This window comes from Onychostoma macrolepis, chromosome 06 (assembly GCF_012432095.1).
Source record: "Onychostoma macrolepis isolate SWU-2019 chromosome 06, ASM1243209v1, whole genome shotgun sequence".
NCBI lineage: Eukaryota > Metazoa > Chordata > Actinopteri > Cypriniformes > Cyprinidae > Onychostoma > Onychostoma macrolepis.
The window spans coordinates 7,128,472-7,250,367 of NC_081160.1; the positions used below are offsets into that span (position 1 = coordinate 7,128,472).

General features: G+C 36.2%; 8 protein-coding genes and 2 long non-coding RNA genes across 13 annotated transcripts; 7 read left to right on the forward strand and 3 right to left on the reverse strand.

The window, feature by feature from the left end:
• Positions 1–54,567: 54,567 nt before the first annotated feature.
• LOC131542857 (uncharacterized) lies at positions 54,568–62,949 on the reverse strand. Its single transcript, XR_009271803.1, has 4 exons — positions 62,741–62,949; positions 55,765–55,879; positions 55,515–55,592; positions 54,568–55,405 (listed from the first exon to the last, which is right to left on the reverse strand). It is a non-coding gene; the product is annotated as an uncharacterized LOC131542857 (long non-coding RNA).
• A 179-nt stretch (positions 62,950–63,128) lies between these two features.
• vps16 (VPS16 core subunit of CORVET and HOPS complexes) lies at positions 63,129–75,401 on the forward strand. Its single transcript, XM_058779899.1, has 23 exons — positions 63,129–63,264; positions 63,362–63,926; positions 65,293–65,381; positions 65,486–65,577; positions 66,264–66,392; positions 66,507–66,651; positions 66,785–66,900; positions 67,124–67,246; positions 67,463–67,518; positions 67,599–67,783; positions 68,459–68,535; positions 69,048–69,179; positions 69,290–69,453; positions 69,612–69,720; positions 70,523–70,657; positions 70,750–70,858; positions 71,299–71,396; positions 72,118–72,222; positions 72,484–72,561; positions 72,698–72,867; positions 73,597–73,693; positions 73,775–73,878; positions 74,802–75,401. Exons 2-23 carry the CDS (start codon positions 63,877–63,879, stop codon positions 74,944–74,946), a joined length of 2,508 nt encoding a protein of 835 aa, XP_058635882.1. The 5' UTR covers positions 63,129–63,264; positions 63,362–63,876; the 3' UTR covers positions 74,947–75,401.
• On the reverse strand, positions 73,224–74,791 carry LOC131542858 (uncharacterized). The gene is made up of 2 exons (XR_009271804.1): positions 73,989–74,791; positions 73,224–73,440 (listed from the first exon to the last, which is right to left on the reverse strand). It is a non-coding gene; the product is annotated as an uncharacterized LOC131542858 (long non-coding RNA).
• A 166-nt stretch (positions 75,402–75,567) lies between the features above and the next one.
• On the forward strand, positions 75,568–80,085 carry rgn (regucalcin). 4 transcript variants are annotated; one of them, XM_058779119.1, is made up of 7 exons: positions 75,568–75,683; positions 76,738–76,903; positions 77,058–77,243; positions 77,750–77,956; positions 78,055–78,186; positions 78,926–79,080; positions 79,172–80,085. In XM_058779119.1, exons 2-7 carry the CDS (start codon positions 76,741–76,743, stop codon positions 79,220–79,222), a joined length of 894 nt encoding a protein of 297 aa, XP_058635102.1. In that variant the 5' UTR covers positions 75,568–75,683; positions 76,738–76,740; the 3' UTR covers positions 79,223–80,085. The 4 variants fall into 4 exon arrangements, with proteins under 4 accessions (XP_058635102.1, XP_058635103.1, XP_058635104.1 ...); XM_058779120.1 differs by having other exon boundaries at positions 75,572–75,680; positions 76,736–76,903; XM_058779121.1 differs by lacking the exon at positions 75,568–75,683 and adding an exon at positions 75,823–75,841.
• Positions 80,086–81,781: 1,696 nt separating this feature from the next.
• On the forward strand, positions 81,782–86,236 carry LOC131542881 (PI-PLC X domain-containing protein 1-like). Its single transcript, XM_058779943.1, has 7 exons — positions 81,782–82,870; positions 82,949–83,074; positions 84,750–84,880; positions 84,963–85,085; positions 85,187–85,348; positions 85,492–85,663; positions 85,787–86,236. The coding sequence occupies exons 2-7, from the start codon at positions 82,987–82,989 to the stop codon at positions 86,023–86,025; spliced, it is 915 nt and encodes a 304-aa protein (XP_058635926.1). The 5' UTR covers positions 81,782–82,870; positions 82,949–82,986; the 3' UTR covers positions 86,026–86,236.
• A 79-nt stretch (positions 86,237–86,315) lies between these two features.
• Positions 86,316–90,702, forward strand: zgc:112023 (PI-PLC X domain-containing protein 1). Its single transcript, XM_058779942.1, has 6 exons — positions 86,316–86,706; positions 86,811–86,947; positions 87,553–87,681; positions 87,771–87,926; positions 88,589–88,769; positions 89,922–90,702. Exons 1-6 carry the CDS (start codon positions 86,601–86,603, stop codon positions 90,185–90,187), a joined length of 975 nt encoding a protein of 324 aa, XP_058635925.1. The 5' UTR covers positions 86,316–86,600; the 3' UTR covers positions 90,188–90,702.
• A 154-nt stretch (positions 90,703–90,856) lies between these two features.
• On the forward strand, positions 90,857–95,346 carry si:ch211-207l14.1 (E3 ubiquitin-protein ligase DZIP3). The gene is made up of 4 exons (XM_058779944.1): positions 90,857–91,467; positions 93,155–93,412; positions 94,238–94,336; positions 94,652–95,346. Exons 1-4 carry the CDS (start codon positions 91,276–91,278, stop codon positions 94,757–94,759), a joined length of 657 nt encoding a protein of 218 aa, XP_058635927.1. The 5' UTR covers positions 90,857–91,275; the 3' UTR covers positions 94,760–95,346.
• A 473-nt stretch (positions 95,347–95,819) lies between these two features.
• Positions 95,820–101,312, forward strand: sft2d2b (SFT2 domain containing 2b). Its single transcript, XM_058779049.1, has 8 exons — positions 95,820–96,040; positions 96,289–96,378; positions 96,472–96,557; positions 97,489–97,570; positions 97,693–97,728; positions 97,888–97,946; positions 99,721–99,750; positions 100,138–101,312. The coding sequence occupies exons 1-8, from the start codon at positions 95,978–95,980 to the stop codon at positions 100,175–100,177; spliced, it is 486 nt and encodes a 161-aa protein (XP_058635032.1). The 5' UTR covers positions 95,820–95,977; the 3' UTR covers positions 100,178–101,312.
• Positions 101,313–102,928: 1,616 nt separating this feature from the next.
• On the forward strand, positions 102,929–114,603 carry tbx19 (T-box transcription factor 19). Its single transcript, XM_058777745.1, has 8 exons — positions 102,929–103,633; positions 105,752–106,016; positions 108,517–108,651; positions 108,988–109,049; positions 110,353–110,414; positions 110,532–110,720; positions 112,063–112,198; positions 112,296–114,603. The coding sequence occupies exons 1-8, from the start codon at positions 103,404–103,406 to the stop codon at positions 112,531–112,533; spliced, it is 1,317 nt and encodes a 438-aa protein (XP_058633728.1). The 5' UTR covers positions 102,929–103,403; the 3' UTR covers positions 112,534–114,603.
• Positions 114,604–114,778: 175 nt separating this feature from the next.
• LOC131541804 (IQ calmodulin-binding motif-containing protein 1-like) lies at positions 114,779–121,508 on the reverse strand. The gene is made up of 13 exons (XM_058777744.1): positions 121,235–121,508; positions 120,743–120,908; positions 120,543–120,663; positions 119,976–120,069; positions 119,785–119,884; positions 119,517–119,689; positions 119,323–119,429; positions 118,336–118,457; positions 118,097–118,239; positions 117,514–117,662; positions 116,767–116,898; positions 116,457–116,613; positions 114,779–115,470 (listed from the first exon to the last, which is right to left on the reverse strand). The coding sequence occupies exons 1-13, from the start codon at positions 121,338–121,340 to the stop codon at positions 115,250–115,252; spliced, it is 1,791 nt and encodes a 596-aa protein (XP_058633727.1). The 5' UTR covers positions 121,341–121,508; the 3' UTR covers positions 114,779–115,249.
• Between the last annotated feature and the right edge of the window lie 388 nt (positions 121,509–121,896).

A 121,896-nucleotide genomic window follows, 5' to 3' on the forward strand; every position in this document is an offset into this window, starting at 1 on the left:
GTACTTTAAGATATGAAAAGCACTTTGAGAAGTATATACGGTAATTAGAATATTGATGCATTGCACCGGTAATGCTTTTGATGTTCATTTTTATCCACAGTCTATTTTAAAATCCCACAGCTGCAATCAGAGGGCTGTTAATGCTTGTCAGAATGATGCTGGACTCATATAATGCGTCAGTGCGTTCTGCATTATTGTTGATGGCAATGACTGACTCAATATCCTGAGTTTTAGATTCTGTAGTGTAACAGAAAGGAAATGGAAACTGCACACTGTGATAGAGTTGTGGCTTCAATGCATCTATGATGAGGCATCATTTTTGATAGATTTCAGCTCTTGAAATCATCTTTGTGGCCCTGACAATACAATCTCTTTTTGCTCTTGTTTTGTTTGACTTGAGAAAACATGAATCTCTGTACAACTTCTCCGAAGCAGATATCACATAATAACTAAATCACCTTATATTCCAATGGACATTAGTATGACCATATATTACTGTGATTAGACTAATTAAATTTATGGGGAAACTGTAAGCTTATTTCACATTTTATTCTTATTTTGCTGCATTTGTATTCATTGTGCTAAACCTGTAAGAGAACGGTACTTCAGTGGGTTTTGTAATGCCTTCAGAGCATGTGGCCAATCAGAATATAGACTATACTGTAGATTTAGCACAAGTTAATTTCATTGGACAGCATTTGTTATAATGTCGATTCCGTAATAAATTAATACATAACTTGAGACACTTGTGAAAGATGCCAATCTGTAAATATTAATACTCACTTTTTCAGTAGTATGTAAAAAGATAATAATAAAAGTGTATAATAAATATACACTCCTATTTGTATAGTTACATCTGATTTTACAACTTTGTCGCCATGAAAATACAATTCCATAAAACCTAAAACCACTGTAAAAAAAAAAAAAAAATGTTTAAACGCTTTACAACTCAAATAATACACAACTTTTTAACAGAAGAATTGCTTTTTAAATAAGCTTCACATTTGTACTTTAAATATCTCCCTTTCACTTCCATTGTAAGTGCCTGTAACCTTGATTCTTTTAAAGCACAGCAAGCCAATTATGCTGTTTATTTGTGAGTTTAACTTGTATTTAATCAAGTTTATTCCTTAAAAAAAAAAGTAAACAACAAAGATCCCAATCCTCTCTAGATCAGTATGTGAAATCACAGACATCCTTTTAATAATTTTAACTCAAACATTGTTTGAAAAATGAACCCCATTCAAATAGGGATAATGAAGCCATTTAAATTCTGCAGAAATCTGTGGAGCTTTCTGTCGAATTCTGCAGACTTGTAGCTTATTGGTTTCTCATTTGCTCTGACAACTTTCTGGAGAATAGAAGTGTCAAGTATAATCTATGCCTTTGAGCTGTCATAAACTAACAGTGTTTGGGGATTAAAGATAATACCAACACTCTATCCAAACGGTTTCCCATATAAAACTGACCCATTGAGTGACCCCGTCACTCACAGAGCTGTGTGATGGAGGAACGTGGGAATGCACTGATCACAGGGGTCAAAGATCAAATAAAAAGAAACATTGTGATTCCTATATCTCTATCTTTTTCCACCCCCTCGCTCTTTCCCTACAGATGGAGTCAAACATTCAACATGAACTACTATACTGAGAAAAGACCTAAAATCAAGCAAAGCTGCTCCACTGCCGACCTACCGGCCAATACAGCTAAAACTGAACACAAGTGGAACAAAATGAAGCGACCTTAAAGTTTACCCTTTAAAAAAGACTGGAGACCTTTAATTTGACCTCTGAAGCGGTTCGTTTTGGAGAACAGCAGACAAACCCATTAGCTGTAGATAATAAAGCCAGCTACCAGTCGAAAAGGCACAATTACAGTGGATGTTTTCAGCTGCGAGTTTATATAAGCGGAGGAGCAATCACTGGGCGTCATGTTTCTTAACTCACATAGGTGTAATTCTGAACCCACACACAAGCATCACGCTCAATCTCAGATGTTGAGATCACACTTAAACCACCTTTAATGGAATTTATGAGCATGTTGGCAAAAGTGAAGCAATATGCTGATTTGCTGGATTACACAAAGCTTCCTATAATGCCTTAATCTGTCTCAAAATTTAATAATGTCAACACTGCGCTGTGAATTCGTTCATGATTACGAGCGGCTGGTTGTGCAATTTGAATTTCTATCGAGTGCATCCTCCTTTCACAGCCATTTGCATTTTGATTTCCATGCCAACAGATCAGCCCTCCTGATGAAAGCAAAATAATTCGCCTGGATCCAAAAACACAGAGAGCGAGTCAGAAGAGTCTATTACGAGGAGCTAGAACGAGATGGACTTTGACTTACTTTTAAACAACATGAATTGCAATGTTCCCTTGAGTCCTGTGACACAACATGTCTGATGCAGTTGTTGACAAATAGTGGAAAATGACTGTGAATATGGCTGCAAGGTGCATGTCTGTTTCAGTTTTAGCACACTAAACAAAGAGATGGACAGAAATATCATTACTGATATGTGACCCTGGACTACAAAACCAATCATAAGTAGCACGGGTATATTTGTAGCAATAGCCAAAAATACATTGTATGGGTCAACATTTTTATTTTATGCCAAAAATCATGTTCCATGAAGATATTTTGTAAATTTTCTACCATAAATATGTCAAAAATATGTTTTTTTTAATTATTAGTATGAGTAGTAGTAATATGCATTGCTAAGAACTTCATTTGGACAACTTTAAATGCGATTTTCTCAATATTTTGATTTTTTTGCACCCTCAGATTCCAGATTTTCAAAATAGTTGTCTCTCAGCCAAATATTGTCCTAACAAACCATACATCAATGGAAAGATTATTTATTCATCTTTCAAATGATGTATAAATCAGACTAAATGACTCTTATGACACACTAAACACACTAAACTTATTTCACACTGTGCATAAATCACAACTGGTTTTAAAATAGAATCTTTAGGACGCTGTCACGCTGTTATTTTGGTGGTGATGAAATCTGTTAGGTTTGTTAAAACTGTAGTCAATATCCACTGACTTGTCATCACAGGACATTTAAGACTTTGCTAGTTTATGAGAGATGTTTCCATACAATTGAAAGTCACTGTGGAAAGAGAGGAGGGAAAACCTGACACATTGTTGAACTTAACTGTCTAAAATGACTGCCTAAAAGATTCTTTCAGTCATGCACATTAACATCATGCATATGTGTCGTATAGTGAGCAGAAAGGAGTGTATTCAGACACAGACAACAAAACTACCTATCTCAACGAAATCCAAAAAATCTGATTTTAAGGTTCAAACCACATGTGGATTTTTGGATTGGCAAGCATCAGATTTCTTTTAATGCTTTTCAAACAACAAAACACTAAGTTGATACCAACAAATCTTATCTTTGCTGCCTGTCTGAACAAACCTTAGGGATGTAATGATTCACTCAACTCATGATGCAACACGATTCACAATATTGATTTCACAATACAATTTTCTCATGATGTGTTTTAACAAAATGAGATTTAAGACAAATTATAAATGAAAAGGTGTCCTTTTATTATTTCTCAGACAAAATGCTGCACATTTTTTGTGAAATTGAAATATGCATTATACAGAGGCAAGATGAAAAGAAAATACCATCTAAGCATTTCTGAAGACAGTCAGTTCTCCTCAGAGATACTTTCATATAAACCCCCACCACCAAATGTATCACGATTCATTTAACATCTCAACCTACTTGAATCGGCATATATTTTTATGATTATTCAACCGGCTCAGGGTGTATTGTTACACACTACAAAGCCTATAGTTGTTTGCAATTTTAAGTGCATTTTTCATGTCAAGATGATATAATATATGGCATCTTTAGTGACCGATATGCAATCAAGATTGATAGTTCAGCCAAAATGCCGTATCTAAACCTGTATCACCTCCTGTGGAGCACCAAAAAAAGATATTTTGAAGAATGATTGAACTGTTCTTTTCTAAAAACAAACCCCCAAAAAAACATTGAGACATTTTTCAAAATAAAGTCATACAGGTTTGGTACAATGCGAGGGTGTGTAAACAATGAAAAAGTTTTCTTTTTTGGGTGAACAATTCAGTTGATGGATGCATTTTAGTATGAACACCCAAAAATGACCGTATGAATCTTTGTAAAGCTGCACTTTAATGATTTTGTTTGGGGGTTTTTTCTATACAAAACACAGATGTAAAAAGAATGGTAGAGACTTTGGCAACTATACAGTAGATACCCACAGGCTTAAATGGGTCAAGTGTCTTTCAAGGGCACAAAGCTGTTGTGATGGTTCATGGATCAACCCTTCTGAGGTTTGAAAATACACCTTTTCTTTTGCTAGCCGAGATCATTAAACGCTAGACTACACCACCCCAAGTTGCTCATTACAGGTCCAGGTTGGTGTTCTAAAAGTGTCAGATCCTTTCTAAACTTTTCATTGCTAAACCTTTTTCAAAGTTATGCTGTTTTAAACAAACTGTTCCTATTTTAACAGCAGGAAAATTCAGTCTTTCTGACATCCCAAAACGAAAACATTAAAAATGCAATGATTGATGATTTTTCACTCGCTGCTCTGGAACTTGGAACTGGAATGTGTGCCACTTCAAAAATCAGTGAAAAGTTAAAAAATAATGGCCATCTTGCTTTTGGCCATCAAAGTCTTGAAGTTCCTCTGCATGTCACAAAAACTTTGCAAACTCAGACCAAAAGAAACCACAATGTGTGAAAGAACACAAGAGGCAGAACCGCAGAACTGCTGATGCCCTTCTCCTCACGGACCCATGTTGAACCCCAAACCGAAGACGAGTCTACAAAACACGGCAGTCATTATGACAGATGCTCAACCCCTTGACTTGCCGATAGCTTGCTCCTCCTACTTTGAAGTCATGGTGCTTTTGATCTTCTGGTTTTCTGACTACAGAGGAAGAGGAGGGTTGAAAAAGTGAAGTCTCAGTGTGGTCTTCATGCCTGTGTTGACAGCTTTGAGTAAGTGTGTGTGGGTTAGTGTATGTACTGTACATGGTATGAAAAAAATCACGATTTTCAATTATTTTCCTTGATATCGTAGATGTGATTAATAGAAATTACACTAAAATGGTCATATTATGTCCTTTATTTCTTTTACATCATTTGCTAGTTGCATCCTTGGCCCAACCTGGTTTTCCACTCATCCAGCCAATCATTTAAACCCCTTTTAAGGGGCTCTGCTATGATATTTTTCACCTGCTGTCAGCATGACGGTGAATAGAGGCCATATTGTCTTTTCCGGAGCATCCTACTCAGCGCACATGCAGGTCTGATTTGTCAGTATTGGTAAGGGGCCTGTTTACCTGCTGGTTTAGTACTGTAATAAGGAATATGCCTTTCCCCATGTGCAACATTGGTTTGTAAACTGGGCCATTTGGGTCATGTCCTGGGTTCTTAGAGTGACAAGGACCTCCACAGCCTCAGGCTACTCGACCCTGAACTGCCAAAAGAAACTGAATACCAAGACCTTTACAGTGCAAGCTGACTACTATTTCCCCAGACCACTATAGGCACATACAACATGAACTGACCATTAAAGCTCCCGAGACCCCTTAGTTAATAAATGCATGCTGACTATTAGGGCCCCAGATACTGTATTTAGTATACTGAAAAAAATATCAGAAATTTATCCAAACTACCCAGTCACACAGCCAAAATATGTATTTTCAAATATATAAATAAAAGAAAAAAGTAAACAAAAATGGCCATATAAACATAAATAAGTTTTATTTACTAATATATTTATTGGCCATGCTTTCAATGTAAATATTGTCTGAAAAATATAGCATTCACCTAAAATGTAATTTAAGACTGTAAACTTGTCCCTTGAATTACATTTTGTGATATATTTTCTAAAAAAAAAAATTACTTTAAGTGTAAAAAAATATATGTTTTTTAGCTGTGCTGTTAACAACATATATTTACCGTCTATTTAAAATATACAGAATATATTCTATTTTTTCCCCCCTAAACTCATTACAACGCTGTATAACACACATGCACACTTTTGGAAGCTAATCAATGCTTTTCAAAGACCCCCTTCCCAGAATAATGACATTTTGGTTCTCTGACATGGGCATATTGCATTATTGCAATGTAATGTCAAAACAAATGAAAATGAAATAATGTCAAACTGCTGTTTAGAATCCAGATTCAATTCCTAATCTCTTCAGTTTACCCCTGTTTTTTTTTGTTGTTTTTATCTTCCCTGTCAAGGCAGGGCTACTCCTAAGTGGCCCAAGCTTGACATTGTTACATGTCTTGTGCTTTATTGTTTCTGTCTGATAAGGCAGAGCAGCCTAAATAGTGTTACCTCAGACATTGTCTTCAGTCTGAGTTTTAACCTCCCTCACTGAGGCAGGATTGCCACAGAAACTGCCATATGGTTGCCTAAGCAACAGCTTCAAATGAGATTCTATTATTAATGACTTGAGAAGAAAGTCTCTCACACTATTTATTGATTAGTCAAGCCCAACCCCTACGATCAAAATGTCACCCAGGATTTTTCTCTAGTCAAAACCCCATGGATTTCTGAGTACAGGAAATCAAAAGTGAGATACATTCTGTAGTTATAGATTGTTTACGTAGGATTTCTATTTCTTTGACTGTTATGAGCATGAACTAAATCGAATATAAAGGATTACAGAGGGAAAGAGTGGGAATGAAAGATTTGTGTGTGAATAACATAAAATATTAGTTTTGTTTAAAAACGTCTTTGTCTTCATGTACAGCATTTCAAGACAGGATTATGCTTTCTTATAAGGTGCACAATTATGAAGCACAAAATGCACTTTTGTTTGCACATGCTATCAAATGGAGTATAGTTGGCTATGTGTTTGGCTGTATGCATACGCTAAGTGTTCGCATCAAAACTGAGGTATACATTGGGCTTAAATTGGTCATGACATAAATTTTTGTTTCATTATTTAATATGTTCCTTGAGGTTCACTTATAATATTGAAAAAAAAATATTGACAAAAATGATCCTTTTCAACACTCATTCTGGCTGAAATGATCAGTTTTGGGGGGAGGGGGTTGCTTAAGTCAGTAAAATGGCCACTGTTGGCAATTGTAGGTAATTGTATGGGGGAAAAGTATCAACACCCTGCTACTGCACTTAAGCAAGTATTTTAAAAACATTATCCATATTAAACCTTAATGTACAGACAAATCAATCCCATACAACTGGCTGCTTCATCACAACAAAAGTTTCTTAACAAACTCTCCATTACACTGTGCCGTGTTTATAAAACAATCTGCAGTCAAATGCTCCGCTCCAACATGATCCGTGATGCCATTACAAATAATCAGTCAACTTGTTCCTGAGGCTGTGGTCTTTTTAAAGCTTGCACAGACGTAAACATGCTGTTTAAACTGGATGCATCAAAGCGAACGCACCTTTAATTTTCCATTTGTCCTGTTGTTGGGAGTAACTCAAGTGCTTAAACTGAACAGGCATTTGTAAACTGTATCCAGTTTAGACAGCGTCTCAGATTATAATGGCTTGTATTTGATTTTGATGTGACACTGGCCTTCGGTGTAGACAGGTGTCAGCTGACTGAACTCCAGTGGGCGGGATCTATGGTGTGTTGATGTAAAACGGTTTGTCAATATGTTTTGATGTCAATCGCTCCATAGGCCATCATATAAAGTCCCATTTGAAATTTTCTTCTAAAATGACCATTTTAATCAGTCTCCTGTGTGTAGGGTCAGTAATTTCACTTTAATGGCAAAGGATACTTTCTTTTCATTGCAATTAAAGTAAAATAACTGAACATGAACATAGGAGCCTGAGAAAAATGATAATTTTAGAAGAAAATTTCAGATGGCACTTACAGGCTTTTGCATCTGAACTCTTCATATGCAAATATGTTTACCAGTGTGACGTCACAAATACCACAACATCAAAACAAGCCATTTTGGAGCTTGGTTACATGCTTTTTTTGTGCTGAGGATGTTTTAAGCTATAAAACTTGCAGGATGTTTCAATGGTTCAAAATCTTCATATATGTCAAAAGATCAAGAACATTTTTGATTTCTCATGTCATGAGAAGGCTGCATCATCCAAAATGCATAGCAAAGAGCTCAGTGAAAAAGGGTTGAGATAAATATCAATTATATATTTCAATACTGACAACTATCACCATAATTTAAAAATGACTATGCCACCCAGCATTTTGTGTATATTTAAGCCTATTAGAGTAGTGTAAGTAGCGTAGCAACATGCTACCATCAAAGTATATTGTAATCAATTGTAAGTCAGGTCTATGTGTCCTCACTAATTAATTAGTTAAATTAATTTAATCTTCTCTACCATCATCAGTGTGCAGCACTCACCTGTATAATGCAACAGCAGACATAGCACTAGAACGCTCACCACACACCTATTTATTGACCATGCAACAGAAACTCAATATAATCTGAACATAATCTTTGGGGTTTTTTACATCACTACATCAGGGCATTACATAGGATGAACACCCCCCTGCTGGCCTCACTAAAACCTCTGCCTCCCATCCAGATACTGATTAGCCTCAACCCTGTTTAGTTTCAGGGTTCATGCGAGAATTGCAGAGTGACTGCTGCTGGAATTTGATTTAGTGCAGAGATCTTGCATCAGTTATGTCTGGTTAAAAATCACATACAAACCAAAATACACAAGTCATCAATGCATAATTGTAATTTCTTACATTTGTTTTGCAAAGATGAAAATGTTCTAATTATTTATTCCCTCTCAGGCCATCCACAATATATTTGACTTTCTTATTTCAGTCAAAAAATACGGTTTTGGAGGAAAACATACAAATCTTCTCCATCTGATTCAAATGAACAGGGCTCAACGTAGACAATTTTTAAAGGTCCAGAATAAATATTTAAGCGTCTATAAAGTAATCCACACAACACTAGGGGACAAATAAATGTTCTCTCTAGTGAAATGATCAGTCATTTTAAGAAAAAAAGAAAAATTATATACTTTTTAATCACAAATGCAAGCCTTGGTCCCGTTCAGTTTAGTTCACAGCCTCTTGTGTGATGCATGCATGATGGGAAGGTCACGTGTGACGTAGGCAGTTTAAACCACCCCATTGTTTACAAGAGGACCATGCAAAGACTACACATTACGCACCCTTCACACTGTAAAACATTCCAAAACAACTGAGATGGAGGAAAAGAGATTTTTTCACACAAAAACGAAGAGAGTTTTTCGCCCAACCCCACCTCTTTGAACCAGAGTACACAGACAAAGAAGTAGACAGACAGAGGAGGCTGCCACAGCCTTACAAGCCAGGATACACATAAACAGGCCATTTCTAACAATGAACTGACACAAATACTAACATACAGCAACAGCCATTCAACTTTTGGATAGTGGTCCTCCTTCACACTTATAGCCGGTTCTTGCCACCTATATCATGCACGATCTTCTCAACCTACATACGTCACACATCATGCAGCACAGAGTTGGACAAAGGCGATTATTTATTTATTTTTTAAATGACTGGTCATTTTGCTAGAGAAGAAGTTATTTGTCAGTTCATTTGGGTCACGTGGATTACTTTTAAGCTGCTTAAATGTGGATTTGTGGCCATCAAAAATGGTCCACATTGAGCCTTGTCCACTTGCATTAGATAAAATCAGAAAAATACTGGAATGTTTTCTTCCAAAAACTTAACTTCCCTTCGACTGAAGAAAGAAACTCATTTGGCCTGGGGGTGTGTAAATAATCAGGAAATGTACAATTTTGGGTGACCTATTGCTATAAGGGCTATTCACACCAAGTATGATAACTGTCCGGTAATCAAGTTGTTACAATGAATACTTTTTTTTTCACAATTCATAAAAGATGAATCACTGATCATGTGAAGTTTTGGTGTGGAAATCATGAGGAAATCAAAAGGTTGTGATCATGATTTTTTGTATAAGAGCTGTTTGATGTTTGCTTTTGGTATTTATCGTCCACCAAAAACAAATAAAAACTTTATTACGGAGTTCTCTGAATTTTTAGGGGGTATTACTCCTAAATTTGACAGAAATTTAATTGTTGGGGACTTTAATATTCATGTTTGTTGCGACTCCACAGCATACCTGTCAACCCTCCCGTTTTTCTCCCGTATTTTTAATCTTTCTATAAAAAAAAAAAAAAAAAAATGAAATCCCACTGGTCATATTTTATGTTTGCTACATTCGCTTCCGGTAAAACTCCCGTAATTTGGATGGCCCATCTCATTATATGAACCAGTGGCGGTTTTAGGCATGGGCGAACCGGGCATTTTTTCATGACAAGTGGGGGGCGGCACAAGCACTTGAAAAAAAAAAAAAATCATCTGCGCCGCTAAGCGGTTTTCTATTATCTATCATATTATCTATCATATAACTGTGTGGGGAATTGGCAAATTGGCGCCCCTGCTTGTTGAGAAGGTACCGTGCACAGAAGCTGTGTGAGAAGTGGAAAGGGGAGGGGGGCGCGGCCGCGGGAGACAGTTCACCTCTCCCAAATGGAGCGGACAAGGAGGGCGTGTCCGCTCCATTAGTGGGACAAGTGGGCTAAAGTCAGTCACACCCAGGGGCGCGGGAAGTGGGGGTGCTGAGGGTGCTGCAGCACCCCCTGTTTTTTTCTGTGGGCAAATGTTTAATTGTTGGGAATATAAAAAAAAAAAAAATCGGAGTGTCTATTTAAGTGCAAATAGCTATATTGCTGGCAGAGGTATTTACATTAACTCCACCCACAAACGTATGATTGAGATAGTCAAATTTGCAAAAGACGGTTGATAGATGTCAGATTCAGTGGCGCACATGGTAAAGTTTGCGTTATACTTCTTTTGACACGATCGACAGGGGTTCTAACCTGCCTTTTGGCGAACTTTTTTTCTCCCTTTTTAAATTTCAAATCACATCAGAAAAGCATTTATTTTTTAATAAAAATGAAGAAAATAATCAAAAAGTTGAACATAAAGTATCGGGTAGGCTTAGGGTAGGTGTAGAGAGGGCTTTTGTCCCAATAAGGTGGCATCCATTTAATAATTAGAAATAAAATGTAAAAATTACACTCAATAAGTTATTGCATACTATTTTATAATGTATTACAATGCAGAAGAGCAGATAATTACCACTATTTTTGCAATAAGTAATGTTTTTCTCTAATAATGTTTTTCGCCATGTTTTTATTTTATTTTAACATAGAATAAATAGAATCTAAAGCTATTTGTAAATAACATATCACTAAAGAATACTGCTATTTTCACTTTGTGGTTTAGTCTTGACTTCTGGTCGTGAGTGACAGTGTTGGGGGATGGGAAATCTGATGATTGTCGAGTGCCAAATAAACACAGAGTGTTTATTATGTATATAGAGTATATTTATTTAAGTTCTGATAACTTATACTGTTTTGTGCAGAATTATGTTTTTCATGTTGAAGGATTTGTGCAATTGAGCAATATAAGCTTGTCTTACACTTATATTGTTATAGTAAAACATGGCTGTTTGTGCAAAATTTTTAGCAAAAAAAACTACTTTTTTAACCGTCTACTGGCGGAGAACAGCTTTGCCGTAGTCGAAAAAAATAGTTAAAATTAGCTTAAGTTTAAAACATAATCAACACAGATTAAATGAAAGACTAATGATAGAATCTTATAGTGATGGAATTAAATGGTATATACCATAAAACGCAACATTTAACTACATAAACTGTCACATTGTAACGACTACGGCAAAGCAGCTGTTCTCCGCTAGACGGTTATAGAACGCCACGAAGTAGCAGTTTAAGTCACGAACGCGCAATATGACGTTGGAATGCCGTTGCAGTTCCAGCAGTGGAGACTGCTTAAAGTCCCTAATAACCCGACCACAGCTGTCGTTAAACGCGATAAAACGAGTGGAACTGACAGAAACGATCGTCAAAAATGCTCGCGTTTGCAGCGCACACTTCTTATCAGAAAAGGTTAAATAAAGTATTGTCTTTTGTTGTTATGGATTATGGTTTGTGTTACGTGTCTAAAGATTTCTTATGCATCTCACAACTATGAAATAATGTCTGTGTGCATTTGTGTAAAACAACAAACCGACGATTTATATGATTAATCATCTGTAATATACATTGTTGTGATTGATAGTGGCTGGACTTTCTAAGAACTTAGTAAGAAAGAATAATCAAACACAGAAAGTTCAAAATTAATTTCTGGAATTTTTATTTCTAGAAAATATTCACATCTTCCTTTAAATGTGCTATGTGTAAAGTATTGTTAACTTAACTTACATAATTTACAGGATGTATATACTTTAAAATAACTATTTGGCCATGATACATACATCTTCAAATAATATATCCATCACATTGAATGTTTAACCTACTTTTTATATTTTGGCCCAGTTCACTCTCACATCTCAACATTAGCTGTAAAAATAGTTGCCTGCTGAAACTGAAATATATGTACATCTTCATGACTAGATAGACACAGGTGAGTTTCTCTAACGTTATATGCGACTCGAGTCACTCAATCGGAGGTAATCCTGTCAGATCGTCCATCCATGAGCATAGGGTTGGCCAATCTGATTTTGTCCGTTAAAGTTAACTTATTTAAATAACAATCATGGTCCTGCACAGTGCTTGACCTTACATATGCAGGTAAAATCGGATTTTCTCCAGCCATTCTTAAAAAAACAAGCTAACAAACTTCATAACTAGCGTTAGTGAAGCGGTCAGTGGAATCTTTCTGCCTCCACCTAAGCCCCACCCACAGAAAAACGTCACAATGTTTACTAACAGAAAAAGGGTCTTAGAATGAGAATGTGACTTAACGCCGCATTGAGTTCTGGGAAACTGCTTTGTTTATCCGCCATACTTGCAGGATAGCACTGCCTTTCCGCTATTGAGTTTAGGGGAGTATTTGATTTTTTTGTCATGACTGTGAAAAATGTCATAATTGTATGTCATTCATGTTGCATCAAGAATTGCAATAGTAACTCAGATCATCGTTCTGAGAGAAAACTGAATAATGCAGTATGTTTTCCTTTTTTTATGTTAAAACACCAAAGGAAGCAGGTCGTGGAGAAGATGCTAAATAGTAAACCTGTTAGTGTCCACTGCCTCTCACTCAATAAAAAATCCCATTTCTGTGTGTTTTTGAAAGATTTGATTTTGTTGTTTTAATAATTAACGTTACCTTCTTTGCGAGTATGACTCGCTTGTGAATTAGAACTTGAACAGGGGACTTTCTAAAAGTGGCTTAATGTACCAAGACAGTGATAAAGACAAAATTGTAGAGCATATACTATGTACAGATACGCATATAAGCTCAAAATGTGAATGCAACGCGTTTATTTACGTTAAGCATTTCCTCTAATTAGAACACACTTAATGCACCAAGACAGTGATAATAAAAGACCACATTCTGTACACACCATACTAATGGATCATAATATGTGCAGAAAAACAGATGAGCCCAAAATATATGAACATTAAATATCACTGTCTAATCCATAAGTGCTTTCTACAATACGGTTTTCTAAAGGGAGGAAAACGCTTAACATTTAAACATGTCGCATTAATATTCGGGCTCACCTGCATGTCTTTTAGCATCACTGTCTTAGTACATTAAACCAGCATTTTAAAATGCTACAAAACTGTTCACAAGCTCAGGGATTTGATTTGGTTTGTCATATGTTGAAATAAATATAAAAAGTACAGTGAGTTTGTAACTGTTCGATGAATGTGACCCACAATCTCTGATTCTCCTCCGTGGCCATGGAAAAAATGAATATTTATAATGACAACAATTATACTTAGTCATTTAAAAGTTTCCAACAAAGAAATGAATTGACTTCTGTCAGCTTGTTGAACACATTTTTATTTGGATAATTTATGTGATGGCTGAAGCAGGAGCGAGCGTCCAGCGGGTGACACTGTTTTCACGGTAATCAGATCAACATTGTAAATGAAATTCTACAAAACCTAAGAGAAAAAAAAAAATTGAATTATCATGCAATGCGATAAATTAGCTTCTCTTCCCTGCAAACGATACAATGAAGAATGAATGCTGTTTAACTTAAAGGCAAAAACAAAACAAAAGATAAGCAGTTATCCGTATAGAGCAGGGTTCCTCAAATCTTACCCTGGAGGTCCAATCCACTGCAGAGTTTAGCTCCAACCCTGATCAAACTCACCTATCTGTGATTTTCTAGTGATCCTGAAGACATTGGATTAGCATGTTCAGGTGTGTTTGATTAGGGTTACAGCTAAACTCTGCAGGAAAGTGGATCTCGAGGTCCAGAGTTGAGGAGCCCTGGTATAGAGGATGAGAAGTAACCATGGGAACGGATAGCGTATTCTGCTAATATGGCAGGGCTGTGGCAGCCAGATGCAAAATACCGCATGCCAATGTCCATTGGCTCGTTTAGTTACACTCGACGTGGATTGGTCTCTCCGGCGAGATCCCAATTCGTCGGTCACCGACATGACGTCTCCGTTCCCTCCTTCAGGGAACGAGGGTTACATGTGTAATTGAGACGCTTTCCTTTTCCCACAGATGATCCAAAGACAATTGCTTTCGTCTTACCCTCATTTAAATGCAAACATGCCATAGCTTACATCAGCTAAACATGCAAGCAATGTTTCTAAACCATTCTTGTAATTGTGTTTTAAAGGTAAATAGATATGGGTGTCATTAGCATAAAAATGAAACGACACTCCATGCTCCCTAAAAACTGAACCTAATGGAAGCATGTACCGTGAAAACAAGATGGGTGCCAAAATAGAGCCTTGAGGAACACCGGAGGTAAGAGGAGCTACAGATGAAACAGCGTAACCAATACCTACTGAAAAAGTTTTGTTACTAAGATAAGATCTGAACCAGCTCAGGGCACTTCCTTGGATGCCCACACACTTTTCAAGGAGCGATAAAAGAATGCCATGATCAACTGTATCGAATGCTGCACTCAAATCCAAAAGCACTAAAATGAGTTCCCAGAGTCAAGAAGTAGCAAAATGTCATTTAATACCATTAAAAGAGCAGACTCAGTACTATGACTTTTCAAGAGTATTATTTGTTTCCAGAAAACTCTATAACTGTAATAACACAGCTCTCTCTAAAATTTTTGCAATAAAACAGTTGCATCAAGATTAGGCTTTTTCATGTTTACAATAATCTGGAACAACCCCAGAAAGAAGGCTATTATTTACAGTTGCTAGAATCCAGGGCCCAACAGTATCAAAAATCAGCAGAAAAAGCAGACATAGGCTTCAGTTTGACGACTGAATCCATTAAACCCTGCATAGTAATCGGCTCAAATGAATTAAAAGCCTAGTAGGAATCAAAAGATCTGAAGGGTCATCGGTAGAAGAAATGATGGATTGTCTAATTGCTTCTATTTTTTTAGAAATAGAAAAAATCTTCACACAAAGTTGAAGACTCTGCAAGACAGATATTGCCTGTTGGATTAAGTTCTATGATGTGACTCGGAGTGACTGACTGAAAGGGAACCGAATTTTACCTGTGGTTATTTAAACTCTTATATCAAACCAACGGTGAAAAATCGAGGAGATCTTTTTCATTCCTCCCTTAAGTTTGACCAACATATTAACTCAGAAGTTAAGTCATGTTTTAAGTCTTAAACTTCTGTCAAAAGTTAAAACTTTTCTATCTTTTAAAGATCTTGAAAGAGTCATACATGTTTTTGTTTTATCATGTTTGGACTATCGTAACTAGTGGCTACCCCAATCCTCCATGTCACGGCTTCAAATGGTTCAAAATGCCAGATTTTTAACAGGGGTTCGTAAACGAGAGCACATTACTCCGATTTTAATGTCTCTTAATTGGTTGCCAGTGCGTTATAGAGTTGAATTTAAAATTCTGCTGTTTGTTTTTAAGTCCTTAAATGGTCTGGCACCTTTTTATTTCTCAGAACTTGTTAATGGGGATAGGTCTGACAGATGCTTGCGATCCTCAGACAGTATTACTCATATCAAAGACCAAGACTGAATTTGAAAGGTGACCGTGCGTTTGCAGTGGCCGTTCCTAGGCTATGGAACAGTCTTCGCTTATCTGTGAGATCTGCATCTTCTGTATATTATTTTAAATAAGTTACAGTTGCATCTTTTTACTCTTGAAATTAATTCATTATAATTGTCTCATTTTAACTTATATTTAGTGTATCACTTCTATTATTATTCTTTTTTATTTTACCTTTCTTCTTTTGTACAGCACAGTGGTCAACTCTTGTTGCGTTTATTTGTGCTTTATAAGTAAATAAATGAAATGAAGTGAAAGCTGATTTGGACCCTTAAAACAAGCAGATAACAATGAATATAAAGTTTTAATAATCATTCTAATTCTGTGAGAACAGGAAGTCCACGCAGAAACTATAACAATAACAAAGAACAATATCTTTGGAATCACTTGTGTCGATAATGTAAAATGTCAAGATTAAACATACAATTTTCAGTTAAAGGCATTTCATTATTGAATTCAGTGATGTCATCCTCCAGCTCAGTTCAGTTTAAATATTATCTGATAAACAATATTGACATTAAGAGACAAACAAAATTCACCGAACTTTATGGAGCCTGAGCTTTTTAAAGTGACAGACTGCAGCACGTGCTTATAATAAACAGAACATTGTCTGTCGGTGTAGATGCTAAGATGGTTATTGTTATAGTTATCTTTATAGTTATTGTTCTTATTGTGACCTTACACAAGATTTTCAAGCTTGTCTGTCTTACCTAACTTCGCTCCTCATATTTTTTCATAAACATCATCTATCCTCATGTGCTTTTCGCTTTTTTTCTTTCACTTTCATTTTCTACACTCTCTCCAACATCTGAGCCCCTGCTCAGCTGTAATGGAACATTTACCCTAAAAGCCTGCCTGAAACGGTCATATCTCCTCTGTGTGTCATCCCGTGGCTGCTTAAACCCCAGCGCCCCCTCTTTCTCCCCCTCTTATCTCTATGACCTGTAATAAGGGTGCTGTTCTGTGTGAGTGAACATTTCATCTCCAAGAAAATCAGTCTCTGAATGAACAGGACATTTCTGGCTGTTCTCAGCAGGTGAGCTCTGTGGCGGCAGGTGAAATCCAACATGCAGCAATGCTCACGAATCTGATGATGAAACACACTCATGCATATCCTGGCAGGCTGGCTGTGGGCCCAGAGTGCTCCTGTTTGCCGTGAAAACCAATGCGTGTTGCAGGCTGCTATGTGCGGAGAAAAGCATATTTTAAGCGTATTTGTGTTTTGAATATACAATCTGAAAGATTCAAACTGCAGGGCGGCATTGATACTGATGCTGGTGGCATAGCAAATAGGGTATCTGTTCTTCATCCAGACTCTCTCTAGGTTTAAGACTGAGAACATCTAGTTTAACCCACAGCAGTTATCCCAAAAATAACTCCAAGGGTGTTAGAGACTGTATGACCGCTAGTTCTGAAGCTTCTGAAGCTTCAGAACTAGCAGAACTAGCTTCTGAAGCTTCTGTCTGGGAGGGAAAGAGACCATTCTTATCGATTTTTCTTTTATGCCAAAAATTATTAGGATATTAAGTAAAGAACATGTTCCATGAAGATATTTTGTACATTTCCTACCGTATATATATATATATCAAAAACTTAATTTTTGATTAGTAATATGCATTGCTAAGGACTTTATTTGGACAAATTTAAAGGCGATTTCCTCAATATTTAGAATTTTTGGAACCCTCAGATTCCAGATTTTCAAACAGTTGTGTCTTGGCCAAATATCAGTCTATCCTAACAAACCCACGAATCAATGGAAAGCTTATTTATTTAGCTTTCAGATGATGTATAAATCTAAATTTTTAAAAAATGTACCCTTCTGAATGGTTTTGTGGTCCAGGGTCACATATATAATACACAAGAAAGTGTCAAAAATGGCTAAATGTATGAACATAAATATATTTTGGATAATTATTTTAATTACTTATATTTTACTTATATATTTAATTACTTGCATTTATCATTTTTGGCTATATTCATATATCCTTAATCTAAATATATTTTAAGATTGTAAATGTTACATTTTGCGCCATCTAAAATATTTCTTTAATCATTCTGCACTATATACACAATATATATCTAGCACATAAATATATCTTGGCCAGAATTTTTTATTTGTTTGTTTATATGGGTTCATCATAATGCCTCTACCGTAATTTACGGCAGACACTAGAGGCAAATTTGAATTATTCAACGTGTTTTAATGTAGGTCTGCTCTTCGATTCTGAACACCGGCACGGAGCTGCGAAACCACAGGGAGTGTGTACGTAAAGAAAACTGTCTAGACCTGTTTTGTCTGCATGCCTGTTTGTTTAGATTTTATTTTGCTCTTGTTTTCCTTTCTCTCACACAAACTGCAGCTGTTTTGCATGTAGATCCCATTAGACTCATCGCACCTGTGCTTCAGGTGGACACCCACACCAGCACGTCTCATGAAAATTTCATATGCAACGAGAACAAGGAGCGAAGGCGGGAAAAGAAACGGAGAGAGGGAGGGAAAGAGACCATTCGACGAAACCGGTTACCATGGTGAGACTGTCAATGTCGATATCCGGTGTGTCATCTTTTAGACCGTAATTGGGTACCCCAAGTGTTTTTCTCTTTTTCTTTCTAGCCAAACCCTCTCTTCCTTCCTCCCACTCATTTATGTGGATAACGTGCAAAAGTTTTTGCGAAGAATGACTCAACCTCAATGGCTGTTGAATCACCACAGTTTTTCCCTGGAAATGAAGTCACCACACACTAACAATGCTTTCTCACATTCTGGCGCTGTCACCAAATCGACAAATCATTTCTAACAAGGAGTCTTTTCCTTGGCCGAGAAAACTACTTCCTTTAAATCTCAAGTGACTTCAAATGCGGTTAAACGGAAAAGGGTGGAGAACACGCTGCCCAAAGATGGCATCTCTGTCTTTATAATGAGATTTTCACCTGATGCCAATCTGCAGACAGACTATCTGTGGAAGTTTAGGGGAGAGAGGCAGACGTTTGGGTGACAATTGCACCAATTTTAATCCCCCAATACACCAAAGCAATCTCAGGCCTAATCTACAGCAGACGATTGGAATGAGACGCCCTGATTAAGAAGGTTTCTGTCTGTCACTCTTCCTTTTTTTCTGCCTCTACCTCTATCAATATCTTTCCTTTTTTTTTTCTTGTATTCTCTCCCACTGGGCACCTCACAATTCAATTTGATTCAGGGAGTCACAGTCTTACTGTACCTCAGTTTTTAAGTATAGGGGCTAATTATTTTTATATAGGCCTATGCTAACGTTCAAAAGTTTGGGGCAGCTTTTTTCTTTTTAGAAAAAATTAATATTTTTATTCAGCATTAAATTGATCAAATAGTGACAGTAAAGACAGTTTTTATCAAAAAAAAAAAAGAAAAGAAAAAAACTATTCATCACAGTTTCCACAAAACATTAAGCAGCAGAACTCTTTTCAACACAGATAATAATGAGAAATGTTTCTTGAGCACCAAATCAATATAGGATAGGATCATTTCTGACAAAGACTTGATTAATGTTGCTGAAAATTCAGCTATACCATTATATGAATAAATTTCATTTTAAAATATATTAAAATAAAAAAGAAGCCCATTTCCATCATGAAATAAAATAAATAAATAAAGGCAATTGTGACTTTTTATCTCATAATACATTTTTTGTCACAATTAAGACTTGCAAAATAATAATAATAATATAGAAAAAAAGTCAGAATGGCCAAATGCAACTCTGAGTTTAATTCTTGCAATTCTGACTTTTGTTTTTTGAATTCTGAGTTTACATCTTGTAATTCTGTTTTTTTTTTTTTTTCACAACAGAATTAACTTTTTTAACTTTTTTCCTCAAAATTCTGAGTTTATATCTCACAATTCAGATTTGTGAGATATAAAAGTCAGAATTACAAGATATATACTTCTTCTAAACTTCTTCTTCTGATATAAATTTCTTCTGAGTTTACATCTTGCAATTCTGAGCTTATATCTCACAATTCAGATTTTTTCCCCCCAGAATTGTGAATTGTGTTACCTTAAAAAAAAAAAAATTATCCCATGGCGTAAACAAGCTTCCATAGAAAAAGAAGACAGTTATTTTAAAATTTAAGAAATATTATAAAATGTGTAATATAGTTAAAAATAAATGCAGCCTTTGTGAGCATAAGAGACATTTAAATGGTATATAAATTATAATATTTATACTACGGGGCCGTTGAATGCTTGAATCTGATTGGCTGGCGAACGTTCTAAGGTGTGCAATTATTTTCAGGGAAACGCACGGCGAACGTAGTTCCAGGCAGCTCTTGACCGCATTACATGACCATATCACTTTGCCAAATAATTTCTGTTATTTCAAAGGTCATACAACAGCAAAATAACCAAAACCCACAACGACACTGGCCAAACAAATAAATATAGTAAACAATATGATAAAAACGACAGATCATGTCCATGATTTTGCCACAAAATTAGGCTTTATTATGTACGGAAAGCACATACTCTATCTCTCCCGCTCTCTCTCCCTCACAGACCGCACACACATAACAGTTACAGTTTGCACACACTAGCATACATCGCGCTAATGTTGTTAGCGCTACTCTGACGATTTTATCAGTAAACAACTTAAAAACTACATGATTTCTCACAAGCGAGGTAACAACACCGGCGCTGTTCGTGAACAAGGAACTAAGTTTCACTATAACTAGAGACATTGCTGCCGAACACTATTGAGAGACGCACAGAGGTAATTATCTCTCTCTCTCTCTCTCTCTCTCATAACTTAGTTATTAACTGTATTAACTACATTAATCTGCTATCAACGGCTCAAGCCTCCATTACTAGTTTTAAAATGACGTTTTGGCATTAGCAACGGAGGCGCTGGATGAAATGCGGAAGAAATAATCCTACTCATAATAGGTATTTAAGTAGAAATACTGGACGAATGCCTTGAAATATATCATCTGATCGATGTCTTGAGGTGTGGCAACCGTAGTATAAGCGGAATAATTGACTTCGGTCCGTTTAATTATTAGAAAAATAATGCACACACCTCGGGTCACAACGGCCCGTCGTCAATTATTCCTTACATATTCATCAACAATATTATTTTCAGTTTTCCTTTTTAAGGACTTTGTGTTAATTGATATAATTTTGGTTCCTTTTAATGTAAAATAAAGCTTATGCATCTTTTTAAATTATTTTTGGCAGTTATATTTTCCTGAACGCTCCATCATGTGTTTGTTTTGCATGTTTAAACACATTTCGTCAGTGGTAGAAATGCTGCTCCAAATCTGCCCTCTCTGCTGCTTTCACAGTGTTATGTAGTACATGGCAGTCATCTGTAATTTTTAGTTCTGTATATGCTTTTCAATAAGCAGATTTCATTAATATTCCCTTTTCTGTGGATCGATCCAGAAACATTTCAGAAAGCATGATGCATTGGTGAATCAATTTTTCCCCACCCCTACAAGCCAGCCTCTGCTCTGGCTAGATGACATCATCATCCGCCATCCCACCACACATCAGACAACCCACCAGTCTTCACGCGGGAACATCTGTCCTATCATCCCTGCGTTTATTAACTCTGACAATATGTCATATTTAGCGGCCACCTGTAGCTCAGCCCAATGTGTGGACACACAGAGCCATGGCACATATGAATGATATGGGTCATCATTCTTCAGTTTCCATCTGTTCAACACACTCACTGTCTCTATAACATCCCCACGCTCTCGTCTCATACAGATTCCTCTCCCAACTGTGATTTATGCTCTTCTTCAAATTAGCTCAACTTCGCTCAGCAGTGTTGGTACATATTATAAAATATAATGTCCCTACAGTGTCCTAAAAGCCATCAGGCACTCAGGAAGGAGAGAGACTAGAAGGAAAATATGAGATCTACAAACAGTCTCTGACAAAACAACAGCCGAGTAGCCAGATGTCATAGCGTGAGATGCTGAGTTCATACTAATTAAACCCTAGGCGAGAACAGAGAGAGAGAGAGAGTTTAGAGGGAAAGAGCAAATTAGGACAGGGAAGTAAAGACTTGAAGGGAAGGGTGGAGAGAGCTAAGTTAGAAGAAATTAAGATTTAAATTTGACCATAGAAAAAGAATGAGTATATGAGAAGAGAAAGGAAAAAGCTGGGGAGGAGGGGGAAAGAAGAATGAATAGAACTCTAATCTCCCCATCATATATGCTGAATAAAATAATAAACTCACAAATTTTAAAGATGAATCGTATAACAAATTATATTTGCTTTCTTTTATCACAATTAAGTGAAATTTTGCTGCTTTGTTTTGAGCAGTTGTTGCCATATTTGCTGTGTACATTAACTTATAATAATTAGAAATAATTTAAGTGTTTCTTCATTTTTCCTTTTTCTAATCAAAATGTAAACACATTTTCAAAGTTAATAAGTTTGTTCTCATTATACACTATACTGTTTAAAATTTTTGAATAACTAAAATGTTTTAATATTTTAGTTTTTTAGCCTCTCCAAGATTGCATCAAAAGGTATTTGATTAAAAATGCAATAAAAACAGTAAAATTGTAAAATAAAATTACAATTTCAAATAACTGTATATTAATATATTTTAAAATGTAATTTATTTTTGTGATACAAAACTGAATTTTCAGTATCATTCATCATCAGTCTTCAGTGTCACATGATCCTTCAGAAATTCATTTTGCTGATTTACTGCTCAAGAAGCATTTCTTATAATTATCAATATTTTTTATTTTTATTTATTTATTTATTTGCTGCTACTGCTGCTGCTTAATATTTAGCTTGACACACTACAATTAATCAAATCAAAATAAATGCCATTCTTTTGAACTTTCTATTTATCAAAGAATCCTCTAGAATCCTGGAGATTGGCTGCTGAAAATTCAGCTTTGCCATTACAGGAATAAATTAAATTTTAAAATACATTTAAAATGAAAACAGCTATTTTAAGTTGTAACAATGTTTCACACTTTTACTGTATTTTTTATCAAATAAATGCAGCCTTGGTGAGCATAATTGTGCATCTTTCAAAAGCCTTAAAAAATCCTAATCATTCCAAACAGTAGTGTACAACCCGATTTCTGGAAATGTTGGGACATTTTTTAAATTTGAATAAAATGAAAACTAAAAGACTTTCAAATCACATGAGCCAATATTTTATTCACAATAGAACATAGAGAACATAACAAATATTTAAACGGAGAAATTGTACACTTTTATTCACTAAATGAGCTCATTTCAAATTTGATGCCTGCTACAGGTCTCAAAAAATTTGGCACGGGGGCAACAAAGGGCTGAAAAAGCAAGAAATTTTGAAAAGATTCAGCTGGGAGAACATCTAGCAACAAATTAAGTTAATTGACATAAGGTCTGTAACATGATTAGCTATAAAAGGGATGTCTTAGAGGGGCAGAGCAGTGTTAATTTTGTCGACGAAGACGAAAAATATTCGTCAACGAACCTTTTTTCTGTGACTAAGATGAGACGTTGACGAGCTAAAATTAATATCTGATGATAAAAACTATGACAGCACCTGAAGATTTTTTTTTTTTTTTTTAGGGATAGAGTGACCAGACGTCCCGTTTTTCCCGGGAGTCACAGTTCGTTGTCGATTAACTTAAAGTTAGTGAAGGCGCGATAGGCGGAATCGCGCTGATAGAAGTGCTCTCTCTCGCACACGCTCCACTTCTTCATACAGCGCGCGATCAGTTCTCGGTGCTCAAATACACACACATCAGTCCTGTGTCTATCGTGTAGAATCAGAGTATCTCACATAAATACAGTCAGTTACGGCTTAAGTGAGCGTAAACAGGTGGGTGAAAACTGAATGTGTGTCAGTATTACATGCATGCCTTCCGTCTTAAAGGGACAGCATTCCTATCCATGTCATAAATGTTAACCAACAAAAGATGTTAAATAAACGTATAATTAATTAAAGCTACTGTATCTGAAAAATGAGTTTAATTTGTATCTCTACCAAAAAATGAAAATTTATTCCAGTTTTTCCAAATTCAATCTTTTATTCAAATTTCTCATAAGCTTAATTGATTTGGTCTAAAGAGAGAAGAATTGATGCCTATTTTTGTTTGAATACTACTTATAAAATAGCTACCAAAATAAATGTTGTTAACGGCACTTTGACTAAAAGTAATGACTAAAAGTTGACAAAAATACAATGAATTTTCGTCGACTAAAACTAGACTAAAACTATAAAAGACTGAAATGACTAAAATGTGACTAAGACTATTAAGCATTTTCGTCTCAAGATAAAGACTAAGACTAAATCAAAAATGCCTGCCAAAATTAACACTGGGGCAGAGTCTCTCAGAAGTAAAGATGGCAGAGGCTCTCCAATCTGTGAAAGAGTGCGTAAAAAGATTGTGGAATACTTTAAAAACAACATTCATCAACGTCAAATTGCAAAGGCTTTGCAAATCTCATCATCTACAGTGCATAACATCATCAAAAGATTCAGAGAAACTGGAGAAATCTCTGTGCGTAAGGGACAAGGCCGAAGACCTTTGTTGGATGCCCGTGGTCTTATGGCCCTCAGACAACACTGCATCACTCATCTGCAAGATTCTGTCATTATTAAATGGGCCCAGGAATACTTCCAGAAACCACTGTCGGTAAACACAATCCGCCGTGCCATCTGCAGATGCCAAATAAAGCTCTATCATGCAGAAAGGAAGCCATATGTGAACATGGTCCAGAAGTGCCGTCGTGTCCTGTGGGCCAAGGCTCATTTAGAATGGACTGTTTCAAAGTGGAAAAGTGTTCTATGGTCAGACGAATCCAAATTTGACATTTTTGTTGGAAATCACGAAAAATACGTCATAAACGACCACGAACTCTTCAGCAGCTGGAAACCTGTATCAGGAAAGTATGGGACCAAATTCCAACACCAAAACTCCAGAAACTCATAACCTCGATGCCCAGACGTCTTCAAACTATTTTGAAAAAAAGCATGTTTACTACACCATGGTAAACATGCCCCTGTCCCAACTATTTTGACACCTGTAGCAGGCATCAAATTTGAAATGAGCTCATTTTGTGCATAAAATTTAAAAATTAAAAAAAACGTCCCAATGTTTCCGGAATTCAGGTTGTAACTTTCTATCATGTTAATCTATTGTAAGCTATTCCCCTTTAACTAAAAAAGAGGAATATCGAGTGTATGTAAAGTTACAGCATGCTGATGTGCCACCAATAATCACCATTGATTTTTACAGCCAGCCATATGTCTACCTAATAAATGATTTATAATGTGATTTTTACTGCATCCTTCTAACCAACAAGCTTTGTCTCTCTCACACATATACACACACAGCAGTACTAACACACCTCTCTAATGGGATATTGACTGGACGTGAATTTCAGGACACGCTTGGGAACAAAGTAATACTCAGTTATTACAGCCAACCCAAAGACTGCCACTGAATTCATGTTATGATCAATATCACATTAATCGCTTTTCTCACCACTCAAAACCCATGACGCCTTTAGAGGATGGCACCGGCATGCGCTCCAAGGGGCGCGGGGCAACAGAGCGCTCAAGCCTGCGTCTGCAACAAGGTTTCATCACTCAAAACGCAGCAGACTCCTCAGTCACTGTCTGGCAGTCCCACCTGATCTGCCTCAACTTCTTCAAAACAAGCAGCCAGGCAAGAAGGCGGCCTTGGTTTGTCCAACCACTAAGGATTGATCGCTCAAAAATCTTCATGAATTATTTATTTGAATTCCCAGTTGACTATTTATGGAAAAGCCTTGACTCAATGATAAGATATACGATACGGGACCGTGCGAAGATGAGGAGTGTTGGGTTTCGTGGCTGACTCCTGACTGAACAATAGCACAGATCGGGGAGAAAAAAGTGCCCTGAGCACACCTTTGTTTATCTGTCATTTCTGTCACCTTGACAACTGCATTTTTGTTAGTTTGCATTTCGTGAGTTCTACTCTTATATGTTTTGAATCAATGCAGCTGTTCCAATTTGACTGTTACTGTGAGCAGATGTTTCTATAGGAGCTTTACGTTTGATTGATTAAAAGGATAGTTTTCTCAAAAATAAAAATGTTGTTCCAAACTTATGAGTTTCTTTATTCTGTTGAGCACAAAAAGAATGAATGTTAGTAACCTAATGGTTGACTTTCATAGGATTTTCCCCATACTGTGGAAGACAATGCAGCATTCTTTAAAATATCTTCTTTTGTGTCCGATCATACAGGTGTGGAACAACTTGAAGGTTAGTAAATTTGTTTAGTTTTTTTGACGAATTATCCCTTTAAATGAGAGAATAGCATTTAGAACTTAGTTTTAAACAATGCCATGATTTTAAAATTTTAAATACATGTAGGACTACTTGTAATTTTGAACAGAGAACTACGTAAATTCTGAGTATCTTTCAGGTTTGGCGCATAAAAGATTTAACCTTGTTACATTCAAAATGTATCCTGCCTGAAGGTCAATACAAAATGGTCAATAGTAGCCTTAACTAGAAAATTGCATTGTACAACACTAAATTATTGATCATCAATATTATTGTACTTTTTACCTTTGAAAAATGTAAAAACTGTGTTTTAAAAGACAGGAAATACAGTACACAGTGTAACAGGGTAGGTACACAAATAAGGCACAAGGCCTAAACAAATGACTTTTTCTGAGAAAATGTATTTATTTATTTTTTAAGAAACTACTACAGTAAAAGCATGGTAATTAATTTCAGCATTATTTATACATTCTGTATAACTCATTACAATGAATGTTGAAAACAAATTGGCTGACATTTCTATGAAAAACATTTTTTTTAGTTCTCTTGCATTATAAATAGAGTTAAATCTGTTAAATGTGAAGTTCAGTAGCATCTGTGATTTTTCCTATTAATTATTTCAGTTGGAAATCCTGTTGATAAAAATGGCACACTTTCCTGAGAATGAGCATTCAGAATTCATATTACAGAGGTCTCAAAGGTGCTGAAACATTTCAGTCTGATTAAGCAAAAGAAACACAGGAAGTTATAACGAGGAAAAAAGGAAGAGTAGGAATAGGAAAATAAATAATATAATGAATAATATTTTTGTGTCATTATAAGGAAACTAATAATACATATATTTAACTTAAGCCACAATGAACGTCTGTTGTATAGAGTATAGAGGACACTTTATTCATCCTCTTGTGTTCTCTTACGAGCCTGAAAACAATTGCAGTGTACTACTAACACAGAACTGGACATTTCACCAGCTGAACTGAACACCCGCTCACTTAACATGTTTAACTCTGAGAAATGCAGTTGCTAAATGGAAAAAGGAGAGGAAAGAAGGGAATAACTGGCACTTAGATAAAACCGTATAAATCCATAAATAAAAAGGTGTGTTATCTTCAATGAGAGCAGACTGTTTGAATTTCCGTTTTCAACCAGCAGAGCAGAAAAGAGACACGTCTATTATTTCTCCTGCAGAGAATTTTAATGGAATCACGTCCCTGTGTGCGATGCTGTTTAACTATTCATAAAAATCTATTTTTTCCCTCACTAGTGTTGAAATATTTCTTTTTCTACGAGTTTCTAAGTGAGATATTCCAATTAAAGCATTCCAAGCATACAAAGATAATCATTATGAATTCAACAAGACCTATGATCATGAAAACAGGTTAAACAGTCGAATTACGATTGAAATACAGATTATTCCTTTTTTGTTAGAAATTAGTTACTGAAACTGTACATAGAAAATAGTGTTCAAAACTGCATTCTTGCCTTACCTGCAAGTCATTATGGTAAGCCTGCAATGAGGATTGGGAGCTGTTTGGTTTGATTTTGTGGGAAATTTCTTTCATTTGTCCTTGTGTCTTTATGTCACATCCATGAACAGGTTTGGTAACTACTGGGGCAGATATGCAGCTTACACGCTCAGATGTGTTTCTTCAGATATTTAGAGTTCAGAGTTTCTTCTTGCTATATCCCTGATCTTCATGTAGTCAGTCAGATCTGCTCTAATATAATAACAGGCAGCCATGACTTTACGACAAACAATTACAACCATCCATGTAGAAGAATGTATAAATGTTCCTCTGCAAGTAACTTGCAATTATTGTTTCTACAGAAGATCAGAAGGTTCTGAAATATGTAAATTAGGCTCATTTGCAGCTTGTTACCATCTTTTTTGTTAACTCAGTTTGCACTTTTGCTGCAATCAACATTCTTTTTTTATTTGTGGAAAGCAGGTTTAAGACAGATTTGTGAATATTTTCTAATGGTTTTGGCAGCTTATTTTGTGATGAAATGAGAGACAAATGATAATTTAAAATGTGTAGTGTCATTGAGCACAATTTTATCATTTTAAAAAGCTTGGATTTCAATGGAAAAGCAAAAAAGTACTGTGGTGGTAATGATACAATAGTCGCTTTTCCACAAGCAGGTCCAGTAGTCTCAGACCTTGGTCGGACCGAAGGTGAGTGCAAGAGGAGGCTGACAGAAAACTAGCTAGATCACAAAACATGACAGAAGCAGACGTTTGCTCTTTACATATAGACTTAAGACCGATTTATGACCAATGATTTTTTAATGCTAAAAAAAAAAAAAATGCTAAAGTGAAAGCAATTTATTAATTTGTGTCAGTATCTCACAACAGTCAAATAGATATTTACCATTATTCCACATAAAAAGTGAATGCACATACTTATTCAGTCGCATCTACTTTTTTGAAGTTGTTATAAATTTGCATCAGTAGCTCTCGATAAAAGAAAAACAAACTAAACAGTCAAAGCAGTCATCAAAGATAAAGATATTGGGACTTGGCCCTTGGGAGATTAAGCAATGTTTTATTTATTTATTTTATTCTATTTAAATTTTTTAAAAATCATTATTTGAGCCCAATTGACGAATATTAACAAGTAAGATCAGGCTGAATTCACAAAAATCATCTTAAGAAAAAGTTAATACATTTCTTAAGATAAATTCCAAGAAGTTCGTGAGAATGTTTCTAAATGTAATTCTTTAAATAATCTGAAGAAGTTCTCAAATATGTTTTTTTTTTTTTCTGTCTTCTATCTGACTGTCTTCTGCATTATGTGATTGAATCAATAGCGGTTCTTGATGAAGACTGATCAGCTCCAACGACCATCTTTTTCCACTGCCTGCAGATTACCATAATAATCATAAGAAGCACACACATTATTTTTCTCAGCATTATTACGGCAGTGGTTAGCATAAGTAGCCTTTAGCATCACATATAAATCTATTAGTATATTTCTGCCTCACACAGTGATAAATACCCACTTGATCACAATCTGAAGTTATTTCAGACACTCGCTGGAATCTAAAAGTGAGTTCTGAGCTAAAAATGGTTTTAAATGTCTTAAATGTTGAGCTTAGCTGGTAACCTGTATGAAAATATGAGAAATGAGCAGTGTATCTTGACTTTTATAAACCTTTGTTCGTGACCACTTCTCAAGCCCCAGTTGGCCTGCTTTGGACCAAGGTATTCAGCGGGCCAAAACCCCTGGCTGTTGGCCCCAAGGAAGCCCAATGGAGGCTCGTTCAATCCTTGAGACTGGCCCAGCTCACACACACTAGCACGCTTGCTGTTGGCCTGACAGTGGAAATATGGCTAATGATGGTATCAGTTGGCAATATTGTGGTACTCTGGTATATACAATGGTACTTTCTAGAATACCATGGTCTATATATCATGTCTAAAAATCTATGGTAGTACTATTATACACTTTGTTTTGAAAGTATAATAGTCCCAATAAATTATGCTGAATCACATTAGTTCGCTGTGTTTACCACAACACAGCAATCAAAACCAACTCGCAAGATTTGAACTTGCATATATATTACATTGAGCACAGATTTTGTGGTGTATTTGTGTGGTTAGCTGATTTGCATAATTCATTTAGCAAATCTGGTGCTACATCAACACTTGCAAATAAATAATCCTATCTGCAGGTGCAATTCATTCTTACTCTACTCTTCCCTAAACAAGTTTATGAAAGAGGCCAAAAACTAATATATAAAAATGAAATTACAGTTACCCAAAAGCATCTAATCCTAAAGTTAGCTTGTTACAATCAAAGCCCCATTAACGTTGATTATCCAGTACACTAATGCAAACAGCATCTCTCTGTGAAAGCAATAATCTCTGCTGAAAAACCCATTCACAAACACACAAACGGACCTGGGACATTTATAATACCACATTTAGTGAGGTCTATGCAAATATTAGTATGCAAACCAAACAAAACTATGGCACTAATATTATTTGCACTGCAAAGCAATTAGACTGGTCATTACTTAGCAATATTTACCGGGCTTAACTATAAGTAAAAACAAGGCAAAAGGCTAAAAATGTTCCTAATGTCTCTCTTCATCTTTATCTTTTCCTATTTTGTATTATCCAGACAAGACCTACAGTTTCATTGGGGGAAGATGTGATCTGATTTTTATGTGTGTAAGTCTGTGAGTGAGGGAGAAAGCAAGTTGTTGTTGGGGAACAGACCTCCCTCTAGAAGATCAAAGCATGTTCAGAGGGGGTAGGAGGCAGTGTTCCTCTGGTTATGACCTATCAAAGTGATTTCTACTCACGCCTAAGTGCTATTCAGTTCTCATTTAATGTGGATGAACTCAGAGCCACTATAATAACACTGAAGCAATGAACTTCACAAGAAATCTTAAACATCTGTGAATGCTCAGACTGACTGACTGATGCATTGTGGGGAAAACTACTGTTTTTGTACATGATTTTTCTACATGATTAATCCATTCATCCATCCATCAGCCTACCTAATCTTCCTGCCTGCCTGTCTAGTAACCTTTGTGTTTATCTATATGCCTGTCTACCTATCTGCCTAGATATCTCCATCATAGATATTTATCTATCACCCTACTTATCTGTCTACCTCTCTGTCCATCCTAGATCTATCTATCTATCTATCTATCTATCTATCTATCTATCTATCTATCTATCTATCTATCTATCTATCTATCTATCTATCTATAAATCTATCTATCTATCTATCTATCTATCTATCTATCTATCTTTCTGTCTGTCTGTCTGTCTGTCTGTCTGTCTGACTATCTTTCTGTCTGTCTGTCTGTCTGACTATCTTTCTGTCTGTCTGTCTGTATGCATGTCTGTCTGACTATCTTTCTGTCTGTCTGTCTGTATGCATGTCTGACTATCTTTCTGTCTTTCTGTCTGTCTGTCTGTCTGTCTGTCTGTCTGTCTGTCTGTCTGTATGTCTGTCTGTCTATCTGTCTGTCTGTCGGTCTGTCTGTCTGTATGTCTGTATGCATGTCTGACTATATTTCTGTCTGTCTGACTGTCTTTCTGTCTGTCTGTCTGTCTGTCTGTCTGTCTGTATGTCTGTATGTATGTCTGTCTGACTATCTTTCTGTCTGTCTGTCTGTATGCATGTCTGACTATCTTTCTGTCTGTCTGTCTGTCTGTCTGTCTGTATGTCTGTATGTATGTCTGACTATCTTTCTGTCTGTCTGTCTGTATGTCTGTATGTATGTATGTCTGACTATCTTTCTGTCTTTCTGTCTGTCTGTCTGTCTGTCTGTCTGTATGTATGTCTGTCTGACTGTCTTTCTGTCTGTATGTCTGTATGTATGTATGTCTGACTATCTTTCTGTCTTTCTGTCTGTCTGTCTGTCTGTCTGTCTGTATGTATGTCTGTCTGTCTGTCTGTCTGTCTGTATGTCTGTATGTATGTATGTCTGACTATCTTTCTGTCTTTCTGTCTGTCTGTCTGTCTGTATGTATGTCTGTCTGACTGTCTTTCTGTCTGTCTGTCTGTCTGTCTGTATGTCTGTATGTATGTCTGACTATCTTTCTGTCTGTCTGTCTGTCTGTCCGTCTATCCATTTCTAATCTTGATCAGTTGCATAGACTGATGTTTATGATTGATGACAATAGCATGGAGCTCTTGCCACCTCTTAGATTCAGGCAGCTTTAGAAATCCTGACCATGAGATAACACCCTTAATGAAAAACACAGCCTTGGATCTCCAAAGGAGACAGCTGTTATCTACCTTGTCAAATGCTTTGTCTTGATCAACACTTGTTTCTGAATGACAGTTATCTATTGCTCCTGTCTTGTACACATTATAGCATTTGTGTGTAGCCCATGCACATTAAATTGAATCTACGGCTAAGGCATTTCTAAAGACTTTGGCAGTCTGCACAAGTAATGACAGGTCACCAATTTGTAAAAAATGTGCTAGCCGGCTGAGCTTTTTTATTTGGGGAAGAAGCATTAAAAGTAGTGGTGTTAAAACAGCTTGTTGAGAGAGTGAGAAAAGAGCAAGAAAAAGTGAGGGAGAAAGAAAGAAAAAAGGATGAATATGCATGTAAATCAGGAAATGAGCTTCAAGTGTCTTGAGCCTATACACATTATTCATGTGGGCGGAGCAGGGGGAGTGGCTTGGTGATGGATAGCAGAGGAGAAAAGAGCAGTGTGAATGCAAAAAGGTAGCAAGTAGCAAAGGCCAGGATTTGTTCACTCCATATTGGAGCTAGAAATTGATTTTGTGAGGTGGAATGCAAGAGTTCACAAAGCCAGGCAATCTTATGTTAATCCTGTTTGGCGGCAATCACTCTCAGTGATAGGGGTGGAAAGCCCAGACATGGACTGTTTTAAAAACAACAACAAAAAAGTTACGTTAACAGTAAAAACCATTCAGCTGTGGTTGTCCATGAAAGTACTAAGAAAATTAAATAATAAGAAGATTAAACAAACAATGTTACAAGATGCCACGAGAAAAATAATAAAAAAATATTTTAATTTGAAATATAATAAAAAGGCAGAGGAAGAAGGTAATTTGTAAGTTAATAAAAAGTAAATTAACAGAAATAACAGTAAGACCTTATGTTTTTTTGCTCATATGTTCTGATAATACTAATATTAAACCTGTGAAATTCAACTGTAAACATTTTTGACATGTCATTATCTTTATTAATTAAATAATACGTTTAGACAATGTTAAGTTTGGGTTACACTTTATTTTAAGGTGTCCTTGTACTTTTAAGTACTGAGTAATATTAATTACCTACATGTACTAACTATATGGTTAGGGTTAGGATTAGGGTTTGGTTTACTTGCATGTATATGCATAATTTATTGTTATTATAATAGTAAGTACATATAACATGTAACAAGGACAACTTAAAATAAAGTGTTACCTAAGTTTATAACACCAAACTGTTTCAAATGGATGCATGATAATACCAACAACAATAAATCAATAAAAAAGGACTAGGGGAAAAATTTATATTGTTTTCACACCAATGAAACTTTCAAATTCTCGTTGAAACTAAACCCAGATTACGATGCACAGGTTTATTACAACATCAGAGATGAACATATATTTTCCTCACAATTGCTGTTGCAGACAGTTGCTGTTTATGGATTATGGATTAAATATATGTAAATGTCTGTGAATGTCAGATATGGAAATGTCTGTGCTGACTACAGATCTGTAGGCCATCAATTATTCCTAAAACTTGGTACAGATCAAAACCAATGACTGACGTTTGTCTTGATACCACTTCTTGATTTTGAATTTTCTTCCACTGCTTTCCCCTGCTGATGGTCATAAATATAGTGGCTGTGATGAAAAAGTCACATGACTGAAACAGATGAATATACTAAGAGATTACACAAGCCATGTTATATGCTGAGGCCAAATTATTGATAGTCCTAGATGAAACCCGCTTTCTGATTCCCAGAGACCGAACTGATCTTCTTGTATCAATAGATTAAACCAGCCCTCTGAAACTAAACCAGGCTTCTGGCACTGGGATATTAAACCTGCATTTTGACATTCAAAGATTTCAGCAGTTATTTAATACCGACAGACTAAAGAAGCCCTCAGGTCATTTAGATATTAAACACGTCTTTTGTGATGAAATCTTTCTGATAGTTGGGAATACAGAAACAGACAAAGCCAAAAGAACAAAGAGGGTTTAAACAGGATCCCTTATAGAATCAGACTGAAACTAATTTCCTGTGTGTTCTGTTCTACTGAGTCATACCACCGCTTTATAGTAGTAATATTAATAGAATGTTGTTATTTTTATTAATGTACATTATAATATGTAAGATACTTTTAATAGAGTACAACTGTTTTCTATTTGAATATATTTTAAAATGTCTTTTTTTTTTACTTCAGAAATCATTCTAATATGCTGATTTGCTGCATGTGCAAAATACATTTCTTATTATTATCAGTGTTAAAAATGTTTGTGGTGCTTAAAGTGATAGCTCACCCAAAGATTAAAATTTGCAGAGCAAAATTGATCCTCTGCAGTGAATGGGTGCCATCAGTGCGAGAGTTCAAACAGCTGATAAAAGCAACACAATAATCCACAACTCCAGTCCATAAATTAAGTTAAAACACCTTAATGGTGGATTTGTTTCTTACAAATACGTAGATTTTTGCTCCACAAGACATTATTTGATGGACTAGAGTCATGTGGATTTCTTGTGGATTATTGTGATGTTTTTATCAGCTGTTTGGACTCTCATTTTGACGGCACCCATTCATTGCAGATTGGTGCAGACTGGTGCTCATTGGTGAGCAAATGATGTAATGCTAAATTTTTCCAAATCTCTTCAGATGAAACAAACACTTTCACTTCTTGAATGGCCTGAGGATGAGTAAAATTTCAGAAAATCTATTCCTGTAGTATTTTTGTGGAAATTTAAGGTTTTTCAGTAGTCTTTGACGAGTAAAAATATGAGAATAGCATTCATTTGAAACAGAAATATTTTGTAACATTGTAACATTTCTTTTATGTGATGTTATGTATAGCGTTCTTGCTAAATAAAAATATTAATTTCTTTCAAAACAACTTTTACTGACCCCAAACTTTTAGCACTTTATATGTTCTTTTAAAAGCAAAGACTCACTTCCCTGCAACAGTGATATACAGTCTAAATCAAAGTAAAGGTTTTTTTTTTTTTTTTTCAAACTTACCAATCTGATCCATTGTGCAGTATATTATTTATCTATTATATTATATTATCTAACAGTGCTACAAATACAGGTGCTTACCACGATAGACCCAAGCAGGGAGGAAAAAACGGATTATCAGATACATGAACCATGCCATTGTTCCATGCCATGCTGGATTGTATTAAGAAAACTTTTGCATCAAAAGCTCTTTTTATCATTCACACCAGGATAAAAATATATTTTTCTGAAAGGTCCTCTCAGCTTGCCTGAGCATGGATATAATGCATGTCCAAGTAGAAGATGCGATAGATTTTCAGAAACATGGCTGTTTTAAAACATCGGCGATCAGTTGATTGGTAATGACACAGCATTGTCATAACAACACCATCAGTCTGTATTCCTCGCTCTCCCTGATGGAAATTCCTCGGAATGGCCTAAAGCTTTTTACTGGCCAGGAGCAAATTGACTGGGGTATTTATTACTCCGGCGATAACATTTGTTTCCTCTGACATCTGGGTCATTACAAGAAGCGGAGGCTTGGACTCAGCCAGCCCATTATGACCCTGATGTGTTTCGCAATGTCATTATGGGCGGATTAATGCCAACCATCAGAGCGACTATATCACACTTTAATCTGAGAAGGAAACTAGAATGATGAAGCCTACTCAGGAACCAAATTCAATCATTCTCCATTCTCTCATGTTCAGGATAATGATCATAACACTTTAGTTTTGATTTTTTTTTAGAAATAGATAAACTAATTATGACAGTGGAGAGCCGTTTATCTCCGGCTGAACAGCTGCACTCTCAGACTTGCCTTTCCTTTCTGGAAGAAGACGATCTTTGTATACACAAGAGAATGTGCCTTGGGTTTGAGCGTCTGAATTGTAATTACGTTAATCGCAATGTAATATTGTTCTGCCGCTCTGTTTTGTTCTTGTTATTTACTACATACAATAAACATACTCAGAAATCCCTGTGTTTTAATGAGTGGAATTCAAACACCCGTTTCTCTAAGACCTCAAACAAAACGCACCTCAATTCCAGACGAAGGACAAAGTGATTATGAATGCTCCATTAAGACGTGACACTGGTTGTCCCTACAGAATAGACAGAGTAATTATACATGGAATTAGGATGCAAACGATGAATTATAAGAGCGAAGCCACAATTAATTAAAGTTACAGTGACAGTTTTTATATATATAAGAAACTAAGGCTAACAGGAAGTTCTGACATGAAAACACTTTTTTGTAAGTCCTTAAAGTAACAATTTGTTAAACCAAATGATTAAAAAGGGGGTTGATTTCAATTGAATTGAGTAAATTTGGGATTACATTTGTGATATATAAATCTATTATAAATAATCGACTAATAAAGTGTGTTTGGTGTATTGTCTCATATGGATCCTAATGGAAAACATGAAGCAGCCAACTGTTGCTATAGTTACCTCCTCAGGTGAACACGACTTTTGTTTGAGCATTTAGCACACTCATTTTTTTACATTTGTAATTTTTTATTAATTATTTTTTCTGTGTGTGTATTACAGACACTTGATTTACAGCATTGTTGAAACACATCTAAAATGAATACATGTTAAAGGAACAGTTCACCCAAAAATGAAAATTTGCTGAAAATGTACTCACCCTCGAGCCATCCAAGATTTAGACGAGTTTGATTCTTCACCTAAACAAATTTGGAAAAAATGTAACACTACATCACATGCTCATCAGTGGATCCTCTGCAGTGAATGGGTGCCATGAGAATGAGGGCTCAAACAGCTGATAAAAACATCACAATAATCCACAAATAATCCACATGACTCCAGTCTGTCAATTAACGTCCTGTGTGTGAAGTCAAAATTTGTGCGTTTGTAAGAAACAAATCCATCATTAAGGTATTTTAACACAATCCATTATAACACTTACCACGATGAAAAAGTCCATTCTCTGTTGCCTTCTCATATCAAAATTCACTGATACATTTGTTTAGAACTATCTTGTAAAATGTGTTTGATCTGTGCATATTTCTCACCTGATTCAGATGAGACAACTGTTTCACTCATATTACGGATAGCCAGAAGCAACCATATTAAGTCTTGATGGAAAATCTTTGTACAAACATCAGCTTTTTGCTTTGAAAAATGTTAATTAATGGACTAGAGTCATGTGGATTACTTGTGGATTATTGTGATGTTTTTATCAGCTGTTTGGACTCTCATTCTGACGGCACCCATTCACTGCAGAGGATCCATTGGAGAGCAAATGATGTAATGCTAAATGTCTCTAGGATGGCCTAATGATGGAGTTCATTTTCATTCTGGGTGAATTATTCCTTTAAACCTCCCCAATCCTTTGATTTGCAGTTCAAAACCTAATGGAACGGTTAACTCAAAAATGAAAATTATGTCCAAACCTGTATGAATTTTTCCCTTCTGTGGAACACAAAGGAGGACATTAAAAAAAAAAAGAAAAAATAAGTGAAATGTTTTTCATCTTACAAGTCCATGAGGTCCAGACAAACCATGGGGGATCAAAATATCTTCAGGAAATGATACAGTGTCGGAATGACATGAGGGTGTGGAAACAATGACTCTTTAATTTCTTTAATATCAGGGGTCAGACCCCTCAAAACCTTCCCATAATTCACAGCCTCCAGTTATTCTAGTTAGTTGTTCATCAGTGAAACAGCTCAGTCAAACCTGTTTGTGCTAGTCAGAATTTTTTTTCATTTTTGCTTCATCCCTTTTCTTTAGAAGTAAAGCTCAGCTGCAGTCAGTGAACAAGAGGCAGGGATCGCCGTGGAGAGTCTGTGAAGGCGGTGTGGTGTTCTGGGGCAGCAGCTGACACAGATGCTTATTTCATGCTCTGAAGGCTGTGCCTTCTTCTATTAAATGATTGGTCAATTAATGTAGGTTGAAAGATTTGTTAAGCTGCTTTGATCCCAGTGAGAACATGCGCATTCATTTCCGTTCTGGGGGGGCACTGTACGATTAGACAAGACTTTCACCCAAAATTAGCAAACACAAAAAAAGAAAAAAACTGTAAAAGTGATGCATCTTAGGTCAGATATTTTATCACAATTTTCTGTTGTGAACTTGAGACAACTTATTATGTCTTGTTAATTTGATAATGTTCTCAACGCCTTGTCCACTTATCTTGACATGGTTATGCTGTTTTTACACTATACAATTTTAGCTCCGAATATTTTAATGGAGACTGCAGACAAAAACCCGAAATTGCAGATGCAGAGAGATATTTAGTACATTGAATATGTAGATCTGTCTGTGACTCCATATTCTGCAGTGTCAAATGTGTTTAGACTGAAAATGATACCAGTGACAGTTAAGACGGTAAGAACAGCACTTCAACAACTTTGAGCATTAATTGATATACAGTTACCTTCGATTAGAGGTTAGTGAGGTATTTTGCAAATAATCCCCCTAAAAACAGCTTGCAACTGCCAAAATGTGTATAAAAAAAACTTGAAATCACTGATCATGGCAACAACAGGGCTGGATTATGGATTAGAGCTGCGTTTCCCAAAGGATCATAAACCTATCAGCCGAACAAAGAACCACTGCCACAAATGGCCCCAACGATAAACTTAATGCTTTTGAAAAACACAGCCCAGGTCAGTAGAGCCAGTGGCCTGGGGCCTCAACCTGCAAAAGAAAGTTGAACACCTGGGTCCAAATAATGGACCCAGGTGCAAAAAGAGCAAGTTGACCACTAAGGGCACCACAACACATGAGAATACACTAAGCACTAGGTTTTGTATAGTTTTAAGTCTAATGTTAACATGTGCCACTATTCTGTAACACAGTAGATCACAGAGCATGCATGGTATTGTTATTTAACTTTAAAATACCATGAATAATTCTAGACACAGCACTTTACTACAAACTGGACAGATTTTTATCAAGGTTGAGAAGCATGGCTGAAGAAGAGAAGAAGACTGGCTGAATGAAAATGCCAATTTACTCTTTGACAGCACTGTAATATTATTATTATTTTAAATATTATTAGAATGAAAAAAGATTTCAGCAGTGAATTTTAAATAGTGGATAGGTGGCGCTTAGAGAAAGGCAGAATCAACACTTACTGTACATTTCTGTACCTTAATAAAACACCATGATCCTAGTATGATAAAACTTTAGCAGTTATCGTGATATGAAAGCCACAATGTTAACCTATAAAAAATGTTTCCTAATTTAAGCAAAAATGTTTTTTTGTTAATGTAGATCCATGACAAAACAATTAAAAAGTAATAAAATAAAAAGAAATTTCAAAATGCCAAAATGCAGAAAGCTTCAAAATAACTAACAATTTAAAACAAGCAAATACAATTTTTAGTGCAGCCACACCAGAGTCTTAAGCTAAAACTTTTAAAAGAATAACTGAAAGTCTGATCTAAAAGACTATGCATTTGTTTCTCAACATTAGTGAAAGTGCAATAATGAACATGTTCAAAAAATTCTTCTTATTTCGACTTTGACTCTGCTCACATTATTTACTAACAGCATTTTCAGAGCTGACCACTCGTGCAGCAGTTGGGGTGTATCAGCAATTATGGATTATACCATTAAAGAAAGTCTCTTTAAAGCATCCCAGAAGGGAATGCAGTTTAGTGTGCAGGGCTCATCAAGGCCCTCACTGATGGCTCTTTCTCTCTCCTTGATGTCCACTTTCAGCTCAGATCATTTATAAACAAAATGGAGCCTGCCAGATGCAGAAAGCTTCAAAATGGCTGTCCCTCTGCCTGATTGAGATTAATGCTCCCACCCCGGCACAGATTAGAGGAGTGAAGTAACCGTGTCTGATTTCAACTCAAACTGGGATTTATGATAGAAAAACACAGAGATGGGGTTACGCTTGTCATTGATCCGGCCCTGGCTCGGCTATTCTAGCGATTCTGGGAGATGACCCGCTGCAATATATCGATAACTGATAAATAATATCTGTCAGAGCCACATGACTGACAACCAATGGTTTAGCTTTACAGTCGGAACTTAAGGGGTTTATAGCTCTTTTTATGACCCTTGGAGTGGTGGTTTCAAAAATCTTTTCCCCTACTGAGAATATATAGATATGTAGAAACTATTATCTAGCAAAACATTAACCTAGTAAGTAGCAGTAGCTTTAAACACATTCTTAATCAATTTTATTTACCAAAAACATGATGCTTGTTATTATTAACGTATGTTAACCTTGTATATTTTCTCCCTACTCCTTAAAAAATATTATTACCAATTTCTCAATTTTCTAACAAATTATAGTGCTGATTGCATTAGTCAAACTCAATCATTTAACCCTGTTACTCAATTTATTATAAGAAAAATGATCAACTAATTTCATTTATTGTAAATTATCTCATTTTCAATCCAAAATTGGTCTCAAACCTCAAATAAATGTACAACAAAACAACTAATTCCCCAATGTCGACAGTTAACATTTTCTGAAGATTAATTATCACCTTTCATTGATCATTTATTGTAACAAAAAGGAGTTTTAGAGCATATACTTACCCTATTCATGAAAAGTGCCGTATCACATTTAAGAGCACTTAATGGGTGTTTTATGATGTATAAATGCTTCTTTAGATAAAGACATGCTGACATATAATGATATTTATGAGTGCATTTGCTTAATAAATATTTATGGTATCCTGCATGGCTCAGCAGCGTAGCAGCGAAGAGGCCCTAGTGTGATCACACACGTCCTGTCTCCTCAAAGAGCGAGCACCTCTGATGCATAAACATTATCTGCTACATTTTACATAGTAATCTTGCAGTTACCTGCTGCACCTTGCCCTACATTTTTAAACATAGATCAAACTGAAAAGTGGAGCAGAGGTTTGGGTGATTAGAATATTGAAATATATCTGAGAGAGTTCTACAATTATTATATTACTTATTTTGGTCCAAGAATGATCCTAGATTAAATGTTAATTTCAAAGGACAAATTCATTAAAAAATGAAAATATACTTAGGATTTACTTACTCACCCTCAGATGATCCAAGATGTTAGATGAGTTTGATTCTTCATTAAGAACGGAATTGGAGAAATCTAGCACTACAACACTTGCTCACCAATGGATCCTCTGCAGTGAATGGGTGCCGTCATAAAACAGCTGATTAAAACAATCCACAAGTAGTCCACATGACTCCAGTCCAACAATTGTGCATCAATTATGATGCAGAAAATCTGCATCATAAAGGATTTTTAACTTTAAATCATTGCTTCTGGTCAAAATATCAATCCATAATAACCTTTCCTTCAGTGAAAACGTTTATCCCCTCTCACATTCAGACAAGACAACTTTTTTTTTTTTTGGTGAAAGCAAAATTATGGATAGAGGGCTCATATTTTAACCGGAAGCAATGATTTGAAGTTAAAAACATCTTAATGTTGAATATGTTTATTATAAAAATACAGCTTTTTGATTATACTTTATTTTAAGGTGTCATTGTTTCGGTGTAATTATATATTTAAGTACTGAGTAATAGTAATTAACTACATGTACTTACATTATGGTTAGGGTTTGGCTTAGGGTTACTTGCATGTAATTATGCATAATTTATTGTTATTATAATAGTAAGTATGTAACGTGTATCTATGACACCGTAAAATAAAGTGTTACCAGCTTTTCACTACCAAGACCTGTTGATGTACTGGAATTATGTCCAATTACTTGTGGATCATTGTGATGTTTTTATCAGCTGTTTGGACTCTCATTGTGACGGCACCCATTCACTGCAGAGGACCCATTGGTGAGCAAGTGATATAATGCTGAATTTCTCCAAAACTGTTCCCATAAAGAAACAAACTCATCTACATCGTGAATGGCTAAAGAGTGAGTAAATGTTTGGTCTATTCCTTTAAACCAGCATAGATTTAACTGCTTGCCAGTGTGAACTTGAGGGGAACGGACTTAATATATCCACTAAAAACATCCGCCTAATACTACTTGGTTACAAAAAAAGCCACAAAGTTATAAGATCTTTTGTTTATAGATGCTATTAGTTTTTTCTAGCCCAATTAAATTCAGTTAAAAGGGAAGTTAAGTGTCCAGATACGTTAATTTGTGTACATCAATTAAAAGTGCACTAATGACTTCCCTAACTTCCTCAACTCGCTCTTAACTTATTCTCTTTTTCTCATTTAAAACATCTTCAAATCCATTGACTGCTTTCAACAGTAACGCCAAACACTCTTGAGTTACTGCTGTCTGTGTTATAGCTATAGTTGTTTAATATGCCGTAATTATTGCTCATGTTTTTTTATGGATGGTGCGAAAACGTGTTGTGAAATTGGCAGTAAAATTAACAGGCTGTTAGATGATTGCATAGAACAATTATCTGCTTTGTGCGTGGGCAGGCATAAAGCACAGATATCACTACAACAAAAAAATAAAAAGCCTTTTACTGGGTTTCACAGGCTTTCTGCATTTGGAGTTTTCACACCGCATTGATCACCAAATGTTAAGTTTCTTTTACCAGCTTCGATTCTCTCTTGAAACGACAGCAGAAAGCTCTCTGCTTTAGTTCTATTGTGCTTTCAGAGCAGAGCACGGCATGCAACGGTATTCTGCTAAAGAAGTATCTGCCAGGGACTGGTTCATTTCTTTGAGCACTTAAACATGCTCATTCTTATTTCAGAGAACCTCTCCATTTTTGGATGAACAGACGGGAAATAAGGGCTTTTACTGGCTGGCCACCTGTTCTCATCTTTTCTAAAGAACAGGAGAAAGAGAAGCCTGTATGTGAATGTGTGTGGCAGAGACAGATAGAGAGAGAGAAAAGGAGAAAGAATTGGTGAGCTGAAGGGAGGATAGGGAACTCGATGTGATTGAAGCATCTGTTTTTCTGTTGTATACTGGCCTTTGGGGAGAGAGGGACACAACATTTTGAGCCACACACACAAAGAAATGCTATGTTATATCACCTGACAGCTACACCATTTCTTACTTTTCAGAGCTTTGCATACATGCATACACACATGCAGTACAACGGTTTATAGGATTTCAGCCTTAGGATAAAGTCCCTTACCCGAATATGAGATTTTGTGGTTTAGACAAAAGCCATGGTCACACAGACAGCGATTTTATCGCAGGAGGTCACCAAGTCACCCTAATGTTGATTACTATAGTCAGTTGAACGTTACTGTGCCATAAAGCTGTTGAAAATCTGATTGCAAACTGTGTGTCTTGCCAGTAAAATACGATTTTATTCTATTTAGTCAGTAAATCTTACTTGCTGCTTAACATTAATGAAATTGTTCATTCATGGTTCAATGTCTGTAAGCGCTTTAAGAACAAGGTATTGCAGCAACTCCCAGCAATAAAATAAAATAAATCCATATTTCTATGCAGCAACAAATCAACAGAAAGTCTTACATTTTTAATGACAGTTACCGATTTCTGTTGGCATGATTTATTGTGGACGATTATGCAAGTTAAATTTTTGCGTGACTGACAATTTTTAAAGTACACCAATTAAAAATTGCATCTGTTCATCAGCAGGTGTACAGATGTGTTTTTTCCAAACTGTATGAGTTTCTGTGTGCAGTGGAACACAATTGAACCTATGTTCTTTTCACTAGGGTCCAAATCAAAACTGGACCCCACTTATATTCATTACAAACAAACAAACAAATAAATACATAAAGAAGAAGATAAGATAAATAAATAATTTAAAGAAGAATTAGGTTACTCATTTGGAAAATGAGCAAATTATGAGTAAATTATATTAAAATTTAAATGTTGGGGTGAACTACTCCTTAATGTAATAATATTTTATTTTTTTTTTTTCAAATAAAGAAAGAAATTAAAATGATAGTATCCTATTAACTGAATCTCTGGTCCGTGCTGAGGTCTAAAATTAATTCATTAGAAAACTGCAGATCATTGCAGAAAATTCAAAATCTTTATCCGAGTGGTCCTAAAGCGGACACCTGAGGCATGCCGCAGCCAGACTCAGCAGACCAGAAAAGATAAGGAATTTTGTGGGGTTGTACATTCACACTCACCGATCAGCAGAACAGATAGTGAGCCAAAGCATGCCGCAGGGTCCTATTAACAATGAAAGTGGCCAGGCAAGCGTGCGAGCATTTATGACCTCTGTGAAAAGAACAGTGGGAATATTGTTCCTATTATTCTCGGTTCATCGTTTCACTTTTCGTGTGAAGGTCAGTTCCAGAAAGAGGTCGAACTAAGAGGTGGGAAGGGAGGAAAGGAGAATAATTCATATTCTCATAAAAGGGTCAGTGCAAAAGACCATTGAGTCAGTCTCTATAGTTCTCTCTCACTCTTTCCCTCACTTTCTCTCTCAAAGCTTAAAAGGGATCTACAGCTAGCTGGATGCCTTTAGTCAAAGACGCCCATGCACTCTTAAGAAATAAAAGCTTCTTGTTTAATTCCTTGTAGCATTAAACAAATGCTTCTTGTTCAAATTTTCTTATCAAGAACCATTTTTCACTGCAGGGCATCTAGTTGTCAGCGGAGGAAGTAAAGGATTTACTAGTTCACCCAAAAACTGCAATTTATTTACTTAAAATTCCAGACTGTCCTGTGACTGTGACGTGATGTTAAAGGCAAGAGAAAGGAAAAAAATAACTCTTTAAGAGCCTTATTTCTGTTACTTTTTGTAAAGAAAGATGCATTTTAGGTCCAATTTGTGCAATGTGACAATGGAGGCTGATGTTACAATGCGAACCAGTTAAACTGAGCACAAGTTCAGTTGCATAAACTGCTTAGATTAGTCTTAAAAGTTGGTCATCTATTTATTTATTTAGCCTATGTATTTTCTTCAAGACAGGTTATAACTTTTTAAAGTTAGTTACATAAAAAGGTCTGGTAACACTTTATTTTAGGGTATCTTAACTAGTTGCTTATTAGCATGCATATTACTAGAATATTAGCCATTTATTAGTACTAATTAAGCACATATTAATGCCTTATTCTACATGACCTTATTCTACATCCCTAATCCTACCCAATACCTAAACTTAACAACTACTAACTATTAATAAGCAGCAAATTAGTAATTTATTGAGGGAAAAGTCTTAGTTAATAGCGAATTAGTGTTCCGTATTCTAAAGTGTTACCAAAGGTCTAATTTGAATCTTGGCTAACTGCTAGTTGATTAAATTAGCTCTTAAGACACAGTCTTAACAAAGTAGCTATGTTTATCCAGATCTGCATATTGCCCAGAACATTAATTTAGAACTATTTTTAGGACTGCCATTTTTTCTTCAAAATACAGTTTTAACTAAAAACAAAAACTTTTAAAAAAATAATTCATGTTAGGTCATGCCTCTTCTTGCATTTAAAATGATATTAAAATACATATTTTTAAAAAACATCAATGTGCTCTAGCTTTTAAAACACTTTAAAATATAATAAACAGTAATATTAAAGGTGTTATGAAATCAGCATTAAACAACGGTTAAACTCTTTTTCATTCCTTATTTTTAAGAGTCAATAAGTAAATATAAAGTTCCTTATCATTTTGTCTGTGGTCCATCCTCAGAAGGACACAGCTGGACACACATACACACCAAAAGTCACTCACACACAACATGCTCACACTAAACAGCTGATGGAAAGGCCTGGGGCTTTACTTCTGCAGTCTTGCTGTATCGCCACGCTGCCTTCTGTCTCTGCATCTGCTCACTTTGTCAGAGTCTATTATCATCCTCTATATTATACCTCCCACTATTGACACATCAACCTACATGGATTTGTCCCCCAGTATACACATTTTTTTATTTTTTTATTTAAAAGTCTTAAACCTATGTCACCATGGATGGACAAATAATCCCTGGAAAAAAAGGTAGAAACATGTCATATGTTCTGTTATTGCCAATTAGATCATCATATTATCACTATGAAGAAAATAGGATTCAAGAGCCATGGGTTTGGTTGATTTGACATGCAGTTTATGAACTCAGGGAGTTTATTAACGCTTCCGTGTTGCAAAACAAAAGCCTCTGGTGTATTAGTTCTCTCACCAGAGTTGTTAGTCATGGTCCACTACACTATAACATCATAAACACCCACAAAAATGAGAGAAATTATGACACAAGCGTCACCTTCTATCAGAGAAGTAATTAAGTGCTGTGGCCTGTTAATTAAGGCTCAGAGTTTCTCTCTAAATTACCTTAGAGGAAAGAGTTTTGTTTGTAACACTGTAAAAATAATTAGTTCAAGCTTATTTTTATGGAAATCAATTGACTCCTTACATTGCTGGTGACTTATTTAACTGATTACTGATGACTTTCTCATGAATAAGGCACCCAATACCTCGACATAAATTATTTGAGTTAAATAGACAATGCTCAGACTTACATTCAAAATTTCTAAGATTTATCATATGATTTTTTCCCTTATGATAGAGTATGTCTTCTGCTTTCCTTCTTCAAAGAGGAATATTTTGAAATGCCTGATTCACTGGAATTAAACCAAGAGAAAGGTTTTAAGGGCAATAAATATCATTAACAGAAAAAATAGACATCATTATATCCTATGTTCGGTAATTTGTTTCCTACTGTATTTTTTCTCATCTGAAGTTTGTGGAGAACTCCTCCTCAATGGTGTAAAAAGTTTGTACAGTATATGCATGTGCGCTTGAGTTCGCTCCTGTCAGGCAAAGTATTTCAAACTCTAATGGTGGTGGATAATCAATATTTTCCCTATTTACTCCCACTGGGTGACTCTGATAATGGTTTTAGGCCACACATGTGTCTTATCAAGCCTTAGCGATTCATTCATTACTAGGATGAATCTCAAGCAGTGCAATAGACTGAGCAGGATTCCAGCTGTTTATTGTCTCTTATTGTGCTAATGTCTTTTTAACACTCTGGAGAGGAATAGACAGGAAAGACAGAGGCTAAATGATGAAAGCCAAATACATGACATTTTCTTGTTAGTAAATCAATGACCTCCTTATACACGCATTACACTGAAGGAAGTCCCTGTTAGAATGAAACTCCACAAAATTGGTTATATTGTTCTGGCGTTTTAGTTCATTTGTGTTCGCTTTGAGGTATCTATGTGCTAGTGCAGTGCTTCTCAGCTGGTGGGAGTTGTATGACATAAACTCATCCTTGAAAACCTTGAACTATGCAAAACTATGCAAAATGAAAGAAAATATGACCTAGATTACATGCAACATGGGTTCACTTCCAAAAAGATTGAAAATGGTACGTACCGACCACAGTGTGTGATGAATTACTGGCGCCCAAGAACATCAGTTTGACATTCAGTTGACATTTAGAAATAAACCACTGAAGACTGTAAATTCCAATTCTGCCATTACATGCATTTACACATTTTCTTATTCAGTCTGTCATAAGGTTTGATTAATAATTTTGGAATGTTTGGTCGCTGCTTGATATCCAATGTAAAATCTAGGTCTTACAGCAAAATCAACTGAGAAGCACTTTACTTGTGTAAGCCAAACAAATGGCAAACTTCACTTTTAGTAGATAATAAAGCAATATAGCACAAGCAAGAGTGTTTTATGGACATATATCAGAATGGCTGTGATTCAGCCTCTGAGGCATTTCTATGCTGGTGCAGTAGAATAGCATTTACAGTATGCTATGCAGACCATGCTCAGAAATCTTGAACTATTCAAAACTATAAATTATATTTAAATAAACAGTATTTTCAAAGCATGGTTCTTTATGGAACCTTTTAAAAAGGGTTCAAGATAAAGTTTTTTATGGAGGTACCTTTTGGACCTGGATAGTTTATATGTCAGATTTGTTAGCAAGGATGGCTTGGGTTGTTTTGGAGCAAAATGGAGACAGCACGATTTTGTGATATTGCTTTTATACAGCAGTTCAGTAAACAAGAAGTTAATATTGAGGAACTTACATGTTAATGCCAGTTGTTTTGCCTGTTTTGCTCCACTAGAGAAAATAGTTCCAAACAAGCCACTCACACAAACAAACAGTGGTGTTTTGTTCCTGAATGATTCCAGTGTTGCCAACTAATTTTCAGGTAAAGTTGCTAAAGGCAAGTCGATTTGTTGCTAAAAGTTGCTAAATGACGTTGTGACATCATTGGAGGATGATGTCAATATGTAACCATGCATATAGAATATAAATTTGAATACAGAATATAATTTGAAATATGTTCATTTAGATTTGTTCGTAACAATAATATACTCACCTCAGTCGTGGTATTGAGGGTGGAAGAGAGTGTTTTCATTACTTTTTATCAGGTAATAGAACTGGTACACTTCTGAATAGATTAGTTGCAAGTCTCATAAATACTTTATTACCTGTCTCATAATTAATAACAATGTTACACACACAGACATCAATTTACTCTTTCTGGAAGTCCGGAGAACAAGGTTTTCTCTGAAATGTACTGGAGTTTACCCTATATTATCCAAAGATACTTTAAAAAGAACAAACAAAAACAAGGACAGAAAACACCTTTGTGGTAGAAGTGAAAAAGAAAAAAGAGCATCATACAGTATTTCTGTGTAAACTACATTTTATCAGTAACAGATTAAAGTCATATGCAGGTGTACCTATATTTGAAAAAAAAAAAAAAAAGAAAAGAAAATGTGCTAATAATTTTCTGCCAGGACATTATTCAGTAATTATCCAGAAAATTAATCCTAAAACACAATGCAATAAAGTGCAAAATTCATAATACAAGTAAAATTCCAAGGATAATTCCTTCATATTAATACAGTACATTGTGCCCTGTTTTTATGTTTTTTAACAGGTTTTTACAGTGTAGGTTTGCGTTTAAAAAACATCGCAAATTATTTTCTTTGTAACTTTTTACTATTTATACTGTATGTATAGGAATATTTCATATACAGTATCTCACAGAAGTGAGTACACCCCTCACATTTTTGTAAATATTTTATTATATCTTTTCATGTGACAAGACTGAAGAAATGACACTTTGCTACAATGTAAAGTAGTGAGTTTACAGCTTGTATAACATTGTAAATTTGCTGTCCCCTCAAAATAACTCAACACACAGCCATTAATGTCTAAACCGCTGGCCACAAAAGTGAGTACAACTCACAAGTGAAAATGTCCAAATTGGGCCCAAAGTGTCAATATTTTGTGTGGTCACCATTATTTTCCAGCACTGCCTTAACCCTCTTGGGCATGGAGTTCACCAGAGTCCTCTTCCACTCCTCCGTGACCACTGGTGGATGTTAGAGACCTCGCGCTCCTCCACCTTCCGTTTGAGGATGCCCCACAGATGCTCAATAGGGTTTAGGTCTGGAGACATGCTTGGCCAGTCCATCACCTTTACCCTCAGCTTCTTTAGCAAGGCAGTGGTCGTCTTGGAGGTGTGTTTGGGGTCATTATCATGTTGCCCTGCGGCCTCCCCTCCGAAGGGAGGGGATCATGCTCTGCTTCAGTATGTCACAGTACATGTTGGCATTCATGGTTCCCTCAGTGAACTGTAGCTCCCCAGTGCCAGCAGCACTCATGCAGCCCCAGACCATGACACTCCCACCACTATGCTTGACTGTAGGCAAGACACACTTCTCTTTGTACTCCTCACCTGGTTGCCGCCACACACGCTTGACACCATCTGAACCAAATAAGTTTATCTTGGTCTCATCAGACCACAGGTTACATGGTTCCAGTAATCCATGTCCTTAGTCTGCTTGTCTTCAGCAAACTGTTTGCGGGCTTTCTTGTGCATCATCTTTAGAAGAGGCTTCCTTCTGGGACTACAGCCATGCAGACCAATTTGATGCAGTGTGTGGCGTATGGTCTGAGCACTGACAGGCTGACCCCCCACCCCTTCAACCTCTGCAGCAATGCTGGCAGCACTCATACGTCTATTTCCCAAACACAATCTCTGGATATGACGCTGAGGTGGTGTACTCACTTTTGTGGCCAGCGGTTTAGACATTAATGGCTGTGTGTTGAGTTATTTTGAGGGGACAGCAAATTTACACTGTTATACAAGCTGTACACTCACTACTTTACATTGTAGCAAAGTATCATTTCTTCAGTGTTGTCACATGAAAAGATATAATAAATATTTACAAAAATGTGAGGAGTGTACTCACTTCTGTGAGATAATATAATAGCATTAGATCATTTTCGTTAAGTGAATTCAGCCCATTATCAACTTGTTGCAAGTTAATTGACCACGAAGGCTATTGTTTAGTAGACTTTACTGAACAATAATCACATTAAACTGTAATTATAAGTGAGAAAATCACACTGCCATTAGCAAGAACGGTTATTTATATACTGAAGTGCTCAACCAAATTGGTCTCAAAACAATTTCCTTGATGACTGATCGCATTTCAAACGCAGTGAACAAAGGGGGGCATTTTGTTGCCACATTTTGAGGTCAGGCTGGGCAATTAAAGTGATATTTCATCAAAAAAATAAATAAATACATCATTCCAAACTTATAACTGTTTGTATTTTATGGAACACAAAAGGAGATGTTCAGAAGGATGTTCAATGCCTTTAGCATTATTTATGTCAAAATTGTGACACATCTTGATGTGTAATACCAATGTAAATCACATTTGGGAACATGCTAAAAGGTTGTGTTCCACTGACGAAAGAAATAATCATACAGGTTTGCAATGATATGAGAGTGACATCTTCTTTCCAGGATTCATTTTTTCAGACTTCCCCAAAATGAGTGGGTTTCTCTTCAAACGGAGGTGTTTTCAAGGACATCCACTTGTGCAGACCAGAGCTTGACGGTCTCTTTGTTTAAAATTGGAAAGAGAGGTCAAACAAAACTAACTCATTGAAAAGGTAACATAATTTATAAAAAGTTCACTTCTGTTTGAATAGTCATTTCAAATTCATTAATTAAGTCTGAGCATAGCATATGACGTTTTTTCACAATATTAATTATAGATAAAAATCCACCCCCAGATAAAATATCTTCACGCAGAGATGCGTTCTCACCTCTTCAACTATACAGTGTTTGATAAGACTATATGCATTTTAGAAAATATCTATACAGTGTAATACCAATATGTATTGAATCTTTTCTTGAGTGTAAGAATGAGCTCTGTTTTTCTGAGCTGAGAATCTCCTCCTGATCCAGGGTAAATAAGGTACATCAGTTTAATTAAAAAGCCTCCGAAAGGAGATCTGGTGAGATTTACATTTCAAAGCTCTTCTGTCTTTGCTGTATATCCCTCCTGGAATGGAAAACAGGGATGTAATTTGGTTAGAACACCCCTCTGAAAATGATTTGGGTGATTAAGTGACCTGAAATGTTTGAATATCAAATGAGAAACCTGTGAATTAACCATGAGAAAGAGATGAGCTGCAAGAGGAGGGAAGACGAAGTTTGACAGTGAGAAATCGACTGATCAGGAAAAGATCTTCAAAATGCATAGGAATAGTCAGTCACCAACAATTTATTTGTATTTGTCGATGAAGTAACAAAGGCTGAAGAGCTAAACCTTATATTGACATCTCTTCCCTCCAACCAGTCTGATCTGAGCTCAGACATTCTCTATTTGGCCAAAGGATATTCAGTTTGAGGCATCGCAGCAAGAGCATGTCTTACCGGTGTGTGGAGTGCATAATATGCACTTCGATAAAGCAAATCGAATTTTGATCCTTTTTATATGTTTTCAGACAGTGTGCCAAGCCTTTTCGATGAACTCAAAGAATTGTATGAAGGTATCTCCCACAGCTTTTCCATTTTCAAAAAAAAAAAATAGGTTCACTTATTCTGACACGTTACACGTTTTTGCACATTTTTATTCCACTTCACATTTATTTGTGGAGTACCATCCAGAGGTCGTCCAGTTAACATGCAGATTTCAAAGGGAGCACCAGTTATTCAGTTCAGTACATTGAGGTCAAAACGGCAGATTATGCTGTACACTCTAAGGGTGTTTTCACACCTGTAGATCGATTGCTTTGTTCCGAAACAGGGATTAAAATTATTACAGTGTTGCTTTTTATTGTTGGTGTGGTTTGCTTTCACACGGCAATGTTTCTAAATGAACGAAAATTGTTAATACAAGTCAAGTGCAAGTAAACTGCCCTCTCATTGGTCCACGGAGCTGGAATGACAATAAACATGATTCATTTGGAAAGAGAGGCAAACAAACTCTCTCTCTCACACACACATACATCAGGATGGAACGACAACAGCTTGTTGGGGACAACGAGCATGCAGATGAGCTTCCCTGAGACGGTTTCTGACAGTTTGTGCAGAAATTCTTTGGTTATGCAAACCGATTGTTGCAGCAGCTGTCCGGGTGGCTGGTCTCAGACGATCTTGGAGGTGAAGATGCTGGATGTGGAGGTCTTGGGCTGGTGTGGTCTGCGGTTGTGAGGCCGGTTGGATGTACTGCCAAATTCTCTGAAACGCCTTTGGAGACGGCTTATGGTAGAGAAATGAACATTCATTTCACGGGCAACAGCTCTGGTGGACATTCCTGCAGTCAGCTAGCCAATTGCATGCTCCCTCAAAACTTACGACATCTGTGGCACTGTGCTGTGTGATAAAACTGCGCATTTTAGAGTGGCCTTTCATTGTGGCCAGCCTAAGGCACACCTGTGCAATAATCATTCTGTCTAATCAGCATCTTGATATGCCACACCTGTGAGGTGGATAGATTATCTCGGCAAAGGAGAAGTGCTCACTAACACAGATTTAGACAGATTTGTGAACAATATTTGAGAGAAATAGGCCTTTTGTGTACATAGAAAAAGTCTTAGGTCTTTGAGTTCAGCTCATGAAAAATGGGGGCAAAAACAAAAGTGTTGCATTTATAATTTTGTTCAGTGTAGAACCCTTTTTAAGGGTTCAATCAAAAGAACCCTTTAGGGGTTCCCCTTCTGATCAATAACAAAAATTAGCCTTCCCATTACAAGGTAATATTTGACTCCTTAAAGGGATTTACAGGGGCATTTTTTGTAATGCCATTTTTCCCCTTAATTTTATTAAAGGTAGGCTATGTCATTGTCAAATTTAAAAATGTATATTTTTCCAAAATTTCTAATTTAAAAAAAATTGAATAAGAACAGGTAGAATAAGAAGAATAAGTTACTAATCAGAATAAATCATATAACAAAATTAGTTTCCACTACAAAGGTGGCACAGAAGAACACAAAAGTGGCATGTAGGTAAATTTACAGACATTTACAGAGGCTCAGAGGTGGCATGGATGTTTTAAATTCATAACAATGTTGTGAGATTAATGTTTTAAATATTACATTTTGAATATAGAACTATTGTTTGATTGAAATGATTTAAATAACTGAAAGGACACTTTAAACATAAAAATAAAACTGCCAGCAGGTGGCGGTAAGTCACTGACTTTTTCACTGAACCATTCATTCAACTGATTCATTTGAACAGCTGATTCATTCAGGAAAGAAGCAAGTGACTGTCTTTATGAGTGGGTAATTGAATCACTGACTCACTAGACTCATTTAAAAACGCAGGTTCATAAATGAAACACCGCTGTGTTTGAATGGAGATGTGCAGCGGCTCGGCTGTGACTGTTTGAAATTATGTTCCTCGACTAAATAGAGCAAAATCAGGCAATATTGTTAAAAGTCATACAATGTACATCACTTTATATAACTTATTGTTTATTGAGCTGTTGTATTAATTTAATGTCACATTTACAAACTCCTTTAATAATCTTTAAAATCTGTCACTCACTTCAGTTCATCGCAATCTCACAAAACTCCATTATAATCAATGAAGCGATCTACACTGCACAACGAATCTCTTATTTACACCGTCTACACTTTGTTTGTTATAACGAGAGGATTTGTGAGCTTGCATAACTCAGCAATGAACAAAAGTATTTTGAGCAGTGAGTGGATTCTGATTAACATTGCATTCAAGGAATCATGTCTGCGATACATTACTCAACGCTGCACAAACACGCAAGTAGAAATCTTTGAAGCTCCTCTCAGCGCAAACACAAATAGCCTATGCTAAACGAGTTAGTCGCACAGGTGCTCCTAAATATTTTTTGATAGTCGCACACAGTAGCTACTTTTCAGTCGCACTGTATAGCCCTGGCTATGTGTCATGATATTTTCTCTCTTTTTTTTTTTAAATTTACGTTTCGCACAACCACCAATTCGATGCTGCCTACCCATTTGAGAATAAATATGCTCGACTCTGACTGGGGGGAGGGGGCAAATACACTGTGACCTGACCCAATTGTAATTCTTTATATGCGTGCATATATTTGATATTCTCTCTGTATATTGTATCATTAACTGTTCATTTTCTATGCATCTGTATCTCTTCCAGCAAAATAATATATACAAAACATGAAAAAATATTTTAAAGATCTTGTCATTATCGTAATCACTTGGTGCCCCCCTATTGGCTGGTGCCCCAGGGCACTCGCCCAATCCCGGATAATCCGGCCCTGCCCTTTAGGGGTTCCCATCATGGGATCATTTTTTGGATTTAATTTTTGTTTTCTTTTAATTAAATTTTAAGACTTAAACAGCTAATATAGCTGCTTTATCACTAGAAAAACTAAAATAACTAAGCATAGCACATCAAGGACAAGGAGTTGTGTGATCATTTAAGACACTTTTATTAGCATTTACAATGACGAGCAATATATAACACAGCAATTCATAGTGCAACAGTTACAGGGATTAACATAAATCCATGTTTCTTTATTTATTTATACTTTATTATTTTTACCTGTCTAAAATAGCACTCTCCATTTTAGAAATATTGTTTTTTTCAACCCCCTCCACCTTACTCACCCATCCAACATGTCAGTCACAAACATATGTTGATTGCTAGAAACCACAAAAAATAAATAAATAAATTTAATGTTAACTTGCACAAATAAAGTTAACTTGCAAAAATAATTAAAAAAAATTAAATACATAAGTAAAATTAGAATGTGAAAATTTTGTCATCAAATAGTATATTAATGATGACACTCTTATTTTGCATCTCACCACCAGGTCATTACCCTTTACCTTAAATATCAAATATTTACTCCACATTCCCCTCTAAACCAAGTAGTCTGACTTTTTTTTGTAAGCTGCAACTTTCCCCAGTTCTGTAACCCATGAAAGATGGTGAACCACATGTTTCTGAAAAGGGAGCTAAAAGACTAACTATAGTATTGTTTTTTGTTTGTTTGTTTTTTTATAAGCATTAAATATTAATTTTACATTCAGATAAGCATTTAAACAATAAAAACAAAGGACCCATGACAATTTCAGCACTGGGAAGGGCTAAATCGTGCTGGTTGAAATTAACTGAGTGATGGATTTTGGATGCTCCATACTGAACAAAAAGTAAACTGCAAACAGATACTTCTGGCATCTCTGTGTTATTGGTCAGTGTCACGTCCATTTTGATGCTAACTCTCTTTGCGATGAGTAAGCTTGACATCCTAAGATGGGGATACAAGTCAGAGAAACATTTATTAGACCTATGGAGAGTACAGTGCAACAGGAAAAAGAAAATAATGTCTCACAATTAAATCAAATCTTAAAACTTACTTGAATTAGAGAGAAGTGTGGTGTTTTCATCTGAATGTAGATGACCAAACTAGTAATGATGCACTCCAGAGTCCAGACCTGCAGTGACAGTGCAAAATATTTATTTATTTATCAATCAATCATAAGAACTTGCATGATAAAAGATAGAAAATAGAAATAAAGAAAAATATATCAGTAATTTAAGATTAGCTGATACTATTGGTACTGTTAGGGAAAAATAATGTATATAAAAATAATGTAAATAATGTACCTTTTGTGTTATTGTTTTGCAGCAGGTTGGTCATGTTTCCTCTGACTTCCACTTTTCAGCACTTTGATAAGATGGTGCTAAAACTTTAACAGTGCTCTCTGAGATAGATGAACATCTACAACAACCAAATACAGTGTGTTCTGAATAATATACAATTACTTCAAATATTTATCAAATATTATTTTCTTCGGAATAAAGGTGTCAAAGTAAAATTGAAATAAAAACAGAAATATAATGTAGTATAATCATTTTAAATAGCCTAATGTGTAAACATACATAAAGCGTGGTTCAGCCCAAAGAACCCTTTTGTGCCAAAAAAGGGTTCTTTCTCCTTATATAGAACCTTTTTGGCATAAAGGGTTCTTTGGAGTTGAGTAAAGAACCCCAAAGAACCTTTTTTTGGTCATATAGGCAATGTTTTATATGGAAACTTTATTGAAGATGAAGTTGTTAAACAATATTAAGAAGTTAACTTCAACCAACAGTGAAATAAGTTCAATTACATATAATTATTCCTCTCACATTAAAATGTATCAAGTTTAATTAAAACATACAGAGCCATATACTTGTTTTGATTACATCAATAATTATTATTTTAATGCCTTTGCAATGTAATAAATCAATGTAAATACACGACTACACTCTAAAAATGTTTTAGCGCAGCAACAACAAAAAAAAATCTTCTAAATTCATTAGAAGTCGTCATAACTTAAGATTGATGCAAACTTTTTAAGCACAAGAAAATGCAACAGCTTGCTTCAGTTTCTTTGAGTCATAACAAATTCTAATGAAATTATGCTCAACAACAAATTACACTAAACAGCATTAAACATTAATAGGTCATTATAAGGTATTTCCATTAAAAAACACTTAAATTTCACAATTTACTCTCCTTATCTAGTCCTATGCAAAGCATCATGGGAACTAGAAATCCACTGCCCAATTTTATCAAGACAATTCCATTATGTTCCATTATATATTAAATAATCAATTATCACAGAAATTTGAGTTTAAATTACACACAATATTAAAATATTGTAATTATCACCATTATGTTTGCAACATTTAATTACAGATTACTTTAGAATTTTCAGCTTGCAACCATGCATTTATTTAAGTTGTAGTAATAGGTCCCATTGAATACCTTACTGTATATGCATGTTACTTTAGGCCAGGTTTACGTTACAACAATTAAAAGTTTAGATCACGGATCATTTAAAGTCAGTAGAAATGTATTGTTTATTGTGGCAAAAGTATTGTGCTAGATTTGCATAGTAAATTGGCTAGATATTAAAATATGATATATGATTATGTATGAAAACGCATATGAAAATCACTTCATAATGCAGCAAGCAATAGTTTGTATTAGACAGGCATAAGTCCCAGGCTGGTTTTCAGTCTCAGTCCATCCCAGTATGTGTGTGTGCGTGTGTGTGTGTTTTCACATAAGCCCATGCACTGCATCATCCCGCACGTCCATAACACAGACACCTGAGCCTTATGACTCTCTGAGTAATGACTCTGCAGGGAGATCTTTCCCAAGACTCCACCCCTCATTTCCAGTCCAGGTGGTCTGATGCCAAACTGCGTTGCTTCTCCAAACTCCGATAACTGACGGGCCTTTTTCCCTCTAATCTGATTTCTATTGAGTGAGTGCGGCCAGCAAGTGCTACTAAAGCCTCTCTATGGTGTGTTATAAATTTTACCACTGACACCTTAAAAGCCAACAGCCCCCACCCACCCCGTCCCGCTCCGACAAAACGTATAAACACACACGCTCCCCTCTTGCCCATATGCTGCTGCCCCTCCACCGCCCTGCAGCCTAATGGGGGAGATAGTGTTACGAATGGAGAGGGAAGTGCCCCTATCATGATGTCAGACTTCCTAACGGCTGCTTAAGTGCTGCTTAAAAATGACCCCAGCACTCTCTGAATCGGAGCGCATTGTATCGAGGACTAATGATTACACGTGCAATGAGATGCGGCTTAATGAGGAAGCATTTTAAGGCGGAAATGACTTAAATCTTCTTCTCCGGCTGTGGGCTCATTTGGTATTAAATGAAAGCAGTCTGGGCAAATGTCTGATGCTTGCTGGGAAATGAAGATTCTGTGTTGCAAATCACCTTTTGCATCGTTTATACTCTTGTAGTATGGAATTTATCAATGCTGCAAGGAGGAAAAGAGTCAAAACTAGTAAATATTATTTGTTTGCAGATGCCGCTTGGTTTGATTGGTTCTTATACGCTACTACACAAAGGTTTTGGGGTAATGGCTGCTGAAAATCCAATTTTGCCAACTCGGGAATAAATTACATTGTTAAACATAACAAAATACAAAATGGTTATTTTAAATAGTAACAGTTAAATTGTAACAGTAGCTGTTAACATGATTTTCGAGTAAAAATTAGCTTATATCCAGTTGTGTGTGTGTATATATATATATGCAGCATCTCACAAAAGTCAGTACACCCCTCACATTTTTGTAAATATTTTATTATATCTTTTCATGTGACAACACTGAAGAAATGGCACTTTGCTACAATGTAAAGTAGTGAGTGTACAGCTTGTATAACATTGTAAATTTGCTGTCCCCTCAAAATAACTCAACACACAGCCATTAATGTCTAAACCGCTGGCCACAAAAGTGAGTACACCCCTAAGTGAAAATGCCCAAATTGGGCCCAAAGTGTCATTATTTTGTGTGGCCACCATTATTTTCCAGCACTGCCTTAACCCTCTTGGGCATGGAGTTCACCTGAACTTCACTGGTTGCCACTGGAGTCCTCTTCCACTCCTCCATGACGACATCACAGAGCTGGTGGATGTTAGAGACCTTGCGCTCCTCCACCTTCCGTTTGAGGATGCCCCACAGATGCTCAATAGGGTTTAGGTCTGGAGACATGCTTGGCCAGTCCATCACCTTTACCCTCAGCTTCTTTAGCAAGGCAGTGGTCGTCTTGGTGGTCGTTATCATGTTGGAATAGAAGGAGGGGATCATGCTCTGCTTCAGTATGTCACAATACATGTTGGCATTCATGGTTCCCTCAATGAACTGTAGCTCCCCAGTGCTGGCAGCACTCATGCAGCCCCAGACCAAAACACTCCCACCACCATGCTTGACTGTAGGCAAGACACACTTGTCTTTGTACTCCTCACCTGTTTGCTGCCACACACGCTTGACACCATCTGAACCAAGTAAGTTTATCTTGGTCTCATCAGACCACAGGACATAAGTTCACAGGTTCCAGTAATCCATGTCCTTAGTCTGCTTGTCTTCAACAAACTGTTTGCGGGCTTTCTTATGCATCATCTTTATAAGAGGCTTCCTTCTGGGACAACAGGCATGCAGACCAATTTGATGCAGTGTGCAGTGTATGGTCTGAGCACTGACAGGCTGACCCACCCCCCACCCCTTCAACCTCTGCAGCAATGCTGGCAGCACTCGTACGTCTATTTTCCAAACACAATCTCTGGATATGACGCTGAGCACGTGCACTCAACTTCTTTGGTCGACCATGGCGAGGCCTGGTGTGTGTGTGTGTGTGTGTGTCTGTGTGTAAAACAGGAAGGGGCAAAAACCTTTTCACGGCACTGTATGCGTATATATATATATATATATATATATATATATATTTATTATTTTTTGCATATTTGTCAGACTTGAAGGATTCAGATAATCAAACAACTTTTAATATTACACAAAGATAACTCGAGTAAATATAAAATGCAGTTTTTAAATGATGATTTCATTTATTAAGGGAAAAAAACCTGTCCAAACCTACCTGGCCCTACATGAAAAATTAATTGCCCCCTCCAATTAAATCATGAAAGAACTGTGATTAACCACATTATTTTAGAAAGCGGAGTTAAATGTCACTAACCAAACCCAGGCCTGATGACTGCCAGACCTGTTGAATCAAGAAATCACTTAAATAGAACCTGTCTGACAAAGTGAAGCATGTTTAAAGAGCAACACATTATTCCATGATCTTAAGAAATTCATAGATGAGAAACAAAATAGTTTACATGTATCAGTCTGGAAAGGGTTATAAAGCCATTTCTAAGGCTTTGGGACTCCAGCAAACCATGGTCACAGACCCATTATCCACAAATGGAGAAAACTTGGAACAGTGGTGAGCCTTCTCAGGAGTGGCCGGCCTACCACAATTACTCCAAGAGCACAAAGATGACTCATCCAGGAGGTCATAAAAGAACCCAGAACAACATCTAAAGAACTGCAGGATTCACTTGCTTCAATTAAGGTCAGTGTTCATGATTCAACAATAAGAAAGAGACTGGACAAAAACAGCATCCATGGGAGAGTTCCAAGGCAAAAGCCATTGCTGACCAAACAGAACACAAAGGTTCGTCTCACATTTGCCAAAAAAATATCTTGATTATCCTCAAGACTTTTGGGCAAATATTCTGTGGACTGATGCGACAAAAGTCAAACATGGTGGTGGTAGTGTGATGGTCTGAGGCTGCTTTGCAGCTTCAGAACCTGGATGACTTGCCATAATTGATGGAACCATGAATTCTGCACTCTATCAGAAAATCCTGAAAGAGAATGTCCGGCCATCAGTTTGTGATCTCAAGCTGAAGTGAACTTGGGTTCTGCAGCAGGACAATGATCCAAAACACACCAGGAAGTCTACCTCTGAATGGCTGAAGAAAAACAAAATGAAGACTTTGGAGTGGCCTAGTCAAAGTCCTGACCTGAATCCTATTGAGATGCTGTGGCATGACCTTAAAAAGGCGGTTCATGCTCGAAAACCCTCCAATGTGGCTGACTTACAACAATTCTGCAAAGATGAATGGGCCAAAATTCCTCCACAGCGCTGTAACAGACTCCTTGCCAGTTATCGCAAACGCTTGATTGCAGTTGTTGCTGCTAAGGGTGGCCCAACCAGTTATTAGGTTTAGGAGGCAAGCACTTTTTCACACAGGGCCATGTGGGTTTGGATTTTGTTTTCCCTTCATAATAAACAACTTCATTTAAAAACTGCATGTTGTGCTTACTTGTGTTATCTTTGATTAATATTTAAATTTGTTTGATGATCTGAAACATTAAAGTGTGACAAACATGCAAAATTTTTTTTTTTAAATCAGGAAGGGGGCCAACACTTTTTCACACCACTGTATGCATGTATGTGTGTATGTGTATAACACACACACACAACTGGATATAAGCAAATCTTTACACTAAAATGTTAACAGCTACCGTCCTCTGGTTATTTTGAATTATTGAAACTGAAATATCCCACGTCTATCAAGAATATTAAAGAGAGTTATTGAAACAATGATTATTTCAAATGTTTAGATTTGCCGTTATTCACTTCCATAAGCACCTCACTAACCCAGATTTCTGCTTTGAAAAAAGAATAAGAAGAGGTATACATTTCTATAGAAAAGAAAGAAAGAAAGAAAGAAATGAGGGATAAGTGTTTTTAACTGCAAGGTAATCAACAATATGCCACAAATGCTGTCGATTGAGCTTTACTACTGAAACCGGAATTCTCCTTTCAGGTTTGTCCCTTAGACATTGAAGGAAAAGCTTTCTCCTATAGAGCAAGATTGGGGTTATTTTTAAAGAAAGACCCACTCCAGCAGAAGAAAGGCGCATGTCAGTTGACATTTGAAAAGTAGGCACTTTTGCACAAGCTCTAAGTCTCTTTCTTTCTGGCTCTAAGTGTGTGAGTGACAATGGCTGCTGTGTGGACGCTGATGGATGGTCTGGTTTTTCCTCTTCATCAGCCTGATCAGAAATGTGGCAGCCACCTCAGACAACCCCAGAACTGCCGCGCTCTCTAAATCACTGGCCACAGAGACAAAGAAACAGCTACTGCACCAGTACTTTAGCAAGTCACAAACCCTGGCAGCCTCCCTGTGTGCTCTTTAACTCATACAGCAAACACTGCTCAGGTGCAGCGATGCTTGTTTCAGCTTCTCCAGGTTGAATCAATACTGGAAAGTTTGCTTGAAATGTTTATACGATTCAAGGTGAACTAGAAGAAAATCTGTTGAAATATCATTTTAGCCAAAACAATCTCTTGCACCAAAGCTGCATTTATTTGACTAAACATATAAAACAATAATATTGCGCAATACAGCTTTTTTTAATTTAAAATAACTCTTTTCTATTTTAAGATATTTTACAATTTTCTTTATTTCTGTGATAGCAAAGTTGAGTATATATAATTTATTAGGGGCTGATAATATTCTTCTTAATAACCATAATTATATAGGGCCAAATTGGCATGTTCTGCATTGTTAACATAAATAATGACATAATTTATCATACATAAATTGTGCCTTGCTTCTAGCTAGAGTGAAAAATAAATGAATTTTCCTCACCAGACCTCCTCTCCAAAATCTTCTTTTGTCATGTCTTCTTCCATTATAACCACTTTTGAAATGTGGCCAATTTTAAAGAATGACAGATTTTTGATTGTTTTTGAGTTTCCCACACATAATTATATCTAGAATTAACAACAAGGCAGGCTATGCCTACTAAACAAAATTCCAAAATTGACAGTAGAATCTATATCTAATATAATTCATTTCATTAATGAAATGATACATTATATAAATTATACTAATATGCATTATTGTTAATAAAACGTTTTATCCTTCAGCTAATTATCTATTTGTTTTGTGCTCTTTGATAAAAAGAGGACTCCCAGTCTTCTCATTTGATTGACAGTTAAATAGTCAACCCCCAACCCCACAAGACAAGAGTATAATTATAGCAGGACTGCTTTTGTAATGTTAACAATGATGCGATTTTGAGACGCTCAACAGCAGCATGTTATCTCCCAGCGCAAAAAGTCCTAATGATTACAGCCTGCTGCATTCTAGCTGAATGAGGTTGCATTTCAAAGAGATCCAGACAATACAAAGACAGGAAGACAACAGCTAAGCCCAGACTGATTCCTAATGTTATGAACGTGTCAGCCTTCATTTTAAACGCCAACACACCTGCGCCATTCTTCTGTCCATTCCTGGATGAAACGACACAACAGGTGTCCATATCAGGTGAGCTGCAGCTGTGGATAGATGTGGGACAGCAGCGACACCATGTGGTAATTGTGGTATTTCATTATTCACCGAGCGGCAAATTGCTGTTGAAGAAAAAGTTGTCCTCTGGGGGTGCGTGGGACTTCAAGCACTTTCTAATCACTGGTAACTGACCTACAAATCGAATACTCTAGAAACGCCTAAAGCCCCGTTCACACTACAAGCGACACGCAGCGACAAAGCGACACGATCCCATTCATTTCAATGGAGAGCTGGCGATTTCCGGCGACACGAGAGACAGCGAGCGATAGCGACCGTTGGCGACCGGATGGGGCGTGTCCAGCGACGAGACAAAGTTCAGAATCCTTCGACTTTATGCAAATGAAGAGCGACTTTCGGGAGCGACAACCAATAGGAAAGAAGACGGTTGAGCTCATGTGATCGTTCTCCTCTCAGCCGGAGATAAACATACGCAATGGGAGAAAGTAGGCTCTGTTTCTCATTCATTTTTGTTCGTATGTACGGATATAATTTAGATTTAGATTATATTTACTCTTTTGCCTCCAAAATGTTTGAATTTAGCGGCAAGAAACCTGACTCGCTATCAAGGCAACCAGTAGTGGGAACGCCCACTAGCGACCTCATCGCCATGCAGCGACTGTGTGAACGCAGCTAACCTCAAACGACTTTATGCGATTTTAGCAGCGCTGAGAAAAGTAACAGATACCACGTGACAACGCAGTCTATGTGCTACGTGCTTTATAACTGTGCAGCAGCTACACAAACTTATAATCATTTTAATTTTAATTTACCATTTATTATTATCGTGCTTGATCAATTAGAAACAGCATCGAGGTCCCTTGACATTTTAGTAGTAGCCTACTGTAGTGCCACCTCCGAAACACTAGCCGGCGCCAAACACAGGCGCTGGTCTCGGATCAACGCCATCATAGAGCCAGAAGAAGATTATAGGAAGAGATGGACGAGGAATAATGAAATAAACAGCACAGTAGAAATTATAAATCATAATGCTGCGCTAACTGGGTCGTTTATCATAAACGTCAACACTTTCCATCGTTTCATGAAGAGAAGAGGACATGGCGTTTGTCACAGCGAACTGGAATCCTCTGGGCGAGGCTTTTTACAGGTAAATATCAGAACAGCTTAATCATTCTGTTTATTAAATGTGCAGAATGTAAGTGTATGAAATCATCATCCTGCACACATGCGCTCATTTAGGTAGAGAGAAAGTGTAGCTTTTAAACTGCATGTTTGTTTTGATTAGTCACTGGTGTCATGTGACAGCTGTCATGAGTAGCAGTGGATCATTTAACAAGCAGCACAACTGCCTGTGTTCCTTTATTAAAGTAGCGTGGATTTAATTCTAACTATGACTGAATTAACTATGGTATTCTGGAAACGTTCGTAATAATGTAAATCTATTAGTAGTATAACTTTTTTTACAACTTTTTTTTTAAATGTGTTTAGGTTACAGTTCTCAACAAATCCCTTAGTTTGCTTTATGTAAACTATAATCACATAACTTGGCATCAAGACAAGAAAATGAAGGCAAAGCACTGCATAAAAATTGTGCTTCTAGCTTATTTCATGCAAATTATCTGCACACACATTGAATAGTTTAGAAAAATATTTTCAGTTATAGGTTTAATGTAGGCTATATGTTTTCGTTATGTACAAAAGTATGAATTTGTCAGTGTCGTAGCTGTTTAATTCAATGTTTTTCAGTATTTTGACACAGGAATCTCAACTTCCACTAAACATGAATGAACCAAAGCTCACATGTGTTCTCAACTTGTGATTGATCTTACATTATTGTTTATATAATAGCTTATGTATGTATTTATTACACAATTTATGTCAACCTTGCAGTTTAAAAAGGTTCTTTATATAACAATTTTTGATAACGACTTGTTTTAAACTTGTAATACAATAAAATTATTTTAATATTGAGAGTATTAGGCTAACTTTTTTTCATATGAAATGGAATATTGTACACCATTTACCCATTGACTTGACTTGTGGTGTCTTGGTGGACATCCTGATATTTCCGTTCAAGGATAGTGGGAAGAAAATTGTCTGCTTCTAAAACATTGACATTTTCCAGAAACTTTTATTTATAAGGAAAGTATAGTTTACCTGCTGTTACACATTTAAAAAAATTTTGTCATGTCTTTTCAGCCAATTTTCAAGACCAAGAATGTTGTCATTGCTAAGCATATCTCTGAAACCCCTGGATGTCCACTTTAAAGTACATCTAGTCTTAAAACTATGGCATGTAAGATATGAGAAAGTCACTAAAAACTATTTTGACCTATAGACAAAACAGAATTGCTGGGTCCATTGAGGTTTCCAGAAAGCATGGGTTGTGTTTATCTAGGCAAACATATTAACCTGGCTTTTACAGTATGTTGTACAGCAGGGCAGTCATGCCAGGTTCTATTATGCTTTTAACATTTTGCCTCCTCCTTCTTTGTTTCTTTTTCCTGAAACAGAAAGATTGAATTGTATGAGATGGGCTGGAATCTGAAAGATGGTCTGAAAGACTGTCTGGTTGCTGCAGCTCCGTATGGGGGTCCCATCGGTAAGTTTTGGGTGAGATCAGCCCAGCAAAATCTTGTTATGTATGATTATATCTCGGTACAGTTTTGTGGCGTTCAAAGACAAAGACACTTCTTTCTCTATCAGCTCTCCTAAAGGGTCATAACCGACGCTCTCCCAGTGCCAGACCTCAGTTAGAGATCTACTCTTCTTCAGGACTGCCTCTGGCCAGTTTTCCAGTAAGAAAACACAGCTGCACAGCAGGGCTGGCCGGTTAATCACGATATGGTTTAATGCGATTATCAAATCACAAAGACTGCCATTTAATTGAGTTAATATGCACAGCACTGAGTTCTTACATGTGAGTTGTTTGTGATCCAGCGGTGTTTGCACAAAGCAGTAAATGCTGCTTTGCATGAACTCATCTGTGCATCTGATCTGAGCCAGTGTTGTTTATAACATGCATTTGGGAACGGGATCTTCCCATACTTGTTATAAGAAGCACTTAAACAATAAATGAGATGCTTTATGGGCTCAGTGTGATTTTCTGTCAAAATAAAAGTTAAATGGTTTAATATACAAAAAATAAATATTACAGTTGTAATTGTGTACAAAAAAAGTGTTTTTCTACTTTTTACTGATTAATTTTATGATGAAATTATAATACAATATTTCTTATTTTGTTTTTATTTAGTAATTGTAATATTTTTAGTACATTATTGTTATTATAATTGTATTGTTATATTGATATATAAATAAATATTTAAATTTAGCAAACTTAAAATTTAAGGCTTAATTTTTTCGCATTTTTCCCCATATTCTGCAGCCCTACAATTAACTATTAGTCATTAAAGAATACTGTTCCTTTTGAATACTTTATTGAACAAAAAATCTGTATGGTAACTTCTCTCTTTGTCTGTCTCAGTGGAAGAGTGGAATGGTGAAGCAGTTGGGTTGGACAGTGTCTGATGACCTACTGTGTGTTCAGGAGGATGGCACTGTGCTCGTCTACGATCTCTTGGGTGGCTTCAAGAGACACTTCAGCATGGGCAATGTGAGAATGCATACATTTTAAAAAGGATGCATCCGTAATTCTGTAATTTCAAAGCATTGCTTCTTTAAATCGGTATTGATTTATATCTGAGCCATAGCATTGATTCTCTCACAGGAGGTTTCTCAGAGTCAGGTGCTGGAGACCAAGATTTTCCATTCGCCGTATGGGACAGGTGTTGCCATATTGACAGGTGCCTTGCGATTCACGTTGGCCACAAATATTGATGACATAAAATTGAGGCGGTTGCCTGAGGTTCCAGGTAAAATATGCATTCTTTGTGATGTTATAAGGATACCAAATTCCACAGAATTGTGAAAGATAATATGTAAGTGAGATACATTTATTAAGCGTTTGTGTTTCTAACCCTGAGTGGTCTTTTTTTATTATTTCAGGTCTACAGGAGGCACCCTTATGCTGGGCAGTCCTGACTCAAGACAGACAAAGTAAAGTGCTGGTGGCCAATGGATCTCATCTGTACATCTTAGACAATACAGCCTGCACACCTGTGGTAATGACCACTCACACAGACTCAAACTACACAGATATTCGGATATTATCAGTGTTTTATTACCTCATAAAAGATGCCAGTCTTTTTTGCCCTGAATCAAAAAGCAATCAAAACAGTGTATAAACAGCCAATGTGGATAAGAAAGCACCTGCTAAAAAATGTTTGTATCTGTGTGTGTGTGTGTGTGTGTGTGTGTGTGTGTGCACGCGCATGTGTGTATCAGACTCCCTCAGGTCTCTCTCCACAAGCATCCAGTATAGTTCACATGTGTGTCTCATTCAGTTATAAGTATCTGGCGCTCCTCACTGACTCTGGCCATGTGTGGATGGGCACGTCGAACCTAAAAGTAAGTGAAACCCAGCAATATCACTTTGTATTTTATGTATATTCTGGTCACAGAAACTTGTGGTCAGTGGTCTAAGTTATTGTTTTTCCATCAGTTCATTACTCTGTCCACTTTAATTGATTAGTTAACTAATTGCCTAGTTAATTAATTGCTCTGTCTTAAGCCTTAATACTTTTGCACAACAAAGCAGCATCAAGGGAATGTTTTCTTGTGCAGGAGAAACTCAGTGAGGTGGACACCAAAATCAAAACTCCCCCTAAACAGATGGCCTGGTATGGCATACTTTTACACTTTGCATGATTTATGTATATTTTCACTCACATTATTTTAAAGGACAAGTTTTTTTTTGCAGGTGTCGCAGGCCCAAGAGTCAGCAGCCATCAGCTGTGGTAATGTGGGATGGGCTCCTCATAGTGGTGGGAGAATGTAAAGAAACCATTCAGTACCACCTGGATGATGACTCAATTCTGGTGCCGGAGCTGGACGGGGTTCGGATCATCAGTGGAACACACCATGAGCTTCTGCAAGAGGTCCCAGGTTAGAATATGTATATTGAGAAAATTCCACAATACTGTTTAAAAGTGTGGGGTCAATTAGATTTTGACAGGATTAAAATTAATATATTTCTATGATGGCAATGCCACATTATCCTTCAGAAATCATTCTAGTCAGCTGATTCGGTGCTCAAGAAACATTTGTTATTATCAGTGTTGAAAGCAGTTGTGCTGCTCAGTATTTTTGTGAGAACCGTGATGCACTTTTTCAGGATTCTTTGATGAATAGAAAGTTTAAAAGAACAGAATTTATTTGAAATGGAAATCTTTTGTAGCATTATAAAGGTCTTTAGTGTTACTTTTGATATAATGCACCCTTGGTGAAAAAAAGGATTCATTTCAATCAAAAGCAAAAATCAAATCTGAAAAGCCTAAACATAAATGAAATTTCTGGAAACTTACAGAAATAAATTTGTTGAAATTGAAGTTCAACTTTCCAAAACTAAAAATGAAATAAAAATAAATTACAGGCAAATATAAGTATTTTTTAAAAGATATAAGCACATAACAAAATGACCAAAACCTAAAATTAAATTAAATTAAAAATCAAATCTTACTGACCCCAAATATTTGAACACTAATAATGTATATGGATTGCTGCCAGGTTCTACATCTGTCAAGCCCACAAGTGATTTAATTTTCCCATGATTCTCTGCAGGTGCATGTGAGGAGATCTTTAAAATTGCCTCAATGGCTCCTGGAGCATTACTTCTGGAGGCTCATAAAGAATATGAGGTAAGACACATTTACTGTGTCGGATCCACATTATTAAAGTTCGACATGGTGTGAAAAAAAGGGAAAATGTAAAGTGAAAAATGTAATACATATAAATGACAATAGATTAACAATTACAGCTATTGTTGAAAATTACTTACTTTTGTTGAAGTTATTGGGAAAAAAAATATTTGTTGTTAATGGTATATATTTGGACAATTAAAAAATACATGTTTAAAATGTTTAATTGTTGCCAGCAGAAAAAAAATTCTCTGTGTCAAAGGTACAGTTCACCCAAAAATGAAATTTCTGTTGTCATATACTCGGCCTTTAAGTTGTTCCAAACCTAAGTTTCTTCTGTTGAACACAAAAGAAGATATTTTCAAGAATGTGTGGGTAACTGAACAGTTGCCGGTAGCCATTGACTATCATAGTATTTTTTTTTTTCTAATTTTTGGGTGAACTATCCTATAGGTGCTAATTATGGCAGGTATATTATATCTAATGACTTTTGTGTTTGAAAATATTTGCAGAAAGAGAGTCAGAAGGCAGATGAGTATCTGAGAGAGATTAAAGAGCAGAGTCTGTTGAGCGAGGCTGTGAGGCAGTGTGTGGAGGCCGCCGGACATGAACATGAACCTGAGACACAAAAAACACTTTTGAGGGTGAGCCACAAAGCCTCAACGCTGCGGGAAGAGAGACATTTCATTTACAGAAGGAATGACAATACATATACCTACTCTCTCTCTCTCTCTCTCAATTGTTGTCTCTGCAGGCAGCCTCATTTGGGAAGTGCTTTTTGAGTAATTTTCCTCCAGAGCAGTTTGTCAGCATGTGCAGAGACCTGCGGGTGTTGAATGCAGTCCGAGACTATACCGTCGGCATTCCTCTTACCCACACTCAGTTCAAACAGATGACTATACAGGTGCTCATCGACAGGTGAGACCATAAGAGAATCTAATTCTGTGCAGAACAATTGTCTGTTTGCATTGCAGAGAATTGTTTTTTAATCACTTCCTTTGAAATGAGTAAAGTTGTAAAATGAGTGTGACAAAGCAGATTATTCCTCTTAATCTATGGCTCTTTCTGTGTTTCAGGCTGGTGTATCGTAAATTCTATCCACTAGCTATTGAGGTTTGCCGCTATTTAAAGACTCCAGAATATCAGGGAGTGAGCCGAGTACTCAAACACTGGGCCTGCTACAAGGTGTGTGTGTGTGCTTATTTAGTTATTTAAAAGTCTAAAAATATGGATGTTGTGATGTTTATATTTATAGATAAAACTATAAAATACAATTACATTTTTTAATAGAATTAATTTTTTAATTGAATTAAATGTATTTATTTATTCTAGAAATGCAGTAAAAACCGTAATATAGTGAAATATTATTAATGGTGAGTCTTTACTGTCAATTTTGATCAATTTTATGCAACTTTGATGAATACACCCTTCAAAAATTTGGGTTCAGTGGATTTACATTTTTTTAAGAAACTTTTATCCAGCAAAGTTGCATTAAATTTTCAAACTTGATAGAAAAGACTCACCGTTATTTAAAACTGTTATTTCAAATTGTAATAATATTTCACTATATTACTGCTTTTACTGTATTTCTGATCAAATAAATGCAGCTTTGGTGAGCATAAGAGACTTCTTTCAAAAACATTAAAAACCTCTTGCTGACCCCAAAGTTTTGCATGGTCATATGTACTACTCTTATAATAATTTTATGGCACTTTTGTGTCTCTTTGAAGTCCCCATTTATTCTAAAGTTGATTTGCCATTCATTATGAGTTTTATAAATCCACAGACATCAAGCGTTTTCACAGATGCTTTTTTCAGAACCAGAGGACATCTGCAGGTGCAGATGGGTTTCATTGTACTTGCAAAACCTTGTGAAGATGTGATGAACCTTTTGTTCAGAGAGGTTCTGATGCAGCACGGCAAAGCTTGTGAGTGAAGTGCCAATCAGTTAAACCCCATAAAAGTTTCTTTGTGTGTGCTTTTGTAGGTCCAGCAGAAAGAAGAATCAGATGAAGTCATAGCAAAATCTGTGAGTGTGAAGCTTGCTGATGCTGCTGGAATCTCCTACTCTGAAATCGCCACTAAAGCATATGAGAGTGGACGCACAGAACTCGCCATTAAGGTACACGCACACACAGTCTATGTTCTAATAAAGACCAAGGGCCACTGATATTATGGGTTGTCAGTCAGTTTGTGTTGGCCTTTCTTTTTCAGTTGTTGGAGTTTGAGCCTCGTTCTGGCGAGCAGGTCCCACTGCTGTTAAAAATGAAGAAAAGCCCTCTGGCTTTAAGCAAAGCCATTGAGAGTGGAGACACAGACCTCGGTACACACTCATTCACATACATGTTTCAAAACCTTGTGAGCTGCCTACCTAGGCATAATTTTATGTAGATACACTGCTGTTAAATTTGTTTAAAAAAAAAAAAAAAATCTTACTAACCCAAAACATTTTACCTGTTCTTTTGAATGGTAGTATGTCATAAATTAAATTTGTCAGCAAATAGTAGCTTGGTCAGATCAACTATATGCATCAAAAATATTTCATGTATTTTAAAGATTACGCTCCATTTGACAGGAATTTAAATAGAAATGTCATCTGATGCTAAACTGAGCAAACACTCACATAACACGCTTATATACTTCATCCTTACATTTACTCGGAGCCAAAAGCATTAGGAACACACACTCTGTTACAGATACACACTTTTAATAGTATCCAGAATCACTGGAGATGGGTTACCTGCATGTTTTCTTGTATGCTAGTGTACACAGTGGTCATGTACCTGAAGAATGAGCTGAACAGAGGAGACTTCTTCATGATGTTGAGGAACCAACCTGTGGCTCTGAGCCTCTACAAACAGGTATGCACATCTGCACACACCTGCTTCCCGAAGACACACACAATCTGCTGCTTCAGAACTGAGAACCACAGGCATTATTTATGACAAGACCATGCCCTATCTCTTTTTAAGCTAACCTAAATAATATTCATGAGCTAACGTTCATGTCTGTGAACGTGGCAAAGGGCCTCAATAAAATCTGATTGGTCCAAATCCCTCATATATATGTACATCAAATCTGTTCTGATTGGCTATGATTTTGTTGCTTTATATACGGAAAAATTACTTCTGCCTAGTTAGGACAATTGTTCAAAAAAGCAATTCACGTCAGCACCATAGCTTCAGTGATTGTTATCGTTAACTACAGTAAAACTAAAACTGCTGAAAGTTTTTTTCATAATTGAAAAAATACTGAAATAAAATAAAATAGAAATATTATATGAAAAGCCTAAACATAAATGAAATTTCTGGAAACTTACAGAAATAAATTTGTTGAAATTGAAGTTCAACTTTCCAAAACTAAAAATGAAATAAAAATAAATTACAGGCAAATATAAGTATTTTTTAAAAGAAATAAGCACATAACAAAATGACCAAAACCTAAAATTAAATTAAATTAAAACTATAAAAATAAAAGCTAATATTAATAAACACCATGATATCATATCAGTAATATTAAAATAACACTGCATGTTTTTTACACTGTTCACATTGTCTTTGTTTATTTTGTGTATGTATGTAGTTCTGTAAACATCAGGAGCAGGGTACACTCAAAGATCTTTTCAATCAAGATGATGATCATGAAGAACTTGGCAATTTTTATGTAAAGGCCAGCTATAAAGAGCAGGTAGGTGTTTACATCTCTTTCTTCCTCATTTTCTTCCCACTTCCATGATTTGAAAGACAGAAGTGCTATAAAAGGTCAACAAATTAGGGTGGCTGCATTTCCACCAATGGCTTGGGTTTGAAAACATGTCTTCTCTGCCTTCCACCTTCATTTGTTAATACTCTTCTGTTATTTTTAGTAACCTAATTTTGCTAGTTGCTTTGGTAAGTATGCATCTACTGAGAAAATAAATGTAATGTGCATGTTTGTGTGTAATTGCAGAGACTGGAAGCTCGGATTGCTCTTTTACAAAGTGCAGTGGACGAGTACTACAAAGCCAAGAATGAATTTTCTGCCAAGGTGAAGACCTCAGACTCTACTGTTACAGGCAGATTAGCAGCCTGGGTCAGAGTTCACTCTCAGTGTAGCCAGAACATTACATCTGTGAATTATCAAAAGGAATTATAGCCTTTCTTTCTTCTTTCTCCTCTCTCAGACAACAGAAGATGAAATGCGTCTGCTGCGGTTTCAGAGGAAGCTAGAGGAAGAGAAGCGTGAGCCGCTCGTGGGATTCTCTCTTCATGACACTTTGACCACGCTGCTGTCTGTGGGATTGCACAAACAAGCTGAACAAATTTACAAAGACTTCAGAGTGCCCGACAAGAGGTGTGCCATCTGTTTATTGCTTTACCCACATGATTTATAGTTTCTCCTTCTGTGGCACTGTTTTTATTTTGTTTTAATGAAAGAATATACCCTTGAACAACATTTAATTCATATCCCAGTGGCAGTGTTGAGAATCACGAAAACATTCTCTGAGCTTCAGTGGTGACTTTGAGCTAATAAACCAGAGCTAATACTGTCGACTGTAATTAAAGACTACAGTTGTAATGCTACCTTTAATTAAAAATATATATCTCTGCTCTCATGGGTGTAACCTGGGTAATCGTATGTGTAATCAAAATGAACAGGTTCAGCTGCAAACATCTAATTTAGCAAGTGATAATAAATATCAGTCTCAGGAATTTCTATTTTTATATTTAAAAAATGCACATAACCCAAAAGGCTGTGTTTACAAATCCCATATAGGGTGTTTAATAAATACACTGAACATCCACAACAATAAAACCACCTCTTGTGCTGCCAAAACAGCTCCAAAAGACCTCTGAATCTGTCCTGCTGTATCTGGCACCAAGACATTAGTAGCAGATCCTTCAAGTCTTGCAAGTCTTCATGTTTCTAAATGAAGAATAATATAATGTGAATGGTGGTCCGAGACGCTGGGATAGGTCCCATCCCCCCGCAACCCTGCAGAATATAAGCAGTGTGGAAAATGGATGGATGGATAATGTGAATGTCATGATGATATGAGTGAAGGGTGTTTCTCATTATCAGGTTCTGGTGGCTGAAGTTAAAGGCTCTGGCTGAGAAGGAGGACTGGGAAGAACTGGAGAAATTTGCCAAAAGCAAAAAGTCTCCTATTGGATATCTGGTAACTTGTGTCCTGATGATCTGAATTATTCTTAGAGTTATTGTTTGTGAAGTATTTATAATCGTCTTTCTCTGATTACAGCCATTCGTTGAGGTGTGCATTAAACACCATAACAAATATGAAGCCAAGAAATATGTGACTAAAATCACACCTGAGCAGAAGGTCAAAGCTCACCTTGCAGTGGGGTAAGAGTTTGTTCCGAAATGTATTTGGCCATTTTTTTCTTTTTGAAAGAAAGTAATACTTTAAAGGGTTAGTTCACCCAAAAATGAAAATTCTGTCATTAATTACTCACCCTCATGTCGTTCCAAACCCGTAAGACCTCCGTTCATCTTCGGAACACAAATTAATATATTTTTGATGGAATCTGAGAGCTCTCTGGCCCTACATAGACAGCAATGATATTACCACGATCAAAGCACAGAAACGTAGCAAGGACATCGGTAAAATAGTCCATGTGATATCAGGGGTTCAACCGTAATTTTACGAAGCTGCGAGGATACTTTTTATGCGCAAAGAAAACAATAATAATATAATTTATTCAGCAATTCTTTTCCCCGAGTTACCGTCTTCCCCCATTTTGGAGAGTACCCCAGAACGTAATCAGCGTTGTTTACATTAAGCATGCATGCCCTGCATAGATATACATATGTATGTATATATATATATATATATATATATATATACATATCTGTCTACTGAACATAAACAACGCTGATTATGTTGATTAAAATGGCAGAAGACGGCAATTCGGAGAAGAATCGCTGAATAAATTGTTATTATTGTATTCTTTGCAAAAAGTTTTCTGAGCAGCAAATCAGTATATTAGTATAATTTCTGAAGGATCATGTGACACTGAAGACTGGAGTAATGATGCTAAAAATTCAGCTTTCCCATCACATATTAAAATAGAAAAAAATATTAGAAATTGTAATAATGTTTCACAGTATTACTGTTTGTACTTTATTTTTGATCAAATGCAGACTCGGTGGCTTTTTTCAAAAACATTAAAAAAATCTTTCTTACCGTAGAGCTTTGAACAGAATTGTACATTACTGTTCATGATTAAGACAAAGAACCACAATAAATATTGTTGTCTCTCACACAGGGATATGGAGGGTGCCGCAGAGGCTGCTATCGAGAGGCGTAATGAATCAGAGATCAGTACTGTTCTGTCACGCTGTTCAGCCACCACTGATCATCTTCTGATGGAACGTCTCAACCGTGCTAAAGCCACTGCTGTCAAAAAGTGAGCCTGTACACCTCTGTACTGCTCAGCTCAACTTCATTTGCTGACTGATAGTGAACCTCTGTGCACCCATTCTCCTGCATAAAACAGCTCGCAGCAGAATCTGCTTTCGGCTATGTAAATGACTCGTGATGTATTGGAACATTTTCATGAAAATTCTGCACAATGAAGGAAATTTCTTGGGTGGAGAAAAAGATGGACAGCAAGAAAATTAGCATGTCAGCAGTTTATGTTTTTGCTGTGTCTGTCGGACAGCTAGAAGCGGTTCCCATCTTGCACTTCCCTGTAAACCATAAAAACCTTTGTACCTATAACTGAATAATGAACCATTGTTTGCGTGTTGTATAATCATACTGTCTTTGATCGTATGTTCATGCCTGTGTTCTGTAGAGATCATTTGCCTTTATGAATATAACAAAACACTTATTATTTTAATTAAACTATGATTGGATATCAAAACGTGTTGAGTGCGATGTGTGCACATAAATCACACTGTTGGTTCTTTTTAGCACAATCACGCTTGTATCTAATCATGACAAAGCATTGAGAGACTGGGGTCAAACTCCTCTCTCTTGCACTTTTATCCTTATTTTAGGGTGTATTTAAACGTATGGGCGTAGAGGGCGCTCTATTGTCACTGTCACATCACATATACAGACGGAAACGTTGCAGTTTGCAAAGTTGGAAACTTTTTGCAAGAACAGCGACCAGAGAGGAAAAGAGGATATAGTTAAAAAAAAGGTACGACAGTACAAACGTCTTAGTTTGCAGAAAATATGATGTCCAACAAACACTGTTTGCATAGAGCTGCATGACTTCTTTATCACGTGATTTTGTAGTTCAGCCCTTCCAGAAGACTGAGCACAAATGTGCTGTTCTTTACAGTTCTCATTGTTTCGGTTTGTTTTGTTGGTGTAATTTCGTTAAATTAAACATTGTAACGGTGCCTGTCTTAAAAATCGATATGTTCAGCTTTCACGCAGGCGGGGGTTGCTTTAAAACAATTTTGTAATATATATAATCGAATAACGCAGTGTATTTTTAAAAACAGAACTGTTGTGTGTAGACACGAGCGTGATACACAACAAATTGTGACTGATCAATGATTCATTTGTAACAGACATTCTGCATGACTGTCATTCAACATTATTAATCACTAAAGTGTCGAATGATCGAGGTGATTACGGTTATGATTATGAATACAGTTAGGTTACATTGTATTAATGTTCAATCCGTCACATATTCATTCATGGCTCATAATTTAATTAATTGAGGTTGTATTGATGATCCATACCAAATGGTCACACTTTATGTTAATGTCAACAAATGGTTAAACACTTACGCGATAATAATAGTATGTGGCTATCAGGGCGGCATGTTTGGCTCAACCAATGGCGTGTGTTTGGGGCGGGACTAATTTTTTTTATCGACCAATGGCAGACGGAGGCGGTGTTCTGGGGAAACCGGTTTGACAACAGATTATTTTTGAACAGATTATTGTTTGATGTCACTAGTGGCGCTAAGGTTATACACTTCACCATCAACAGATCAGAAATTCATGTATACATATAAATATAAGAGTTAATTTAATGTTTATCATGTATTCATATCATGACATAACATATTATAATCCCTGCTAAAATAAAGCTTCAAGTTTAATTTATTCTGGAGTGTACACTACACCAGCATGTTTCTTCTTGTACTGAACTTCGTTTTTCTTGATCTTAACTAAGCAGTTTCTAAGGTTTGTTTGAGGACATCAGACAGTTACATGAACTGTACTTGTGTGTTTCAGGTCATGTCGTCCATTAAAGTTGAATGTGTTATCAAAGAACAGAATGAAGTCGGTGAGAGTCCGGTCTGGGAGGAGAAGGACTCCACTTTGTTGTATGTTGATATTCTGGGTAAAAGGGTCAGCCGGTGGAACTCACTGACCAATCAAATAGACAGTATTACCACAGGTAAGCCTGAAGACATACAGTAAGTTTAGAGTGGGCTGCATTTTTAGTGACTTTCAAGGAAAATGTAATCAAATTAACAGTCAATTCCCAGAATACATGTAGTCAGTGTTTGCATTGTAATGTTGATTAATTTAAATGTCTTGTCTTTGCACAGAGAAACTTGTAGGCTGTGTGGTTCCACGGCAGGCAGGTGGTTACGTCATTGCGGAGGAAACACGGTTTGCATTTGTTGACTGGGTAAAGCGTTCAGTTACACCTGTCGCCAATGTCAATGACAGGGAAAAACCAAACACCCGCTTCAATGATGGAAAAGTAGATCCAGCTGGCAGGTTTTTTGCAGGTACTGTGTGAGAGAAATCACATGTTCAAAAGCATATTTTCACTCTGCATATGTAAAGTATAAGAAAATTGAAAGTATTATCTTGTGACAGTTGTAACTTTGCATTGTAGTTTTTGTTTTTTACAGAATTTACAGAAGCTGATAATAGTTTCTGGTTGAATTTAAAGATGTAGTCCAACCGAAAATGAAAATTTTTGCGCCATTTACTCAACTTTATGTAATTCCAAACCTGTATGCATTTTTTTCTTCTGCTGAACACAAAAGAAGATATTATGAAGAATGTATGAAGAACCAAACAGTTTTGTTTCCCATTGACTTCCTTTGTATGCATCAAAAAACCAAGTCAATGGGAACAGAAACTGAAGAAAGTAAGTCACACAGGTTTGGAATGACATGAGGGTGAGTAAATGATGACAGAATTGTCATTTTGGGGTGAACTAAACCTTTAATTCTTTAAATAAACCAGTTGGACTGTGCCATTTACACTTCTTCTTTACTGTGTGCAGGTACCATGGGTTTGGACATGAAGCCTGACGTGACGGATGGGGCGCTGTACACCCTCCTTCCTGACCAATCTGTTGTCCAGCATTTTGACCAAGTGCACCTCTCCAACGGTTTGGACTGGTCACTGGATCACCGCATCTTCTACTATATCGACAGCCTGGCGTTCATGGTGGAGGCCTTTGATTATGACATCCAGACTGGAGGGCTGTGTGAGTTTGTTTTGCATTGCATTGGACTGTGGTCTTGATGTAAAAATTAGGCTTGTGTGGTTTTGTAAAATCTGTATATTTATTTATTTCTGTCTAAGCTAACCGCAGAATGGTTTACAAGATGGAGAAAGATGAAGGCATACCAGACGGTATGTGCATAGACACAGAGGGCAAACTGTGGGTTGCCTGCTACAGTGCAGGAAGAGTGCTGCGTATCGACCCACAAACAGGTGTGTGAGTTTATAGAAATATAACGTAGCTGCGGCAAATATATTTAATATGAAAACTAATGGTGAAATGTACTGTATAATTTGTTGTAATGTCAAAACTCACTTTTGCAGTATAACTTATGTTGATCAAAATATGAAAGCCTCCTCATAAATTTTAGTCATAATTTACTCATGAACCACTATTTTAAAAATCCATAATCCTGAGGGAAGTCAAAAAGTCTCCACACTGTTGCTTCCATAATTGGTCATCAAACTCATGTTTATGAAAGAAACATTCCTATATTTAAATATTCATACATAGAAAGTTCATATCTCTGTTTCCACAAAAAAATTAAGTGTCACAGCTGTTTATAAATTGAGAAAAATATGATTTGAGCAGCAAATCAGCATATTAGAATGATTTCTGAAGGATCATGTGACCCTGATATCTGGAGTAATGACTGCTGAAAATGTGGTTTTTCCATCACAGGAATAAAATATATTTTAAATATATTCAAATAGAAAACAGCCTTTTTTTACCATATTTATGTATGTATGTATATGCATCATTTTGATGAAAAAAAACAACAACAAAAACCATAATTCTTCCATCATCTTAGACTAACATTTCCAAGAGCTTGCAAATGACCAACGATCAACTGAATATAAATAGAAAGTCTAAATGAAAAACAAAGAGCAGTCCAATGTTTCAGTAGTTGAATTTTTCAGTGGTTGAACAGTAATGAACTTCCCGTCTCAGGCACACGAATGCAGACAGTGAAACTACCAGCTGAGAAAACCACTTCATGCTGTTTCGGAGGGAAAGACTACAGTGATCTCTATGTCACCTCAGCGTATGCAGGCATGGATGCAGATTCACTAGCCAAGCATCCTGAAGCTGGCTGCACATTTAAGGTAGACATCTTATTTCATATCATGCTCAAAGTAGCATGACATCAACTCCGACACATAATGACATTAATTATATGATTTATTCCTATCATAGGTGTCTGGTTTAGGAGTGAAGGGCATCCCACCATTCTCATACACTGGATGAAAACCAAGGAAAAAGTGATTGTTAATGAAAGCGTCATGATCATTTTGCAGTCACAATACAACAATAGTGTTCTAATCATGCAGTTAGAGTATCAGTGATACTCGCACCTCATATAATATTAGAAAATCTTACCTCATTCCAGATGATTTCCATAATGTTTGACATTTCTAATATTAGATACAATTATTATTATAAGTATTAGAGACAAGCATTTTGTCTAGACAGCTAAAATCAAAGATGTAATTGTATGTGGAATAATATGCATTTTAATTTAATTCAATTTAAATCAACTACACAAAGAGCGATCTGTGACTTTGCACACATTTTAGGAGATTATTTCAAGTAATGTATTTTTGGGTCATTTAGGGTAACTTGTAATCACAAATGTGATGTTGGTTTGGCTCTGCTGCTGAAGTGAGTCAGACAACCATGATTTTAAAATGTAATTATGATTGAATTTTTTTTTTTTTCTCTCTTCCAAGTCAAAAAGACAAACCATTCACAACCTAATGTATGTCCATAATCTTTATTTCAGAGTAAAACCTTTTCAGCGAGAAAATGTAGCCAGGACTTAATTTTACTGGGAATTGATTAGATCGTAACAGTTGTTATATGCCAGAATTGTGGTTGGAAGGAAGGGGCTGAAAACGGATTTGTTGCGTCAGCTGAAATGTCATTTCAGACCGTGCATTAAGAGGGGTGAATAGGGTCAGTTTCATGTTGACTTAAGGATACTAAGTAAACCTACAGGTTTTGGTGCAAAGGTTTAATAGATTCATTCATTTTGTTTGTTGGTTTGCTGTATTTGTGAATCTTTCTGCTTAACCTGAAATAATAAGATAAAAGTTTAAAAATTAAATGATCTCTGGAATTCTAGACTTTTTTTTTCAAGAGTTTAAATAAGGTGTTTGAGGATAAATATTTAAAACAAGCTCCACCTCCTAATAAATATATTTTGTTCAGTCATCATCAACAATTCACTCAAACAGTAACACAAACGGTACTACATATACAGTGAGGAAAATAAGTATTTGAACACCCTGCTATTTTGCAAGTTCTCCCACTTAGAAATCATGGAGGGGTCTGAAATTGTCATCGTAGGTGCATGTCCACTGTGAGAGACATAATCTAAAAAAAAAAAAAATCCAGAAATCACAATGTATGATTTTTTAACTATTTATTTGTATGATACATCTGCAAATAAGTATTTGAACACCTGAGAAAATCAATATTTAATATTTGGTACAGTAGCCTTTGTTTGCAATTACAGAGGTCAAACGTTTCCTGTAGTTTTTCACCAGGTTTGCACACACTGCAGGAGGGATTTTGGCCCACCTCCACACAGATCTTCTCTAGATCAGTCAGGTTTCTGGCCTGTCGCTGAGAAACACGGAGTTTGAGCTCCTCCAAAGATTCTCTATTGGGTTTAGGTCTGAGACTGGCTAGGCCACGCCAGAACCTTGATATGCTTCTTACAGAGCCACTCCTTGGTTATCCTGGCTGTGTGCTTTGGGTCATTGTCATGTTGGAAGACCCAGCCTCGACCCATCTTCAATGCTCTAACTGAGGGAAGGAGGTTGTTCCCCAAAATCTCGCAATACATGGCCCTCCTTAATACATCCTCTCCTTAATACAGTGCAGTCGCCCTGTCCCATGTGCAGAAAAACACCCCCAAAGCATGATGCTACCACCCCCATGCTTCACAGTAGGGATGGTGTTCTTGGGATGGTACTCATCATTCTTCTTCCTCCAAACACGTTTAGTGGAATTATGACCAAAAGTTCTATTTTGGTCTCATCTGACCACATGACTTTCTCCCATGACTCCTCTGGATCATCCAAATGGTCATTGGCAAACTTAAGTCGGGCCTGGACATGTGCTGGTTTAAGCAGGGGAACCTTCCGTGCCATGCATGATTTCAAACCATGACGTCTTAGTGTATTACCAACAGTAACCTTGGAAACGGTGGTCCCAGCTCTTTTCAGGTCATTGACCAGCTCCTCCCGTGTAGTTCTGGGCTGATTTCTCACCTTTCTTAGGATCATTGAGACCCCACGAGGTGAGATCTTGCATGGAGCCCCAGTCCGAGGGAGATTGACAGTCATGTTTAGCTTCTTCCATTTTCTAATGATTGCTCCAACAGTGGACCTTTTTCACCAAGCTGCTTGGCAATTTCCCGTAGCCCTTTCCAGCCTTGTGGAGGTGTACAATTTTGTCTCTAGTGTCTTTGGACAGCTCTTGGTCTTGGCCATGTTAGTAGTTGGATTCTTACTGATTGTATGTGGTGGACAGGTGTCTTTATGCAGCTAACGACCTCAAACAGGTGCATCTAATTTAGGATAATAAATGGAGTGGAGGTGGACATTTTAAAGGCAGACTAACAGGTCTTTGAGGGTCAGAATTCTAGCTGATAGACAGGTGTTCAAATACTTATTTGCAGCTGTATCATACAAATAAATAGTTAAAAAAATCATACATTGTGATTTCTGGATTTTTTTTTTTAGATTATGTCTCTCACAGTGGACATGCACCTACGATGACAATTTCAGACCCCTCCATGATTTCTAAGTGGGAGAACTTGCAAAATAGCAGGGTGTTCAAATACTTATTTTCCTCACTGTATAAGACAAACAATAAAAAACAGATGCAAATAAAGACAGTTAACATTTTTGGTGATATGTGTGGCCATAATCAACCGTTGTGCTTTGGTGTTAATTCATATATTGAAGTTCTTTTGCATATTCACTTTCATTCGTTCCCCTGTACAGGCTTGTTAAGTTTGTTTGCCAATGCTCCAAAATGGCAACGTTTGCAAACAGTTTAAAATAACTTCTGCCAAAGGAAGTGAATTAGCTGTGTTGGTGAGAACTGCAAATTATCATAAAATTGTTTGTTAAGGGTGGAACATTTTATATTGGATAGAAAAGAAAAAGAAAAAAAAAACATTTATTGGGGCCAGAATGGGTGTTTTTATAAAGAAATTTAAAACAAATAATTTGGGGAAACTCTTTAGTCTTATGTTCACCAAAGGTTGCATATAAAACAGTAATAATATTATTACAATTACTGTTTTGTTTTGTTTTTTAATGTCATTTATTGGCAAAGATTGATTTTCAGTTTCCATTTTCAGTGTCATATGATCCTTCAGAAATCATTCTAATTGTGATTTGGTACTCAAAAATGTTTGTTGTTATTATCAATGTTGAAAACTGCTGCATAATATATTTGTGGAAACTGATGCTTTTTTTTCTGGTTTCTGATGGATAACTTTTATTTGAAATAGATTTTGTTGCTGTTTTTAAGGTCACAATTTAATGCAATTTAATTCTTACTGAATAAAAGAATTGCCCTCTTTCAATAAATAAATAAATGTCTTACTGACCCTAAACATTCTTGGGAAATAAGGAGTATTTGCTGGAAAATGGGCAATAGTCTGTGATTTTATACTGAGGTGAATATGTTGACCTCTCTCTTCTTAGCCTTATAATCTATTCTAGAGGAACTGAAAGAAACCTGGGAGGGACGCATTGAATGTGGATGAGCGATTCATAATGACCCAACCTCCTCACCCAAGAGGGTGTTGTCTAAACATATAAAACAATGCAATCAGAATGCTGTGATTGTCAAACACAAAAAGGACACAAAAAGGTATGATGTGATAATACTTAACTAAATGGTCTGCTTGGACAGCTGTAAACCACAAAATATCTTTTTCTTTTCACCTAGGCATTTGTACCACTGAAAAATTGGATAAGAACAAGAAAATGGCTGAAACAGAGAGTCTAGCTGACTGGATGTCTAACCTTAATGAGAAATTCACAAAAATCCCCTTGAGCCAACTTGCTATTCCAGGTAAGTGATGTGAATATTAACAACATCTGTCAAACTATTATTCAAAGCTCTCAGATAATAATAACCATCTTCCAACTTAAAACTAATAGATTAATTCATTAGCATTTATAGTTATTCAAAGTGACTTAGGGCGTGTTCACACTTGGTGCCTTTTTTGACTAGAAAAAGTTGACGAGCGCTTTTTTAGTAAAATAAAAAGCTGGCAGCGTTTTGGTTACAAACAGCAACCGAGGGCGTCTTTTGTTGCTAACAACGGCTGCAACGGTAGCCTAGCGCTGTGTGCTGCAGAAATGTCGGCTTTTGAAGTTAACGGGGAAGGTAATGTCCGTTCACAACGACGTTTGTGGGAGCGCGACATTTGAAGCAAATTTTAGACAAGATAGAGTTTTGTACTCATATCATACAACCCCTTGTGCTCTGAAACCAGTACGATACCGGCTATCTTCTCCGTTTTTCTCGTTGTTTTTGTTGTTATGGAAACGACTCGCCACTCGCTTGTCATTGGTCAGCTGTCAAAAAGGCGCTTGACGTAGGGCGGGGTTTTTTTTCCAGAAAAGTTGAACTTTTTTCAACTTGAAAAGACGCTCTCCAGTGTTGCCAATTTAGCAATTTTGTTGCTAAATTTAGCAACTTTTCAGAATACCCTAGCAACTTTTTCTTCCAAAAGCACCTAGCAACAAATTTAGCTATTTTTAAAATTTATTTGGTTTTTATTTTAAAATGATTACTTTTGGTAAGTGACTCAGACAATAAAAAAAGCACACATTTTCCATCCAAATTACACAAAAAGAGGAAACCAAAGATGCCTAGCAGTACACACATCACTTGAACCAGTTAGCTACTGTTTGCAATTGTTCAATTTAATAATAATAATTGAATCATTGTTTATTTATGACACACTTTGTTCGTAGCTTGTACCTGTGATTGCTGATCAGTTAGTACACCATAAGAAAAATGGAAAAGATACTAGTAATTTTCCAGGACATTATCCATTATCACCCTGTATTGTAACCTGAAAAACTGTGTGATTTAAAATGCAGGTAAAAAAAAAAAAAAAAACAATACCGAAAATTCTTTCATATTAAACATAGATTGTGCCCAAGACGTTTCTTAAGAGTGTAGCACACTAACTACTAATACACTGCTTAAAGCCAAAGACTATAGAAATCCTTGAAAGGGACTTTGTTAAAGCATAATTGTTGAGAATGCGTAGTATTACTAGTTTACTAGCTATTTAAAAAAAACTTAAATTGTAATCATTCAAAAATGTGTAAGTGTTCAATAATTCAATGTATTAAAAATGCAGTTATTTATATTATATTGTGTATACTGTTTTACAAACAGATCTAAATTAACATATATAACATATTTTTTGCTGAGATTTGATGTGACTAGTTTTAAAAAGCGCTCAGGACTTTTTTGAAAACACGGTTTACTCCACAGGATTATAATGTAAAACAGACGCTGGCAGCTTCAAAAAAGACGCCAAGTGTGAACATAGCCTTACAGTGCATTCACTGTATACCAAAATCAAATACGAATTTTCCAGACTATCCATCAAACGTAGCTACATTATATTAGCGTATCATCACATAGAACAAACATAAAGTGAACATAGGATGCTATGTGACTTGAAGAGAGCCAAAAACGGAAAAAGAACAAACATTTCTTTTAGGGAGCCATGATGCTATGGCATACAGCTTGGATACGAACTCTTCAGTACTGGAACCTAAAAAAATAAAGGCCTTGGACAAGATGTTCAGTACTTTCTTAAGGCCCATTGTCAAAAAATGGGGTACTGCCCAGGTAAAGTACCTATTAAAATACAGTAATATCACAATAAATGTCAGGAGCCAGTCTGTATTCATGTTTTCAAGTGATTGTCTAGGACAAAAACATCTCTGAGCAGCTTGATGCGGGTATGCGATACTTTGATCTGAGGGTTGCTGGGAAGCCTGAATCGAGTGACTTATTCTTCTATCATGGACTATACACGACAATGACTGTGAAGGTTATTACCCTGATTCATTTTCATGTTATTCTTTTTACGTTAATTGCATTCAACAGCTTAATAGGAAAACTGTAATGACAGCTAACCTTGAATCACCACAGGAGGGAATGACAGAACTGGAGAAATGGTTAGGACAGCATACTAAGGAGGTTGTCATCCTTGCTTTCTCACATTTCAAAGAAATGTCAGCCGATCAACACACCGACCTGACCAACTTCCTCAAAGTGCACTTCAAAACAAAACTTTGTCCTAAGCCTCAAGTGGTACGTACCCTTTGCCATGACCTCAAAGCCATATCCCCAAAAACTGAGGGAAATAATTCATTCAGGGACCTCAGCATATGATGCAAATGGTTCCAGCAATGATTTAATAACCATTCAAACTTTTTTTTCCAATTTATGTGAAGCCCTCACTCAAGGACTGCTGGGAAAGTGGCTACCAGGTCATCCTCTCTTATGACAACAGAAGTGTTGACGATCCTGTTTTGTGGCCTCAAATCAAGTACTGGTGGGCCGATAATTCGGACCCCAACGAGGTCATTTCATACCTTAATAACCAGAAACAAAAGGGAAAACCAGGTGAGCTGAGAGATGCCAAAAGCTTAAAAATACCTTACATTTACTGAAGTCTGAATGGTTGAAACATGCTCCAAGGAAAAAATGTTTTATCCCTTGCACTTAATGTGTCCATTTGGTCAACAGAGGGATTGTTTGTTGCTGGTCTCAACCTGACTTTTGATGGGAATGACATGCTTCTGTACCTCACAAAGTCTTTAAAGGAGAAGACCATGAAGGCCTACCCTCTGTTGCTTGACTGGGTGAAGGAGCAACGTCCAGGCTCTGACAAAGATAGTGTCAACATCATTGCTGGAGATTTTGTTGGAGTGAATAGCTTTGCTAAGGATATCATTCAGCTGAACAATGCCGACAATGGTTCATGAAGAGGGTATTTTGAGTCTGCTTGAGATCTCCTTCAAACAGTATAAGAAGCTTTAAGAATCTTTCTGTATTATTATTAGGCTATTATTATTAGTCAGTAGCCTATATATACGGGAATCTATGGTTGGTTACGGGAAAAGTTGAGCATTTAACATATTAAACAAATACCCAAAGTAAAATTCTAATATAAATAATAAAAAAATTCAAATGTGAGCCAGTGTTGTTGTTTTGGGTCTCTTCAAAAAAACGGGGGGGGGATCGCACTTTTTGACGGTCCCTAACATTTGTTGTCATCCAGGTTCAAGAAACGAAAAGTGTCACTTGATCGACATGCTCATGGAAAAATCTTCCAAATTCTAACAAATTCATATTTCACGGTAATAATGATCTCGTCAAACACTCTCAGTGCACTTCTGTAGGCTACATCATTTAACAAGGTGTTTCTGTCTGGCGTCGCAAGAAGAAAAACGCGGAAACAATGGTTATTTTTGGTTTCGGCGGCCGGTGTGCAGTAAATGATGTTGGTACTGTGAGGAATACAAGTGTTTAGGTTAATTGTTCATAGAAAACGTAACAAATGGAGGATGAAGAAAGATTATGCATCTCCAGCTGTTGTTCGGACTGGATGTCCGAGATGCCCTCGGGTTTTTGGGACATACCGCTGTGGAATCTCGCTATACCCGGTTCGTCAGCTACGTCTGAATATTTCCATGTTTTATTTCTGTTTCGCAGTTTATTGAAATTTTTACTGCTTAACAATTTGAGCATCTGTTTGACTGTTTTTTAGGAAGTCATGACACCATGACTTACTGTTTAGATGAGCGGTCCTCAGTACTGAAGTCTTCGCCGAGGGTGCTGCAACTGTTAGACTCTTGGCTTCCTTGTATCGTTCGGCCCTGTATAATCAAATGGGCGACAACACAGGTACAGACGATGATGTGATATTTTGTTGTTCTAAAGTTGTATGAAGTACTGATTTCTTTAGAGCGTCATCAGTGACTAACAGCCTCAGTCACCTTCATTGCATCTTTGACACGTAGCAAAAGTAAATCAAGGGATATATCACCCGAAAACGAAAATTCTGTCATCGTTTACTCACCTTTAGGTTGTTCTAAATCTGTATCTGTATGAGTTTCTATCCTCTGTTGAAAACAAAAGAAGATATTCTGAGGAATGTTGGTAACAAAACAGTTAATTGACGTCCATAGTATGGAAAAAAAATAGGCTAGGCTTACTATGAAAGTCAGTGGCTACCGTCAGTTGTTTGGAAACACATTCTTCAAAATATCATCTTTTGTGTTCTGCAGAAGAAAGAAAGTTATACAGGTTTGAAACAACTTGGGGTGAGTAAATTATGACAGAATTTTCATTTTTGGGTGAACTCCCTAGTGAGTCGTTCTGCCCCCTTTGGTGTTTCACAGAAGTCTTGTATGTTTAAATCAACTTAAGTGTGGACAAATTATGACAAAATGATGGGTGTTGATGATATACAACATTTTACATTGTTTATTTTTATCTTTTTTATCCAGGAAGATAGTATCTCTAACCAGCTGGATTTAGGCATTCGGTTTCTCGATTTAAGAATAGCTCATAAGATAAAAGATCCTGATAAAGTTTTCTACTTTGCACATGGGATCTACTCTCTTCTGACAGTGAAGGTATGGTTGATCGGAATTTTGGAAGAATGTTAATTCCTCATTCCAAGTCAGAAATAACTTTGGTTGTGTTCTGGTTTTGTTATTTTAAGGAAGCGCTCGCAGAAGTTGCTCACTGGTTAGATCAGCACACCAAGGAAGTGGTCATTATTGCACTTTCTGCCTTTGATGGCATGAACCTGGATCAACACAAAGACCTCATTCAATTCCTCATAAGCACATTTGACAATAAAATTTGTCCCAATAATGTAAGTAATTTCCATATATTTTAAAACATGCAAATTTTATGAAATAACTTGAATCTTGATGTATGTGTTGTCATTTCTTTATGTAACAAATGTAAATGTAACAAAAAAATCAGAATAGTTCAGAGCACTGCATATAACATTCTGGACAAAAATAGATACTGTGACCACAAATTAAGATTTCGTTCCCACAAATTCATAAAAATGTCCTTATTTTATTTAAATTGTGGCCACAATGTACTAATGTGTGCCCTTGGTGTAATTTAGTAAAATCGCGACCACGATTTACATTAAACAATGGTACAATTTCTTAATTCGTGGCCACAATACCTTTTTAGATACTATATCTGCATCTAAAAATGCATACTGTCTAGTAGGTGCAATGCTTGGTTTGAAAAATATTTTATGACCATTAATGTGTCTTAATCAAACTCAGTATGTTCTGTATAGTATGAATATGGGTCATATGAATGAAATTCGAACATACTACATCTGCCACGTTGTTACTGTCATGTGATCTACCAGCATCAGTTGTGTTACTTCACTGCCATTCACAAATCATCTCCTGTTGCCTCATGGGATAGTAAAGGGATACATATACTATATATAGTAGGTATATTTGGACAGCGTGTATCTCAGTAAACTCTATTATTTTTTTATTTCAGATCATACCCTCACTGTGGCACTGCTGGAATCACAATTATCAGGTTATTCTGTCATATGATGACTCAGCTGCGTCTGGATATGAGGAATTGTGGCCACAGTGTGAATATTGGTGGGCAAATACATCAGATCCAAAACATGTCATATCCTACCTGGAGGAGAGAAAAACAGAAGGAAGACCAGGTCGGTAATAATTACAAAACAAGATAGATAAAGTTAGATGACAAACTTTTATGTTGGCTTGACAAAGCCTTGTCTGAAAGTTTGAAACAATTTTGCAAGGTTTGAAGTTTGAAGATTTTTCTCTGGAAAAGTCTGAGAAAGTCAATAAAATGTTGCAAACATGTTTTAGCATCTTACTAGCATGATGTAGCATGTTGCTTGCATGATTTAGTACAATACTGCTGCTAACATGGATAAAAATGATTTATGACACGGTCTGTCTGAATACTCGATTCTGATTGGCTGACAGGTGTTGATTAAATTTGTTTAACTGCACAGGTAGTTCCAGGTCAGTTTAATTATGTTCTATATTAATGCGCTTCCTATAAACATTGGTAACCATAGTAACATACAGTTACAGTTGAATAGTAATACAGACGAAAATAACTAATTTTTATAGTTCCGGTCAAATATTGCAGCGCAAATATTATTTACATCTTTAACATGTGAATGCTGCCAAATGACCATGGCATAAATGGGATAATCAACGGCTAGCTGTGCATTAAACGATAACATGCACTACCATGATTTAACACATTAATAGAATGTTTGAAAACGTGCTAGCATGATTTAGCACATATCTAGCATATTGCTAGTATGATGCATTCCTAGAATTAGAACATTACTAACATGTTTCTATCATAATTTAACACGTTAGAATATTTCTAGCATGATTAGAAACATTTGCTAGCAAGCTGGCAATTTAGCACATTACTGTCATGTTGGTAGCATTATTTAACATGTTGCTAATCATATTGCTATATGATTTAGATAAATAGATAATGGACTGATCTGTGATGAAATTGTTGAATGTAGCCTAAAAACTATTAGATATATTGTGTGAAAGTTTTGTCCTCTCAATTAAAGTCTCTGGGATTTTTTCATAGTTTTGTTCATGGTTTTTAAAAATCGTATGTATGATCAGTTAGAAAATATATAGCATACCAAGTCAGCACAGTCTGAAGGTCTGTCCTGAGTTTGATGGTTGTAGCCTAAAGGAGGAGTTACATTTAGAAATTATGTCTCAGAAAAAAGAAGCCGGTAGGTAGGAAGGAAAGAATATCTTTCATTAAAGATTGTTTCCACTAAATAATTGCCTGAATTTGTTTTCAGGTCAGTTTTTTGCTGCTGGTCTGAACCTAACTGAGGATGCCAAGTATGTTCTTTCTCATCCGTGCCAGTCATTACAAAGCATGACCTTGAGCTCCTATAGTCTGCTTTTGAACTGGGTCAAGCAGCAGCGCCCAGGCCCGGGCAAATCATGTGTCAACATAATCTGTGCAGATTTTGTGGGGGCTTTCAGCAGTGAATTCACCCAGCTGGTTGTTGGACTCAATCAAACACTCTTAAAAGAGACTTGTCTCACAAATCTGCCATAAACAGTACTTTTATGACAGTCCCTAAACAGTGAGGAAACCATGTCTTGTGCAATACTGCCATCTACAGGCAATCCATATTTAGATTTTTGTTTGATACATGTCTCAAAATTGTTACTTGCAACTTTACAGTTACATCACACTACTGAAATGTCAAAAACGAAACTTCTTTGGATATTTGACAAAAGGGCAGAAAGGGCAGATTGATATAATCAAAGACTAAGTGGCTCAATAGATTAGTGCATTACCTGTCCAATGAGTCGCAGTTAATTTTAGTAACGTCTAATGTCCTGTCATGACTTCATATATTGTTGACACTCCGTTTGGCTTTCAGTCCATGTGGGTTACATGTATCTGTGGGGTCTAATTTTAGACGCCCCTGTGAGTGCTCTCTCTCTAAGGTGCTTAACATTTATAGTATCTACTTAAATGATAATCCAGTTCACTGATGCCTTTCACACTTAGTTTGTGTGTTTGTGTAGGTTGTACGAGGTAAATAAACATGGGTTTTACTTTTATGCCTGTTTATTCCAGCCTTTTTAATATCTGAAAATAACCACAAAGAATTTTCTGAAACTCTCCGAAATGAAGGGTTTTTTTAAATTTATTTTAATGTCTCATTAATCTGAAGACAAAAGCCAAATATGTTTCTTTGGCAACATTTTTTCATACCAGAATTACCAACCTGGATATCATTCACATGGATATCTGATGATTTTTTCAAGAATGCATTGTATTAGTGTTCTCTAGATGCAGTATCCAAAGTATTTAGAACATTCTGAATAGATCTGGAGCGGGATTCTTCCAGAGAGCTTTGAGAATCCCCTCCCTCCTCTTCCAAGTCCCCACCTCTCTCCTAAACAGATTATTGAGGAGTTAAAGGAGCTTGCATCAGTCCCTGTGTCGTCTCTACGAGGCTTAGAGTTCCAGAGGAAACAGATGGGATAAGAAAACCAGGGGATCTAATTACAGAGGCTTATTCAGCAATCCAAGGCCCGTCCAGAACCCAGTCGCAAGCTTCAAGCTGCTGCTCCTTGCAGTTTCTCTTTCAGAGGTATTTGTCTCAAAGCCTTGTGACAGGTACGGCTGACATGGAGAACGAGGAAGAGGAAGATGAAATCTTTACCACATTTCAGGGAGGATATGAAGGGCAGGAAAATGTGAAGGAGCAGGAGGAAGAAGAACAAGAGGAAGAGGAGCCAGAGGCTGAGAGGAAGAGCAGTTGGGATGTCCCAATTCCAAGTAGATCACTGGCCAGTCGCAGAGCTTCACTTCCATGTCCGGTTAGTACCCAGTATAAGTTTGTGTGTGTGTGTGTGTGTGTGTGTGGTTTGTATGGCATACAGGTTTTTAAATGGGAGCAGAAACACACCAGTTGTTATGGTGCCAAGCTCTGGATTTCTCTTCCAGACAGCCAACAAGCAGCTGATTCAATTAACACTTTTTAAATAGTATCTCAAAGCACACTTGCTTAATAGGGCTTTTCCTAAAGCAATTTAATTATCCTACCTTCTTAGTTAATTTTGCATTTTTATTTTTGTTTATTGTTATTTTTATTTGAACTCTATAGATTGTAATCTATAACTATGTCATCCTTATACGCACTGAAAGAAATTGCTGCTGGAACAGTTTTCACTCAGGAATAGCTAGTTACTGTAATTTCACAATTAAGTACAAAGAAACAGCAATTAACACATTTAATTAAATGTTAAATTTTGATGTAGAAAGACTGAAATTGTCATTTCTTGTAAAACACAACAATAATCAGTTTTTACAGTGTGTGTATTTATATGAAAGTAAGTATGTGAATGTAAAAATGTTTTAAAGCACTTTATAAGGTGTTGCAGTGTCACTGTTTATGAAGTTTTCTTACTTGCCTTGCAAGTATTCAGACCATCTCAACTCAGTTATATGAATTTTTATTTCTGTTTTTTTAGTTCACAGGACTAAAACTAAAATTAATTATTTTAATACTACTGATTTGTTAAAAATATTCTTCAGTAAAAGAAAAACATGATGTCGCTCATAAATGAACAGTTTGCCCTACAGTAATGAAGACCAATTCTCTTAGATCCTAATTGTAAATTATTATTATGTCACATTTTGTACAGAAAACTGCTCATTTAGGCTGTGAATCCAAATGTGCATTTCAGTTTTCACTTTGTTTTACAGGTTAGTGATATCAGACATCAGTGCAGGACACTTTTGCATAATCCAAACTCTTAAGAGCAGTTTATCCTGAAATTACCTTTCATTGTTTGGACAAAAATGATTAAATAGAGTTAGACGTTTGATTATAGGGTTTCTATTTGTGCTGTGTCTGCAAAAATGCAGATTTTAAAATAGTTAATTTGATTTAAAAAGTAATAAGTACGTAAGATTCTGCACTTGTACTCCATGTGGACTCATCATATGAAATGCTCTTTGTATCACTCTCACATTCTGTATAGTATGGAACATCATATTTTACACAAACGTGGATTTCTGCAGCTCAACTACTGCTGCCATTAAAGAGATACTCTTTCCAAAAAATAAATAAATTCTATCATCATTCTTAATTATCAAATTCCGTTATCAGATTTGATAAGCATTTTTTCGAAGTTGCAAATAAAACAAAGAAAATACATTTCAGACCCACTTTAAAATTTCATGTTAAATTAATTACTTGCCATTTCTTTGTAATTTTGATATGTACAAGCAGTGGAACAAAAAAAAAATAATTTTTTTTTTTTGAATATTGTTGCAAATAAAACAACAATGGAGTCCATTGGCTTAAATTTGTGTAAACCAAACAATAAAAACTGAGCAATTTCTTCAAAATATATTATTTTATGTTCTTTAGTGTTTAAAATTTTGTAATTTCAGTTAAACTTTTCACTAATGCTTTATACTGTAGTAACTTCATTATATAATCAAAACAAATTGTATGTGCTACTTCCTTAATTTTATGCATGCATGCATATTTTTCAGGCTCAGCTGAATGCGATGCATCTGAGCCGTCTGCACACTGCTACCACGAGCCCTAGCCCAGCGTACCTGAGCCACTGGCTTCAGAGCGGTGAGGCGAGGCCGTGCTCTCGCTCCAGCCATGTTGCCAATTGTGAGGAGGGTGCGCACACCAAGAGCAGCGTATGCGAACGACGCCCACATGCCATCCCAACCATCCCTGAGGTGCACGAGCCTCTGGAGAGAAAAGCTCGGTTTAGGAGCCGCAATGTCATGTCTCTGGTTGGTGTGATATGATTTTGCTTTTTAATGTGTAAAATTGTGAATGACTACCATAGGTTATGCAATCACACGAGCATTTAGATACAAGAGTAAGCATAAGATCATTTTATTGTTATGATACAACGCTTTGGCAAGGCTAGAGAAATCTGAGGCTATATCAGTGTAAGTGCAAGATGTTATGTCCTGAAGCAAAAACTAAATGAACAAAGCTAAAAAGCAGCAAACAACCTATTGAGGATTTATTTTCAACAGGTTTTTATGCATTTTTATTTATTTTTTTTACATTCAATCAAAGTATGTTTGAATATTTTGTTTAGATACTAATAGTTTTGACTTAGCGATATATTTGCAAATCAATTATACTTTAACTTAAGTATAAATTCTTATACACATTCACATTCTATTGTATGGAAGCCTGTTTCCAAAATAAAATAACTTTCTATATCACAATTCTGACTATATATCTCAAAATTATTTATACATTTATATCTTGCAATTCTTAGTTTATGTCTCACAATTTATAACTGTGAGGGGAAAAAAAGTCTGAATTGTGAGATATAAAGTCGCAATTTCCCTTTTATTTTTCCCCATTTTTATTTATTTATTTATTTTGTCCCGTGGTGGAAACAAGCTTCCATACTCTTAATTTTTTTTTACACAAAAGATGATATTTAATGACATTCAGTGTACGCCAGTGTTGTTCATTTTTTGGAGAACTATCACTTTATTTTAGTGGTTACTTCACAGAAAACAAGTAATGTTGATCAAATATAATTAGATGAAACTAACCGAGTTGGTTGATATAATGAGGTGTTTGTTTTGTAGAGTGATGCAGACAGTTTGTGTCTGATCTGCCATGACGACCTACGCAAAGGAGGAGGCGTTATTAGAGAGCTTCACTGTTCCCACAGCTTCCACAGTGAGGTAAAAGTTCAGACTTTAGAAACTAGTTGCCAGGATATTGTAAATGATCAAATTCAGCTTCAGAAAACATAAATTTCCAAATATAAATGGGCCAGGAACCAGGACATTTCAGATAATAGATCTATTCTACATTGTTTTAGCTGCTGAGCCTTTGTTTACTCCTAAGACTTTTAATCATCTCCATAACCATCTTAGGGAGTATCATACTTGCCATTGTCCCCTGTGTGTTGTTCACTGGGGTATTGAGATACTGTCCTTTGAAAGCATTGTACAAAACAGCTGAATGTAACTAAATATCATGCTCCTGTGTTGTAGTGCATAGAGGAATGGCTGTGGACCAAGCAGACCTGTCCCACGTGTCAAAAGCATGTTGCCATGCCAGAGCCCCTGTACTGGACATCTACAAGAGTAATAGTGCCCTGAGCTCTTCCAGCTCCCATTCAAACTACCTTGGATATCAGATGGGTAACCAAAACATCAGACATGATGGTGGATAACTGAGCATGGATAAAGAGCCAGCTACAAAAAAAAGGTGGTCATATGACTAATCAGAATTTGCTATTCAGGAGAAACAGATTATTAGAGCATTTCTGATTTTAACATCACTAAGTGTTAAATAAAAAAAATCATATTTACATATTAAGAAAATATGTTATTTTCTATTTTGTATATCTTTTTCTGCAAAAATGTAAGTAAACTGAACCAGTTGTATGAAGTTTGTTCATACTGTACCTCACTATATTAGAAAGTAATTTAAAGTAGGCCTTCTCGCAATGTTCTGTTTTCAAAACATGTAACTAATGTAATACTATCAACAAAAGTGAAGGCCTGCATTTCCCAGGTGTGTACTTGAGTAAATGTGTTTAAGTACTTTTTGTTAATTTTTTTTCATACAGTGTTTCACTGATCATCCTGATATAGAATTATAATGATTCTTACTGAACTAACAAGTCAAAATCATTTTCCTAAACTTTTACAGAAAACCGCCAATAAAATCTATTTCAATGTTGTCATCATATTTGTCCTTGAGTTTTTTGATGTTTTATTTACATTATAAACGTAATTGCATGTCTGCAATGAGGTTTAAACAACTATAGTGTGCGCTATAACAATTTTAATTTAACATCTGATGCACTTAGAGCCTTACATAAAGCATAACAATGAGACAATTTTTGTTAAGTTATTGTGGGGTTATTTTGCACAGTTTAAGTTACTTTCATGTAAATATCTAGCTAAGTTTTCACTTGAGTATGTTATGTGTAGATACTTAAAGTTTAAATGAGTAAAACAATGGCAATACAATTCCACAAAAAAGTTTTTCTACATGGATTGTCTAGAAACATCTTGATACCTACTTTATTCCATCGGTGTGAATATAATACAAAATGCAAGCGCATTAAAGATTAAAGAACGAAGGAAACAAAAAACACGTTTGTTTCGATTCAGAACGTCGAGCGTAATGACGTCGCGTAATCGTTGCCGTGGCTACACACGGAAGTTATCGTATGCACCTGTTACTTTCAAACAGGAAAAGGAACGAATCAATACATATTTACTTGAACGAAGTAGCTTCGAGCCAGTATTTGTAACTTGAGACGTCTTTTTTGGATTGTTTTTTAAACCCCATCAACCTGAACCTTTATGGACAAATTAAAGAAAGTTTTGAGTGGCCAAGATGGCAATGACGACCTCAACGTACTGCAGGTAGTTGCGTTTAACAGTTTAACGTTACTGCATTACACTTTTCAATGTTTTTAAAGTCTAATTATTTCTAGAGAATGATGGGGTATCGTTTTGAATTCAAATCTAGACTTTTGCTAACGTTACTTGTTTTGTTGCGTACATGTGCTTACCCGACTGTCATTAGCAAACGCTAAATATCTGCCTGTTTATGAATATCAAATTGATTTAAATCTCTGTTTGTGAACATGAATATATAAACGCTGTTTTAGGCAGCGAATGAAGCATCAACACTGGGATGGGGCACGCGAGTCAAGGGATTCGTCGCGTGTTTTGTGGCGGGCGTCTTGTGTTCAGTTTTGGTAAGACGAGTCCACGAATCGTTTTTTATCGTTTTATTTTAATTGTACATACAATAGTTAAACGTCTACTCCTTCCTTACTTTTGTCATTCAGGGAACCTGCTTGCTTTGGGTCCCGAGAAGCGGACTGACACTCTTTGCAGTCTTTTACAGTTTAGGTAATATTTCTTCTCTATTAAGGTGAGTCATGCAGCTTTTATCTGTCCACCTTTGATATTATTTCACCCAAGGTGTGTCACTGGCAACATTGTTCAAAATGGTACACCATGTTTGCATTGGCATGTGGTCAGTGACAAATAAGGATGTTTGAGTTGAAAAACACTTTTTTTTTTTTTTTACAAATGAAAGTGACTTTAAAATGTCAATTAATATAAGCACACTGAAAATCTATGTAGAAACAAATTTTACTCTGAAATTGCTAGTAAAGTTCACAAATAATTGCAAAGAAACTGCAAATAACATTTAATTAAACATGAAATGAAGTAGAATTAGTATTTTCTTGTAAAACGTACTCCAGAAATCTTTGTTTTATTCACAACTTCATAATCATTTTTACAGTAAAATGGAAAGTATTAAATATTTTCCTTATCGCATACTTTTTTTAAATATGAAGATTTCTTGTGGTCATACCATTTTACATTTAAATACCTAAACTAACCTTGTAGTGCCATAAAGTCGAAATATCTTTATTTTTTTGCTTAATGTCTGAGAAACCATAAATCTGTTTTAATGGCTCAAAAAATTAAATCACATTGATACTCCAGAATTTTGTCTCATCATATGAGAACTAAGTAAAAACAAAATGACAAGAAGAAATAATAATCAAAGATTATTTTTATTAGAATTATTATAGAAGCCCATTTTTTAACCTTTTCATGTAATATGCCCCCAAATATATATCAGAATTATTATTTTGGAGATTTAAAACACGTTCACTACAGATGAATGTATTTAACTCATTTTCTGTATGAATTGCAAATGTTAAAGCATTTGTGAATAAATGAATAGAAAAAAGTAATGTCACAGATTGACCCATGTACGCAGTGATGTGTAGCATCTGTGAGAATCTGTAAATCAATCCTGAGGTCTTTTGGGTGTGGATTGTTTTCAGCACAATGTTCTTAATGGGTCCATTAAAGCAACTCAAGAAGATGTGTGACAAGACGAGAGCTCTGGCAACTGGCATTATGATTGTGAGAGCACACATACATATACAGATATCATAGACTAATGCACAGAGAGATTCAGTGTTTCATGTAATTCGCTAATTGGCCTTTTTCCTTTTTCTGTTAAACAAACATTTGTGTTTTTAAAGACATGCCTGGTGCTAACCTTCTGTGCTGCTTTTTGGGTAAGTGGGTTTCTTAATTGGCACGATTTTGTTTTGTTATGCTTATAAAATTGGTGTCATAATGTGTTATGTAACACAGTGTGTAAATTTGCATATTTATTATGATAAAGTAATTGTTTCCTTTCCTTATCTTTTTAATTTCTTTGTTTTTGTATTTAGTGGAAGAACAAAGGCCTTGCTCTGCTGTTCTGTATCCTCCAGTTTTTGGCCTTTACATGGTAAGATACCAACCATAGTTACGTTCTTTTATATATGACTGTATAAATGTTGTAATTGTGTGTATATATAGAGTATATTTACAAACACACACAAACATAAATGTGTATATATAAGTATGAGTGAAAGTGAGAACACCAGTGATATAAGACAATAAAAAAAACCTTGAACCATGCAGTGCTGTAAGCGATATGTTTTCTTTTTAATGGACTGGCATTATTACCTGACAGATATCACTGTAATAGGCATCCTGAAATTTCACACCTGTCTCTGTGATGGCCCAGGGCTTTGTTAAGCTTTCAGAAGTTATTTTCTGCTTTCAGTGGGCCCACATATTTGAAGCAGGAATCTGAGAGTCGAAGCGGATCTTTGAATTTAAAGGGATAGTTCACCCAAAAATGAAAATTCTGTCATCATTTACTCACCCTCAAGTAGTTCCAAACCTGTATGAATGTCTTTTTTTCTGCTGAACACCAAGGAAGATATTCTGAAGAATGTGGGAAAGAGAGCAGTTCTGGGGCACCATTCAGTTGAAGTCAATGGTGCCCCAAAACAGCCTGGTTACAAACTTTCTTCAAAATATCTTCCTTTGTGTTCAACAGAACAAAGAAATTCATACAGGTTTAGTACTACTTGAGGGTGAGTAAATTTCATTTTCATTCTTGGGCGAGCTATCCCTTTAAGCTCCAGAATGCTATTTTGCTGCTATTGATTTTGGCAGCACTGAGATGATGTTCTTCTGCCCTCTTTCTTGCTCCATCTCTGATTACAGTGGGTGGAGTTTGGAAAGAGGGGATGTGTGTTATACAGTCGCTAAGTCTAGCAGAAGTTCCAGAATGGCACCTTTAAATCCATGATAAACAAATCTAATATACAATAAGAGATAAATCAACCCTTCAATCACAGAACAAGAAACTCAAAAAAGATGCTGTTTATTGTTGTCTTCAAGAACTTGTAGATGCAAAAGCGCTTGAAACTGAGCATGGAAGAGTTACATCAGCAGCAGTTGGGATTTTGACACATGAACAGTGTTTGTATAGTTTATCTACACTGAAGATATTTAACAGACATTCTTATCAAGAAGCTATAAAAATAGGACAATAGTGACCCTGCTCTGGTAGCTATAATAAAAACAATACAAGTAATGCAGTGAATGCTGCTGTTATTCCATATTAAATTGTAATGACATCTTATTTATGGGCTAAGTTTTGTGTGTGCGTGGGTGCAAAACCCTATGTTACGGTGACCAAATGTCCCCACAAGGATAGTAAAACCTGAATTTTTCAACGTTATCTCCTGACCAATTCGTGCATATTTTACGAGGTGGTTAATTTGTACGACCTCGCTCATGTGATTTTGTATGTTTTCTGTGAGGGGTAGTTTTAGGGGCGGGGTTAGGGGTGGTCATTCCTACGAAGTCCTACAAATTTTCACAAAATTTTGTTTTGTTTTTTCACAAAACGTACGAATTAGAATATGTACAAATTCAGATTCAGAGACTAGGTTGGAATTTTTTTTTAATATTGTGGGGACATTTTTTGCTCCCCATGAGGAAAGCGGCATATGAATCACGATGGATGGATTGAAATTGTACAAATGCAAGTTATTTTTGAGGGTTAAGGTTAGGAGTGAGTTGGGTATAGAAGAGAATATACTTGTACGGTATTAAAATCATTATGTCTATTGAAAGTTCCCATAAAACATAAGAGAAGGAAATGTAGCTTACGATTTTAATTTATTTGTCTCTGTTTAAATGTTCTCCCTTTTATTTCACAGGTATAGCTTATCCTACATTCCTTTTGCAAGGTAGGTTTCTTTAACCATACACTAAAAAAAAGTCATTTGAGGAGACAAATTACAAATAAATTAGCTAAGTGATATAGCAACATAAAAAAATAGCAGATGTCCAAGACTGTCACTGGACCAGCTTACCTAATTATTTTATTATAGTAGTTGCTTTTTTTTTGCAATATTATCTATTATATAATATATACATGTATAATTGTGAAAATCAGCCATTTCCATTTTGAAATATCAGTTTTGCAATTTAAGTGCTTATTGTGTGTAAAAATTCACATAATTGCTTTATATACTAAAATCAAAACTGTCATTCTGTCACAGCCAAAAAAGACACTTTTAATCTATTTTTTGGCTTTGGCATTTGTTTACCTTTGGCTGTTTGTTTTTATGTAGGGATGCAATTATTAAGTTGTTCTCCGCATGCTTCAAGTGAGATACCTCTACATTTGGCCTTGGCTGTCTCTCTGTGTGCTGCTTTGGCTCCAGCTTCGGTGCTGCCTTCAATGCCACTCATGTACCCACTTTGCAACCTGGCACAGACACCACACCACACTACAGGCTCCCCTTACTCTCTCCAACGGATGGACACTCTCCATCTGTGTGAACAAGCACACACAGACAAGTAGTCTCTCTCACACACACACACACATACACACACACACCTGTGCTTTACATTCAAGTAGGAAAATATGAAGGATGAAACGATCTAATTAGGTAAATGGTCGAGTTTCGGACACTGCCCTGTAACTAGTGACATGTTTGGTGCAGCAAGATGGAGCAGCTTATTTTACATTTAACTGCTGTGTAATTGCTTAATAATTCCTTCTTACGTCCCTTCCTCTCTGCCGTCATCCAAGGATTACTTGAGGACTAGGTAGGGTAGAAATGTAACCAGTGTTTGCAGGGTTTTTTTAGTATTTAGGTTTATTCCTTTTTTGCTAGAACAAGACAATGATGAAGGGCTTTCTAAATAATTGATCCAATTATATTTTAGTTCAGAAGTTATCTATTATAGGTAAGTAAAAGGATGACAGATATGTCTCATTACTTATTGCTATCTTATTAGATAAGTCAAATATTAAACACTCGTTAGGGTGCCCATGTATATCTTGTATACCATGTCCATTTGTCTTCAAACAACTATTTCTTTTTCTATTTAGGAGCAAAATGATGTGGCTTTTTCTGATTAATGTTTCATATTTTCAAATCATGTCAGACACATTTCCTTTTAACTGTATTAATTTCAAAAATGACAGTGGTAGTTTTCCTCCTTGTTGTCTTTTTAAATTGTTACTGTATGTCTGCTTATATATTTACTGCAGAGATTCGTTTTATTTGTATGTATACAAATATTTTTCTGACTGAAAAATACATTCCAGAATTATTTTATCATGACTGAAATGGACATTTTCCCTACATCGTGGTGATTAATTGCCCATGTTTGTTTCATTATATAGATTTGCATTATTTCCATGAAAACAATCTGAGGTGTTTAAGAATTGTTATGCTGTATGGACATTATAACAATCGTTGCTATTAAAAGTTATTCAGTTTCATTTAGTCTACGTTAATCAATTTCCCTTCTCTAATTCTAGTTTTATTTACATTTTCAGGTGAGTGCTTCGTATTGTAAATGAATAAGTGCTTACATGCTATCATTTAAGAAGCCCCGTCCCACAATGCACCTGTGAGTCTCAATAAGATTTTTATAAATTGACCGATGTGCGTAAGTCATCTCTGCTAGTGAAAGGTCAGGGAGGGTTGGTTTGCTGATGTTTGATATGCCAGAGGATTCTCCGCTAATGAGACTCTTTTTTTCGGGTTTAAACTCTTTGAATCCTCTAATCTCCATGCGCGTGGCTCTGTGATTAGTGCGCCGGTCGCTGGATCGAGTTTCCGTTCATTCCCGCCCGCTGCAGAGAACATCCAGTATTTGATTTCTGCTCCACATGGCTTCCACAATACTAAAGCTCTTTGACAGTATGCCCTTATTTACGCCTTCTTCACATATGAGTCCATCTTGTGAATCACAGTGGATGTTCTGATGTTTCATGCCAGTCCGACTTCAGTAAATGAGGTTTAACGCATCACGCAGGCCTATACAAATAACAGCTCCATCATTAATTTAAAAGGAAATATATGGATTTAGCCTTGTTGTAGAGTTATAATGTAAAATATATATATATATATATATATATATATATATATATATATATATATCAGGTCATAGCACATTGAGGCACATTTGTGTAAACCGAATGCTCTGATCTGTTTTAAGCTTTAAATATAAGGGTCAGTGACCAATAAGAATGTCCGAATTTGAAAGTTTAAAACTCACGTGCTTGGTCTTTGCATTCAATTATTGAAAAATAGCCTATTCTTACGTAAAATGATGTATGTTATGAACACAGCTAGCCTATCAGTATTTCCGTTTCACCCGAGCAAAACCCGTTATAATAAAAGGCACAAATATGTGATGGAGACTAGTTTTAAAAATCTGAAAGATACACATTCAGAAGGGGTGCTTTGTGCTCTATGGTTCTATCGTCAGATAACAACAAAAAAGTTCCTTGCTTATTGTTGCCATTTGACAATCATATTTATGATCTTTTAAATAAAACTTTTTTTTTTCCTGCTGATAATTTTAAGCCGCACAGAAAAGAAAGAAAAATTAAAAAAATCCAAATAACTTTAAGAAATTAGAAACGTGATAAAGGAGCTGTACTCAAATCTCTTTTTTTTTCTTTTTTTTTTAAAGTGTTATGTATTTTTAAATAATTAACGTTACATCACACCGTTGATACATTTACAATTTTGATACATTTCACACACACACACACACACACACACAAAAAGAAATTACGAGCTGTCCATGGTTCTGAAAAAGCAGGAACATCAGAAGTAATTTATATAGCCTATTTGCAGTCGCCTGCATATAAAAGAAATCCGGAGCATGATTTTCCATCATGTTTTTCATTCCTTTGCTTGAGATAAGGTAGCGTTTATTAAGTCAAATCACCTTTATGTATATAGCGCTTTTAACAATACAGATTGTGTCAAAGCACTTGACAGTATCAAATTGGAGGATAGAGTGTCAGTAATGTATAATGATAAGATTAAACACTCAATTTTCAGTTAAAGGCATTTCATTATTGAATTCAGAGATTTCATTGTCTAGCTCAGTTTAGTTTAAATAGTAAATAGTTTATTAGCCTATCATAAGTTGTTTTTTCTCACTGAAGTGTTATGCCTGCAAGTTTCTTTTGAACTTTCTGCTCAGGTTTTTCCTGTTAATTAAACAAGGTATTTCTTAAATATAAATGTGAAGACTGAAAATAAACTTGAATGTAGCACATTAAAATGGGGTTTGAACTGAAAACAATGGGTTGTGAATGAATCACTTAATCGCAGAAGCCCACGTGACTGCAGGTTTTCCTCCGGTCATAAGAACAGGTGGTCGCAGAGAGCTGAAGGTACAGATCAAACATACACACTGCTAGTACGCTAAAGAGAGTCTTTTTTCTTTTATGATTGAAGCCACCCAAAAGTTGTGTTAGGCACAACGTTACGTCTAAATCTCCTCATAAATTCTAGAGAGCTAAAGTTAAAGTCCGGTTCTTTTGTACTTGTCAAGCGCGTGAGAGATTTTCCCGTCACTCATGAAGGTGGAGGAAGAGCTGAGGAGCGGCGGCGGAGCGGTGACCGGTGCTCGGGGCAGCAACGACTGCTGCATCACCAGACTGCTGAGCGTCGTGGAGAACGAGTTACAGGCCGGCCGAGAGAAGGGAGACCCCACTGAGAAACAGCTCAAAGTCACCCTGGAAGATTCCGAACTCTGGAGGAAATTCAAAGAAGTGACCAATGAGATGATTGTGACCAAGAACGGCAGGTGAGCCACCGTGAACCTGATGCCGAAGTTGTAAAAGTCTTTTGATAAAGCGGTGGAGTTTGTTCATATTAATTGATATTAATTAATACATTTGTTTTGCACAGAAGCTGCTAGTAAACGGATGTTTTCTTGATGTTTACTCGAACTTAACGATTTATTTTTCACAAATTACGTTCAAGTAAATTACAAGTTCTTATTGTTTATACAGTAAAGAACTTATGGTTATAATTATATAGTATTTAATTCGTGTTTTGTCAGAAAATTAGGTTTTATGCGGTTTTTTTAGTAATTAGTATAAAGATTAGTAAAGAAATATGAAATTCGCGTCTTAAAGAATTTTTATTATTTCTTATTTTTTTAACCCCAAAAAGTATTTGGACAATGACGTTATGTATAGGCTATGATTCGTTATAATGTATTTGCATTATTTAACAAAATATCAAATCAAGTGGCATTTATTTTAAAGCAAGATAACAAACACTCTTAAAGAAAAACGTTCCACAAAAGATATTTATTTTTAAGTGATAAAACAATATATATTCTACACAAAAAAAAAAGAAAAGAAAAGAAAAGAAACACCTGCTTCAATTTGATCTTTCAAAAATAGCAAAACAAAAAGGTTTGCAGGTGCCAATGCAATGATATTCAAGCATTTTTAAGTGTTAGGTATCTTAAAACTTTTAGGGGTCAGTGTAAACATTAAATGGACTGTAATATTGCTTCTTGAGAGAACAGAAAAATGTCAGTGTGATAGTTTGAATCTAAACTTATGAAAATGTTTATTTATTTGTCAGTTGTAGTTTTGGTGTTAATTTTTTAGAAGTGTTCTCATTAATAAAATCAAACTAGGTCCCTGCGGTCCATTTATCTATCTGTTCTTCTATTAAAATGCCTCGTCATCCCTAGGCAGGTTAATATTTTGTGTTGCTGGTATTGGCACATGGTGGTGTTTTTATGTTTTTTTGGAACAGGCAGATTAATTTAATTGAAAAGGGTTGTTGTGGTGTTATCGAGCTGAAGGGTGACTTGACCAACTCATTCAGTAGTTACAGGTCAGCTCTGCAGGTGGGTGTCCTTCCATTTGCAGCCCCTCTTAAACTTGTTCTCATCCATAAAAAATAATCATGGGGGGAAAAAAGTGGAAAATGACTAGCATCCAACCTCTCATGAAGTTCGTGCTTGTCGAGTTTTGGCAGGCAGTATGAATCATTGTTGGGGATAACTTTTTAATCATGTATGTGAGTGTGTGAAAGCTTTTGGACAGATTGAATAAGATTGTGTGTTCTCCCAGAAATATAAATTCTGTCATCATTTACTCATCCTCATGTCATTCCAAACCTGTATGACTTTGATTCTTCTTCATGCGGCAATCCATGTCAGTTGAGTCCAAAACAACATTGGAAACCTTTGACTTTCATTGTATGGACAAAAAAATAAATGAATTAAATAAAGCACAAGATGTTTCAAAAGTTTGTTCCTACAGTTATAAGATACTTTGAAAAATGTCTTGTTTTTGTTTTGTAGCAGCAATGGCGTAGAAGAACCGTTTTGGGTTCCCCAAAGAACCTTTCAGTGCACCATTTTCAGTGTAAGGAACATTGTAATAATCTGAAGAACACTTTCAAAAATAAAGGTTCTTTATTGTCATTGATGGTTCCATGACGAACCTTTCTATTCCACAAAAGGAATAGTGGAAAAAAATGTTCTTTAGATTATTAAAATGTTGTTCACACTGAGAAGAAAGAGGTGGTTCTTCTAAGAACTGTTCACTGAAAGGTTCAAAATGGTTCTTCTGTGGCGTCGCTTTGAAAACCCCTTTCTGAAGCTTTATTTTTGAGAGTGAAAGAATCTTTTGTGCAATGGATGGTAAAGGTTCTTCGTGGAACCAAGAACACCAATAAAGAGTCTCTATTTTAAGAGTGTACAACTGGTTCAGAAACAGAAATTCCTAGTAAATTTCACAAATAATTATCAAGAAACTACATGTTGAAATTAAACAGGAAATAGAAAGACTGAAATAGTATTTCCTTGTAAATAAACTCCAATAATCTTTGTTTTATTTCCAGCTTTGAAAAAGCATTTTTGCAGATCCAGTAAGCATTATTCTGTCCTTTGTAGGAGGATGTTTCCAGTTCTGAAGGTCAGCGTGACAGGTCTGGATTCCAATGCCATGTATTCGTTCCTGCTGGACTTCAGCCCTGCAGACGGGCACCGCTGGAAGTACGTGAATGGCGAGTGGGTCCCTGCGGGCAAACCTGAGCCTCACAGTCACAGCTGCGTCTACATCCACCCCGACTCGCCCAACTTCGGTGCCCACTGGATGAAGGCCCCGGTGTCCTTTAACAAAGTCAAACTGACCAACAAACTCAACGGAGGCGGTCAGGTGCTGACATGCTGACACATACCAGACACACATAAGTTCCCACTGCACTTTCTTTGGCCGATTTCTCAACTAAATCGTTCCCTGTACAAAGTCTGAGAAAACAAATGCCCCCTGCACATTATGCACACTTAACGCTCATGTTGTGCAGGTGTGTAAAGTCGTACATGACCCCGTTCCGTAATCTTGAGTAGCCTCTCAGGGCTCTTGTGTGTCCAAACAGGCTTCTGTAGCTTTTAGGAGTCTTGGCCTGCCTTTAATCACCCTGTGCGCTGCCACGGGGAAATTTCAAGTGTGCATTTATACAATTAGTGCGCTCCTCTGTATCCACTTCACCTATGGAGCCCCTTTGTTCAGCAGGGACTGCATGTAAACAGGAATAAACAGCTCTTAATTGCCACTTTTCTAATTTAATGCACTTCCTGCCGTTCAGACAGAGAGTGGTCTACTTCAGCTAGCCATCCTGGCTTTCAGCGGGGCCGCTGTGAGGTGCTCCAGCCCGCTCCATTCGAGCATGACTCCGCCACCAAATTATTATTGGTATTTACATGACCCCTCCCCTCCTGTCTGTTCCCTATTTACCGGGGTTTTTAAACGCAGAGCTGGCAGCGGAGAGGACGATGAGAGAGAACCAGCTCTAAATGAAATAATTGCTGTGGTTAGTTGTACATTATGGTAATTACCTCTGTTTTTTTCTATGCAAAATTAATTTAGCCATCAGTCCTTAGATGTTCAAAAAGGCAACATATTAAAAAAGGCAGCGGGGAGAGAAAAGCACACAAAGCCCTTTATGTCCCCTGTAGCCATGCAGATGAGTACCTGCCCCTCATCAGTCATTGTAATCTACCAATTACAGTTAAAAAAAAAAAAAATGCTGCTTTTCTCTCTCATTCCATCCGTCTGTTTCTCAGAATTCGGTTCATAGATTTATTTGTGCTTGACGTGGTCACTGCAGTCATCCGAAGAATTTTTTTGAAACCAAAACAAAGATAATGCAGTATCTACAGACCGAACAATATACAGTAGGGTGACGCTGTCTGAATTTTCAGCTGAAGACTTGGAATGTTATGACACAGTTCAAATCCCACAGATTTATTACATAAATAATTACGTATTGATACAGTAGTCTACATTTTCTTCTCATCTGAGTAGGGTAGTAGGATAGTTCACCAAAAAATTAAAATCCTGTCATCATTTACTCACCCTCAAGTTGTCCAAAACCTATATGTGACCCTGGACCACAAAACCAGTCATAAGGGTACATTTTTTTTCGAAATTGAGATTTATACATCACCTGAAAGCTGAATAAATAAGCCTTCCATTGATGCATGGTTTGTTATGATAGGACAATATTTGGCCGAGATACAACTATTTGAAAATCTGGAATCTGAGGGTGCAAAAAAATCTAAATATTGAGAAAATCGCCTATAAAGTTGTCCAAGTGAAGTTCTTAGCAATGCATATTACTAATCCAAAATTAAGTTTTGATATATTTACAGTAGGAGAGTTACAAAATATCTTCATGGAACATGATCTTTACTTAATGTCCTAATGATTTTTGGCATAAAAAAAAAAATCAGTCATTTTGGCCCATACAATGTATTGTTGGCTATTGCTACAAATATACCCCAGCGACTGGTTTTGTGGTCCAGGGTCACACATGATGTTCTTTTAATACACAAAAGAAGATATTTTAAAGAATGATGGTAGCCATTGACTATCATTGATAGTATGGAAAAAATACTATGGAAGTCAAAGGATACCATCAGCTGTTTAGTTACCAACATTCTTCAGAATATCTTCTTTTGTGTTCAGCATTTGTGTGAAGGCATACAGGTTTGGCACAACTTGAGGGTAAGTTAATGGTAACAGATTTTCATTATTGGGTGAACTATCCAAGTTCAGTACTGTCAAAACAGAGTTTTAACTTTGCCATACAGCACTGCAAAATAGCCACCATTTACGTCAGGTAACTTTATACAAAAAAGTAGATATTAAAATTAGACATTAAACTATATTTGACATTAAAATTTGAATCTAAGAAATGTTTCTTGAGCAGCATATTAGAATGATTTCTGAATGAATAATGTGACGCTGAAGACTGGAGTAATGATGCTGAAAATTCAGCTTTCCCATCACAGGAGTAAATTACACTTTAAAATATATTAAATTAACATATTATATGTAAAATATGTGATATGTAATGTGTGTGGATTTATGGGTAACTCATAACTGAAAAATGAAACGTATTATAGCCATTTACAACAGTTGTATGAAATGCTAAGGATTTCATTCTTTACATTCAAAACCACTTTGCAGTTTTGTATCCTGTTTGATACCTCATATTAAATTCACAAAATTAATTTAAAAATATATACTAGTACAGTGTGAACCTGGATTTTTAAAGTCAGTTATAGATCTTATAAAAGTAATCTTCTGTAAATAAATAAAATAAATTCTTTCTTACTTTCCTTTTCTCTTCTGTTCTGTTTACTTGGTCCAGATCATGCTGAATTCTCTCCATAAGTACGAGCCTCAGATTCACATTGTTCGTGTAGGAGGCAGCCACAGGATGGTGACCAACATCTCTTTCACAGACACTCAGTTCATCGCTGTAACAGCCTACCAGAATGAAGAGGTTAGGGCATCTTCACAACACATTTAGGTTAAACAAGTCTAAAGAGAGAGGCAACATTTCTTACTACTTGAAAAGTGTTGTTGTTGTTGTTGTTGTTGTTGCACTTCCCCATGCAATGAAAGTGAATAATCAAGCTCCTAAAAGTAGTCTATACAACTTGTGCACTACAGTATATAAAAGTCTTCTGAAGTCATATGACAGAAAAGAATGGTAAATCTTTCTGGGTGAACTGTACCCTTAAAATAAAGCTTGCTTATGTTTTGCTAAATCCAAAATATAATGACCATAAAATAGTTGAGATATTTTATCCTCACTATCCTCTTCTTCTTTTCACAGATAACTGCATTGAAGATAAAGCACAATCCGTTTGCCAAAGCTTTCCTTGATGCAAAGGAAAGGTACAATTCATTTAAATGACATTAAACCACAAACACCGTCAGTGTCAGAAGATAAGTTTTCTCACCAAGTTAACAATGCATATTTCTACTCATAATAATATCATAGCGGGCATTAGCGCTAGTCAAGCTAGCATTACTGTGCGAAATCAGCCGTGATTAGCGACCAATTATTAAACGTTTATGCTTTGAATCGAGTGAGTGTGTGAGTAAAGGAGCTTGTTGGAGAGGCAGTGTGAAGTGAGAGTGAGAGATTTTGAGCGGCTACAGTGAAGAATGTGTGAGATATTACACAATAATGTTGGTGGAATGAGCGCTGAATTATTATACCCCAGTAGATGTAGTCATAACTTCAACAGAGCAGAGGTACAGCACTCCTCTGAAAAAATACTGTACAGTGTACATTTAAACTATTAGAGGGTGAATCTCATGCTGTAGTTAATAGACAGTTAATAATGAGAACCTTATTAAAGTATGGTCGAAGAAATTAGATTTTGCATAAAGAAAATGATATAATATGCATATATAATTAATTAAAGATTCCAGACTTTTTTTTTTTTTTTTAACAGAAATTAAAGGAAGTACTATAAATACTATTTTGATATAAAACTTTACTATTTAACTAATATATATTTGAATTACAGAAAAAGATTTTCCAGCACAGTCCATACACCAGTGAAAGATGAATACTAAATTTAATCAAATTGTTAGAAACTTTATGTGATGAAATTAAAAGTGATATGTCTTGATAAGAGTAAAAGTATAAGAGAGATTATGAAATATTTACCTGTGGTGATGTACATCCAATACAAACCTGACAGGTGTCACATGATATAAAAATTATATAAATAATGGAAAAAAGTCAAAAATAGACTCGTGATAATTTAGGTAATCTTTGCATACATTATACCATTCGGTATTTTTAATACTTACATTAATGCATACATCCATAAATGCATACATGCATTAAAAATAGTGACAGTAAAGATATTTGGATTGTTACTACAAAAAAAAATCAGTTTTTTCTGTGAAAGAAAAAATTTATCCGTTTTCGCAAAAATAAGCAACAGCTGTTTTCAACAAATAACAGTAAGAAATGTTTCCTGAGCAGCAAATCAGCATGTTAGAATGATTTCTGAAGGATCTTGTGACACATGAGCATAAAAGACTTCTTTGAAAAACATGAAAAAAATCTCAACTTGAACAATAGTGTATGTGTTTAATTTATGTGTATTATTAACCATTATAATATATTAGTTCTATATTTTGAGGTTTGTCTCATGCATGAAGCCTTTTCTCTCCATAGGAGCCATCCTAAGAATCATCTAGAACCTCCAGCTGAAAACCAGCATATGGGCATACCGCACTGTTAGTCATTCGTTTTCCATTTATATAATCAATTTTGTCTGATTTATAGACCTATTTAAGAAATATTTAGAGCGTTATGTTATGTGAATCATATTGGTGTCTATTCGATGGCTGCAGGCGGATGGTTCATATCAAATCCAGACACACTGTGTTCTGCTAGTGGTGGTAACTTTCCGTACCCAGGAGGTTTACCGCTTACTCCCCACCATGGGTACAAACACTACCCAAGCCTGCACGGGCACCGAGCAGCCCCGTACCCTTCACCCTACCTGCCCCGCCATCATCACCACCGTGGCCATAACTCAGGTGATTTAATAATAATAATTTGTTACATTTATATAGCGCTTTTCTGGGTACTCAAAGTGCTTTACATGTAAGGGGGGAATCTCCTCATCCACCACCAGTGTGCAGCATCCACCTGGATGATGCGACGGCAGCCATAGTGCGCCAGAACGCCCACTACACTCCAGCTGATTGGTGGAGAGCAGACAGAGCGATGAAGCCAGTCAGTGTATGGGGATGATTAGGAGGCCATGATGGTTAGAGGCCAATGGGCAAATTTGGCCAGGATGCCGGGGTTACACCCCTACTCTTTTTCGAAGGACATCCTGGGATTTTTAATGACCACAGAGAGTCAGGACCTCGGTTTAACGTCTCATCCGAAGGACGGATGAGACGGACATTTAACAGAGTGCAGTTTAATCATGTCTATAATTACAGACAATCATGCTTTTTTGTGTAAAGACATGGGGGCTCATGAAGGAAATGCAGGGGGTTTGTATGCTAATAATTAATAAAACTGAATTTTGGGTTCATGGTAAAGGCTGCTTTTCACAAACTCTATTTCTGCATGTGCTGTGAGTTTAATGCATTTATTCACGTTTGCATAATTTCCAGCATTTTGTGGATAGAATTTTACTGCATTTCACCAGTATTTCACCAAAATTAAAGCTTGAGGATTTCAAAAATTTGAAATAGAAGAATTTAAAACATAAGTATTATCGTAACTTGTGGTGTAAAATAAAATAGTTATAATTATCAAATAATTGTTTTTTGTACTTTGCAGCACAATTGTAATTTAAAACAGTAATATATTACTGTATATTCTTCATTTTTTTAATAATTAGTTTAAACTAATAATACTAACTATTATTATTATTATTATTATTATTATCATTATTATTATTATTAAATAAAACCATATATAAAAACACTAAAAAAGATTAAATATTTTATGCGTTTACTTTCATGTCATGCGACCATTAACAGTCATCATTGAACCATAAATATACAAATGTGTCTATACATTATTGAAATATTATCTTAAAATCTTGGGGGTTACTTCCAAATATTTTATGTTCAAAGGGCTTGGCTGACAAAAAAATTGGAACCCCTGTGTTAAGGGAATAATTAATCTAAAAATCTAAATCACATAATTGTTCACTCACCGTCAAGTTTCAAACTTGTATGACTTTACTCCTCCTGTGTAAAACAAAAGGAGAAATGTATTTCTGTATAATAAAAGTAAGGGGATCCATACTCAACCTCCAAACTGACAAATATTTTACATATCGTTTCACGTCAAGTTTTTCTAGTTGTCAGTATTTTCTGTGTTAACTCACTTCAGTTTTCTCATTTTTCCTTAAAGTGTCTCTATCTGAGAATCTGAGTCCAGGTGCTGTGCAGATGTTCTCTGGTCACGAGGGATGGACAGGTGTGTCTCCTCCTGGTCCTGCTGCGATGCTGTCTATGCAACCTGCTCCAAGCTCACCTGGAGCAAGCAGGTCAGAGAGAAAACCGACTTTTAAGTCTTGCACAATATGACAATATTTCCAACAATAAGGTGGTGTAAATAAGTAAATAAGCTCATGTGATTTTCAGTCAGTATCCATGCCTGTGGACTGTGAGCAGTTGCACTGTATCATCCAGTCCTCCAGGGGGCATTGTGAGCACCATACACAGCCAGGAGGAGCCCGCAGATGGAGGCTCCACCTCAACATCACCCTGCTCTTTACTGCAGGGCCACGGACCAACCAGCTCTGAGGGTTGTGTAGATCAAACCAATCACATTAGGGCAGGCGGGGTGAGCTGGCCTTCTGTCTCCACCCACTCATTTTGAGTGTTCTCATTTATTTGCAAAGAAAGAGGTGTACATGATCTTTGAAGATTATGAGTGTACAGCTGGTTCTGACGTGTCAATGGTCCTGTCCCAAATGACGCCATCAGCAATTTCTCTGAATCTACGCTTAATAGCTTTGTTGGAATTAAAAATTCTACTGTCAGGAGTTCCTCCAGTAACCCCATCATAAGAAAAAAGTTTCCCTGGAGTAAACAGTAGGATATTTGAGGCACCTACCAAATTGGGCTACCAAATTTTCAAAGGGTTCTGCCAGACAGGAATTCTAAGGATCCTAAAAGAAAGACAAATGGTCTCTGTAAGAAACGAAGAAGCATAGTCTATAAGATCACAGATCTGGACAGGGCCCTCTTTTATCTTTTTTGGTAGAAAAAGGGAAACTTTTTGTGCATTCAGTGTGTTGTGAACTTGTTGCAACATCGTATTTTGGTATATTACAAGTCATTGCAATGGATCTGAGCACAGCTTTTGTGTGAATGTTGTCGTCAAAGTCAATGATCATCTAACAGCAGCACAGAGATCATGGGTTCAGGTCCCAGAGAACACACATAGTGATTAAAAAAAAAAGTCAGCATTTGCATAAAACATCTGTCCTATAACTATAAATGTACATTAGTGTTCAAAAGTATGGGGTCGGTAAGATTATTTTTAAAATTTTTGAGATTTTAGATTTTTAGTTTATGTAAACCAAGGCTGCATTTATTTGATGAAAAATACAGTAAAAACTGTATATTGTGAAATGTTATTTTAATTAACTGTTTTCTATTGTAATAAAAGTTTAAAATCGAATTTATTCCTGTGATGGTAAAGCTGGATTTTCAGCATCATTACTCCAGTCTTCAGTGTCACATGATCCTTCAGAAATCCATCTAATATGCGGATTTGCTGTTCGAGAAACATTTCTGATTATCATCAATGTTGAAAACCCAATTGCATTTTTCATGGAAATGGTGATATATTTTTTCAGGATTCTTTGATAAATACAAAGTACAAAAGAACAGTATTTAATTAAAATAGAAATCCTTTTTAACATTGTAAATGCTGTTACTATCACAAGTATTAATTTTGTTTAAAAAAAAAACTTACTGACCCCAAACCTTTGAAGGGTATTGTACATGTAACAGAAACTCATTCCTTTATCTTATATTCTTATTTCTTTTCACTGTCCTTTTTTGTACATTTGTACAGTCTGGTCAAAAGTTCAAAGCTGTTTTCTGCACACAGAACATCTGACTGGAGTGACTCGAAGAGAAAGCTTAATGCAACTACAACTGTGGTAAAACTCTACAATTAGGCCCCAGCATAAATGGTTAGTTAATCAATTAAACCACTTTGGCTTGTGGAACAAGGCAGTGTTTTGGCAGGCACAGTGATTGCGCTCTTACCTGGACTTTTTACCTCCACAACAGCAAACGCATTCATTCACAATCTCTTTTTCTGTCTCTCTCTTTCTCACACACACACATTCATTGCATTCACACTTTCACAGGCAGAAACACAAACACATTACAACTGCATTCACACAACTACACACACCTCTGCTTCCTCCAAAAGCAGGCCTCACTTAGCCGCAGTTTTAAAACGCTGCATAAAGAGAAGACAATTATTCCCCCATCATATTTTTCCGCTCTTGAAAATGTTATTTTAATCGTGCCGGTGGAGTGGACCACTCTGTTGTTTTCACATGAGTGTAAAAAATAATGACAGCTGTCCAGTGAATGGGCCCTTGGCATGTTTAGGCCACTATGGGCATGCAACAGACACACTCTCTCTCTCACTCTCTCACTCTCACTCTCTCTCTCTCTCTCTCTCACACACTCACACCTAAACAGTCACATACAGTTTCTAAATGGCTTCAGAAAAGACCAAGAAAATGTTCTGAATTTTCTTAATCCCCTGATCTCTTATATTTTCATTTTCTATTTCTCTTATATTTTCATATTAGCCCTTATTTTTGGTCTGCAATGACAAATCGTATTTTAAGACTTTTAAAAATGTAAAAAAAAAAAAAAACGAGTACCTGGATTAAAAAGCAACCAAATTCTACAGCTGATATTCGACCCCAAAGACCTAAAAAAAATAAAATAAATAAGTAGCACTTAATATGATGTGAAAAGTGACTACAATAGTCTTGAACCTGACTGCTAGTGCACTATGTACCTGATATGTTTAATAATAATTAAAAGACAAGAACTTATGTATAAGACAGTACTTGTATTGTTGTGCCATTTTTTTTAAAGGACAGTTCACCCAAAAAGTTGAAAAGTACTTACCCTCATGTCATTTTAAATTTTAAAGAAAAGTCTCAGGTTTTTTTTTTTTTTTTTCATCCAATGGCGTAACAATATTCTTCAAAATATCTTCTTTTGGTTTTTGCAGAAAAAAAGTCAGTCATACAGGCTTGGAATAACATGAGGTAGAGTAAATAACAGAATTTAAAAAAAAATTGGGGTGAACAGTTCCTTTAATAAGAAACATTTAAAATATAAAACATTCTGTTAGAGGACATAAAAGAATGTTTTCGTATTAATGTAGCTAAAGGACTCCTGCTTCACTGTATTTGTTCTGTTATTTGTAATCATATTGCTCTTGAATCACACTGGAAGCCCTAACTTGCCATAAAACCTCTTTAAATGTACCATTCTTTCATATTGATATGAACGATATATTGCTAATAAAGTCTGAGTTTCATCATCTGTTAGTTGCCGCCTAGATACAGTGACTCAATGTCCATGTCATAGTCTTTCCTGGGAAGCTCCTCTGGGCTGGAAAACTCCTCTCCAAGCATCCTCCACCACGGGAGACGCATACTCTGCATCAAGGCATTGTGGGATTGACGGGCGCGTGTGGCCACAGGGCAGGAGCGGCTCAGGAACAGATTCACATCCTCCGCTCTGGCATCCTTCAGCGACGGTGCATCTAAAGTGAAAAACAAAAGTGACTGTAGATTGGTGGTTCTCAGTGTCCACAATAATATTCAGATGCTCCATAATATTTCCAGTTGTTCATAATTTATTGGATACAGATTTTTTATTTTTTTTATTTTACAATTTCTACTCGGTAGTTTTTGGGTTTTTGTATAACTAACTACAAAGAGGAATATTCATTTAAAGATGCACATGGGTGTCTGAAGGATTTTTAAATCAAATTTAAGATTTTTTTAGACCGGCACAAATAAAATGAATACCATATAATCAGGTAACATAATGTCTATGGTAACATATTAAAATAAAAACACTGTAAAAAGCATGATTTACAGTTCACAGTACAGGTTTTAACAAAAAGTTTTATAAAATAACTTCACATTTCAAACTTTAAACCATCTTTAAGAAAAGCGATGACTCAAAAGTATCAATTATTACATTATTTTAAACAATTATCAATCAATTATATTCATTTAATAACACAAATATATCTTAGTGTCTTAATTGCTTTGATTTTTATAATGCATTAGCTTCTTGTCGAACCGCTAGTTCACATTTACAAGTGCATATTTGCTGCATAAAAATATGGGTCACTTTTCCTCAACTGAATTAATCATAAAACAAGGTAATCGCGACTTTTTATCTCACAATTCTGACTTTTTTTCTCAGAACTGCAAGATATAAACTCACAATTGCAAGTTAAAAAGACAGCATTGCATTATAAACCTGCAGTTGTAAGAAATAAAGGCAGAAATGGAAGATTTAAAAATGTGTGACATGCAATATAGAAGTATTGCACCAGATACATAATCTATGCAAATTTGCAAATGTAGCCACATCTGAAATCAGGCTTGTACAGCTACAGTAGAAGCTTTTGCGCTCACATACAGTATTTGGACATATGTTTCGGGCCTTATGCTTTGCAGAATTCCTGAAATCATACTTCACATTAGTAAATCAGCTATAGATTTATGTGCGTACTTAGTAAAAGCTCCAAGTCTGTGTTGATCTGCGCAAGTAGAGCCTGTCTGTGCTGCTCGTGTGCTCGATCAGAGGCTCTGTTGATCAGGTGCTGGTGCAGGAGACTCTGGGCTCTCTGATGGAGCTCCACTCTGTCCTCTGCTGACGTCACGGATGACTGCACAACAGAAAAAAAACATTTAGAAAAGAAACTTTTAAAATGAACATTTTATAAATGAGAATTTGGTTGAATCCAGCTTAATTGATGCTTTAACCCAAAGGCATAAAATACCAAGAGAACACAAGATTTCATTTCTTCAAGGTGACTCACAGGATGTAGAGAGATGTGCTCCTGCATGTGTTGCTTCAGCTCCGTTCTTCTACTGTCAGTCAATCCTTTGGGTCCTTTTAACGGCGTGAGAATACTTCTTTGTGCTCTACGACGTTTTAAAAACTGCAGAATCTGACATAAGAACATGAGCACATAAATGGTCAGAGAATAACAACCTCTTTTTTAACGTATTAAAATGACAAGAGTACAATGTTCATTTATTATTTTCATGTATGTACAAAGTCCATGGTTATTGTAGATAACTTAAACTGAAACCCTAAAAAACATTTATGCTATCTGAAATAAACTTAAATCTTAACTAGAATAAAATAAATGAATAAATAAGCTTATTTTATTTTAGCTAATTGCCAAGGTAACATTTCTCATTTTTGTTAAAAACGGAACTAAAAATAAAAACAAACAAAGACAAATTTAAAAAATATTATTACACGGCTCTGGGAAATACTAGATTCCGATTGGTCAGTCTCCACATTCCGAGGTATGTTATTAACCGATAACACAGGCTCATCCGGGTAACTGATTCGCGTCGGGCTTTATTCTGCGATAACAACCGGCTGGTTGTTATCGCAGAACTACAAAAACTACTAAAACTTTTTTTTTTTTTTATTGAAATGAAAATGGAAAAACTATAATAGCATCTCAATGATATTAAACTAACAGTGACAGAGTCTGAGCTTCTTACACTGTAAAACACCTGTCCTTTAGTCATATTAGCTGTACACTCACGGCTCTCTGTAGAGTGACAGCAGCTCTGTGCTGTCTGAGAATGTATCTGTGCTGCTGGAAGTTGCGTCTCTCTCTGTGTCCCCTCCACACTCTCTGAATCAGCACGGCTGCCTTGTTCTCCAGCTCCCCCAAGTATCTCTCCACCTGGGCTGAAAGAGGTAGATATTATATCAGTTAAAGACCTCACAAAATTGTCTGACATGCAGTGTTCTTTCATTTGTTGACATGCTTGCTCGCCAATATTTTCAGTCTTCATTCTAATTTTAATTGTTGTAAATGTGCTTTTGTTTTTTAGTATTTTTTCTGAAATACTAGTTAAGTTTAATTTATTTTTATTCCATTAAAACATTTTGCATTTACATTTAAATACATGAAAATTTTAGTTTTTCACCTTAAAATTATTTCAGCTAGTTGCTAATGCAGTTTCTAATTTTTGTTTAGTTTAAGTGTTTCATTTACTATTTCTATTTTATTTTATTTCAACTATTTTCAATAAAAAACGTTTTAATAGTTTTAGTTTTTAGTTGATGAAAATAACCCTGATACGCACATCAAGGTTACTGTTTGTTTTTGTGTTTGTTACCAGCTGGTAGTATCTCCATCAGATGAAGCTGGTGTTGGCGGAACTGTCTCATGGCTCTCTGTCTTCGCAGACATACTTGATGACGTAATTCTTCTTCTGCACGTAGTCTCTCATTGTATTCCTGTTGTCGTCTGCGCTTTTCCCTATCACACAAAGATAAATCTAATTTACCATATATAGTGTCTCTAAATTGTAAATTTCTTCATTTCATAGAGGGACTGACTGAATCGTTTTCTTACCTGAAGCTGCGCTGTAACGTGCTGACCGCTCTGGGGAGTTTCCTCAGTCTTTTTCTGGTCTGATGGGCTCTCCAGGCTGCCTGGATAATACAAGCTGCTCGCACATACTCCTCAGATGACTCCTTCATTTATGTACAGTGTGTAGGGTAAAGAAATACATAAACAATAAGAATACAAGAAAACAGCCAGTATATGACCATATATTAAGCGTTTTTAATGAAAGAAAGAAACCTTAAAGAAATGGTTCATCCAAAAATGAACATTTCTCCCTCTCCCTCAGGCGTTCCAAGATGTAGATGATTTTGTTTCTTTATTGAAACAGATTTGGAGAAATTTAGTATTCCATCACTTGCTCTCCAATGGATCCTCTGCAGTGAATGGGTGCCGTCAGAATAAGAGTTCAAACAGATGATAATAGCTGCATGTTTGTAATAAACAAACTAATCAATTAAGATCATTTTCACTTCAAACCGCTGTTTCCAAATCTTCTATGCATAAAACAGTTCTATACAAATATGTCAGACTTTGATGTGAAAGGACAACAGGGGACTTTCATTGGAGGAAGTGTTATTATGGATAAAGTTTTTTAAAGCCTTAATAATGGATTTGTTTATTACAAGCACACAGATTTTTGCTTCACAAGACGTTAATTGATGGACTAGAGTCGTGTGGATTATTGTGATGTTTTTATCAGCCGTTTGGACTCTCAATCTGACGGCACCCATTCACTGCAGAGGATCCACTGGTGAACAAGGCCCATATTGCTATTTTGGATTTCTTCATATCTGTTCTGATGAAGAAACAAACTCCTCTACATCTTGGATGGCCTGAAGATGAGTACATTTTATGCAGATTTTCATTTTTGGGAGAACTATTCCTTTAACTATCATCATAAGTGGACTTGAAGGAAAAAATAAAATGCTACCAAATGTAAAATATGTCTACATTAAGGCATTTAGCAGACACTTTGAGCTGTTGGCCACTGACCTTAGTGTCTCTCCATGGGACGTCTGACCGCAAGTGATCAATAAGCTGATCCAGTACAGAGTCGAAGCCTTTACCACGCCAGTCTTTCACAGCCAAATCAGCCAAACCTGCAGGACCAAACATTGGAAGACTGGTCTAAACACTCAGCAGCTAAAACTTGAAGATGCTCTGAGATCTAAAGAGTGCAACTGTACCTCTGTATCGCCTGTGAATGAGCTGATGGGTTGAGCTGCTGTGGTCCATAGTTAGAACAAGGGTCTTTACAGCTGCTCTGCCAATCACAGGATTCGAGCTACTGGACATTTTATACACAATATCATCCATGATGTCAGTCAGAGCTCTGTTTCCCATCTCAGTTACAACAGCACTGCAGAAACAAAGGGAGAGATATTTGAGTATTTGGATGAGAAGCAGTTATATGGATAAAGACTGTATTATGGACCAGGTGGCTTTATGTTGTACCCGTTTGCTCTGAAGATATTGTTCCACATGGTGACAGTAACAATCGAGACGTCATCGTCTTCACAGATTTGGATGTTCTCATAATGTTTAGATCTCAGTACTGAGGAGAGAATGTTAAAAGCATCAGTTTCAATCCATCTCTAAACACATCTTGTGATGGTCAATTTGCTACATTTATAGAAGTTGTTTACCATGATGAATGAGATGTGTATGAGCCCTGAGGAGCCAGCCAATCGAATCAAAGACTTTTCTAAATAAACGAATCATCTCATTATGTGCCTTGTCCTGTTAAAAGGAGAAATTAAATGATCTGGTTGGTTACTATTCAGCTAATAAAATTATGACATTCCCATTATTTATGAATGTGCTCTTAAAGTTCAAAACATCCTTCTTTTTTTTTTTTGGTTACATACATTCAAGGTTCCATGAATGATGTATAATGTAAATAACATTAATCAAGACCTGATCACTTTGAAAGAACATTCTATTACGGCTACTGGAAGAACATAACTTTCATAGAACCTTGCCAGAACATTTGCTAAAGTTCCAAGAGCGTTCCCTGTTAGCTGGGTATATTGTATGTCTCTTGTAATCAAAATGTAACCATTATTATCAAAAGTCAGATATGAGAGAAATAGTTAGAAACAATGACAGGTGTTTAAGATTTGTATCACTCTGAAAGGATTTATTTTGCATTAATAACTAGCTGACTGTATTAATTAATGTTTTCTGTGATTCAGGAGACTGTAATATCTTACCCGCAAAGCTCTGTTCATTAGACGTTCTGCAAGAAAAAGAAGGCTTTCCACCACAGAAGGCAGAAATTCATGACTAAACAGCTCCACGTCTCTGAAAGCACCCAGACCCACACAGCATGTGCTAGTTGGACAGAAACACACTTTAAAACTCTGAGACTGAGAATGAAAATTTTACTCAGTGTGTATTTATATTTGAATACCTGAGGAGGTCTGCCATCTGTGTCAGAACTGCATAGCCTCCGTGAATCTTGGCTGGACTGAATCTCAGGGAAGAGGAGCAGTACTGCAGCACACCATGAGAGTAAAGACTCTGTTTACATGCCTCCAGATCCCTCTGATCTCCTAAAGACTTCCTGCCTACAAGATCTGTTCATGAGAGATGTTTGAGTTCATTCATGCAGGGGATACAGTACATGGTTGTGTTCTAGGATAGCTGATATGTAACGTATTTAATCTAAAACTGTTTCAAATAATACTTTAGTTATTGTAAAATTAATGTACACGCAATTTTATGAGCTTCTATGAACTGAGAGGTTATATTCTGTATATCTTATATCATTTGTCATCTCAAAGCATGACTATTTGGGTGAACTGCAAAAAACAAACAAAAAAAAACTAACGTTAACAGCTTTAAATAAAGGAAATTCTACAGTGATAAATGTAGGAAAAGACAGGACTTTCTTTATCTTTACCTTTTAATTTTGAAAGCACGTCGTTAACCTTGTTTTCAGATTTTTCTCGGGTTTCTGCGACCAGATCCTTCAGTTCTGGGCTCATTTTATTTCCCAATGGACCCATTGCACTCACCGGCTCGGAAAAACGTGTTAGATTTCATATATAAAAACTCATGTCGAATGTCAAGAGTTTATTTCGATTATTACTTCTCATATCTTGGGTGAAGATGTAACTTCCATGATTGTTCTGGTCAAGAAAAGCGACAAAAACTGACGGCAACAGACAAGAGCCAGTTCGGTTTCTACGGTAACCTTACGTCATCATACTGCGACCTGTACATCGTGTTGAGAAAAGTTTTCACTTTTCACATCATTTTTCACACATGATGTTGTATTATAGCAACAATCGGTATTTTTGTTGAAATAAAAATTAACATAATCACAAATTCACATATCTGTTCATATTTCTGACTGACTGTTATGCATTTATGCCAACCAACTCCAACAAGGGTAAAACCACAACTAGTTTGATGAATGATAACATGTCTTGAATGTGTTTGTTTGGAATATATTTTTTGTGTTAATTAAATTTCCTCTTAAATCTCTCAACACAATGCCAAGTTGCCAACAATGTCGTTATTTCCGCGACAACAGCGCCTCCAACTGGATGTAAATTGCTG

Bases quoted from the DNA above. Each gene is read 5' to 3' on its own strand.
- vps16 (XM_058779899.1), top strand. From the start codon at position 63,877: ATGGCGTTTGTCACAGCGAACTGGAATCCTCTGGGCGAGGCTTTTTAC. The intron at 67,519-67,598 runs GTATGGCATACT...TTTTTTTTGCAG, and splicing joins CCCCCTAAACAGATGGCCTG to GTGTCGCAGGCCCAAGAGTC. The intron at 69,721-70,522 runs GTGTGTGTGTGT...GTGCTTTTGTAG, and splicing joins AACACTGGGCCTGCTACAAG to GTCCAGCAGAAAGAAGAATC.
- rgn (XM_058779118.1), top strand. From the start codon at position 76,269: ATGGTTAAACACTTACGCGATAATAATAGTATGTGGCTATCAGGGCGG. The intron at 76,904-77,057 runs GTAAGCCTGAAG...GTCTTTGCACAG, and splicing joins AATAGACAGTATTACCACAG to AGAAACTTGTAGGCTGTGTG. The intron at 77,244-77,749 runs GTACTGTGTGAG...TACTGTGTGCAG, and splicing joins AGCTGGCAGGTTTTTTGCAG to GTACCATGGGTTTGGACATG.
- LOC131542881 (XM_058779943.1), top strand. From the start codon at position 82,987: ATGGCTGAAACAGAGAGTCTAGCTGACTGGATGTCTAACCTTAATGAG. The intron at 83,075-84,749 runs GTAAGTGATGTG...CATTTCTTTTAG, and splicing joins GAGCCAACTTGCTATTCCAG to GGAGCCATGATGCTATGGCA. The intron at 84,881-84,962 runs GTAAAGTACCTA...GTGATTGTCTAG, and splicing joins AAAAATGGGGTACTGCCCAG to GACAAAAACATCTCTGAGCA.
- zgc:112023 (XM_058779942.1), top strand. From the start codon at position 86,601: ATGGAGGATGAAGAAAGATTATGCATCTCCAGCTGTTGTTCGGACTGG. The intron at 86,948-87,552 runs GTACAGACGATG...TTTTTTATCCAG, and splicing joins TCAAATGGGCGACAACACAG to GAAGATAGTATCTCTAACCA. The intron at 87,682-87,770 runs GTATGGTTGATC...TGTTATTTTAAG, and splicing joins ACTCTCTTCTGACAGTGAAG to GAAGCGCTCGCAGAAGTTGC.
- si:ch211-207l14.1 (XM_058779944.1), top strand. From the start codon at position 91,276: ATGGAGAACGAGGAAGAGGAAGATGAAATCTTTACCACATTTCAGGGA. The intron at 91,468-93,154 runs GTTAGTACCCAG...CATATTTTTCAG, and splicing joins GAGCTTCACTTCCATGTCCG to GCTCAGCTGAATGCGATGCA. The intron at 93,413-94,237 runs GTTGGTGTGATA...TTTGTTTTGTAG, and splicing joins GCCGCAATGTCATGTCTCTG to AGTGATGCAGACAGTTTGTG.
- sft2d2b (XM_058779049.1), top strand. From the start codon at position 95,978: ATGGACAAATTAAAGAAAGTTTTGAGTGGCCAAGATGGCAATGACGAC. The intron at 97,729-97,887 runs GTAAGTGGGTTT...TTTTGTATTTAG, and splicing joins CCTTCTGTGCTGCTTTTTGG to TGGAAGAACAAAGGCCTTGC. The intron at 97,947-99,720 runs GTAAGATACCAA...TTTATTTCACAG, and splicing joins CAGTTTTTGGCCTTTACATG to GTATAGCTTATCCTACATTC.
- tbx19 (XM_058777745.1), top strand. From the start codon at position 103,404: ATGAAGGTGGAGGAAGAGCTGAGGAGCGGCGGCGGAGCGGTGACCGGT. The intron at 110,721-112,062 runs GTGATTTAATAA...TTTTCCTTAAAG, and splicing joins CCACCGTGGCCATAACTCAG to TGTCTCTATCTGAGAATCTG. The intron at 112,199-112,295 runs GTCAGAGAGAAA...TGTGATTTTCAG, and splicing joins AGCTCACCTGGAGCAAGCAG to TCAGTATCCATGCCTGTGGA.
- LOC131541804 (XM_058777744.1), bottom strand. From the start codon at position 121,340: ATGGGTCCATTGGGAAATAAAATGAGCCCAGAACTGAAGGATCTGGTC. The intron at 119,430-119,516 runs GTACAGTTGCAC...TTGGTCCTGCAG, and splicing joins CATTCACAGGCGATACAGAG to GTTTGGCTGATTTGGCTGTG. The intron at 118,458-119,322 runs GTCAGTGGCCAA...ACATAAATGAAG, and splicing joins TCCCATGGAGAGACACTAAG to GAGTCATCTGAGGAGTATGT.